The sequence below is a fragment of the Malaya genurostris genome, chromosome 2, assembly GCF_030247185.1.
Source record: "Malaya genurostris strain Urasoe2022 chromosome 2, Malgen_1.1, whole genome shotgun sequence".
NCBI classification, from domain to species: Eukaryota; Metazoa; Arthropoda; class Insecta; order Diptera; family Culicidae; genus Malaya; species Malaya genurostris.
Window position 1 is genome coordinate 334,691,681 of NC_080571.1, and position 122,042 is coordinate 334,813,722.

The 122,042-nt window shown below is 36.2% G+C and overlaps 2 protein-coding genes across 2 annotated transcripts; one reads left to right on the forward strand and one right to left on the reverse strand.

Moving 5' to 3' along the window:
* The first annotated feature begins 552 nt into the window (after window positions 1–552).
* LOC131431663 (uncharacterized) lies at window positions 553–1,313 on the forward strand. Its single transcript, XM_058597509.1, has one exon. It carries the CDS (start codon window positions 623–625, stop codon window positions 1,289–1,291), a length of 669 nt encoding a protein of 222 aa, XP_058453492.1. The 5' UTR covers window positions 553–622; the 3' UTR covers window positions 1,292–1,313.
* A 22-nt stretch (window positions 1,314–1,335) lies between these two features.
* Window positions 1,336–61,207, reverse strand: LOC131431662 (guanine nucleotide-binding protein subunit alpha homolog). Its single transcript, XM_058597508.1, has 6 exons — window positions 60,415–61,207; window positions 33,039–33,177; window positions 32,775–32,983; window positions 14,439–14,570; window positions 14,242–14,381; window positions 1,336–4,005 (listed from the first exon to the last, which is right to left on the reverse strand). Exons 1-6 carry the CDS (start codon window positions 60,613–60,615, stop codon window positions 3,648–3,650), a joined length of 1,179 nt encoding a protein of 392 aa, XP_058453491.1. The 5' UTR covers window positions 60,616–61,207; the 3' UTR covers window positions 1,336–3,647.
* Between the last annotated feature and the right edge of the window lie 60,835 nt (window positions 61,208–122,042).

The window sequence follows — 122,042 nt, forward strand, 5'->3', positions numbered from 1 at the left end:
GGCCTTCACAGCTTGGTTTGCATTTTGAGTTATATTTGTCAAGCGTGCAAGCGCGTTCAGTGTCAGAGATGCCATCTATACAGATTTTCACATGCGCATACAGATTGAATATTGAGTACAGAATTTATACAGATTTCCTAAACCTAATACAAATTTTGGCAAATTTCACACAAAGTATCAGAGAAAAAAAACTTTTTCGTCTGAACTATTTATGAGTATTTGATAGCAGTAACGAGATAAAAGTTTATTAATCGATTGGAAATATTTTCCGAAAATATTTGATGATCAACCAAGTGGTGAACATTGAAAAACATTTGTATTATAATGAAGCTTTATTGTCAGACTGAGAGTTGTATGAGAGATTCGTCATCATTTTATAGTAGAAATTTCATTTGATTAGGGAATACAGATAAATACAGATTTTTTATACAAAGCAATATAGATTGTCTATAAAAATATATGGCATCTCTGTTCAGTGTACCAATATATTCTATGTTATTTTAAAAGCGCTGCTTTACGTTGCGATGTTTTGTGTGAATTGTCAAAATATGCTCAATATTTGTAAACACGATTTTAGGTTTCCGTAAAAAATTGTTTAATTCTGTTTCTCCCATACTGGGAAATGGAAACACCGCTTTATCGTTTCAATTCGACCGACCGGGATCAAGTCTACGAACCAGCAGAAGATAGTTTTTTGCTGCTAGATGCACTGGAGGACGAACTGGAATCTATTAAACGGTTACGTCCGCTGCTCTCGCTGGAAGTTGGTTCTGGTAGTGGAATCATCATAACTGCGTTGGCAAACGCATTAGGGAATGAATGCGGGTGCTTCCTTGGGGTAGACATTAATCCACATGCTTGCCGAATGACTAGTAAAACCGCTGAAATGAATGAATGTTGTTTAAGCGTAATAAACATGAACCTACTAAGCGGATTCAAATCCGGACTGATCGATTTACTAATTTTCAATCCGCCGTATGTTCCTACTTGTGGACAGTCCGACGGACGATTGGAAGAACAGCTTGACCAGTTTGATGAAAAACGGTATGATCTAGTGCGATCTTGGGCAGGAGGTTTCGACGGAATGATGATAACTAGCAGGATTCTGGAAGATTTGGATCGATTACTGTCGCCTGTGGGAGTTTTCTACTTGCTGTTGTTGAAAGAGAACAAACCAGCTGAGGTTTTAGTTAGGATGGAGAGTAGAAATTTTAAAGGAAGTATTGTTAAAGAAAGGAAAATTAGGGGAGAACATTTGTTTGTAGTCAAGATATCCAGAAATACAAGATAATTATTTTTGTAGTATTTATTGTTCAGATTGTAATATGTTCATTACTTTAGCCATGTTTTTTTTTTATATTTGATTGATGTATATACACTTAATATAGATATAAACCATTAACATATGACAAAATGTTCCTTCGTTCGCTTCAGTGTAATTTTACGTACTATTTTGTTAGATTTCTTACTGTTACCCTTTGTATTCGATTTTTTTTACATTTTAGAACAGTATATCTTTGTTACCTTTGAATGTACACAAACCTTTTCGTATCCACAAATATACAAATAAAGTTTTGAAATATAACATTGAACAACAACTTATAAAACGTATAAATATGTAGATGTACACCACTGTTAAAAAAAAAACTAAATGAAATCATCGTCTCGTTTCGTCTGTTAAAAATCAGGGGATTTTATGCAGAAGCATTTTTTTTCTTCAGCTAGCCAAATTGGCTCCTTAGAAACGATGTGTATGTTTTTAGTTTGTCTTTTTGAACATATAGAAACCCATGGCACGCTTAGATTTTCTTTCTTTCGTTAGCTGTGAAAGCCACGTGGTCGAGATTGAGGGTAACTGCGCTATTGCGAACTATAATCAATAGTTAATTGTGACGATTCGTGTGTGTGTGTTTACTTACCGGAAAGGCTATGCGTTTATCGCAACGTTTTTTTTGGTCTGAGCTTCTGTCTACTGCGGCACAACATCGATTTACAAATAGCTACTACCGAAAATTTGAAACAAGTCCTCTATTCTTAGCAGTTGTAAATGTTTAGCAAAAACTTCCTATTAACTACAGATTGCCGTTTTTTTTCCTTCGGACAATCGTTAAAAATATCATTCCAAATGGTCGATTTAGCTACAGAGTTCGGTAAAATCAAGTCTTATTCGGTCAAATCGCGTTCGTGTGCTAGTTTCTAAGGATCGTACATATTATAATCCTAGTTGTTTAAAACGGATTTTCCAAAAAACAATGTTTTAAAAGGCACGAAATTAGCCTTTGATCGAATTCGAGTATTGTTCTATAATTAGCGCGGTAAATTTTGCTTTTCTACGAGGGACAGTTGCGCATTCGCAAATCCGATACAAGCAGAACATTTAGTGGTTATTTTAGTCTAACTATAACATTGATTGATTTGATTTGATGCGACTGACTGCGATAGTAAACAGGGTGATGGGTGGACAGGAATGATAGTGAGTATACTGTTGTTTCTTGTTTCACCTGTTATCCCGACGGCGATTGGCCGAACGTGGACAGAGAAGGTGATTGTAGTAAATGCTTGGACTATTATTTTTTTTACCACGGAAAAGATTGCTCATTATTAATGAAGCTTAGCCTATCAATTGTGCGTTTAATTAATATTTACATTCGTAATGGTTTTAACTAAAAGTTTCTAACTTTCTACAGTGTCGCTGGACTTGATTTATACTCAAAGTATTCACGCTGTTGCTCACATTAATCTATGTGTACTGTATAAACTGCACTTTAAATCAATAATTCTTTGTTCGTATAACTGTCTAATAATCATTAACATTATTTTTGGTTTGATTAAATTGAGAACGATGTCCTTTCTTGTTTGCGCTATTGTTCATCAATCAAAAGTTGAGGTTCGGATTAGATCTCAGAGGAAAGTGTTTATTTTTTGCTAGAGAAGGGTGTTGCCATCCGTAAGAGCAGTGATACACATTTGATACCGTCAACTAAATTCTAATACTAAAAAGTTCAATTTGGTGACCAGTTTCAAATGTATAGATCGTTTGACAGATGGTTCACCCCGAAGCAAAATCGCGAAGAGTTATTCAATGAGAGACAAATATTATATAGCTTTAAAATATGGCAGTTTTCGTTGAAAGAGATTCTTCGAAGTACAACAAAACAGGTTGGTTGGTATTGAGCAAAAGATGCCCAACTTTTCAACTTGAAGAAAATCTCCGATTGTGATGGCTTCGTTCTGTCTGTTAGGCTCTTTTTCAAAAGCAACCCTGTATATTTTTTTCTGTTTCAATGTTTTATGTTTTATTGGATTACTTTTCTATCTTCTGGAACAAGATACAATAGAACTATCGAAAAACAAACTTAGAGTTTCTACAATGTTGCAATGAATGTCGCAAATCATAAATATCTCTTCGTAGCAAGGGATAAGTGGAAATCTGTTGTCGATAGAAAATAAATAATAGCATGCTATCCAACGTATTTCATCTAACAAAACGTAACTAAATTGGATCGTTTTAGTATGTCCTCTCTCTTTCTCTCTTTCTGTTTTACGATACTCAATAATTAACAAAGAACTGAAGACTGGATAGGCGGACAATTCGGGCTTTCCGGAACAACTACAAAATCTAATAATAATCGTGTGAGGCTTTTTTTTTACTGCAGCATCAGTGCCGCCAAATTCCGCTGCAGGATCGTATCCTTGACGGAACTGAACACGACCTGAATGTTCTGGGTGTCCACCGCGTTGGTGAAGTGATGATAGATCGGTGTTTTGGTGTTCTTCCGCACGTTCATGAACATCTGCAAAATGAAGTTCTGCACGTCCAGGATCGAGTGCGGGTTGCCGGTGAACTGCGGATAGTACCAGCGGATGTCGGTGTTGGGATTTTTTACCTTCTCCTTCAGCAGGTCGGTCTTGTTCAGGAACAGAATGATCGAGATGCCCTGGAACGTGGTGTTATTTACAATCGTGTCGAAGATGTTCCGTGATTCCTCTAGGCGGTTGGTTTTCCTGGAAATAGACAATCGGAGATAATTGGGACACGTCTTGACAGTGATTTAAATAATATAAAAATGATTTTCCCTAAGATTAGCTGTATTGAATGTCATAATCTATAGAAATATCGACTATTTAACGCAGTGGTTCCCTAATTTATTATACCCAACTGTAACACCAACTTTCAAATGCTAATAATAAACTGCAAAGCCATTTTCCACACATTCATAACAAGCTAAGTGCTACTCAGCAAGTGCGTGAAACTTAACAAATTAAGGAAGCCAAGTAAGTGAGTATGGCGGGCGGGGCAAAGTTCCCAGTTCAGAAATGATGTTTTTGACCGTTTTCGCTGTGTGTACGGAGACGTTCGCGTGCGTGCTGCAAAACGATTTTCTTGTGTCTTGTGGGGCATTTTGATCATTTTTCGGGCAATGCTTGATTTGATCCCACCTAATGCACAGCATCGTTTATTGTCGTGTATACAACTTACTTGACTATGGGGAGCGTTTTGAAAATTTACCCTCTTAGAAACTGATAAGTTTTTGATCGTGAATATCTCATGTTGTATCTAACGTATCAACACAGTTTTTGCTATATGTTATCGGGCATATAATCATTAAATCATAATAACATTTTCAGTTGTATGACATCTCAAATAATTCAAAATTAAATTTTTCTGAAATGTTTGTTATCAACGAATTTCAAAGAGGAAAACTCATGACGAGTATTTTGAAAGCTCACTGATATCAGACCCTGTCAGCTTGAAGCGATCTCAATCTTCAGTTCACCAACGCCATCGCACGGCATCACATTCAACATATCATGTCAATTGTATGAGTGCGCAGTGCTGCTGTTTTGGCGCGCACGAATTTGACATTTCTCTCCCCTACTTCTATGTACGAGATTCGATACGGACTCGCCTGAGGGCACCATGCACGCAAAAAAGGATGTTGCCAATGATTTGTTCGGGAAATGTGAGAGCTGGATATCTTGTTAATATGATGTCTTTGCTGATATTTAGAAGGATTTATATAATCTAACTATCAATTTTTCATCTTTTTATATTCTCGTAAAAACACGCCGATGATAGTTGTGAGGGATTTCAATGTAAATACCTCAATACAAGATAATATTAAAATCATTGAATTCATGAGTAAGTATATGAAGGTGGAAATGAAATCTGCTCCTTTACAAGCTTAATCAGTGGTTCCCAAAGTGGTCCCTACAGCCCACTGGTGGGCTCTAGTTCATTTTTATTGGGTAGTAAACTCAAAATTGACAACAGGTGGGCAATGAGTCGCAAATAGTGGGTTTTGCAATTAAAAAAAATCTTTCTGAGATAGCCCCTGAGTAAATGTGGAAAACTTTTCAATATATCATTGCGAAATACAATCCAGGTCCATGTTCAAAATCCAGGGCACGGAAATTCATGAACTCCTGTCAGGAGTTCAAGTCTAGAACCAAGTTACAAAATTCAGACCCAGAATTCAGATCCCGATTTCCGCTCAGGAATCCAGGTCCATGTTCTGAAACTAGGACCAGAATTTAGTTGAAGAGTCAAGGTTCAAGATCTAGTTTCAGGTTTCAAAACCCTGTTAGAAGTTCCGGTCCTGAACCCAAATCAGGGATCAGGATTCTGGCCCAGAACCAAAGTCCAAGTCCAGGTTGAGAATTATTTTCAGAATCCAGGTTCAGGTAAAACCTCTATCCAGAATCTGGGTCCAAGTTCAGAATTCATATCCATAGGTCAAGGGTAGAGACCCAGCATCTCAAGGTCATAGGTAAAGTTACTTCAGTCATGTCCAGGTTCTGAATCCAAGCAGAGAATACTAGTTCAGAGTACAGGTACAGAACTCAGATCCAGAATTAAAGTCCTTAAGGAGTGTATCGAAAATAAGCTATCCACAAATTTTTCTATCAAATTATGCAAAAAAAACAATATTTTATTCAAACTAAAGATTGATACTTTACTGTACGAGGTTGAACTCGAGCATAATGAAAACCGGATGAAATTTAAGTTATTCCTTCACGAATTTTTGAACTGGCGACGAGCAGCCATGGACCGAGTTATGTGGAGACGTATGCTTGATACAGCAAAGGACACCCCAGGCCTATAGCCCCAGGTAAGGTAAGTAAGATCGATAGATTTCTGCATCTATAGTTCCGGTAGTGTAAAAAATGATTGACTTCAAACCACAGGAACATATTGCTTGCCATACCAGTACCTTTCGACCGAATTTCTCTACTTGAATCGACCTGTCCGCATCGCTCACATCCTCCCCAACGACGACAGTAAAGTATTGTGAAACTGGAGCGGTTTTTGAGTCCTCCTTCACATAAGTCTCATTGTCCATCAAAACGAATGCATCCGGACATTGCAAAAGACGCGAATACAATTTCCGGGCCCTTCTTGCTGCTCGCTTCTTCTCTTCTACACTTTGTTTCGTGATTTTCTGCTTCTTGTAGGTCTTCAGGTGATTTCGCCTCTTGATACGCTGGGTCATTCCGACACTCGTCCCTGCTTTTTTGGCCAAATCACGTGTTGACATTGATTTGTTCTTCATGATTAGAGATGCCACTTTCTGGACCAGTTTCGGGTTGGAAGAACCGCGTTTTCTCCTATCATCGATGACAATCTTCAACTGCTCATTCGCTTGAAGAATGTTCGTCGACGACAATATCAACGTTCTCGTGATCCTGCTATGAAAAATATAGTTAAGGATTTACAAAAAGAAATTAAACATAGATTTACTCTTTTGCGAAATGAAAATTTCGCTAAAGAAGTTGAACAAATTAAACCATATTCTAAACCTTTCTGGAAACTTTCTAAGGTTCTTAAAAAACCTCAGAAACCAATTCCTGCTCTCAAGGAAGGAAATCAAATACTTCTTACAAATGGCGAAAAAGCTCAAAAACTTGCTCAGCAGTTCGAGAGTGTCCACAATTTTAATTTCAACGTTGTGAGTCCTATTGAAAATGAAGTGTCTCACTGAAATATGATCATATTTCAACTCAAGTGTTATTACAAGATGATATTATTGAGACCAATTTTGATGAAATTAAATCAATTATTAGGAAACTCAAAAACATGAAGGCTCCTGGTAATTATGGAATTTTTAATATTCTTATTAAAAATCTTCCCGATGTTGCCTTGAGACTCTTGGTTAAGATTTTTAACAAGTGTTTTTCTTTAGCTCAACCTCAAACCTGATAAAAACCCAGCAGAAACATCAAGTTATCGACCAATTAGCTTACTTTCTTCTATCAGTAAACTTTTTGAAAAAATTATCTTGTTGAGAATGATGTCTCATATAAATGAGAATTCAATTTTTTTACCAGAGCACTTTGGATTTCGTCATGAACATTCAACTACTCATCAACTTGTCAGAGTAACGAACATGATAAAAGCAAATAAATCTTCTGGGTTATCCACTGGAGTTGCTCTTCTAGACATAGAAAAAGCATTCGACAGTGTTTGGAACAAAGCTTTAATAGCAAAAATATTCTGATTTCCAGTTTCCTATTTATTTGATCAAAATGATTCAAAATTATTTAACTGATCGTACTCTTCAAGTTAGCTATCAGAATTGTAAATCTGAATTGCTACCCGTACGAGCCGGTGTTCCGCAGGGTTCGAGTGTAGCTCCAATCTTGTATAATATTTTCACTTCTTATCTTCCAAATCTACCCCCGGTTGTCAGAAATCGCTATTCTGTGACGACACAAGTCTGTTAGCCACAGGTAGAAATCTAAGAGTGATCTGCAGTCGCCTACAAAGAAGTTTAAATATTTTCAGCGATTATCTGTCAAAATGGAAAATTAAACCAAATGCAGCAAAAACGCAATTAATTATCTTTCCTCATAAGCCATGAGCTTCTTTTCTTATACCAAACAATAATCACATTCTCAAATTGAATGGCTTGGAATTGACATGGTCTGATCAATGAAAATACTTAGGTTTAACGTATGAAAAAAAACTCACTTTCAAGGATCACATTGAAGGAATCCAGGCAAAGTGTAATACATATATTAAATGTTTATATACTCTTATAAACAGAAATTCTAAGCTCTGTCTAAAAAACAAGTTGTTAATTTATAAACAAATTTTGAGACCAGCCATGCTTTATGCAGTACCAATTTGGTCAAGTTGTTGTTCCACCAGGAAGAAAACGCTTCAAAGGATTCAGAATAAAATTCTGAAAATGATTGTGAAGCGTCCTCCCTGGTTTAGTACAAATGAGTTACACAGACTCACAAATGTAGAATCATTAGATGTAATGTCACATAATATTATAAGCAAATTCCGACAAAAATCGATGCAATCTTCAATTGAATCGATTCGCTCTCTATATTAGTTAGTAAGTTAGTATATAAGTTCCTTTTCCCCATTACACAATACAAGTAGGTTTAGAATTTTCCCTACACAAAAATCTCAGAATTGCGGAAGCAAATAATGTCCTCATGGTAATAACCAAATCATGTATTCAATAGGGCTGAAAAGTCACCACTTGTGGCTGAACACTCAATTTAAATCTTAATAATTTAATTTTAACTCATATTCCAATAAATAGTTATTTAAAAAAAATAAATAAATAAAAAAAAAAGAACCGCGTTTTCTGCCTCTTCCTGGTAGCTCATCCAAAGAATAGTGTTCCCCAAACTTATTAATAAAGGTTTTAACACCGGCATGATGAATTCCAAACTACTTCGCCAATTTTCGCATAGTAATATTCTTCTCACTTAGTCATGTGTCCAGAACCTTAATTGTCACTTCCTTTTCTATACGTGACATTTTGAAAACGCAGAATTTCAACCGCACAAATAAGTAAACAAACGAAAGCTGACAGCCAAACGCATAGCTGTGCTGTGATCTGAGCATGAAAAACCATCACAAAGTAGTTCGAAAATTGTTCAATACTGTTGTTATAGCGACGCGAAAACTCGAAGCGAATGCTCCTAATTTTATCTTACTCTAGAAGTCAATCTATCAAACAGGAACAACAGATCTCACTCTAACTAATGGTTTTTGTATATGAGATGACTAATGGAGGTGAGATAAATGAGGGTACCGTTACCCTACTTTTATCTCTACTATTGGTTGATCGTTAGTCCTGAGCTGAATCGGTGGCCTTTATTACCGTTCTTGCATGCACTTCCTCTTACATTTCCCTCACACATCAACTCACCCATTAGACATCCGTACAAAATAAACTGGATGAACATCGTTTGACAGCTATTAGTTGGTTTGCTCACATGTTCAGTCTATATTATTTTATTCTATTTCACAATATTACATCTCATTCCACTATATTATATGGTACATAAACCACCAATAAACGTCAAACATGAACTTGATTTACCGTTCATCTGCAGCCATCGTGTGAAACCCAATTGGGATATGTTCATTCCAGTAAATTTCCACTTCACACTGGTAATAAGAGCCAGGAGTATGAAAATGAAACAAAAACCAAAGCTCAGTTAAGCGCTACCGACCTCTCCAACCCCGGATGTTGGAGCGTAATGCAATCAACATCTTATTCAAGTCGATCCATATCTTATTCATTTAATTCAATAACGAAGCAAAAAACTTTAACACATATATTTATCAAATTTTAACTCAAGTTGATTGTATCTGATGATGTTTGCAATACCGTCAAGCCCACCAACCACGGGAGGGAGAATTAAAGTCCTTAATCATGTTACAAAATTTGGAAAAAAAAGAAAAGTCCAGAGTTCTGTTCCTGAATTCAGGTTCAGGCTCAGAATCCAAAATGAGGTTTACGATTCCGATGCATGTCAAATTATCAGAGTAGAAAATCTCATTTAGAATCCTGAATATAGGTCCATAGTTCTGCTCCAGATTTAGACTTAAAATCTACGTCAGAAGTTCAAGTCAAGAAACTAGGTTCTGGTCTAGAATCCGAATCCATGCTCACAATCCAAGTGCAGATTTCTGCTACATGTTTAGGATTCTTCTATCATAATTCATAAGATCCAGAAAACTTGTCAAGCCATGGGGTTCAGAAACCTGGTGTAGGTTTAGAATATCTGTCAATAAGTCAGGTTCAAGTTTAGAATTGAGGAATCCTAGAGAACTCAGGTCCAGAATTCAGTCACAGTTCAAGAGCAAAATACTGGTCAAGAATCCAGGAACAAAACTCACGTCCACAGTCTAGGTTCAAAGTTTAGTTTCAGAAACTCTGTCAAAAGTGCAGAAAACCGAATGCTGGTTCAGAATCCAAGTCCAAGCCTGTGTTTCGAATTCAGGTTCAGGTTCAGAATCTAGGTTAAGGTCTCTGTCAGGAGCTTAGGTTCACAATCTCGGTCCAGGTCTAGAATCCAGATTAATGTTTCGAATCCAAGTACTGAATTCCGCTTCAAGTTCATCCATATCCAGATAAATCCGAATCTCAGTTCAGAATCCAGGTTCAGATTCAGCAGTCTGATCCAGAAACCTTGTTCGATAACCAGATCCAATGTTCGGGACCAGAATACAGATCTAGATATCGCTTAGTTATTATTGAGTGGGAGTGAGAGAATATCTTTATCCCCACAACTTAATTTTTGTCTGTCTTTCTGAAATATCAAAAGTGCAATCGGCGATTTTGACAATGAGTGAAATTATTCATCAAAGAAGTTCTATTAAATTTTGTCTGTGGAATCAAATTTCTGGTGCCGAAACGCTCAGAATGTTGCAAAAGGCTTTCGGTGATAATTGTATGTCGCGAAGAAGTGTTTTTGATTGGTACAAGCTGTTTAAAGAGGGTCGAGAACGACGACGACCCACATGTGAAGCTATATGTGAAAAGAAGCCGAAATAATGGGTCGACAACTCTTGGTTCTTGCACCACGATAATGCACCGTCGCAAACTGCATCGATTGATTTTTCGGAAAAAAATTCAACCAATATCGTTCCGCAACCACTGTTTTCACCAGATTTAGCTCCGTGTGACTTCTGACTATTCAGCAAACTCGAACGACCACTTCAGTTGACCGTTTTGAGTCAACTGAAGACATCAAACGTAAATCGCTACGCACATTGAAGTCTATTCCGGAAATTGACATTAACATCTGTTTCGAGAATTGAAAAAAAAACGTTTCCACAAGTGTATTGGGGCTGGTGGGGGTGAGGGTTGATTGTTTTAAGAAACACGAAATTGCTTCGTAAGAATAATTGAAGAGTATTGAAATTAATAACAGTCTTACTATTTTTTACCCACAGTATTAGAAGCGACAATTTTGCTTATTAACGCATCCATTTAACGTGAAATGTGCCCTTTTAGCTGAAAACTATTTCCGTCGATGTATGGACTGAATTTACTCGATTTTTCATACTTTAACGGGATTCCCACAATAATCATCCATACAATCCCTATCATTATAATCATAGCGCTCACTGGTGACGCTGATAATGATACCAGCAAAGAAATTCAGAGGGGTGTTTGGGCAGGAACGCACGATTCTTTTGGAATCAGTAAAAACCTTCGGTCGGATAAAATGCGCCACCGCACGAAGTTAGCCATCAACAAAACGCTCATAAGACCGGTGTTCTCAATAGGGACAGCCCGTTTGGCATAACGCATCCGCAGAAATCATCTCTATCTAGTTGCGGACGTTTGCTCGAACCACCCAAAGCTAGGGGCTAGTCTTAGTTAGGTCCGAACGAGCGGTATAGAAGCGCATTAGACCTTTCAAAATTTGAAATTTCAAAAAAATTGCGATATTTTATTTTAGTTGGTAGAGTCGCCATAACTGAGTTCAGTTTTTGCAATGACAGAGTGGAAACATATATTGGAGAAGCCAAATGAATGAGAAACTAACACAAAAGATGAGTTTCTTTGGAAAAAAATTACAATCTTTGGAAAAAAATTAGTTTCTTTCTTTGGAAAAAAATTACAATCAGAGACAGGATTCGAACCTGCGTTCTTGTGTAAACCGTGCAAACGCGTTACAATTTCCGCCAGCCTGCTGTGGTCGTTGCAAAAACTAAAAAAAAATTGTATTAGACAACGTGTTGATCTGTTATACGAAACGATCATCGCAGTAGCAAAAATTTGTAAGTTTTATGCCAAATTACCATTATGCCAAATGGCTTTATGCCAAACGAAAACGAACGTTCAGACGGTGCACAGTGGGGGAAAACGATTAACAAACGCGAGATTACTCAATAATTTCACAAAAACCTAAGCAAATATTTTCAAAGTTGGTAGTTCTTATGCAAAAATTACCGTAGAATCGATTCGTAATAGACGATCCGCAAAATTCACTATCATGCCCGTTTTGCTCCAATTTCTCTTTTGTTTTGACTTTACTTCGAAGACTAACTATGAAACTATATGAAAAAATTAATTCGACTAATCGGAAGCTACTCCTGACATGTTCATAAGTTCGATAAATGGATTGTTTTTAATAAAAATGACCGCAAACAACTGTATTCTGTTGTACCCCAAATCATCTTCTTCTATGAATTTACAGAAAAAAGGTTCTACTGATTGGTGTTTGGACCAAACAAGGCAGTTCTATATTTCGCATATAACCTCAAAAAATAGTAAACAGATAGTTTCCATGATTGCATGCTTCGTGTTACATCGTTTTACCCCAATTTTCCCTCAAATATAATTTTATGGTGAATTCAGATTTACAATCCCGAGGCAGATCCAATATGACCCTTCAATATTGGTCCAAATTACATAAAAACTTCAGTGATCCAAATACACATAATGGGAATGACAGTACTAGCCCGTTTATCTCGCTTTACCTCAAGTTTTACTTGTGTTACCCTCTTTCCTAATAACTAATGAAAATAAGAACCATAGCTACCATATTTCTGCTGCCGATCAAAAAGACATCTTAGTCACATTCGAACCATTTTCCAAACGTGGAGCGAAATCTTAAGACTCAGTTAAAGGATAAATTGGGGTAAAACAGTATAACATGATTCGTGCGTCTATCGAATCTATTTGTAATCTTATTTTTAGGCCTTCCTTCGTAATTTTAATTGATTCTCATAAACCGCAATCAGCCTGCTTTCGGTATGCGAACGAAAGTTTAACCAGAAATACGACTTTTGATATAAATTGGGGTAAAACGGGTTGAACAGGCTAGTACTGTCATTCCCATTGTGTTTGATTGGATCACAAATGTTTTGTAAGTAATATGAACCAATATTGATAGATCGTATTGGATCTGCTTTCGGATTGTTGATTTTTTTGTGTCGATTATAGAGGTTTTAACGTTAAGGTCAAACCCTATACTTTCTGACCCTATGTGCGGGGGGTTGGGAATCGAACCCAGGCATCGACTCACCCATCACGCTATACCCGTCGCTCATGGATTGTAGATCTTATATCAACTGGATATTATAAGTAGAAAAGAAATGGGGTAAAACGGTACGAATTTGCTGTTAGATTTGTTAGACTTTTTTACATCAGAAACACTCTATTCGCTGTTCTGCAAGTACTTCGGTTTTATGTTATATAATTAAGCATGTATACGATACAGTATAAAAAGGGAACTTGGGGTAAAATGAACATGATAGCGTTTCGTGCGGTCCTTCTGAATACGTGGAATCGATTTAACTGACCATTTTACACCGAAAAAATGCTTTGTAGTCAGCTGTATCATGTCTCTAAAAAAATCGTTTTTTGTACATTTTTCCCTACTGTGCAGTGTATGAACCACGAATTGCAACAGCTCCTGGGAGAGCCATCTATAGTACGAACAAAAAAAACTGGACGACTGCGATGGGCTGAGCATGTCATCAGGAAAACGGTTCTTGATTCTAATCCGGAAGGCACAAGAAAAAAAGTAGCACAGCGAGGAAGGGGATTCGCAAAATATTCGGGTCTTGAGTGGCTAACGAAAAGCGACCATGGATCGAGCTACCTGGAGACGTTTGCAAAGATACAGCAAAGAACACAAGGACTAAGCTGATAGGTAAGGTGAGGTATCATTACAATTGTCTTTCATAATTTTGTTTATGGCAGCAGCTTTTATAAATATAAAATGACCACGAGTTCTTAGAAACTACTCTTCTAGTAGCGTTTCATTTTTGCGTTCGAAACGAAATGAGAATATCATGGAACAATAATCTACATGTTTTTTCCTCAGAAACATCAATTAGAAAACCCGTAATTAGAGGAACATTGTCACCACTCAACGATGGCCATTCTTATCAAAACCGGAAACAATAGATCTCCCAAATTTGACACGTGTAGTGCTAAAGAAAATGTTGGGAACCTAAACACCTACCTGTCCTCCGCGAGAACCTGATCGAATTCGCATGTCGACACCAGAAACAGTATCGAAGTCACCGAACAGTCAAAGCATTTGGTCCATTTCTGCCGCTGCGTCCGCTGGCCGCCAACATCGACGAACACGAATGGAATGGTCTGCAATGGATTGTATATTGTATCGGAACGATTTCAGCCGTATTCAATTATTATTACCTGTATTCTAATTGTAAATTCATACACCCCCTTGGTTGCTTTGCGACATCGCAGTATATCGGTACGTGTGGGAACGTAGTCGAACCTTGATATCCGGTCTATTTCTTCTAAGAAGTATTTCACTGAATCACTCTGCAAATAAATTTAAAGAAAAAAATGACATTTTAATGGTGTAATTGACGACTGAAAAGACTTATGAACAGAGAAATAAATCAGATCTACGCTCGATGGCGCCTTGAAACTAATCGAATGAACACGATGTTGAGCATTTCCGCGGATCAGCTGTAAACCGCAACTCCGCTCACAAGTCACCGCTGTTTGTTCAATTAGAATCGTTGGATGCACGTTCTTCTGACAGGCGTTTGAAACTCTTATTCTAGACGGTGGAAGAAAAAAATATGCAATGAACGGAGTGTATCACAAACCAAAGCACAGTTTTAGAATTGGATCTAGAAAAAACGTTTCCAGCATGCAACAAACATCATTACCAGTAGATCTCATAGAGGAATATCATTTTTCATGTGTCCATCTGTCAACGGCATTACTTCATTAAATCGATGCTTTTTTTTCTATTGAGTTTTGAAAATTTTGAGTCGAATAAATGTAATTTGCAGGAAGTGGTGGTTTGTGTTATTATAAGAAGAAAAGGGCAATTTGGGACTATCATTTGAATCTTATGGGATAAAACATAAGGAGTGTATCGAAAAGTAGTTAGCAACATTGATTATTGAATAAAAAAGCGAAAAAAAAACATATTTTGACATCAGTTTTCGATATATTGTAGAAAAATTATATTTTTATGCATTTCACTGATTATATGGAAAAAAATCCTAGTTTCTGTGAAACGCTCGCACTTTGGACTTGACATTCTTCATTAAATTCTGCACAGTTACTTTTGTGACTTTTCTGGTGGCAGCTTTTTTTTAACTCTTGCATGTTTTGGGACACTGTACTTATTTTTTAACAATTACTGTAGAACGGAGTTGGCGTAGTGGGCTGAAGCCAAATCCTGCCAGAAGAGCGGAGGAGCCTTATAATTTCTGTACAGTGGCAGCATTCTCTTCTTCAAATATTCTTCGTCGTACACCTTGGCGTTAATTGTGTCCTTCGTGAAGAAAATCGACGACCGCAAACCACAGGTACAAATTGCTTACCAGACCAACACCTTCTGCCCAAACTTTTCCATCGCCACCGTGATGTCAGCGTCGTCCAGGTCCTGGTACACCGATTTCGTATAATATTGCGGTCCGGGCAGCGCTTGAGAGTCTTTCTTGGCGTAGGTTTCGTCGTCGATCAGGATGCATCCGTCTTTATTCTGTAGAATCCGGTTACATAGTTTTCGTGCTCTTGTTTTGGCCTGAACTTGCTGTACCAGGGACTTTTTCGGCACCTTCTGTTTCTTGTACGTTTCCTGGGAGTTCCGAACTTTGATTCGTTGGATCATCCCGATGCTGGTGTTGAACTGCTTGGCCAAATCCCGCGTCGACGCCGATGGGTTTTTCCTGATGTACTCAACCACTTTTAAGTCCCGGTCGGGCTGGCTGGGACTCGTTTTCCTACCGGATCGGGGCCAATCCTTCATGGAAAGGGTCTTACCGAACTTCTCGATAATATTTTTGACACTGATGTGGTGCACTTTCACCCGTTTTGCAATTCCGTTGTACGTGACACCACTTTCTGAGCACCAAGTGTGCAGAATTTTCTTTCGCGTTTCCGGATCAATTCGACTCATCATTGAAACGATAACCCGTACCGAAACCAATCGATTGCGCAGCTGTTATTGACATGTAAACAAACATGTCACCGCAAAACACGCTGCAAAAAATTAAGCCATTTCAGAGTAATAACTGTTTGAATGTTGCTAACTACTTATCGATATACTCCTTATGTTCGATCCTAGTGGCGTCTCGTGGCAAATTTCCGGGTTGTGCACTACTTATGTGGAATGATATCAGAGGTAAGTGAAAACTAAAGATTGACGTATTCGCTTGTGATATTGCAATAAAATTAAATAACGACATACTTTTGGATGGGATTTTTTCGTTAAACTTATTTCGTATTTTACTAGGAACTACAACGATCACTTTTGTTGATTGAATTCAAAGAAGGCTTTTTGGTCGTTTGTTTTTGAATTATATCATATTTTTCTCACGTTAACGGCCAACGTCTCGAAGGTTTATTCCTTCATCTTCAGGGCAAAACGACTACCTACTTAAAGAAAAATATTTGTAGTCGTTTTACCCTGAAGATGAAGGAATAAACCTTCGAGACGTTGGCCCTTAACGTGAAATCAATATATTAAAAGCAATAAATGACAAAAAAGCCATCTTTTAATTCAATCCTATTTCGTATCATAGTTACGATAGAAGAATTTGGTGCTGAGCACGTCGAGCTACTCTGTCAATAATTTCATCAATAAAATCGCTTCGACGTTGCAACTGAGATAGCAATTTGTTTTCATCTGCCATAAGCATAAACCACTGAAGGCTCTCCTGAAGGTGTACAAACAAGTTCTCACGGAGCCGAATGTGACAGAGCGAACAATATCGGAGCTGAGCTGAGTAATTCCCTCTCTTCTTGAATCTGTGCAGTAACTCATGGGCACGGAAAAGACACTAAATACTATACAAGTAAATACTCGTAATTTCGTTTCACAAGACAAAGCGCTCGAATTCAGAGCTCCACGTATTGGCTACGGCAATGCGATATAAAAAAATCGTTTCGCAGTCATTGACTAACAAGTGCAATCAGCTTAAGGAAAATTTTTGCAATTGGGCAGTGGCCTAAAAGGATTCATTAGTCGAAGGAAATAAATAGGGAATCTAAAAACTAATTGAATGCGGATTTTGGTTGCAGTTAATTCCTTCAATTTTACCGGTTGTGCAGTCCTTGAAGTTTACATGAGGACGATATATCACACAGTCACATATGGCTTGCCAAATCAAATATTTCTTCGGGAATTTGGATATCTTTGTTATCTGGAAATTCTAGGTAATGGTATTCCTGAGCATTACGATATAAAAATGCAAACCCGGAAGCTGATTAGAATTTTTGAGCATGAATGTTTCGTCGTCCGTTAAGGCACAAGAAAATTTTTGCAAAAAGTTTCCACTTCGTACATCTTCAGTCCTTGATTCTGCTTCACTTTTGGTACGTGTGATTTTTACTTCCCAACTTACTGAGTCACATTTTGTAATATTTGGATTTTCTCAATAAAGGCTCTATCATCTTCTTGTCCATTAGTCGGAACCATACTTTTCGATTTATTTTACTTCTGACCTTCCGATTCACAGTCAAGTGCTGGTTAAATGATTTGCCAACACAAAACACGATACTTTGCGGTAGTTTAGGTTTCTTGGTCAGATCGCGTACCGGTAAATTCGTAGGATTTCATTTAACTGAATGTAAAAATGTTGTACCACGATGTAAATTGAAGAGTTTAATATAATTAATATATAATACGAAATAAAACCGAGAGAAGAAATATGACAGAAGCGACTGCACAGAAGGAATTTGAACCGAATGACGCTAAAACTAACATGCAGCTTGCATCTCATGCTCCGCTTATGGTGGGATCATAAATCAGTCCTATAACAGACAGTTCGGCTGAAAAGTTCGTATCGTTTAATAGAAACACACATTTTTTTGCCAAAATTCGTTTTTATTATTCAACATAATTGCCATCAGAGGCGATACAGCGATTATAGCGATCTTCCAACTTTTCGATACCATTTTTGTAGTACGATTTGTCCTTTGCCTCAAAATAGGCCTCAGTTTCAGCGATTACCTCTTCATTACTTCTAAATTTTTTACCAGCGAGCATTCTCTTGAGGTCTGAGAACAGGAAAAAGTCACTGGGGGCCAAATATGGAGAATACGGTGGATGAGGGAGCAATTCGAAGCCCAATTCGTTCAATTTCAGCATGGTTTTCATCGACTTGTGACACGGTGCATTGTCTCGATGAAACAAAACATTTTTCTTCTTCAAATGAGGCCTTTTTTTTAAATTTAGTCCTTCAAACGCTCTAATAACGCTATGTAATAGTCACGTTGATGGTTTTTCCCTTTTCAAGGTAGTCGATGAAAATAATACCATGCGAATCCCAAAATACAGACGCCATAACCTTACCGGCCGATTGTTGAGTCTTTCCACGCTTTGGGTTCGGTTCATCGCGTGCAGTCCACTCAGCTGAATGTCGATTGGACTCCGGAGTGAAATGATGGAGCCATGTTTCGTCCATTGTTATATATCGACGAAAAAATCGGTTTTATGTCGATATAACAGCTCCAAACACTGCTCAGAATCATCAATTCGTTGTTGTTTTTGATCGATTGTGAGCTCACGCGGCACCCATTTTGCACAAAACTTTCTCATATCCAAATATTCGTGAATAATATGTCCAACACGTTCCTTTGATATCTTTAGGGTGTCAGCTATCTCGATCAACTTCACTTTACGGTCATTGAAAATCATTTTGTGGATTTTTTTCATGTTTTCATCGATAACAGCCTCTTTTGGACGTCCACTGCGTTCATCGTCTTCGGTGCTCATATGACCAGTACGAAATTTTGCAAACCACTTACGAATTGTTGCTTCGCCCGGTACAGAGTCTGGATAACACTCATCAAGTCATTTTTTGGTATCGGCGGCACTTTTTTTCATAAAAAAGTAGTGTTTCATCAACACACGAAATTCCTTTTTTCCATTTTTTTCACAGTAACAAAAGTAGCTTCACTCAAAATGCAATATCTCACAAACTAATAATCAGACAGCTGTCAAATTTATACAATTTAATTCTAGTGGCGCCCTCTCATAGAAACGATACGAACTTTTCAGCCGATCTGTTACTTCAATCTGCTCTTCTGTGGACAAACTATTGAAGGGTCATTGAATCGAACTCACCTAAGTCGTTTGAAGCGTGTATTGGATAAAAACGGCGAGAATAAGACCAAGCGCGAGTTCGTAATTTTTCATCACGACAATGATCGGCCATACGTTTCCACACAATTCGGATGCAAAAAATATATGTACCTGGTACCTCTAGATATCTCTTGTTCGGATCGGTGATTTTATCGGAAAACGATTTACTTCAATTTACGGAATCAAAAATTAGATCCATTCCTTCTCAGGCTAGAAAACTGGAATCTTACTTTTCAATACACTGAAGTCTTGTTACGCGGGGGATACGTACCGCGTGATTTCGGAAATCCGCTCAAAAACCGCGTAACTTCAGAAATCCGCGAAAAAAACATGAAACATCGAGATCTGGTGTTATCTCGACAAAAATTTGTTAGAAAGAAATATCGACGTAGGGATTCTAAGAGTTCCGAAATCAAAATTTGTTTTGACGCCAAATGTCTTATATTTTTTTGAAAAATATGTCAGTGTTCAGAGTGTCAGAGAGTTTGCTTTGGGATAGCAACAGATCTCGACGCTTCGTTCATTTCGAAGACAAGATAAGAAAACCCCATAGCTTTGAAAATTCGCATAAAAAAGGCGTTACTTCGGTAAAATTTGCGTAAAAAATGTGTAACATCGGAATTCCGCCAAAAAGCCGCGTGAAAACTCAAAACAGTTTACAAACTGTTCCACCGTATTGATTTGCAGATTCTCAAGATATACAAACTTGTATTTTTTTAATTCAACTGTAACCTTTGATTTATTATGGATTAATATGGCAACCGTTTCCATTCCTATCTCTTTCGGTTGATCTCCGCTAACGTAATAAAAGTGTACTTTCCTAATACATACTGCATGGCACCGGTAGAAACTGCCAGCCAGTCGGCGCGCACACCACCGAGCTCCAGGCAAACATCCAATTTAGTGTTTCCCACGCTTGAGCCACTAAATCCCACCATCGATCGATAGAATTAAATAGCACACTTTTCATCGGTACTTATTAGTTCAACCATATTGCACTCTCAGGTGGGCTTACCGAGATAAATACGCTCCTAGGCAGGCATGGCAATCATGCAAGAGCCGGTTTCTGCAATCTGCATCGCGCGTGGGAGATCGACTGTAGGAAAAGCGATTGCAACAAAACGCGCTCGATGTCGGCTCGATACCATGGCGAAAAGGTGACATGAATATAACAGATTATAATAACCTGCTTGCTGCCGTTCGACCGTTTAGCGATTAGAGGGAATGAATGCGTGTGTGTGACGACGGTTGCTTCGAAGTGCACACGGGTTCTTACCCACTTACCACCTGTTAAAGGTGAAAAAAAATCATTCAAATGTATATTCTATTTGTTAAACATATTTGGCTCATTCTAGAATTTCCAAATTTATGGATGAGTTACCATACTATCACAAACTTTGATTACCCGATCACAGTAAACCCTCCATTTGAGCTTAAGTTTGTTCGTAGTAGTTACATATAGCGTTTGCAAGTAGTTACATATAGCTAGAGTTTGACGCCGGCTAATGGAATTTCAGTGATGAGTGCATATAAGAACTAGTATCTCCGAAACTAGAACTCCGGCTTCGGTTGAAAATTATCAACTTTTAGTGAACGATGTTGCATCTAACTGGTAAACTTATTTTGGCTTGACGATTATCATTTAAAATCTATGCGCACACAAATTCACACCAATTGCCTTACCTAACGAACAGAATGATCTTCACAAATGAGTTAGGTATCTCGCTTTCACATGACCCATTCATCCTCAAAAGCTGTGTATCAGGGATGGAAATAAGCAAATTTTCGTTGATATAATGGTAGAAGTGACGTAAAAGTCAAAACTGATTACCGCTCATTTTTCCCGGATATGGATTATCCGTTCGCCGGTCGCATCGAAATTCCATACTTCGTAATGGAGTAATATCATCAATAAAAACAGCTAATAATTTTAACTAACATGCTGCAATGAATAATGATAAGAATAAGGTGTCCAATCACAAAGCGTGATATGCAGCTGATTCATATTACTCTATTTAGCTTGAATATCATATACAGAAGTAACAGTAGTAAAGTAAAGAAGTAAAATCACTACTGATTTTGTATGACGGAAAGTATAGTATTAATTTTGATCGATGTGATTCAAAGAGATCACTGATCAACTGATCACCAAAAATGAGATCAGTAGAGATCTTTATTGTGAAAGATCGCAAACGATCATCTTCGCTAGTGATTACGTTTTGATGATTTGTTGATATTGATTTTTCGAGCTCTGATTCAATAGTATATAAGAAAATACAACTGTGTAATACAACAATGTAGGATTTAATATTCTTATAAAATTGTATAAATGTTCTATTGTGATCGGGGACTTAAGGTGAAATGTAGCGTCATAAAATGCGCGCAAAATTTTATCCGCTTCAGTTGAACGAACCGTCGCACAAAGCATACCAAGAAAAACGGACACATATAAACAAGAACTTTTTTCAATGATTGAGCGCAGTGGGCTTCCCGAGTAGAGTGGAGATTAAAAAGAAAACTCAATTTGATGTTGTGCTGTTCGTATATATCGATTACTTAATTTGCTATCGTTTTGGTCGTTTTAACGGTTAAAAGATCAAAATTGAAAGCAAAAAAAATGCTGTGTGACATCAAACTGGAAACTAGTTTTGCTCTCAGTGAAAGCACATTGAAAACTTAATATGATGTGGATTTTCTCGAAATGACACGTCACGAGCATAATCTAAAAATAGAACAGCTAAAAAAGGTCCGGGATAGTATACATTTAGGCGATATTACTCGCAAGCAAGAAAAAAGATTGTATGCAATCTCCATATTAGTCGCAAGCAATAAAAAAAAATTTATGCAATCTCCCTCTACCGCCGCGGAGAGAATCCGGTTTCGAACTTAGGTGTTTTGGAATGTGAACTTTTGGCGATTGCTATGGACTGTAAGCGCTAGCTGTCAGGAGATGGAAAATGTTCGATTATATGACAAGCAGTGTTGTTTCACAAAGTTGTATGTAGGTAGTTTCTGTCAGTGCACACTCGTTGCGTCGCTTCCATCCCGCATCCACCGTGAATAGCAGTGAGGCTATTTGAGCACAGTATAAAAATGTTCTCTTTGTCCTTCTCATATCCAAAGCTGTAGCATTCAAACATTATAACATCAAATTGAGTTATCTACTTGATCGCATATAACTCGCACATGTAATATATTTTCAAATACGAATTTAAAGGCTCTGAAGACCGAACCTTTTTTTTTTTTTTTTTAAATAACTATTTATTGGAATATGAGTTAAAATTAAATTATTAAGATTTAAATTGGGTGTTCAGCCACAAGTGGTGACTTATCAGCCCTGTTATATATATATGATTTGGTTATTACCATGAAGACATCATTTGCTTCCGCAATTCTGAGATTTTTGTGTAGGGAAAATTCTAAACCTACTTGTATTGTGTAATGGGGAAAAGGAACTTATATACTAACTTACTAACTAATACAGAGAGCGAATCGATTCAATTGAAGATTGCATCGATTTTTGTCGGAATTTGCTTATAATATTATGTGACATTACATCTAATGGTTCTATATTTGTGAGTCTGTGTAACTCACTAAACCAGGGAGGACTAAATCAGGGACTAAACCAGGGAGGACGCTTCAGAATCATTTTCAGAATTTTATTCTGAATCCTTTGAAGCGTTTTCTTCCTGGTGGAACAACAGCTTGACCAAATTGGTACCGCATAAAGCATGGCTGGTCTGAAAATTTGTTTATAAATTAACAATTTGTTTTTTAGACAGAGCTTAGAATTTCTGTTTATAAGAGGATATAAACATTTAATATATTTATTACACTTTGCCTGGATTCCTGAAGACCGAACCTATTACAGTGAAGTCTTCTACAACACAGGGAACGTGAATTAGGAATCCAGCAATAAGGTATCCCAGATCATTTGTTTTTTCGACTAATTGGGACAATGATCGATTATCTCGCTTCTGACCACAGATAGAACCGGAATCTCTTCAGTTCTTGTGTAGACTTATAATTTACGATTATTTGATGCAGAATTAGTCCTGTGACTCAAAATTATAAAGATTTAGTTAGACGGTTTCTTTAGAAAAGTGTATTAAAGTTTCAAGATCTTTTAGATGATTGATAAAACACTTCTCATAATATCTAGCGTTAGTAAGTAAAGGGTGATTTTTTAAGAGCTTGAGAACTTTTTTAAACAATAAAACGCATAAAATTTGCAAAATCTCATCGGTTCTTTATTTTAAACGTTAGATTGGTACATGACATTTACTTTTTGAAGATAATTTCATTTAAATGTTGACCGCGGCTGCGTCTTAGGTGGTCCATTCGGAAAATCCGCTTTTTTATCGACAAATTTTGTTCAGCGATGAGGCTCATTTCTGGTTGAATGGCTACGTAAATAAGCAAAATTGCCGCATTTGGAGTGAAGAGCAACCAGAAGCCGTTCAAGAACTGCCCATGCATCCCGAAAAATGCACTGTTTGGTGTGGTTTGTACGCTGGTGGAATCATTGGACCGTATTTTTTCAAAGATGCTGTTGGACGCAACGTTACAGTGAATGGCGATCGCTATCGTTCGATGCTAACAAACTTTTTGTTGCCAAAAATGGAAGAACTGAACTTGGTTGACATGTGGTTTCAACAAGATGGCGCTACATGCCACACAGCTCGCGATTCTATGGCCATTTTGAGGGAAAACTTCGGAGAACAATTCATCTCAAGAAATGGACCGGTAAGTTGGCCACCAAGATCATGCGATTTGACGCCTTTAGACTATTTTTTGTGGGGCTACGTCAAGTCTAAAGTCTACAGAAATAAGCCAGTAACTATTCCAGCTTTGGAAGACAACATTTCCGAAGAAATTCGGGCTATTCCGGCCGAAATGCTCGAAAAAGTTGCCCAAAATTGGACTTTCCGAATGGACCACCTAAGACGCAGCCGCGGTCAACATTTAAATGAAATTATCTTCAAAAAGTAAATGTCATGTACCAATCTAACGTTTAAAATAAAGAACCGATGAGATTTTGCAAATTTTATGCGTTTTATTGTTTAAAAAAGTTCTCAAGCTCTTAAAAAATCACCCTTTATATGAAGTTCTAAACATTTATAACTAGGAGTGAGAATTGTTTTGAAGAGTGTCTTCTACACAGTTTGTGGACTACTTAGGAATATACAAATTAAACATATATTTTCTTGGTGGCTCCTCTAAGCCACTAAAGTATTATTAAGAATTAGCTCTAGGTTCTGAAATCTGAGACATTCAATAATCGATGTTCGAACTTCGTAAACAATGAATTTTTCCATACTGTTGGATATAAAGTTATGGACATTTTCAGAACGGGTTTGGCGAGTAGATTATTTTCGCCAGGTCCCCGATATCTGGATGCACTGAAAATAATGGTCTAAGAACTTTGGAATGAACTTCGCAACGTCGTATGATTACAAATATCGAAACATGTTTTTAAAACTGAACGCAAAAATTGTTACAGAATCGGATACTTAACGTATCTAGAAGGAAATAGATGACGTCAAATATATTTCTCATATCAGATTCAGAAATAAGCTACTTCTACGGCAGACGATCAATGAGATGGGAATGCCAAAGCCACTATTCAGATTGACCTGCTTCAGACAAACCTGGTACCGATGATCGCCAATTTATCTGATGCCTCCCAGACATGTGGTTTGAAACCAATATTCTCGTGGTTAAAAAGAAAGAGCATTATTTGTGTAAAAGTTGAAAAAATGTTGAAAAAAATCGTTTGTTCGCGGTTATGGTTGCGATCAACTGCAGGATCTCGGCAGGATGTCAAAGCATTTTTGTAAAAGACAACAAAGGATTGAAGGAATAATTCTTCCATTGAAACTTAACTTTGTATTTGTGTGCTGCCATTTGAAATTTGCTCAATTTCAATGGATTCACTAAGTTGTTGATATTTTTATTTTCATTTTTTGAGTTTCACAAAACTTTTGCCTTTAAACAGCAAAATGATAACACAATGTGATATTAATTGAAAATTTGATGAGTCGATATCATATTAGGATTTTAATCTGATGTTGCTATCATAATCAAATATCAATTTGTTCTAATTTTGACTTTACTCGGGTTACCTCTCGTTATATTGGCTTGTAAAAAAGACTGGAGGTAATGAATAATAAGAAGCCAGTTGTCAGGTCTTGTCTTAGGTTTCTGCTACTGCGAGTTTGTGCAACCGGTATGATGAAATATTCACATACACAGCCGAAGAAATTTCAAACCAAGCCAAAGAGTCGACAGTTAATTCGTAGTTTATTATTATTCAATCGATTTTGAAAGCAAAATCAAGCGTTGATTCATTGTATTCATAATAATTGAAAAACCAATGAATTCCAATAAGTTTTCCATGCTGACTGGCTCGAAACTGACCCTCAATGTTTATCACTTTGTTTGTATATCAGGTTAATGAACGATAATACTTGGCTTGTATTCATTTCATTCAGTAGCTTGTCAATGTTGAAGTTTTAGTTTTGCTATAAAATTTGCTACAATCTAAAATAATACCTGTTGAACGATATTACACAGCCAAGCTTTATTGCTCCAGCAACATCAATGCATTGAACTCAGCAGAATTGGACATTATTAGCATTATAAATGACAGTTACTTAGAAAATAAACAATTTCTTACAATACCCATTTTATTGTATTCAACTCGTTTTTATTTCAACACAAAACCCAATGCTGCATAAATTCGCGTCATAATTTTATATGTAATTTTTGCTCACGATATAATGCAACCGTGCCCACCGTGCATTTCTCACACCACCTCAATACGAAACAGCAGCGCGCAAGCAATAAAAAAATGCGGAAAAGTTTATGTAAACTTTTTCAAATTTCGCTTATTTTAGCTAAAATTTTATAATTTTGATTTGCATTTTCAGATTCTTTGTGAAATTCTGCTACAAACACTACTTTTCAGTTCTAAAATCATCCCCGTGGAACGGAACAGTAACCGTTTATACATTTCAAATACCAATTACGGTTCGGCAAAGCAAAATTTCAAAATTCTAAGAATACTTAGTTATGTTAAATTTGATTTCGGAAACTTAAGTGTTTTTGGTTTTTCGAAAATCGGTCTAGGCGATTTTCGCATTCCGCTACATTTCACCTTAGAGACTGTCCCAGAAAGTATGGACGCACTTTGATTTCGCTGTAAATAATTTACAAGTGTCAGATATTCAAATTTTATTCGATATAATGATAATATTGGACTACAACAACAGAATATTATTCTCAACATTTGCTACTTAGCCATTGTAGACTAGCTGGCGCACCTTCTTGCGAAAGTTCCTCATTAAATTCCGTACAGACTTCTTGACGACAAGTCACTTTTTGACACTTTTTTCCAATCTTGTTCGAACTGTTGAATGGTTTCGGTTGCCGAGACAAGTTTCCTAAGATGTGCCTTCGTTAATGCTCAAAATTCCTCAATTGGTCGAAGTTGTGGGCAATTTGGTGGATTCAAGGCTTTTTGGGACGAAAGTGACATTTTTGGTAGTATACCATTCTACCGTTGATTTCGAGTAGTGACAAGAAGCAAGATCTAGCCAGAAGACAACAGGATCCTTGTGGCTTCGAATCATGGGTAGAAGTCGTTTTTGTATACATTCCTTGATGTATATTCATTCATGTTCATGTTCATTGAAGCAGTGGTGATGAAGGGTTTCGAAATGTTACCGCAGCTACAAATTGCTTGCCAGACCATAGCTTTCTTACCAAATTTTTCGACTTCAATCGATGTCTCGGACTGGTTTAACAGTTGCCCCTCTCGCACCGTATAATATTATGGTCCCGGCAAGGATTTGTAATCGAGTTTCACGTAGGTTTCGTCGTCCATGATTATGCAGTTCAAATTTCCAGCAAGAATCGTATTGTACAGGTTTCGAACCCTCGGCCAGATTGATGCTTCTTGTTTCGGACTACGTTTTGGTTGTTTCTGCTTCTTATAGGTTCGAAGATTCAAACGTGCTTGAGCACGAAGAATATTTGACTTTGAAGTGCCCACTTTTTTGGCCACATCCCGAACTGAAACCTCCTTCTATTGCTCGAACACCTTCAGTACACGTTTATCCAACTGAGGGTTAGCAGGACCTTTTTTCGACCCCTTTTCGGTTTATCCTCAAAGGTGTTATCCTTACCGAACTTCCTGATTGCATTTCGCGCGGCATTTTCACTTACTCCTTTCATTTTTGCTAATTTTCTCAGTGACAGTCCGCGTTCTGTGCACCATTTGTACACAGTTTTTCGACGTTGTTCTGCTGAAAGTCCACGCATTTCGAAACAAACTAATGAAAAACGAATAAATAGCTGCACAAGTGGTTAGAGAAGAGTGTAAACAACAGGACGCAGCCATAAAAATTGACAGATTCTGAACCATTGCGAAATGGCAGCGGTTTTTGGTTGCGTCCATACTTTCTGGGACAGTCTTTATACGGATAGAAAATTGAAGTTAGATTCCGCACGGTAATAGCTATCCAACAAGACATAGATTGTTAAAATCCGTCCATTTTCAACGGAGATATCGACATTTTTAGGTAAGTGACTTTTCCCCCTATTCCAACAGTAAGTTTTGAGCATTGTATGACAAAGTAATGCTTGAGAGCAACGTGAAACACGATTTTTTATACTGTTACATACAATTGTTTCTAAGTACCAAAAAGACTGTGTACAGTATCTTTTTTCATGACTTTTTGCCTCGGACCGATTTTAGCATGGTTCATTTTTGGCAACATAATCGTTAGAATATAACATGTAAACCACATGATGGCAGCATTTTCAAGTTGAAAGTAATTCCATAATTATGTTCATTTAAACTACCTAATTTCACCTAATTTTCTCAAAGATGGTTGAACCGTTTTCTACAAACTCAGATTCGTATGAAAAATCGAATACTCATAAACAAGGTTCCTGAATTACGTTTGGATCCGACTTCTGATTGCGGAACCACAGGATGATATGTGAAACGAAATTAAAATAATGCAACTCATTTTTCTCGTAGATGGCTAAATCGATCTAAGATTCAAATTAAAAGTCTTAAGATTTTATAAAACATTTTGCTTTTCAGTCAGATCCAACTTCCGGTTTCGGGGATACAAGTTGATTAGTATAAAAATGTCTATTTCACATAAATTAATCAGGTTTATCGGGTTTGCAGATTTGGATAGTCGATAACCAATAAAACTTATTTCAGTTCTAGTGGTATTCAGTTTTCGATTTGGAAGGTATTCAAAACTTTAATTCGCGCTACGATTTATCAAAGGTGTCTACACTGAATTTTAAACATTTTGAAACGAATGTGAACTAGACAGCTCCTGAGGTCGATTTAACTGACTTCGGCTACACCGATTTTCGAATTCCGGTTCCAGTATCGAATTGGCCAAATCGAACTTCAAAAACAAAAACTCAAATTAAAGAATTTATGGTCCCATACAAAATTATTTAATTTTATCCAATTCTGACTTCCGATTCTGGAATTACAGGGTGATGAGTTTTTTTTTAAATTCAAACCGATATAGAAGATCACCATCCCAAAAAAGCTTCAAAGTTGGACTCAAAACTATTGCAATTCATTCGTCATATTAATTTATGGCTATACGAATTCTTTTAGGTTATGCTGGTTCTAAAGTGGAACTTACTTCGACATCTCATGGAATGTTCAATCGATTGTCACACGTTTAAATTCAAATTCGATCCGATTTACAGTTTCGACATTACACGGTAATGTCGAAATGACTGAAATATCAAACTGCGTCTTAAAACGACAGTCATTAAAATAATGTCATGGGAACTACCACACCGAAGAATATTCATGCAAAAAACACATGCGGATTGTTGAAAAAGGTATCATTTCACTGCTAGGTGGATTAAGCACGTTTTTATGTCATATTTTCGATTAGTTTTTGTTCCAGTGTAAGATGTGTATGCTCTGAGTGTCCAATCGATTTTCTACAACTGTTTTCTTGAACAACATTTGTGTAAAAACAACGGTTGACGAATTAAAATTTGGCTGAGAAGGCCCGGACTTAACACATAGATGGCGCTAGTTTTATTGCAGTCACCTTTTCACAGTTAACACTAACCTTTAAGAAACACTTAAGTTTACGTTTCGTCTTAGATTCATTAATGCGTAGCAGTTTATGTTGAACTGCTACCTCCGACCTGACGGTTCAACATAAACCGCTAAGCAGACGTAATGTTAATGCTATTTGCAAACTGACGTCTCGGACGACGCCGTGATAGCCGTACAGATTGTGGTAAGTTTGAGGGGTAAAAGGTTTTTACCCCCTAATTTATGCTAGGCGCACATAACCATTTTTACTTAAGTAGCAGCTTAAGGAGGTAGCAGTTCAACATAAACTACTACGCACTGATGGGTCTAAGACGAAACGCAAACTTAAGTAAAAAAACATGGATTCTTCACTTAGCTCCGGAATCAAAACGATCGTCATCTGAGTGGACAGCAACTGGTGAACCTCGTCCAAAGCGCCTGAAAGCACAACAATCAGCTGGAAAAGGTTTGGTCCAGGCTATGAGAAAGGAAATACCATTAACAGTGAATTTTATATAACGTTGTTGGAACGTTTGAAGGCTGAAATTTCAAAGAAACGACTGCATATGGCAAGGAAAAATATTTTGTTTTATAAAGTCAGCGCATCGTGCCACAACTCAATCAAAACAATGGCAAAACTACATGAATTGAACTTTTAATTGTTCCCTCATCCACCGTATTCGCCAGATTTGGTTCCCAGCGACTACTTGAAAGAAATTTCGCACGAATGAAAGGATTATCGCGGAACTGAGGCCTATTTCGAGGCAGAAGATAAATCGTTCTACAAAAATGGTATTGAAATGTTGAAGTGGCGCTGGAATGCTTGCGTTGCTCTTGATGTAGATTATGTTGATGAGTAAAGTTAATGTTGAACAAAAAAATCGTGCTTTCTTTGTTAGGTCCGGAACTGTTTAGCCTATGTGTAAGAACAATTAGTAGAAAGAGTGCATGCCAAAATGCAATCTCTTTTATTAAAAATCAGTCTTCAGTCCAAGGTGCTCGGTCTCTCTATCCGCTCGAAGTGAATAATTTGCCATACTAGAGACGAGTACAAAGTTCATCTCATCTTATTAGATCTAATGATAAAGTTGATATACGAAACAAGAAAATACTAGCTCGACTATTTATTGTTAATATAAGTAGAAGCAATCAACGTTGCATTCTTCTGTAATTCAACCGGCTGCATGTATCGACACGGAACGACTGAAATTAGCTCTGTGCCTAATTCGTATTACTGTTTTTGAATTAGTTGATTTTAACAACAAAATTTCCAAAATAATTATGAAATAAGTTAAAATTGAGAATTTACTTTGCTGGAAAAAAACTCTTATTTTTAGATAATGTGTTTAGTTGGCGAATATTCTGGACAAAAACCAGCAATATTTCAATCCAACACGGAATTCTCATTGACAACTAATTTGTTATTAAAATCAGAAAATTTGTTTCTATTTATCTATCACCATCATTACTGAAGGACAGCACAAAGAACACAAAATGAAATTGGTTTAATTAACAAGTTTATTAGCCAAAAACCCATGAGAAGTGTCAAAGCAAAACAATTCATTAAAAGCTAAAAAGGACAGTCTTGTTGAAACTGCTTGCAAATTGTTATGATGTTTTTCGCATGTGTTACGATATATAAATATATATAAATTTCTGATTCGATTTGTAAAAATGACGTAAACTCTTAGTGGAAAGTGTATTTATTCAGAATTTGTGCGCAATTGAAGCGATTGTGCGTAATATTGTTTTAACGCGGAACAGTGGAGTGAGTTTCGAATGTTGCACTCTAATTGTATATGTCAAATGATGTTTTTTGTATCTTCCAACCTTCTGGGCTACGCCGTCCTGTGTACTACTTGTATTCGGTTTTTGTTTTCCGAGTGCTCAAAGTTGTCAGTGAGAGAGTCGATTTCGCGAAGTCGAATGAAGAAAACAGCGATTTAGAAGAAAAATTTTCAAAAAGAAGTTTATGTTTCGCTTATGTCTTTTTCTCCAATACAACATCGTATTTATACCTGTTAATACAGAAAAGACTGCGGTGACTGAAATTTTTTTTCGGTAGTGGTGTGCCATCTAGTGGCTAGTAGTCATTACGGTGTTAACGTTTTTTCGGTGACAGTGCGCCACATAGCTGCAAATTGCAGAAGCCAATTCAACAATTTATGTTGGTTGAAAACAACGTTTTATTTCTCCAATTCAACTAAAAAACTAGTTCAATGGAAATGAAGTGTGCCTTAGCTAAGCAATGACAGCACGTTGAATTGGTGAATTCAACTAAAAAATAGCCATTTCAAATTAAATTATCAAAAGTAAGATTTTTTTAGTTGTCTCAAAAAAAAAACTAACTAAAACCAGAAAATCAACTATTTTTTTCGCCATAATGCTGATTTCGGTCTTTCCGTGGATAGATGTTTTTAACGGCACAACAAACTCTACAAACTGACGGCGAACAATCCATCCGGTCTGGTCCGAGTATCAATATTTGCTGTTTGTTTGGTTAGCCGGGTCGATGTTATTGAAAGGAAAACAATAAGCTGCCGCAGCCGCCATCCTTCCGAATGTGGTGCGAACCGAACCGGTGTACGTGGGAATTGTCTGGGAGCTGATCGGTTTTTATGGGTCAAGGGTGCTTGGGAAAACCTTAACCCGACATGATCCGGTACATGTGTTGGCAAACATGATAAATCTGTAAATCAAGGACATGTTGAATCGATTTCCGATCGACACTACGACTCTATTAACCGAAACCATGTGGATTCTTCGGTGCACAACCGGGAAATGCGTTTCGCTTCGGAATGGATGTAATTAATGTCTTGTTTACTTTGCGCCGGGAACGGAGTTCGCCCCCCTCGTGCGGGTCACAGTCACAGAACCGACGAAATAAATGCTGATCCAAATCCAACTACAGTCATATTTTCCACAAGTTATACGGTGAGGTACGGCGTTTAATAGCTACTATTAGCTCGCTGCGTCGCAGTCATCAGCGCACAGTTGGATGCTGTCAGCAAACCCTGATTTCCTGCTGAAACCCGATTCCTGCGCTCGTTTCGCGTGAAAGCGGTGCGCTGTTGCTCTGTTTTAGAATTTTAAATTTGAATCACTTCAAAGCAATTAGTTGGTTGATTATTGTTATTTACAAGCGGTTGAATTAAATTGATGCCCCGGCTTAGACTTAGATAGATTTGTGTTGTTGCCTTTCGAAGCCAAACTGGTATCATATTTATTGGATTTTATGTATAAACCATTGATTGGCAGAGTACCAATGCGGAAAACACGGCGAATGAATGTGAGGAGCTCGAATGAATGTACTTACAATTTGAAACTCCCTCCGCCGATCGTACGCCTGCTGTATCGCACCGTCCTGCCACAGCCTTCGGATAACCGGAACGTACTGATGGAACTGCTCAACGCCCAGTGACGAATCACTGCGGAATAGGATCGCCTGGTTCGCATCCAGCTGAGACGTCGGATCTTCCCACGGTATATCTAGCTTATCCCTAGCGTCGCATAGCACTTGCATGCCTGAAAGATTGATGGAATCATTTTACAGCGCAAATCAAATCCGTAGCAAGCTTACCTTTGACTAAATTTTGGTAGATCACATGTTGATACTCCCGAATTAGTTCGGGCTCGAAGTTGATTCCGTGGATTATCCGCATCTGCTTGAGAAAGGTGGACTTCCCGGACTCGCCTGCACCTAGCAGCAGCAGTTTGACCTGCCGAATGATAGAATAAACAAGATGTGATGAACGTTACTTGTATACATCCTTTTCGGTGTTATTTTTTTGTCGCCGCCGCTGCGCTGTTATTGTTTTTCTAGGGGTTATTGTTTCAGTCGGGATTGTAAAATTCAGCGAAAAAAGAAAGATTGTTTGTGGCTCTCTTCGGCCGGTTCCCCTAACAACTTTTCTCGAAAAGAAAAACAACAGAGAAAAATATACGGCACATAAGGGGAAAGTACATATCATCACACCAGGCGAACAAGGCAGGAACTACGTAAAACAGAGTCATAAAATCTCAACTTAATGGTTTTACTACCGGTAATCCAGCCGCCGGCAGTCCGGGTACGGAAGACAACCGACCGGAGCGCATACAAGAAAAAGAGTTACATCATATCTGCTTTCCCTGTCGGTGTGGGTCAGTGCCGGGAAGGAAGAAGCAAGATGTGGGTTCCCGAAACTTGTCGGTAAATCTGTTCTGGTCGATTGGAGAGTGTCATGCAGGTTTATTACACTTGCCGTATCTCGTTTCTTTTTTCGCACGTAAACTTTCCGTTTACCGAACTCTTTCAGTTTTATTCAGTCACCCACCGGCATAATCTCAGATAACAGAAGGTTGCACATTAGACTAAGCCGTAAAATCTGACACCTATTGACTGGATTTTTGGGATTCTTCATGCTTGGGAAATATTTTAAACATTTACTGTACTGTAATATATATGATCTGCATCTGAAGCAGTTACAATGTCTTGTTTATTTAATTTTGATTATTTCTAAATGCTTTGAGATGCATTGCAGTTTTGGCTAACCGGTATATTGAAACTCCAACAAAAACGGCAACATTAAAGAGAACTTGGATTGTAAATTCTGTATTTGAAACGTCAGGACGCTGAACAGAGTACATGCTACCCTTTTTAGTGCTACTGAAGCGAACTCTATGCGATTGATCCAATTGCTGGTATGAAATCTTCCTTCTAAATATTATTACAAAAAAATGAAGCATTTTAGCATTTTGAACTCTTTCATCAACGAAACCACCATCTGAAACCAATATAAAATAAAGTATGCCTACTTTTGGGCAACGAGCCGCATGGTAGGGCAAAGAAGCGACGATCAAATGGAAAAACACCACGACGATGTTTCCAACAACAGCACTGACACCAAACCAATGGATGAGGGCGTGAACAGTGAACCATTGCACAGTGGGGAAAAAACGATCAAAAACGCGACTTTGCTCGATAATTTTATAAAAACATAAGAAAATATTTTCAAAATTCGTATTTCTTATGCAAATTTTTCTGTAGAATCGATTTATGATAGTTAGAAGATTCGCAAAATTCACTGTCATGCCCGTTTTGCTCCAATTCCTCTTTCTTCTGACTTAACTTTGAAAACTAACTGTGAAACTCAGGAAAAAATTCAATTCAACCAATCGGAAGGTATTCCTGACATGCTCATAAGTTCGATAAATGGATTGTTTTTAATAAGATTGACCGCAAACAACTGTATTCCAAGTCATTTTCTTCCATGAATTTACAGAACAAAAAATGTTCTACTGATCGGTGTTTGGACCAATTTTAGTTAAACAAGACAGTTCTATGTTTCGCATATAACCTCAAATAATAATTTACAGATAGTGTTCATGATCGCATGCTTCGTGCTACATCGTTTTACCCCGATTTTCCCACAAATATAATTTTATGTTGAATTCAGATTCACAATCCCGAAGTAGATTCAATATTGGTTCATATTACGTGCAAAACATCTGTGATCTAATTAAACACAATGGGAATGACAGTACTAGCCTGTGTAACCCGTTTTACCCCAATTCAATACATAGGTCGTATTTTTGGTTAAACTTTCTTTGACATGCCGAAAGCAGGCTGATTGCGGTTGATGAAAATCGATTGATATTACAAAGAAAGATTTGAAAATAGAATGACCTTGAGAAGATGATGGAGACCTACATCGGACTGAAAGCTGAAGCTAGGCGTATCGGACTGGTCATAAATGCGTCGAAAACAAAATACATGAGAGGAAGAGGCTCCAGAGAAGAAACACTACGCCTCCCACCACGAATATTGATAGACGGTGACGATATCGAGGTGGTTGACGAGTTCGTGTATTTGGGCTCACTGGTGACAGCCGATAATGACACCAGCAGAGAAATTCATAGACGTATTTTGGCAGGGAATCGTGCGTACTTTTGACTCAGAAAAACCCTTCGATCGAGAAAAGTACGTCACCGCACGAAATTGACCATCTACAAAACGCTAATTAGACCGGTTGTTCTCTATGGCCACGAGACCTGGACTATGTTGGCAGAGGACCAACGCGCCCTCAGTGTTTTCGAAAGAAAGGTACTGAGGACCATCTATGGCGGAGTGCAGATGGAAGACGGAACGTAGAGACGGCGTATGAATCACGAATTGCAACAGCTGCTAGGAGAACCACCCATCGTAAGGACAGCTAAAATCGGACGTCTACGATGGGCTGGGCATGTCATAACAATATCGGACGACAGCCCAGTGAAAATGGTTCAAGTGGAGGGTGATCTCAGAAGCATTCGTGCCTTGAGTGGCTGGCGACGAGCAGCCATGGACCGAGTTATGTGGAGACGCATTCTTGATACAGCAAAGGACACCCCAGGCCTATAGCTGTTAGGTAAGGTAAGTGTATCATGCCTCCAAAAAAATCGTCGCGTTTTTGGTCCATTTTTCCCCACTGTGCATTGCCTCACTTAAATTTACTGGATTACAGTGAGTGTGTCTTATTAAACATGTTCATTTGGTCACGTAAACTCACACAAATGAGCTGTAATAAGATTTTCATTAAAAGAAAAAAATATTTATTTAAAGGCTGACTAAAAGTTAATTGGTAAACATAAAGCCTGTTTTAATCCACCTAGTGGTGTAATGATGCCTTTCTCATATCTCCCATATTCTCATATATAAGTGTGTGGTATTCTTCAAAATAATTTTATTTGATTCTTGAAAAACAAATCGTCCATAAACTAGTGTAACCCACAGAGTGGAACAGTACTCAGGTCGGTTCGGCCATCTCCGAGGAAACGAAAAGAGGTACTTCCGAACCCGAAATCCGAAAGAACAAGGAAATCCAAATTAATGTTTGGCCGTCTACTGACAATGACTACCGATTGGAATAGTTTTGAGGCAAGTTAAGAAATTTTTTTACTGTTTATTATTTCATTTTGTTTCCGGAATCAGAAAACGAGAACCAGCATAGGCGGAATCGAGTTGTTTAGTTGTCTATTGACAATGGCTACCGATTGGAGTAGTTTCAAGGCAAGTTAAGAAATTTTTTACGTGTTTTGTTTCGCCGCTTCAAGTGATGGTATCCAATATTTAACACACTCCACCATATAAATCCGGAACCGGAAGTCGGAGCCTGATGAAATTTGGATGTTTTGTATGAGACCATGACACCTTTCATTTGAATCTAAGTTTGTTGAAATCGGTCACGCCATCTCCTAGAAAAGTGAGGAAGTAATTGGAAATAAGATTTTTTTCACTTTTCACTTTTTCACTTCACCCTGTAACTCCGGAACCGGAAGTTGGATCATAATAAAATTAAGGAACTTTGTATTGGGCAATTGTACCTTTCATTCGAATCTAAGTTTGTGAGAATCGGTTAAGCAGTTTCTGAGAAAAGTATTACCTTTATTTTCATTTTTTCACATATCACCTTTAACTCCGGAACCGGAAGTCGGATTCGAATAAAATTCAGGAACTTTGTGTGGTGTTATAAGACCTTTCAGTTAATGAAAATCGGTTCAGCCATCTCCGAGAAAAGTGAGTGCAAAAAAAAATGTTACATACACACATTTAAAAAAATATATATTGCACTTTTAAAAAAATATGCATATAAAATATTTTAATTCACCTAAAGACGTGAAAAAGCTTTTCTATTGCCATTCAAACAAAATCGCTTAAACTTTTTTTTCATAGTATGTTTATTTATCAGGTGTACAACTTTGGTTTCGCCGTTTTTTTCCAAATTTTAAAATTTTATTGCGAAAAAAGTGCTTACAGATGTATTATTCAAAGTATTGTCCGTCGCTAGCGACAACTTTCTCCCATCTTTCCGGAAATTTTCGGATCCCGGCTCGAAAAAAGGAGTCCTTTTTTGACGCTATCCATGAAGCAATCCATTTTTCCAACTCTTCGAAGGATTGAAAATGTTGATCTGCCAGGCCGTGTGCCATCGAACGGAATAGGTGGAAGTCAGAAGGAGCGACATCTGGAGTATACGCCGGGTGGGACAAGACTTCCCATTTAAGCGTTTCCAGGTACTTTTTGACCACTTTTGCGACGTGAGGCCGAGCATTGTCGTGTTGGAGGATGACTTTGCCATGTCGCTCTTGATACTGTGGCCGCTTTTCTTTTAGCGCGCGACTAAGGCGCATCAGTTGCGTTCGGTAGCGATCTCCGGTGATGGTTTCACCTGGTTTTAAGAGCTCGTAGTAAATTGTTATTCATCTTTGAAGGTTTTTTCTCTTCCACCATCATGTTTGTCTTCGACATCGAAATCACCATTTTTGAAACGTTGAAACCACTCCCGACACGTTCTTTTACTCAGAGCAGCATCACCGTAAGTTTCTGAAAGCATTCGATGCGCTTCAGTTGCATTTTTTTCGAATTGTAACAGAAAAGTAAAACTCCCCGCAAATGACGAGAATGGGGCACATAAACAGACATTCTCGAGCGTGAATAATACGAAAACAAGAACAACTGTCACTGAAACGACGATGACAATTCGTTAGGCACTGTACACACTCACTTTAAAGGCATTATCATCTATGTATTTTAACCAGCCTCAGCCGGTACAGCCACCTATCGGAAAACGGCGGAAGCAAAGTTGTACACCTGATAGATTGATTCGTTTAGTTCACAAAAGCGTGCTTCAGTGCTCACGTCACACATGTGGCAACATTCCAGAGACCGAATGTATGAGCAATAATACATTTAAAAGTGACCATAGATGAATTAAAAAAAAAATAAATAAAAAAATAAATAAAAAACGCTATTTGTTGGTAACGTCATTTATACGATTATATATCCAGAACCGGAGGTGTTAGACATGTAATCTTCGAACTTGATCAATTATATAACGGTAGCTTTCGTATGGGCCTAAGAATGCTAACGTTGAATCTTCCTTCTCCGAGAAAATTGAGCGGATAGAAAAAGTGCGGTTTGTCGGTTACATAACTTCTTCTGTCATATCTTTGGAACTGGATGTGTAAGCCATTTGATTTTCGAACTCGTTCCACGTCCAATAATATCTTTAAAACGAGAAGAAGTTTGTTGAAATCGGGTCAGCCATCTCGGAGAAAATTAAGCGGATAAATGAAACACACGCACTGCCATTTTTCGGTTTCGTCGAATTGAGTAGAATGGTATACAACACTAAGGGGTCTAAGGAGCTCCGGTCAAAAGTAGATTTCTCCAGCAAAAACTTTACAACTACTTTGGAGAGTGATCAAGCCATTAAAGGATCGTTTTATTGAACCCAACTAATTTGTTCGAAACGAGTATTTTTCATCATGACAACGCTCGGCCCCCTATTGCAACTCCAATAAAAAATTGTCAATAGTAGATGGAATATTCGATGCACCTTGACATGACACCAATCGATTATCACTCGTTAGAAACGACGCAGAGCGCTTTTAGCGTAAAACTCATCAATTCAGGTGAAGCGAGGCAGTGCGCTGGATTTTTTTTTATTATGCGCTGGATTTTTTTTATTATTCGCCTAAAAAATGGAACAAAATGATACCTTTTGTGGAACAACATTTCGATTCTAACGTGAAATTTTGGAAAAATATAACATCTTTTAAAACGATTTACGAAAGCTTAATTTAAGAACGTAACTTTTCTGAAAGTTTACTTGATTCTAAATGCTGCCAAAATCATTTCTTTGCTAAGTATAATACTACAAACGAGAGCATTCTGAAGCGAAAACTTGTAAAGAAGATAAAAATGATGGTTAGATACAGTCACATATTTGAGCTTTTTCTTAAACCTACACACTATAAAAAATTATGCTAATTTGCGTCTCGTTATATACACATGAAAGGGTCGTTTCAATTTACTAAAATTCAAATTAAAAAAAAAACCTATCCCTCAATCACCTAATGGTGTAATAATTCACAAGTTTTAGATATTCAAATTTTATGCGATATACTGATAATATTAGACTACAACAACAGAATATCATTCTCAACATTTGCTACTTAGCCATTGTAGACTAGCTGGCGCACCTTCTTGCGAACGTTCCTCATTAAATTCCGTACATACTTCTTGGCGACAAGTTTTGACATTTTTTTCTAATCTTTTTCGAACTGTTGAATGGTTTCGGCTGCCGAGGCTTGTTTCCTAAGATGTGCAAGGATTTGTAATCGAGTTTCACGTAGGTGTCGTCGTCCATGAGTGCAAATTTCCAGCAAGAATCGTACTGTACAGCTTTCGAACCCTTGGCCTGATCGATGCTTCTTGTTTCGGACTACGTTTTGGTTGTTTCTGCTTCTTATAGGTTCGAAGATTCAAACGTTCTTTAGCACGAAGAACATTTGACTTCGAAGTGCCCACTTTTTTGACCACATCCCGAACTGACACCTCCTTCTTTTGCTCGAACGCCTTCAGTATACGTTTATCCACCTGAGGGTTAGCAGGACCTTTTTTTCGACCCGTTTTCGGTTTTATCCTCAAAGGTGTTATCCTCACCGAACTTCCTGATTGCATTTCGCACGGCTTTTTCACTTACTCCTTTCATTTTTGCTATCTTTCTCAGTGACAGTCCGCGTTCTGTGCACCATTTGTACACAATTTTTCGACGTTGTTCTGCTGAAATTCCACGCATTTCGAAACAAACTAATGAAAACGAATAAACAACTGCACAATTGGTTAGAGAAAAGTGTAAACAACAGGATGCAGCCATAAAAATGGACAGATTCTGAACCATTGCGAAATGGCAGCGGTTTTTGGTTGCGTCCATACTTTCTGGGACAGTATTTACTACAGATTCGACCACCAATAGGTAAAAATCAGTGTGAATCGTTTCCTGCCATTATCGATTCTTTACAGAATAGCTCAATTACAATTTGAACTAAACGTCCCACCAGCGTAAACCTGTATATGTGTGTCAGTATATTTTGGATAGAAACATAGAGTAACGCGCGTTTTCAAGAATTCAGAAAAATGATGGAAACGCCCTCCGGTCAACGGTCAAACCATATATCGATCTAGTGCGAAGTGAAAGGACCTCCTGTAGTCAGTGCGAATGGGCGCTCAAATCAAGCTTCACGGTTCACACTTCAAATACCATACAGACTAGTGACCGACTTTCGTTTCCGTGCAATTGGTTCATTAGCGAGCAAATAGCCCCTACATTTATCATATCTCTTACTGCTCTCACTAACAGCTGTTTGTGATGACGACGATGTGTGTTTGTTCAATACAGATTCCTTGGTATAATTTGTTTCCTCAGAGAGTACGAAAAAAGGGCGATAATCAGGAAGTTTATTATCAACGTGCTTAGAAAAAGCTGGCGCACACAAGTCCAGGTTTCCATGCCACCACGATTTAACAGTCGAATGGCGACAAATCGAACAATATGCAAAAATGCTGTATTTATAAATGATTAATGATGGTCAAAGTAGGCCAAAGTAAAAAAAAACTAGCTTGCGTTTGCATATTTCCTATAAATCTCATGAGAATAACAAAATAAGATTGGTTGAATCCGATTAAGATCCGGAATGCGCAGCACCATTCCCGTCTAAATAATTGAGGAATCGGTGGCATATTGACTGACATTGACCCACCGATTTATTTAGTGGTTCAGTTATCTTTTGAACAGATTCGTCTGAATCTCGCTACCTACCATCAATGAATCTGCCAAATATGCGGTGAAAACGAGAAAAAAAACAGTAGTCTTGCAGTTCACAGATTCAAACCCCGCTCGTCGTCTCGTTCATCTCGCGGCCACCACGAGATCACCACTCTTTGTTGGAGATAAACCACATGTAAACAATGTTAATTACAGCAAAATGGGAAATCCAGACTCTCGGACAAGGTGAAGAAAGCTTATTGAAAGTTGGTTGACTCGCATCGAGCGTTGTTGAAAGGAGTAAGTGCCGCTGGCTGGTAATTTGTGATCGTTTGTGTGCTAGAATTTGTTCGTACATCGCGGATGGAATGTTTCTTGCAGCTCGTTACCAGGGTTGCCATTATGCCGGATGTATGAAAGGAACGGCCGCATAGTTTTCTGAAGCTTTCAAATGGAAAGAGAAAGCTCTTTTTTAGGCAAATCTTTCATGAACAGACATGAAATCTTTAAAGTTTCCAAGTTATTCAGAATTTTGTGAGGCAAGATATGGCCAGAAGACAACATGGTCCTTGTGGCTTCGAATCGTGGGTAGAAGTCGTTTTTGTAAACATTCCATGATGTATATTTCGCTGTTCATTGAAGCAGTGGTGATGAAGGGTTTCGAAATCTTACCGCAGCTACAAATTGCTTGCCAGACCATAGCTTTCTTACCAAATGTTTCGACTTGAATCGATGTCTCGGACTGGTATAACACTTGCCCTTCTCGTACCATATAAAATTGTGGCTCCGGCAAGGATTTGTAATCGAATCACGGCAAAATTTGAACACCTCTAAATATTAAATACATATATCTCTAGAAATACTTCATCAATACGGGAAATATTTTGCAGACTGATACGGAAGTATGTCTGTTCATTGCGTAAAATCGATTTTTGGTGATACTACAAGCTTTCAGATCGAAGATGGCGTCAAAAGAAGAGCAAATGCGAAAAGCAATTGTGTGCGGTCGCTTTGAAAATCCGGATTTGTCAGTAAGAAAACTTGCAAAAAAGTTTGGCTGGTAGTATTTCAAAAACGGGTCTCAGAAATCACCAGAAGGAAGCGAAGATGAGTAAATATCAGATCTTTCGGTACGAACTATGACTAGAAGTCGTTCAAGGTAAAAACTGTACCAAACCGTAATGATAAACAGAATGTGAATGTGCAAGGTGTACCGCGAATATTTAACGAGGTTTTCCTGCATGATAATGGACGATGAAACTTATGTGTTGGAAGACTTTAAGAAGCATCCCGGAATGGTTCTAAATACTGCCATGCAACAGAACGGCGTAGAGCAGCATTTCAGGACGAAGAAAAAGGTCGTTTCCTAAAAATTATTTGGTTCGGCAGGCAATATGCAGCTGTGGGCGAGCAAGTCAAATCGCCATAACTACAGGAATGGCAAACAAGAGAATATACCGCGAAGAATGCCTGAATAAGCGATTATTATCATTCCTATGCAGCCATGACGCTCCCTGGCTATTGTGGACAGATTTGGTATCTTGTCACTACGTCAAAGATGTTTTGGAATATGAATATGAAGTCCATTAGGCAACTATAATTAGTTTTAAGATGACTAATAATGCACAATTAAATGCATAAAAAATGCGTCTTGTATAGAGTTAACAGCAAATTTGTTTTATTCCAAATTTAGTCTGTTCAGATTTTATCGTGATCTATGGCTTGATCCTGGCCAGTAACCAAATAGCAATCGAGTGGTCGATTAAGCTATACGAAAGAAGTTTGTTACAATCCGTTCCACAAGAAAAACCGCGTGAGTATTTCGGAAGTAATGAACATATTTATCTGAAGGACACAATTTCTGTTATCAGCTCAAAATGTAATCTCGGTCGACTCACATGGCTTGGCTTGTAGATTTCGAGCACTTTCACTTCAATAAAGTACTGTATGGGAAGCTTCAAGCAACAAAATTCCCGCTCGGAGGTAATGTTTCTCAACCAGACACGCTTCACTCTAACCCACCCTCCACAAAGTGGCTTCATCCGAGAAAATCATTCGACCCATTACGATGCTTATTCATTAAATAGTAAGGTTATTCCTAAATATTCACTCTATTTTTTGGCAGCATTTTCTGGACGTCGCTTCAATTTTCTCACGTTCAGGAAGGTTATAAAGGTAATTTAAAGGGGAAACTTGTTTCGCCTGAGACGTGAGTTTAGACATTACTCAAGTAATTTTGTAAGTAGCATCTTGAACATAAACTGCTACGCACTGATAAGTCGAAGACGAAAAGTAAAATCAAAGTCAGGTTTTTAGGATTTTTTCTCTTTTTATATTTTCACTAATTCTCAATGAAGAGTTTCGTCTTTGTAACAGTTTTAGTATTCACAAAATACGTAACGTGTGTTTGCCATTCTCTTACTCGGACGATGGTTTGAATATTTCTTCTTGTGAGTTGTACGGAACTCGCCGAAAATCGCAATCCACAAGTAGGTGAGACCAGCATTATTCAATTCATGCTTTAGATCAACAGTTTTAAACATCGAAGGAATTCAAGTGTTCGACCGTTTAGAAGCCATTAAATCGTTTTCGAATTCTCTTTCTTTCAAACTGACAAATTACTTATTATTTATATCCTTTATTTATACCTGAAAAATCGGCACCAAATAATCAATGTTGTTCACGAGTAAATTATTTTTCGATTTGCTTTGTTTGCCGTTCGCCCCACTCGAGAGGTAATTGTTTTCATTAATATTCAACTGATTCTTCATATTCGGTGAAAATGTTCGTCTGTGTGTGTACATTTTGTCATTGACTCGCCGGTGCAGACCAGTTCAAATTACCATCTTAACAGTTCATATTGTGCCGCTAAGAATATGTAAAGTTAACACTATTTGCGAAACAATGCCGCAATGTCTTCGAATCGGATCGAATTGAATTGTTATTTTAAGCTTTGCAGTTCAGTTTTACTCTGACTAGTCGAACTGTGCTCTTAGTGCAAAAATGGTTTTATTCCAAACCTCTAAATAATCCGTTTTTCACAATATTTGGATAAGCAGGGTTAATATTATTCCAAGAAATACTTGGTGTAGCAGCCCTACATAATGGCCGATCGACCAAATATATACAGAAAAATGTCGCCCGGAGTGCCGGTTGTCTTTCTTTTGGTTCTACGAAGGTGATAATCTATTTTGGTAGGATTTGGTATCGAGCCATTGTGCGAAACCGGCCATGAAATGGCACAGAGCCAACGATGTTGTTTTTGTACCAAATAAGACAAATCCACTAAACTCTGTAGAACTCCAAAGCAAAGCCTTGTTATTACATTCCTTTTGTGGAACTCGACCTTCTGTTTAAATAGACTTCTTAACCGATTCATAGCGTACATAACTATTGCATGGATGGTGCTACGATCCTACAAACACTTAGAATTCCTTAGAATTTCTGGTTCATAAGTGCCCTATTCATTGAACCGTCTACTCAGGAAAGAACTCCGCCAACATCAAACTCTATAGGCGATGATGAAGGGAAAGCTACGGAAAACAGGGAAGATCTTCAAAAACGACAAAAACACCTAACATGATAGTAGGTGAAATCTTCGCTTTTCACACAGCCTTGGCTAAAACAGATGGTTTGAAACTCAATCGTTCAAGCCACTTTGATAAACTGGTTGCACTGCATGTATAAATACATAAATCTATGACATACGTGCAAATAAAATGTACGTAATACATAAATTACCAACACAAGTAAAATTGGTTAACATTTGATCCTTAAGTTCGATTCTCGTTCCCGAATATCGGGTTAGAAAGTTTTGATGGCCTAGGCGGCGAATGACCACAGAGTTCAAAGCTATATAATTTAAATAAAGAAAATGTAACTTGTTTACTTGAATACGAATTGCTTTACCACGGGGCGATTAGTTTTCTATCGCAAATATTTCGAGTAACATGAAATATATTAACATCACTTTTACTCCATACCATCGGAAATATGATCAGCAATATATGATAAAATTTCTTGCAGTGGAAGATAACTAGAAATAGAAATAGTTTTGGAATCAAAGAGGCAAACTCATCATGCTTGCTTGCCTTTCTCGCACTTGGGCGATGGTTTTGATGTAGTCAGATACCAGTCAGTCCCGTTGTTCAACTGGATGAGTATAAAAAATCATGCTTGAAATTTACTCATTTCTTTTTGAGTTTGTTGGTAAAGAATCAACGAGTTTACACATTCTGTCACTGGCATTGTTATTTGTTTAGGATAGTCGTACTGGAGGTAAAATTATTTCTAAATCTAAAAATCGAGCATCGAGAACTTTTTGTTGTTATCTTTCATTGAAAAGCTAGTATCAGTATTATTATAATTTTATCTTTCCATAAGATCCGCCTTATCGACTGTTAACGTGTGTTGACGAAGTATTTAAAGAGAGTCTTTTCCTTCAGTGAATGCTAGTATTGATTTAACTGGCCCCGTGCGCAGCTCTGCGGCCGGACATATCATTGAGCCATATATGTTTGACGTGAATATCGGAACGTGCATCGGAACAATTATAGAAGCAAAGATGTGAAAGCTTACATGATTCACACGACGAATTTCCCGTCAAATCGTATTCGCAGTTGGCAACACTCTCTCAGATTTAAATGAATTTATCTGGACATATAGACTTCGTCACAAAGGCCACTTTGCATAACTTGTTTTTCCAAAATTTATTTAGACTGTATTTTGAAAAGGGCCAAACTTTCAAAACTTTTTTTTTCAAATAGTTCTAGTGGAAGAACGACATATGCTACAATGCAGTACTAGTGATTTCCACAAAATCACTCAAATTTACGAGTAAAACTACTGAAGAAAATTGTTATCGACTAAAAAAAATTTAAAATTGATTTACCTAAAAACCATAGTTTTGATGTTGATAGAGTTAATAACGAAAGAGAAAGTAAAAAAAGAAACTCTCATTGGTTTATGTAACCTTATGAAATGTTCACGTCGTATTTAAAACAAAGCTTGCTATTATATTCCGTTTGTGATACGGAGGTGATAATCTGTGTTGGTCGGATCTGGCATCGTGCCATTGCGCGAAACCGACAATGAAATGGTACGAAGCCAACGATGTTGTTTTTGTACCGAATAAGGCAAATCCGCCAAACACTGTAGAACACCAAAGCAAAGCCTTGGTATTACATTCCTTTTATGGAATTTGACCTTCTGTTTCAATAGATTTCTCAACCGATTTATAGCGTGCAGAATCATTACATGGCTGATGCTACGATCCTACTGACACTTGTAACATTAGCACCCTATACATTGAACCGCAAACGTTCAATCGCATTCATGCCATTCAGGTATGTCACTGGTATCAGCCGCCCATCTTTTATTTTTTCAAACAATTGCACTTTATTAGTTATCGTTGAGTTCATGGTTTCATGCTTGTTGGTGAGCAGATTCGACAAAAACTAGCTCCAGTGGGCTCTCCCATTGTCCTAAATAAACAAAGGAACGTTATAATAATACCGTTTATTATAACAAAAAATCGTTATTCGTTGGCAGTTGTGGTTTTCCTTCAACCATTTAAACGGTGTGATTGAGGTCTTTATCTAGTTGAAATATCAGTCGGTGTTGAACAGTCGTTCGCACCGCACGCGTATAGTTCTTGGTTCCTGGAAATTTTTTCTGGCTACCTAGAGTTTCATTTATTCAAGGCTTCAGTCTTTTTCAAGGCTACCTGAATCACTAACAGTCTTTTGAAAGACTAACAAGTAGTCAGCCTTTCTCAAGGCTATACAAAGGGTGATATTCTAATATAATCAGTCTTTTTCAAGACTACGAAATTAATCAGTCTTTTTTAAGGCTAGCTATTCAATGAACTATTCTTCGAACTAATCAGTCTTTATTAAGACTTTTATAAACTAGGAGTCTAATTGAAGACTAATTTAGCCTAGTTAATTTAATTTCAAATTTCATTCATTTCAAAAATGCCTGCGTCTAACCGGAAAGGCAACAAGCCTAAGGCTAAAAATAATTCAATACGAAATAGATCACAATCCGTTATTGAACATTTTTCAAATAACTTCCGTTGATTCTATGCCATCTAACAATATTTACGAGATTCTTCCTGAATCCGATCGTAGCGACATAGAAGAAAATTCTTCAAAAATTCCCAAAATGGACGCCACCAGTGACGGTGATGATTTCCGACTTCAAAGCATTCCGGATTGAGCTTTCTACTTTTCTCCCGGAAGTAAAAGTCTCATTTCAAATCGGACGAAGAGGAGAATGTCGAGTCTTGGTTGATGGATTGGAAGATTATGAACGTCTTATTCGATATTTGTCCGAGAAACTTCATAAATTTTATTCATATGATAAAAAATCAGACAGACCCTTCAAGGCTGTCTTGAAAGGCTTATCAAATGATCAAAGTACTGATGAAATTGAAAAAGGAACTAAAAGAATTGCTTGGTTTTGCCCCCTCCCAAGTAATACTTATGAAAAAAAGAGCGAATTGTACTTCTAAACCACGCTCTGAAATTTCCCATGAACTTTACCTAATACAATTCAATTGAAGTGATGTAAACGATTTGAAAACTTTAGAAAAGGTACGTTTCATTTCCCACATTAAAATTCATTGGGAACATTATAAACGGCATAATGGTATTGCAAACTTAACACAAGGCTTCGGCCATAGAACCAAAAACTGTCATATCGATATACGGTGTTTGAATTGTGGTAAATCGCATTCGAAAGACGTTTGTCCAATGAATGAAACCACTGATAAATTTCCATGTTCGAATTGCGATGGAAATCATAAATCTAATTATTTGAAATGTCCTGTCAGGGAAAAAAAAATTAAACGCTCGTTCGCTTAGACAACAAATCAAATCAACGACCTCAAATTTACAGAACATACCTGAAAATCAAAAAACCATTACAAATGCTACGCCTAATTCTTCTAAGGCACTTATTTCTTCGAGTTTAAAACAAAAAACAGGTACGTCTTCCAATTCGTCTTCTAATGAAAACAATTTATTGACAGGTAGATCGACCTCGTCATCATCTTCTTCTAATGACAGATATGCTTTGGTAACAAGTAGAAAACTTAATTCTTCTAATGTAAATAATCAAAACACAGGAACGCCTTGCAGTTAATCTTCTAAAGAAAACAATTTATTAGTAGGTAGATCGGCCAAATCATCTTCTTCTAATGGCAGTCTACCTACAAGATCAACTTTTTCAAATGATCATCCGAATGAATTCGACTTCATCACTTTTTGCAGCATTTCAAATCGGATAGCAATTTGCAAATAATATTATAATGAATTTAAAATTTAACAGTGATGTTGAATAATTATTTGAATATTTTAAATTGGAATGCTCGATCTTTAAAATCGAGTGAAGATGAATTTTATAATTTTCTCAAAGTTCACAAAATTCATATTGCCATTTTGACAGAAACTTTTCTTAAACCAAATATCAAATTGAAAAGTAATCCACATTATGTGGTTAATCGAATTGACAGGTTTACTGGAATGGGTGGTGGAGTTGCCATTTTGGCCATTCCAATGCACCGGGGAACAATTAAAGTTCTTTAAAGGCGATTTGCTAAAACTCACAAGATATCGACTGAAATTTTTCGTAATAGGGGACAGCAATGGTAAAATACTTCATAATCAATTCTCAGCTGGTTACTTCACAGTTCTTCATCCCAGTAATCCGACTTGTTCCTCTTCCGTGAAAAACCCGTCTACAATCGATCTGGTTCTAACAGATCAAAGTCACATTTGTAGTGAACCGATTACACATACTGACTTTGACTCAGATGATCTTCCTGTAAAATTCAAACTTTCCAACGGAGCTATAATTAATCCAATTAGTTCTATTTTCAACTATCATAGAGCTAATTGGTTCGATTACAGATCTCACATTGAAAATCATGTGGATCATGAAACTATTTTAGAAAATTCTGCGGACATCGACACTGCAATTGATAATTTGAATCATTACATTATCGAAGCTAGAAATCTTTAAGTTCCCAAAGTTCAAACTAAATTAAATTCTTCTATCATCGATGACAATCTTCAACTGCTCATTCGGTTGAAGAATGTTCGTCGACGACAATATCAACGTTCTCGTGATCCTGCTATGAAAAACATAGTTAAGGATTTACAAAAAGAAATTAAACATAGAATTACTCTTTTGCGAAATGAAAATTTCGCTAAAGAAGTTGAACAAACTAAACCATATTCTAAACCTTTCTGGAAACTTTCTAAGGTTCTTAAGAAACCTCAGAAACCAATTCCTGCTTACAAATGGCGAAAAAGCTCAAAAACTTGCTCAGCAGTTGGAGAGTGTACACCATTTTAATCTGAACGTTGTGAGTCCTATTGAAAATGAAGTCTCAGTGAAATATGATCATATTTCAACTCAAGTGTTATTACAAGATGACATTATTGAGACGAATTTTGATGAAATCAATTATTAGGAAACATAAAAACATAATGGCTCCTGGTAATGATGGAATTTTTAATATTCTTATTAAAAATCTTTCCGATGTTGCCTTGAGACTCTTGGTTAAAATTTTCAACAAGTGTTTTTCATTATCTTACTTCCGAAAAAGATGGAAAAACGTTAAAGTAATTCCTATCCTGAAACCTGATAAAAATCCAGCAGAAACATCAAGTTATCGCCCAATTAGCTTACTTTCTTCTATCAGTAAACTTTTTGAAAAAAATTATCTTGTTGAGAATGATGTCTCATATAAATGAGAATTTATACCAGAACAGTTTGGATTTCGTTATGAACATTCAACTACTCATCAACTTGTCAGAGTAACGAACATGATAAAATCAAATAAATCTTCTGGGTTATCCACTGGAGTTGCTCTTCTAGACAAAGAAAAAGCATTCCACAGTGTTTGGCACAAAGGTTTAACAGCAAAAATTTCAAGTTTCCTATTTATTTGATCAAAATGATTCAAAATTATTTAACTGATCGTACTCTTCAGCTTAGCTATCAGAATTGTAAATCTGAATTGCTACCCGTACGAGCCGGTGTTCCGCAGGGTTCGAGCGTAGCTCCAATCTAGTATAATATTTTCACTTCTGATCTTCCAAATCTACCCGTTGGTTGTCAGAAATTGCTATTCTGTGACGACACAAGTTTGTTAGCCACAGGTAGAAATCTAAGAGTGATCTGCAGTCGCCTACAAAGAAGCTTAAATATTTTCAGAGATTATCTGTCAAAATAGAAAATTAACTCAAATGCAGCAAAAACGCAAATAATTATCTTTACTCATAATCCAAAAGCTACTTTTCTTAAACCAAACAATAATCACATTATCAAATTGAATGGCTTGGAATTGACATGGTCTGATCAAGCCAAATATTTAGGTTTAACGTATGACAAAAAACTCACTTTCAAGGATCACATTGAAGGAATCCAGGCAAAGTGTAATAAATATATTAAATGTTTATATCCTCTTATAAACAGAAATTCTAAGCTCTGTCTAAAAAACAAATTGTTAATTTATAAACAAATTTTCAGACCAGCCATGCTTTATGCAGTTCCAATTTGGTCAAGTTGTTGTTCCATCAGGAAGAAAACGCTTCAAAGGATTCAGAATAAAATTTTGAAAATGATTTTGGAGTGTTTTCCCTGGTTTAGTACAAATGAGTTACATAGACTCACAAATATAGAACCATTAGATGTAATGTCACATAATATTATAAGCAAATTCCGACAAAAATCGATGCAATCTTCAATTGAATCGATTCGCTCTCTATATTAGTTAGTAAGTTAGTATATAAGTTCCTTTTCCCCATTACACAATACAAGTAGGTTTAGAATTTGCCCTACACAAAAATCTCAGAATTGCGGAAGCAAATAATGTCCTCATGGTAATAACCAAATCATATATATAATAGGGCTGAAAAGTCACCACTTGTGGCTGAACACCCAATTTAAATCTTAATAATTTAATTTTAACTCATATTTCAATAAATAGTTATTAAAAAAATCTAGTTGAAATATCTATTCAGTATAGCATCTTCCAGGATGTTATTGTACACGGAACGGTAATTTCGTCCTATTAATTAGATAAGTTGCCTCTACGATGCTTCATGGTATTTTAACAGTAAGAATAAAAAGATTTGTTTTTTTATATTCTTCAAGATCTTATGAAAAGTGCATAGAACTGAGGCTTTTAATCACTCAATGACGATGTTCTCCAAGTTAATATGAAATTTGAATCGCTAATCTTCGTTATACTTTAATTCTATCAAACTGCTTCCCCATTAAACAAATCCCGTTTAATATTCTCTCATTTTCTTCAGACCTGTTGAGAGCCAGAGTATTTGAATTCTATTCTGAGCAGTTCATCCTAACATAATATGATAATTCAGCTTATAAATATATGTAAAGCGGGACACGATTTTCATAATGCTGTTGCTTTGATCTCATCATGAAATAATACTATGCCAGCCTGATTTAAACTAGTAAATTATTGGTGTGTGAAATAAACGAAGTGAAAGCAAAAAATACTGATTGTCATCCTAATCCTGTTACCAGAGGTTTTAAATTTTGCATTTCGTTCCCATAAAAAATGTAATTTTGCGTTTTAGGATGTTACGAAAATTACAGAACGGATTATCACAACTTATTGTGGTTCAATGACAGCGGATTTTCAATCATTATCCGATCCCAAAAAATGTTCACTGCGTGACACCTACGACTCACCTCAGGATAATTTTACACAACATTATTTTTACGACCGTGCTGAAACCACACGATTGACAGCATCAGTATGCATTCCACGTTTTCACCAAGCATCGCCAAATAACTGCCCTGCCGTGTGAAATGCACAGACAGCATGTCGTACTTGTCTTGGTTCGTCTTTTTTTTCTCGCAAATTCTCCGTTTTATTGACTCTGGCACGCACAAAAGACCTAATTCAAAACGCAATGACCGTACATTTCGCAAAGGGGCGACCTTTAAAGTAGAAGTTTTATTGCCTGCATCCGGGCTAAATACATCCGGAAACATGAAACTGGCTGAGCTAAAGCGCAATTTCTGCTTTCGCAGTCGTCGTCGTCGTCGTCTTCGTCGTAGTCGTTTTCTTCAGCGTTGCGAAAATATCTTTGCAAACGATTCCTTTCACCACAAAGGGCGAAGAGATAAATTTCCCTTTGACTGTATTTCTTCCACGGCTCGTCGAATGCAACCGGTGCAGTTATGCCCTCATTCATACCGCACCCGGTTCACCAGCACCCGTTGGTGGGCATCACCGGAATCGTGCCCCGAGACTTCTCGAAAGATTAAACCGTGACAAGTTCATCTGAACTTGAATCCGAAGAAATAAAAAAAAATACTAAAAATCTACGCGTAAGCAGAAAGCAAAACAAACCTGAATGCAACGACGGCAAAAAAAAACAACAAACGCATTGCATTCGCAGGGCCCGGCCATGCGAGGATCGTTCGGTTTTCATCTTTTCGGCAGACAGCAGCAGACCCGAAGGGACAGATGGGTCGAACCCAGACACGTCTCATAAGTGTAAGCGGTATCGTAAATCGGATCCGGCCAAACAACGACGTCATCAATGGAAGGCGAAACATCGAAGTCGTCGGTCGCCGCCGTCGCCAACGATGGATTCATTGTGGATAACCGATTGTTGCGATATCACCGCCGGATACCGGATGTAGTAGTCCAAACGAAGCGAATAAAGAAGTCGGGCGAATTTGTTTTTTTCGGTCTTTTTCTTTTGCTTCTGGTGGTTAGTGATTTTATAGGTTCTTTTCGGGGAGTCAGTGGTTCGATTTTTATGTTTCTATTCGTCGAACTTCCGAACCGGAAAACAATTCAAAACAAACGAGGTTGGTGATTTTTTAAACATTTTATTATCTGAACTTTCTTTGTTACAGAGTCGGAGGAAAGAAGTTATCGCCGGTTACCGGCATCGGATGTAAATATGATGATGGGTTCGTATTAATTAGTATTAATTTGAAAACTATTCAATATTTTACTGTCTTCCCTGGTTTCTAGGTTTGGCGGCATAGCAATTATCGAATATGATCTGTTGTTGTTAGAACTTAATATATTACTTAATATATTACTACATGGAATGGCCCAATACAAAATTTCATGACAATCTATCCACTAGTGTTTGAATAACAGCTGATCGTGTCAGACGAGTTCTAGTTTTTATCAAGCTATGGACAAAGTCTAGTTTCGTGTCCTGTCAAAACAGCAACGGTGAAATTGAATGGTATGGATTGGTCCTCCATTCCCCGTATTCTCTAGACCTGCCCCTCAGCGACTATTATATTTTTTTTTGTAAATAGTCACAGTGGCAGCAGTCCCTTGCTTCGGTTCTACACTGGACCCTTAATAAGATTTGCTTCTATGAGCTTCTATTTTAAATCAACACACAGACGTTCCTAGACTATAATGCCCCCTTGGTCACTGTTTTTTTTGTGCTGATTCAAATAGATTCTATAAAATTGTCTTTATAATGTGTGGTAGTGTTTTATAGTTTAGTTATTGTTTTTGTAATGACAATGGTCGTAGATCTGGTTTTGTGATAATGTAAATTGTGGTATGTGGTTCTTGTAATGATCTGTATGGAATGTAGTGGTAATAATTGTAATAGCAATGTAATAATGGTAATAGTAAGAACAATAATAATAATATTTTAAATGGGTTTACCTGTTGGGTACTTGATCCATTTGTGGCCAAAAAAGTGGGCACTTCGAAGTCAGATGTTCTTCGTGCTAAAGAACGCTAAAGATCCTGTTGTCTTCTGGCCAGATCTTGCTTCTTGCCACTACTCGAAATCAACGGTAGAATGGTCTACTACCAAAAATGTCACTTTCGTCCCAAAAGACATGAATCCACCAAATTGCCCACAACTTCGACCAATTGAGGAATTTCGGGCATTAACGAAGGCACATCTTAGGAATCATGTCTCGGCAGCCGAAACCATTCGACGGTTCGAAAAAGATTGGAAAAAAAGTGTCAAAACTTGTCGCCAAGAAGTCTTTACGGAATTTAATGATGAACGTTCGCAAGAAGGTGCGCCAGCTAGTCTACAATGGCTAAGTAGCAAATGTTGAGAATAATATTCTGTTGTGTGTTTTTTGTTCTGTTTCTGTTTCTGATAATATTAGACTACAAATATTATCAGTATATCGAATTAAATTTGAATATCTAACACTTGTGAATTATTTACAGCGAAATCAAAGTGCGTCCATACTTTCTGGGACAGTCTTTATGCATCTACATATGGACGAAAACATTCTCACACACATCCATACATAACATGTACTCCACAAGCAAACATCGTAACCATGTTATTTTAGCGATTACTCGACTTTCAATTAATGCATTGTGATCAAATCGAATACAATATCTTTGCTTCGGATTTGTGAAGCACTACCACAGAAAAAGCAGTTCGAAAATTGTTCAATACTGTTGTTATAGCGACACGAAAATTTGAATGCTCCTAATTTCATCTTACTTTTGGAGTCAATCTATCGATCAGAGACAACAGATCTCACTCTAACTAATGGTTTTCTCATATACGAAAACCATTAGTGACTAATGGAGCTGAAATAAACGAGGGTACCGTTACCCTACTTTTTTCTCTACTATTGGTCAATCGTTAGTCCTGAGCTGAAACGGTGGCCTTTATTACCATTCTTGCATACACTTCCTCTTACACTTCACTCACAGATCATCTCACCCATCAGGTCTCCCATGAAAACGACACAACATCACAAAATGAACTGAATGAACATCGTTTGACAGCTATCAGTGGTTTGCTCATTTGTTCAGTCTGTATTATTTTATTCTATTCTACAACATTCTATTTCACAGTATTCCATGGTACACAAACCACCAATAAACGTCAAAGATGGACTGCATTTACCATTCATTTGTTGTCATCGTGGAAAACCCAATTGGGATACGTTCCCTCCATTTCATTTCCACTTCATACTGGTAATAAGGGCCGGTAGTATGAAAATGAAACATAAAACAGAACTCAGTTAAGCCCTACCAGCCTCTCCAAACCCCGGATGTTTGGAGCGCAATGCAATCAATATCTTATTCAAGACGTTCCGTATTTCATTCATTAAATTCAATAATTAAGCTAAAGCTGTAACATATATCTTATTAAATTCTAACTGTAATTGATTGTATTTGATGATGTTTGCAATACCGTCAAGCCCACCAACCACGGGAAGGCCAGACCTGCCCCTCAGCGACTATTCTCTATTTCCAAACCTGAAAAGGGCTTTTCCAGGGAAAGAAATTTTCGTCGAATGCTGAGGTCATTGCAGAAACGGAAGTCTATTTTGAAGGATTTGACAAATCTTTTTTTTCCATAGGGCATCAAAATGTTGGAGGACCAATAGGTGGTTCACAACGAAAGACCAAACAAATCGTTCTGTCATTTGAAATACTCTGGATAGGATGAAACACACATCCGATTGCAACCGGATTGAGCAGAACTCCGTGCATGTTTAAATTTTGTACGGTTCGTGTGGGTCCAATTCCCAGTCGCGCTCCTTTGATCTGATTTCGTAAATAAGCATTAACCAAGTCAAATCGAATCTCCAATCTAATTTTTGGCCAATGTTAAACGAAGCCAGCACTAGTTTTTCCTGAATAAATTTCGCGAGCTCAAAGTGCTGTCGAAAAGGTTTGTTGAAAAGTGGTAGAAAATTATCAAAGGGACAAAACTTACTATAAAAAGAATTCATGCCAGGCAACGTTTACAAGAGGCTAAGCTGCAATATCACTTTACAAGCTCGAAACTCCTGCTTAGTGCAATCCATATGGAAAAATATCGATGCTAAGCGAAGTATAAGAACCGCGTGTTTGATTAATTCCCTTCTGAAAAAACGTTCTAACAATTAAACTATCCTGTGTGTGAAAAACACTAAGAAACAGCCTAATTGAACGGAATAACCGAACATGTTCAGCCGTGCTCGGACGCCACGCAATGCAATTATAGTCATATCTCTATGGCAAAGGAAGAAAGAAAGCAAAACAATAAACTAGAAAACAAATTGTTTTAAAGAAAATAGAAAGGTGCGTTATTAATTATTACACGATGATTTAATTTTTAGTTATGAAGAGCAAGAAAGACATACAACTGTTCGAACGTTCAATTTCAATAATGAGATAGTATAAAATTATTGTAAGCGACAAGTGTACGATTAAACCGAACCAATCATCATACCATACAAGATTATCATGCAAACAAATTACCAGGTGTGCTTTTTTCAAAGAAAATCACGGCAACTTTTTAACTAAAAAGCCACATTTACAAAACAAAATACTATTTATATTATTTAATAGGAATCAAAGTGCAACTGATACCCATCGATTGCTCCTGGAAGCATATGAGACGCAAAATGTAGATGAAACTATCATTTTGAGCTGTTCAAACGATATTGAAGTTGTGATTTTAACGTTGATTACAATGAGTGCTCTGGGCAATCGAAATATTCTTGAGCTTGAGCGACCACCCCTGGTTGCTACTCCGTTACTGATCGGGATTAGCTGAAATTGTACAGGAAGTTTCTAGATGATCCGACCTGGGACTGGTAAATCATCCTTCAAAGTACATCTTCTGGTAATCCCAGAATTCATTGATAAGTACCGACGCCGGCCAGGCCCGAACGTAGATCGTCTAAGGAATGGGAAGGGATGTTAGTCCAACACTTGTTGTTACTAGAGGCCAACTGCGCACTCCACAAGTGTCATGGGAGAAGAATATTTGTTAGTAAAAATTTCAGTATTGGTAAAGTAAAAAGGTAAGGTAAAGTAAAAAAACTACCCTATGTTTGCCTTTTTCTTATAGAAAGGTTATGCAAATACTTGAAAACCCGACTAGTGAAAATTGGCCCGGAGAGCCAAGTGTCATATACCATTCCACACAGTTCATCGAGCTGAGCAATGTCTGTGTGTGTGTGTGTGTGTGTGTGTGTGTGTGTGTGTGTGTGTGTGTGTGTATGTGTGTCAAATAATCTCACTAGGTTTTCTCGGAGATGGCTAAACCGATTTTGACAAACTTAGATTCAAATGAGAGGTCTCATAGTCCCATACGGAATTCCTGAATTTCAACTGGATCGGACTTCCGGTTCCGGAGTTATAGAGTAAAGTGTGTTACATATTGTACACCGTCACTTAAACGCAAAAAAAAATTCTAAACTGGTCTCAAAACTACACAAATCGATAGTCATTATCAGTAGGCAACTGAACAAACCGATTCCGGCTATCCTGGTTCCCGGTATCCGGTTCCGGAAGTACCGGAAATAGAGGTCATATATACCAAAATGGATCTCACTCACTTTTCTCAGCGATGGTTTGACCGATTTCCATAAACTTAGATTTAAATGAAAGGTCTTCCGGACCCATATGGAATTCCTGAATTTTATAAGGATCCGACGTCCGGTTCCGGAGTTATAGGGTAAAATGTGTTCAATATTGTACACCGTCACTTAAGCCGGCGGAATAAAAACCGTAAAAAAAATTCTAAACTGGACCCATAACCGTTATTCTCAATCTTAGGGTCAATTTAAAGGTCTTATGGTTCTACCAAAAATTACTGCATATTTTCGAAAGCAACAAACATTTAAATCGTAATTTAGAGTGCGTACTAGTAGAGTTTGTATGTCATGCTAGTTGGTGGCCGTACGAACCGACTTTGATTATACCGGTTCTCGGGTTCTGATGCCGGAAGTGCATATAATAGTGAACCCACTTCGTTTTCTTAAGGATGACCTACGCAATCAAAGCACTGTTTTATTCTGTATGTTATGCACAAACAATCTCTTGGTTTCTTTCAAAAATCGAAGAGAAAAATTTTGAATAGAATACCACAAAATTATATACATGAGAAAGGCATCATTACACCACTAGGTGGATTAAAACAGGTTTTATAAATGAAATTACGTGATACAAAATAAACGAGTGAATGACATTTAGACAAAATAGTTGATTCATTGCATTGAAATATTCTAAACAGTTGTTATAAAATCATTTTAAATCACCAAATAAAGGTCAACAGATTTCACGCGCGTCTTGATTCTGTATTATTTCCGCTTTATTATTTATTAAAATTATTAATTGGTTATATTGGTTAATCTGGGCAGCCGGCTACCGAGAAAAATATTGATTTATTGTTTGAAATATTAATATCAAGTATGGAAGAAGAAAACATTCTAAATAAAACTTTTCTCTGAAGCTAGACGGAAATTGATAGGTTGAATGAAGAGATAGTGCAGTAAAATAGAGTAATCAGAAGTGAAACATTGAAAATATCTGATAACTGAAAGGAAAAAGAAACTCCTGCAATTGTTGCCTTTTACGACATGGAAGCAGGAACCCAGTGGATCTATCCTTGGTTCGTTTTTTTTTCGCCGGATTCCACACGGCATCTAGGCTGGTACTGTCCGGAGAGAGCTAATAGGTACTATCAATCTCCTAGTGGACCCCAGCCCCTTCTCTGGGAAATCGAAATATTCTAAGAACTAAAAATTGAAAACTTTGCTACAATTTTATTTGACAATACCAAAAAATAACATTTTCATTATAAAATCAATCTCAGAAGCAGTTTTCAATTAAATTGATACATTTTTCTGGGTCGTAGGAATATGATTATTAGTTTTTTTTATAACGACCTTGAATGAAGTAATTATGACTTACAAGACCGGTTCATTATTTTTGAAAACATAATTCCGAAAATTCGGCTTTAAAATAGCACGTTCAATTTTTGAGTGAAATCATCTTGATTTGCATTTTGATGAAGCACAAGTTAAAACTTTTGATTAGTTACTCTACTTGACTGAATTGACGTCAGCTGGTGTTAACGGAATTAACCTCTCATTCACAGACGCATCCAGACGTAAACAGTTTTCGGTACAACAGTTGATATACATGACGAACGAACGTGACGAAATTGATAACACTCATATCAAATGTCATCGCTGCTGGGACTCGAGAGACGACGAATAATGTGAGTAGGCAGTCAAACAACTTGTAGAACGCTAAACAACAGGTTGGATTGACCTCACCCTTCAGACAAACAATCTTCTTCTATGTATTCGCTAAAATGAGTGAGTTGAAAATAAACAAATTTAGTTTTTCAATTGGTCTGAGTAGATGGTCGAGTAGATATACGCGAGTTTTGTGAAACTGTTTCCAACTTGTTGAATCATGATATTTCACCAAATGTATTAATCCGGCTGCCGTCCCAAGCCGATGCTGACTGCCCGTGACTAATCCCGAAAACGGAACCGAAACAAAGGCCATTGACATCGTAACAGTAGTTTTCTCACAAAGTATCGTTCGTATCACGTAAAACGGGAAAATCCGAATTGACCCACCAACAGATCTACCCAACCATTGTGACCCAGTAAACTTGTTTACATCACACCGCTTAGTTCCTGTTCGATCTTGCATCATACGCGATCCGCAGTACAGCACGGCCGCGATCGTTCGCGACAGCATGATAATAACAAAGACGGAGCTACCAATCTCCATGTGTGTTTGCCCACGTATGTAAGTAGACGACTGACAGAGAGAAAACGTCATTCGAGCGTATGCTTTAATTAGTCTGTCAGCCTAATAATGATCGGCCGCTCCGTGGGCAGCATAGGGCAAAAAAATAGAGTTATTCAACCCCATAATAAAGGAAAGTTTCCAACAACCTCCCTAAGGCTGTATTAAAGCACCATCAGGACAAGCACAAGTTGACTACTTTGGTAGCAGAGGCAAGTGGAGCCTGCCATATCTAAATGGCAATTAGAGACTATTATAAACATGTTCGGAACAATTTCGCACATTGCGAGAGCGCAGCCGGGTATGCGATGCGATGCGATGGGCGGTGAAAGATTGGGTTCGCTTTCGATATTTCGCGCACATAACAAACATTCATCGCAAAAGCCCGACAGCAACGTCAAAATATGTTTGGATGATGTTCAGCATGTCTCATTCATTACCCTACACCGTACACAGATGGGCCAATTCGAACAGAAGAGAAAGAGAACCGACCAACCGAATGAACAAGCTGTGATGGTGTTGGTGGAGTACGAAACATCGAGCAGCAGTGTTGCGAATTCCAATCTGAGTTTCATTCAAATGTTGAAAAAACATATTTTTCTTTTCTGCTGATCTACATTTTAAACATGCAGATGACACATTTGTTTTTATTTATGATAATCTAGTTTGAAATCCATACCAATCTAGTATTTGGAACATTATGAATATTAATTCTTTAACTTCAGTCAATATCAATATCTGGGTGCACAGACACCCAATTCAAAATACGTCAAAAACAACAGTGCGATTTGGACCAGCGCTTCCCCGCCCATTTCTCATTTTCGTACCTGTCTTCTGAAGGCATGCTTGTCCTTCTCCAGAAATTTGTCGATCTCCTGGGACTTATATCGCTGTTCGAGTTCCTCCGGGCTTACCCGTAATCGCAGTAGATATCCGAACAAATCCCCACAGCAGGACCGAGTACAGGACAGCTTTGATGAGCCGCCTTCGCCGCCACCTCCGCGCCTACGGTTATTTGCTGTAGCCATTTTTAAATCGCATCACATATCAACATCAGACTAGCACCATCACTCTACGCACACAATTTTGCCTTTCCGTGCAATTCACTGCTCACGTTTACGTGAGATCGATCTTCTTCTCATACGCTGAAACACGATCCGCTGTTCGCAGCCAAAACAAACATTCGAGTAGTCACACCTCGAAAAGAATTCCGCTTTCTTCCTTCACTACACTGGCATTCGAGCTCTTTCGCCGCGATCTCTATTGAGCAATGCAATCAAAAACTTTTCCCCTGTGCATTTGGATTTGTGTATAACTTCATTCCATCCGATTATACAGACACACATACACTCACATAGAATAAACACCCGTCGAAGTGAATCGAGAAACGTCACTCTCGCGAAAGGAAACCCGTCCCCGAAAAAAGAACCACAAAGATAATTCGAATCGCGTAATTTCGGCAAGAAAACTTTACAAATCGAACGAATTCCACTCAAATCGAATGGAAATCATATTGAACTATGCTTTCCGAACACTTTGACCAACGATTTCGACCGAAAACACGCCAATTTTTGCAAAATTTCTTACGAGCCAACCGATATCAACACCGACCGAGCAGAGCTCTTTCACGTATACTAACTGCTGAGAGAGCAAGTGCTTCTCGAGCTGTTTCGGAAACGCAATGTGTAAAATTCGAGCAGGCTTTATCATACGTGTGATGAACTCGGTTTGCAAGTGGTCACAGAGCGAGAGAGAGAAGGTAGAGCTCACTCATTCACTGGCAGGACTGGCACAACTCGACTCACCGCTTGACAGCAGGAGATGGAATCTATTTGAACGGAACGAGATACAGGAGATGCTTGATAATTTGAACACATTTTTAAGGGGCACTTTTGACAAATCATTTATTATTTTCTTAATATTTCTATATAGTAAAACATTTCAAGAATTTTCTGTGAAATTTCCAAGCCTATTGGAACTAAACTCTGGAAATTATGGACCTTTATCTATGGCTATCTCATTCTACGAAGAAGCAAGAGCTCGGCGTACAGGCCCAAGATTTCTGCTTCGATTGACTGACTTGACTTCAAAACTTGAAAAAACATTCTTGAAATGTTTCATTATAATAAATTATAAAAGAAGAAATATGTTTTTTTGAAAATGTTAAACCGACGACACGACCAGGCACTCCGAAGATAAATCTGCACTAAAATTGTCTGTTAACGATTTACCGCCAGTTACGACAAATATAGTAACCCCTTGATAATGATAAAAATAATCTTCTCAAGCAACACTGTTTAAGGTACTATGAACTTTTGTTACCAAGGATCCCAAAATAAATAAACAAACAATTTAAAGGAAGAGGTATTTTCAGAGAGCTATAAAAGATTTTGGGTTCGATTAAAGCTGGATATAATCTAAAATATGTCTGTAAATTTAAATTTCGAGTGTGGACTCTAATGATCGGAAAAATGTTATATTATGTGCCGTTAAAAACGATTTCTTCGTTGTGTCGGACGGGAATGCAGGCATTTTTGATTTCGAAGAAATCAAAATATTTATTAAAAGTATGTTTATAACGTCTGGATGGTATATTGAATTTTGAATGCGTCTGAATTATGTTGGACAAATAGGAAATTTTATGTCAGATGGATTGAGATTCAGCGAAACGATTTCGTTCAAAGCTCAAAGTATTCAAGCAAAACAAAATTCCATCGTAACTTTAACCAACATTTAATTGGATATTCCATTACACTCAATACTTTGGTTTCATAAGAATTCTCTACCGTTGATGTAGATTCCACTTTTTGTCTCAGCTCAGCTTTCTTTCATTTCGCGCAATTGAATAGCGTCAATATAACCTATAAAGTGTTTAACATTTTGTTAAATTTTTCATATCATTATTTTTACTTTGTAACTAACCTGATTCACTTCAGATTCTGTTTTAGCAAAAGCGGCTCGTTGACAAACTCTATTAATGGTTTGGGAATGTTCAGAGTGAGTGGCCGCTACCGTTTTCCATATAAATCGACTAAGATAAGCGCCCGCATTGTGTCAGTAGTACCAATTCTCTTTGAATTATAATCCCGCTAAATCTGGATTGATGGAAATTGGGCTAAGAAAAAGCTTAGAATAATTCACTGATTTGCCCCTACCATACAACTACAAAAATTGTTTTGTGTCTCAAACTCATTTTCATTGCACGATTTTCTCCGAAACTTCGTTTTTGGATCCCAATTCAGGCAAAATGAGCAGGGTCCGCAATGTTGTGTATCTTTAAAAAATAAAAACAAAGTGATAAAATACGCGACTGGTCTATCGATTCGGAGTTGGTTTTGTTTATCTTCATGAACATGGCTTTGAAAAACAGTATCCAAGGTTTCTGATATTCGAAATCAATAATTTATCTAATCGAGTTGCCAGTTCTAACAAATTTTCAAGCAATTTCGTTTAGACGTTACGAGTTACTGAGGGGTAGTCAGATTTGCGATACAGTTTTGATAGACGAGTGTCAGGTCGTGTCGTCGGTTAAACCCTACGGGCTCCCTGGAGTAATTAATTGTTTCCATTGATCTCATAGACAAAACACTTTAAATGCGTTTTTCTCGAAAGCAGGTTTTGAAAGTCCGTATCCATCGTCATTCAAAAACTACTGCACCAATTTTTTTCAATTTTTGCGCACACATTCTACATAGAAAAAACCAGATCCCAGTTTTCCTTTTAGTTGTTTGTTACTTTGGGGAGGTTTAACAGCTACAAAATGGCGAATTTTTGCGTGAAAAATAGTAGCTTTCACTTTGAACAACCACCAAAAACAAAAAATGTTTAAAAAAGAATCAAATTGAAACGTTGAGGTCTAAAAAACTTCTTATCTTCATTTGTTCTGTTAATAACTCCTTACTTTTCAAGATATGTATTGAACATTTATATATTAACGCAGCCATAGTCGAAAGAAAGTGTAACCAAAGAGAATCTGGCAATTGTTTTGCATTTAGGCTCTTTTGAAATGTTTACGTCGAGTTCTTTAAAAATACTTGTGATTAGCTTTTCCTTTGAAGCAGGTATATTTCGATTGCACGGCTTCAGTACTTCTTCAGGCGAAGAAAAACAATATTGATCCAATCGACACGAATCTTTTATTGTTTTGCATGTTTAAAAGTGCATGAGCCTCTAAATGTATAAACAATTTTTGCGGTCAAAATATTAAATTTTTATAGATTTTGAAGTGCACACACTTGAGCCGTGTCTCCTGATCAATTTCATATTTAATACCTCGCTTCGAACGCGAAGACGGCCATCTTTAGAAGAAATTTAATATGTCTGTCATATTGTTCTTTCTATTAATTTTTTTCTAATTATAAATCTCACATATACAATCATTTCAAACCGAATTTTCTTGTTATATTTTGTTACAAATTTCCAAAATATTATAATGTATTTTTCTATATTTTTCACGGTTCAGAAAATTGTTGATACGGAAAAACTAACAGAACAAATTTATATGAGCAATGAGTGTTGTTTGCCTCTAATTAGAACAAACTTTGACTCAATTGTTGAAATTGTAAGCCAATGAGTGCTGTTTGCCTCTAATTAGAACAAACTTTGACTCAATTGTTGAAATTGTAAGCAATCGATTTTATAAATTGCGCTGTGAGTAATCCATTTTAAATGTGAGCAATCCATTTTTTAATTTGCGCGAAGGGTGCAAAGATACACATGCTAGGCTATATTTTATATTTGCAAAAAGTGGTATTACTTCCACAATTTTAGTCCGATTTCAATAAATGTTACATCAATTCGTTTATAAATAAATGAACTCTTTGAATATTACAAAATTAGAAAAATATTTGGTTGAACTTTGCAGACAACAATGGTTAAGGGTAAAAAATGAGGAGAAATAGCACCTGTTCCAGTTGTCCCGGGTTGGTGGTTCAATGCATAGGACGCTGGTCTTACAAGCCAGTTGTCGTATGTTCGAGCCCCGACCTGGAAGGATTCTTAGTGTCAGTAGGATCCATAGTACTAGCCATGCAATGATTTTGTACACTAAGAATCGGCTGCGAAGTCTGTTGAAACAGAAAGGCCAAATTCCACAAAAGGAATGTAATGCCAGGACTTTGCTTCGCTTTCCAATTTTATTCAATGAAAACTCATATCTAAATAGTTCAAAAAATAGATTTACTTACAACATTCCGAAGATATTATCCCTCTCAGAAACAGCATTTGATTTTCAAAATCGTTAAAATATCATTGATGCGTGAAATCTGACAAACTTGTTTGTTTAAGAGGCTGTCCATAAAAGACGTCATGCCGCAAGGGGGAGGGAAGTGTTTCATAAAACGTGACCTTTCGTGACAGGGGGAAGGGGGGGACGTTTTTGGAATGTGACGTCCAATATTTTCAATGAGCGCATTTTTGAAATACATAATTATATTACTGCTTTGCCCCATTTCCTGAAAAAATCTCCACAATAAACATTTACATTCTATAGGGAAATGTGTATTTGTTGATGTAAAAGCTTCTTCTTGTAAATTCGGAAATGAATGATGCAGGAAATCATTTCTGTTGTGATCAGCAAAAGTGCACGGAGCAACGAGTAAATTAGTGAAATTAATAACTTTGCCTAATATGAGTAAAAAAGAAAAAGATACCTTCAACGGTTTAACTTAAGTTATGCACTGTCAATTTTTTCAGTAATTTGATTTTCTAGCATTGATAATAGTATATCATAAGAATTTCTCTTACCTGATTCTGATCCAGTTTATTCCAGATGATTTAAATGTTTCATCAATCCCAACCAAATTCTTTTGTTAATTTATATAATTGATATTATCAAAATAATTCCGATGATTTTGTAGTTTTAGGGTTATTCTTTAATCTAAAGACAGCATGTAATAAATCGATTTTTCCCTCATATTTGTATGGTTTGTCATACATATTGAGAATGTATTGAGATGAATTTAATTTATTTTGAATTCGTGACATGTGACATAGGGGGGAAGGGGGGTCTTTGCTTCTGTGACAATTTGTGACAAAGGGGGTATGGGGAGTCAAAAATCGTCAAAAAAGTTGTGATATTTAAGTTTACAGAAAATTAAAAAATTCACCCCCATTTTTTAACGTGTTTGTACCGGAGTGAAGGAGTGCTCTAAATACGTATTTTTCCTAACATATTTTCGAATACAAATGCAAAGCATTTGCCGCTTTCGATCGATGAAACAATTCGAAAATGCATTTCTAAGAATATGCTATACTGAGATGAATCTGACATGTAATTTTTATTATAAAAAATATCATTTCTGTTGCTGTTTGATGCAAATGAACACTGCTCGAACGTGAGCCCGAGTAAACTGTGGCGTGAATGAAATGAATTTTCTCTGTGCCGATTCTCTGCTCTCTTTCTCTCTCACCCACACCGCTCACTATCTCTCCCACGTCGTTCTAATCTATGCTCGCGATCCTCCCCGCCCAACCAAATATGATTCCAGCAATTATGCTGCCGGGCGTTTGTGTGGGTATTGCTGTGCAAAAAAAAAATTGCATTTCATGTTGTTTGGTTATTCTTCTTTCACCGAAATGTGGTGGCATAGAGCGCGCAGCTGCTGCCAAACAGGAACTCTGTATCACATCTCGATCCTCTTTGCGTGATCTATTCCAAGTTTCCACCAGTAGGATCAAGGTTGTTTATGCAGTTTTATGAGCAAAAAGGGGAAAAACTGCACAAACGTTCATCAACTGCCCACCGAAGGATGAGTGTAAGCGCCTTTATGTTTTTATGATTGTGTTTCTTTTATTGCTCTCGACATTCCGGGGAATATCGAGAAACGGCCCGAAGAGACATACATAAGCAGAGATAGAGAAAGCGGTTTAAGAGTTTTTTTTCCCTTTGAGGATGGTTTGTTGGTTGTCGCTAAGTGCGGATGAGATATGGATTGCAGTTTAGGTTTTTTTTGTTGTTGAGTTCGTTTTAAACAGTACTCTTACTCTTTTTTTTACAACGATTAGAAAATAACGGCTTTCGTTGTTGGGGATGCGTAGGTGAGTCAGGTAAAACGTGTTGAGCTGCTATTAAGAATTTTTTTTCTAATGCCCCTGCAGGATGCCGCTTGGCTCGGGAGATACAAAAGTGAAACATTTTGAATGAATTTTAAATCCTTTCTTTGGGATTTCTTTGCAAATCGAGATTTTTTTGTTTTAGAACTGAAGGTCATTTGCAAAAAAAAACACACACACACACCCATGATTCTGAGACGTTTGAATGATGACACAAGAAATGGTCTTTAACTAAGGAAAAATATCGTCTGTACATTAATTGAGCAGTAAGCAGCTTATCCATCATAAACATTCCCTTCATTCGTTTGATCCACCGTCAGACAAATATGGACAAAATTGACATTGATAACTATGCCGTAACCACGAGTATGACGAATGGCACACAACTGTACGGAGGGAGGCTGAACGAATGTCAAACTCCGATGAGGATGTGCTATCACGACGGAGATGAAGAATAAGTGGGCAAAAGTCCATTAGATACGGTTTGTTTACAGTTCGTTTTAATTCAGATAGATTTTACCTTGTGATGATGGCATTGGCAGCGTTGGGCCGCACCAATAAATTGCCTCAATAGAGCAAATATCCGGCTGAAAGGTCTAATCAAACTTATCATCGTAAATGAACGAAATTAGTGATGAATGAGAATAGAGCTTGATATAAGTGAGCGAACAACATACACAAAGAGATCCTGTGTTAAGCTGTCCATGAAATATAAGCATTTTGGTTCGAAAAAAAAATCATCGTTCAATCTGTGCCATATTTGCTATATTGTATCTTACGAATGAATAACTGAAAATTCGAATCCTAGGCTCAAAACCAGCGCTTTCTTTTTCAAACCATTACCATTATATCCAAATCCCATGTGATCGGTGTTTCTCTTACTATGTATATCTGTCTCCATGCAGCGTCCATTACCTTGAAGTTGTACCACAGCTCACACTTAGGTGCATATTATGCAACGCAAACCGACATTCCACAGCGTCGCCAATTCCGCTCTGCAAATGCGCTATGAAACTCGACATCGACTGACTGGCACTGGTGTGCTAAATTCAATAGCATGTTGTAGTATCCAAGCGTAAGTCAATCAAACGTGATCCGCATAGGATTAGGATCCGGCGGGGGGTGGTATCAGATTTGGTAGAAGGGAAATATTGGTCCGGAAAATGTTCGCGAACTTGTTTGCGAACTGAAAAGAATTTAACTCTGGAGTCTGTCAAGTGAAGGAGAGTAATTGAGCTACTATATGATTTCGTCCAATCGATTTGGTTGACGTAAATGATTCAAATAAGCGCATTTATTTATTGTTATGAACACTGAAAAGCTGTTCATATTATTTTTCTAAATATTCATTAAGTGTTTATTTGTGATAGTGTAAATAAGTTACAACATTTTTCATTTTTTTCGTTTACCTAGAAGAGTAAGAAATAAGAGAGTGAGTATGGAAAAAATAATAAATATGATAATATAATAATAATATGAGAAATTGTTCTTCAAAATACTTTCAACTGGTTCTTGAATAAAAACAACGAAAAAATTTAAGGGTTGTATGTTAAGCTATGACAAATGGATGACACGATGCGGACTTTCAATATTCTAAATTGATCATTCAATATAGGCACAATTTCATATAGAATTTCGAATATTATATTATCTGTCCTTTTGTAGTGAATCCAAGCATTTTCTTGGTCATGCAAAAATCTTTTTTACCTCCTCTGATTGCAACTCTTGGGTAAAATGATTTTTACTTGTCAAGCGCTATCTGGCTTCCCCTTACTCAAAAGAATCTCTTGTAAGATATGTTGTGTTATCGTAATATCAATAGATATCCATGATTGCCATTGATTAGTCGTTATTATTAGTTGGTATCAGGTGTACAACTTTGCTTCCGCCATTTTCCGATAGGTGGCTGTACCGGCTGAGGCTGGTCAAAATACATAGGTGATGATGCCTTTTAAGTGAGTGTGTACAGTGCCTAACGAATTGTCATCGCCGTTTCAGTGACAGTTGTTCTTGTTTTCTTATTATTCACGCTCGAAAATGTCTGTTTATGTGCCCAATTTTCGCCATTAGCGGGAAGTTTTACTTTTCTGTTACAATTCGAAAAAAAAAATGCAGCTAAAGCGCATCGAATGCTTTCAGAAACTGTGATGCTGCTCTGAGTAAAAGAACGTGTCGGAAGTGGTTTCAACGTTTTAAAAATGGTTTCGATGTCGAAGACAAACATGATGGTGGAAGAGAGAAAACAATTTACTACGAGCTCTTAAAACCGGGTGAAAACATCACAGGAGATTGCTACCGAACGCAACTGATGCGCCTTAGTTGCGCGCTAAAAGAAAAGCGGCCACAGTATCAAGAGCGACATGACAAAGTCATCCTCCAACACGACAACGCTCGGCCTCACGTCGCAAAAGTGTTCAAAAAGTACCTGGAAACGCTGAAATGGGAAGTCTTGTCCCACCCGCCGTATACCCCAGATGTCGCCTCTTCTGACTTCCACCTATTCTGTTCGATGGCACACAACATTTTCAATTTTTCGAAGAGTTGGAAAATGGATTGCTTCATGGATAGAGTCAAAAGAGGACTCCTTTTTTCGAACCGGGATCCGAAAATTGCCGGAAAGATGTGAGAAAGTTGTCGCTAGCGACGGACATTACTTTGAATAATACATCTGTAAGCACTTTTTCGCAATAAAGCTTTAAAAAAAACTATACCGGCTGAGGCTGGTTAAAATACATAGATGATAATGCCTTTAAAGTGAGTATCAGTGAAAGTTGTTCTTGTTTTCGTATTATTCACGCTCGAAAATGTCTGTTTATGTGCCCAATTCTCGCCATTTGCGGGAAGTTTTACTTTTCTGTTACAATTCGAAAAAAAAAATGCAACTGAAACGCATCGAATGCTTTCAGAAACCTATGGTGATGCTGATGGTGGAAGAGAAAAAACCTTTAAAGATGAATAACAATTTACTACGAGCTCTTAAAACCGGGTGAAACCATCACAGGAGATCGCTACCGAACGCAACTGATGCGCCTTAGTCGTGCGCTAAAATAAAAGCGGCCACAGTATCAAGAGCGACTTGGCAAAGTCATCCTTCAACACGACAATGCTCGGCCTCACGTCGCAAAAGTGGTCAAAAAGTACCTGGAAACGCTGAAATGGGAAGTCTTGTCCCACCCGTCGAATACCCCAGATGTCGCCCCTTCTGACTTCCACCTATTCCGTTTGATGGCACACAACATTGGATTGCTTCATGGATAGCGTCAAAAGAGGACTCCTTTTTTCGAGCCGGGATCCGAAAATTTCCGGAAAGATGGGAGAAAGTTGTCGCTAACGACGGACAATACTGTGAATAATATATCTGTAAGCATTTTTTCGCAATAAAGCTTTAAATTTTGAAAAAAAAAACAGCGGAAGCAAAGTTGTACACCTAATATATAACACTACCCAAGTAACAATTTATGTTATGCTAGCTTATTTGTGACAAGTTTGCAACCAGAAGTTTGAGTTATTGTTACTAACATCTAACCACTTGCGTGGCTCAAAAAGCGCAGTTTCTACTAGTTTCTATGTCGGTTAAAAATAAGTTGTCGTTACGTTGTAATGCCATATTGAAATAACTTATTTTCCATAACTTGAAAATAACTTATTTTCAAGTAAACTAGTTGAAACTTTGTTGCCATCGACATTATAAACATTGAATGAATCCATAATGTTTTTCTATCAACAATAAAAAGACAGTATAGTATTTGAAATTACAAATTTGATACAAGGTACAAATTTCACAACGATTTTAAAACTATCGTGCGGAATTAAATTTAAATTACCTGTTTTTTTATGCGCCTTCAATCGAAATCTGTTTATGAAGATATGAACAATAAACAACGAAAAAACCTTATGTTCAGAATGCTAAAAATTAATCCAACTAGAGTGATATCTCATTATTTTGAATTCATATATCATAATAATTGTAATATCACAATTGATGTTTAATCCTTATATTCGAGTTTATAATAGTACATCGAACAAAAAGAACTATTCTGCCTCTCATTATTTTCGTCAAAAAGTAGTTTTAAAAAAAGTAATATCCTGGTTTTATTTATGTTCTATACACTTCTTGCGACTCCATAGTGTGATCGCCATATTCAGGCCAACCTAAAAGTTTTTTAGGTTGCATTTCCGTTATCATTACGTTGAGAAAACCTACCGATAGCCATCTGAATCAATGCAGAAATTGTAATGTTATATCTAAGTTATTGCTAAACCAATTCACCGTAACGATTTACATATACGCTTACGTATTTATAATAGCTTCGCAACCTTTTTTCAACTAGTAGTTAAAATCATAGCTGTGAATAAAGATATGTTAGAATCAAGTAACGATAACTTACAAATGATAGCTAGTTCAATGTTTATGTTATAAAGAAACACTGCCGTCACCTTGTTTTAACCAGCATAACATAACATGAAACATACTTGGGCTAAGTGGTATCAGAACTAGTTACGGGTTGCTAAAATTGGAGTCAAATAAACTTATTTTTAACTAGTAGCTAGAAGCATAGTTGTTATTAAAGATATGTTACAGTCGGTGTTGAACAGTCGTTCGCACCGCACGCGTATAGCTCTTGGCTCCTGGAATTTTTTTCTGGCTACCTAGAGTTTCATTGATTCAAGGCTTCAGTCTTTTTCAAGGCTACCTGAATCACTAACTAAGTGACTAAGTGATACAAAGAGTGATATTAGAGTGACTAAGAAATTAATCAGCCTTTTTTAAGGCTAGCTAGGAGTCTAATCGAAGACTAATTTAGCCTAGTTAATTTAATTTAAAATTTCATTAATTTCAAAAATGCCTGCGTCCAACCGGAAAGGCAACAAGCCTAAGGCTAAAAATAATTCAATACGGAATAAATCACAATCCGTTATTCAACATTTTTCTAATAACATTCACGATCTTATAGAATCTGAATGTAAAAATAAAAGACAACGGACGGATTTCCCTTCCGCTGATCCTATGCCGTCTTACAATATTTACGAGATTCTTCCTGAATCCGATTGTAGCGACATAGAAGAAAATTCTTCAAAAATTCCCAAAATGGACGCTTGTCGTTCTGGGAAGAAACATCAATCTATGCCACCAGTGACGGTGATGATTTCCGACTTCAAAGCATTCCGTACTGAGCTTTCTACTTTTCTCCCGGAAGTAAAAGTCTCATTTCAAATCGGACGAAGAGGAGAATGTCGAGTCTTGGTGGATGGATTGGAAGATTACGAACGTCTTATTCGATATTTGTCCGAAAAACTTCATAAATTTTATTCATATGATATAAAATCAGACAGACCCTTCAAGGCTGTCTTGAAAGGATTATCAAATGATCAAAGTATTGATGAAATTAAAAATGAACTAAAAGAATTGCTTGGTTTTGCCCCTTCCCAAATAATACTTATGAAAAAAAGAGCGAATGGTACTTCTAAACCACGCTCTGGAATTTCCCATGAACTTTACCTAATACACTTCAATCGAAGTGATGTAAACAATTTGAAAACTTTAGAAAAAGTACGTTTCATTTCCCACATTAAAATTCATTGGGAACATTATAAACGGCATAATCGTATTGCTAACTTAACGCAATGTCGTCGTTGCCAAGGCTTCGGTCATGGAACCAAAAATTGTCATATGGATATACGGTGTTTGAATTGTGGTAAATCGCATTCGAAAGACGTTTGTCCAATGAATGAAACCACTGATAAATTTTCATGTTCAAATTGCAATGGAAATCATAAATCCAATTATTTGAAATGTCCTGTCAGGGAAAAAATTTTAAACGCTCGTTCGCTTAGACAACAAGACAAATCAACGACCTTAAATTTACAGAATATACCTGAAAATTCTTCTAAGGCACCTGCCAATTCGTCTTCTAACGAAAACAATTTATTGACAGGTAGATCGACCTCGTCATCATCTTCTTCTAATGTCAGTTATGCTGGTATATTAGGTAGAAATCTATCTCCTATTTCTTCTAATGTAAATAATCAAAACACAGGACCGCCTTGCAGTTCTTCTTCTAACGAAAACAATTTATTAATAGGTAGACCGGCCAAATCATCTTCTTCTAATGGCAGTCTACCTACAAATATTCCTTCAATGCCATTCGCTTCTTTAAATGAAGTCGATTTGGGCGATATAACTGAAAATAAAATGATCTACCTACAAGATAAATTTTTTCAAATGATCATCCAAATGAATTCGACTTCATCACTTTTTGAAGCATTTCAAATCGGATGGAAATTTGCAAATAATATTATAATGAATTTAAAATTTAACAGTGATGTTAAATAATTATTTGAATATTTTAAATTGGAATGCTCGATCTTTGAAATCGAGTGAAGATGAATTTTATAATTTTCTCAAAGTTCACAAAATTCATATTGCCATTGTGACAGAAACTTTTCTTAAACCAAATGTAAAATTGAAAAGTAATCCACATTATGTGGTTCATCGATTTGACAGGTTTACTGGAATTGGTGGTGGAGTTGCCATTTTTGTCCAACGGCAAATTAAACATCGAATTTTACCTTCTTTCAATACTAAAGTTATTGAAAGCTTGGGAATCGAAGTTGAAACCATTCATGGAATTTATTTCATCGCTGGAGCATATTTGCCATTCCAATGCACCGGCGAACAATTAAATTTCTTTAAAGGCGATTTGCAAAAACTTACAAGATATCGATCGAAATTTTTCGTAATAGGGGACTTAAATGCTAAGCATGTCCAGTGGAATTGTAGGCAAAATAACAGTAATGGTAAAATACTTCATAATCAACTCTCAGCTGGTTACTTTACAGTTCTTCATCCCAGTAATCCTACTTGTTTCTCTTCCGTGAAAAACCCGTCTACAATTGATCTGGTTCTAACAGATCAAAGTCACATTTGTAGTGAACCGATTACTCATGCTGATTTTGACTCAGATCATCTTCCTGTAACATTCAGACTTTCCAACGAAGCTATAATTAATCCAATTAGTTCTATTTTCAACTATCATAGAGCTAATTGGTTGGATTACAGATCTCACATTGAAAATCATGTGGATCATGAAACTATTTTAGAAAATTCTGCGGACATCGACACAGCAATTGATAATTTGAATCATTATATTATCGAAGCTAGAAATCTTTCAGTTCCCAAAGCTCAAACTAAATTAAATTCTCCTATCATCGATGACAATCTTCAACTGCTCATTCGGTTGAAGAATGTTCGTCGACGACAATATCAACGTTCTCGTGATCCTGCTATGAAAAACATAGTTAAGGATTTACAAAAAGAAATTAAACATAGATTTACTCTTTTGCGAAATGAAAATTTCGCTAAAGAAGTTGAACAAATTAAACCATATTCTAAACCTTTCTGGAAACTTTCTAAGGTTCTTAAGAAACCTCAGAAACCAATTCCTGCTCTCAAGGAAGGAAATCAAATACTTCTTACAAATGGTGAAAAAGCTCAAAAGCTAGCTCAGCAGTTCGAGAGTGTCCACAATTTTAATTTAAACGTTGTGAGTCCTATTGAAAATGAAGTCTCACTGAAGTATGATCATATTTCAACCCAAGTGTTATCACACGATGACATTTTTGAGACGAATTTTGATGAAATTAAATCAATTATTAGGAAACTCAAAAACATGAAGGCTCCTGGTAATGATGGAATTTTTATTATTCTTATTAAAAATCTTCCCGATGTTGCCTTGAGACTCCTGGTTAAAATTTTCAACAAGTGTTTTTCATTAGCTTACTTCCCAAAAAGATGGAAAAACGCTAAAGTAATTCCTATCCTAAAACCTGATAAAAACCCAGCAGAAACATCAAGTTATCGCCCAATTAGCTTACTTTCTTCTATCAGTAAACTTTTTGAAAAAATTATCTTGTTAAGAATGATGACTCATATAAATGAGAATTCAATTTTTTTACCAGAGCAGTTTGGATTTCGTCATGAACATTCAACTACTCATCAACTTGTCAGAGTAACGAACATGATAAAATCAAATAAATCTTCTGGGTTATCCACTGGAGTTGCTCTTCTAGACATAGAAAAAGCATTCGACAGTGTTTGGCACAAAGGTTTAATAGCAAAAATGTCTGATTTCCAGTTTCCTATTTATTTGATCAAAATGATTCAAAATTATTTAACTGATCGTACTCTTCAGGTTAGCTATCAGAATTGTAAATCTGAATTGCTACCCGTACGAGCCGGTGTTCCGCAGGGTTCGAGTGTAGCTCCAATCTTGTATAATATTTTCACTTCTGATCTTCCAAATCTACCCGTTGGTTGTCAGAAATCGCTATTCTGTGACGACACAAGTCTGTTAGCCACAGGTAGAAATCTAAGAGTGATCTGCAGTCGCCTACAAAGAAGTTTAAATATTTTCAGTGATTATCTGTCAAAATGGAAAATTAAACCAAATGCAGCAAAAACGCTATTAATTATCTTTCCTCACAAGCCAAGAGCTTCTTTTCTAAAACCAAACAATAATCACATTCTCAAATTGAATGGCTTGGAATTGACATGGTCTGATCAAGCTAAATACTTAGGTTTAACGTATGACAAAAAACTTACTTACAAGGATCACATTGAAGGAATCCAGGCAAAGTGTAATAAATATATTAAATGTTTATATCCTCTTATAAACAGAAATTCTAAGCTCTGTCTAAAAAACAAATTGTTAATTTATAAACAAATTTTCAGACCAGCCATGCTTTATGCGGTACCAATTTGGTCAAGCTGTTGTTCCACCAGGAAGAAAACGCTTCAAAGGATTCAGAATAAAATTCTGAAAATGATTGTGAAGCGTCCTCCCTGGTTTAGTACAAATGAGTTACACAGACTCACAAATATAGAACCATTAGATGTAATGTCACATAATATTATAAGCAAATTCCGACAAAAATCGATGCAATCTTCAATTGAATCGATTCGCTCTCTGTATTAGTTAGTAAGTTAGTATATAAGTTCCTTTTCCCCATTACACAATACAAGTAGGTTTAGAATTTTCCCTACACAAAAATCTCAGAATTGCGGAAGCAAATGATGTCTTCATGGTAATAACCAAATCATATATATAATAGGGCTGAAAAGTCACCACTTGTGGCTGAACACCCAATTTAAATCTTAATAATTTAATTTTAACTCATATTCCAATAAATAGTTATTTAAAAAAAAAAAAAAAAAAAAAAAAAAAAAAAAAAGATATGTTTGGATTAAGGAACGATAGCTTATAATTTATTATTAACTCAATATGACAAAAAGATGTGGTGATTTGAAACCTAAATCACTATTTCGTAACTAGTTATGTTATGAATAAACATTGCTGTCACCTTGTTTCAACCAGTATGATATAAAAAACATATTCGTGCTCTTGTTGCAACATAGTTTGGATCAGAACTAGTTGCGAATTGCTACTTGGGTAGGGGTCTGCGGAGCTTTCTCATGTATTCTATATCATTTCTATAGAGAAAGGCAATACCTTCAGATTGATCATGATCATGAAATCGATCATGATTTCAAGCAATCTTAAAAAAATGAAAGTTACACATGACGTGATGATACGATATCACCGACTAACAAATAACATGAAAAACATAAATGTCAAATTCAGTTGAATTAGTTTTGAAACAATCGCTCGTAAATACATTTTTATAGTTTGAAGGGCCCATAGTCTAATTCCAGATAGCTCATTGTAAACCCAAACATTTGTTGATCTATTAGTTGAAGGATTTCTTCAAATCTCGGTTAATTTTTCAAAAGGGCGTATAAGCAAGTGACAGTTTCTCTTTGTTTACTTTCTCTTCTATCAATTACCAAGCGGTTTCCACGTTTATCACTCAACTGTTTGCATGAAATGATACCCGAAACTTTCGATTTTCAAACAGAATAGTGATATCAAAGAAAATCTTTTTAATCACATCACAATAATCGAAAGAGAGAGTGATTAAAGAGAAACTGTCACTTGCTTATAAGCCCTAATGAAAAATCAACCGAGAAATGTCAAATTGAAACACAGTGTAACTGATTGATGATAGATCAATATTTAAAATGTTTGATATTATTGTTCTGGTAGTGGGAGATACCCAACTGACCCGTTGAGCACGTCAAAACATTCTTATTCAGAGTGTTTTCCATGCATTCACATACCGGTAGCATTCACGGTTGTGTTGTTCATGCATCAAACAAAAGTTACTTACCACGTTTGTAAACGAAAAAGAAAGCGATTTACGCAAACAGGAAACGCATTGACGTCAATGAAATGTATCCGACTAGGTGTGAACTCAAATGGGCTAAATGACGTTGAATGATAATTATGCAATCGCGTGTGTGTCATTGAATTTAAAATGTGAGTAGACAAACTGGAATTGAAATTCAAATGGAAAAAAAACATGAACTGTTAACAGTTTAAGAAACCTCAATCTGACAAAAAATACTGTTGACAACAATTATAAAGTGCTTTGATTGGATTCCATTCATCCGTCACGAACAAAAATATCACCGAATCAGCAAAATTTATAACTGTATAACGGGAAAATATGTTTAATTAGCTGTAATTGTAATTGCTGTGCAATGTTCCTCCGTCACTTGATAAATAATTGCAATTGAATCAAGCGGAAAAGCGCAAGGATGAAGCCGAACCGATGTTATACAACAGAATCTCGCTCGATGGAAAGCTCTTCCACCCTTTCTCGTGTTTCTTTTCCAGTGGAACCGTTCAGGCGAGAAAATCACCTTCCAATACTGTTTATAGTGGAAATATACCGAACAAGTTGGTGCGCTAGGATCCTGTCGACGACAGGCAGAGACCCATCGAGAAGGAGCCGGAAGGAGAAAATTAAGTGGGAAATAAATTTTCGACTCTGTTTCCTGTTTCGACAATCTTTCCCTCTCAACCCCCCCCCCCCCTCCCCCCCTCCCCAGCCGTAGCACATCAACCATTCGATTCCGGTACTACGTTCCACTTCTCAATTTAGGAAACCTTCGGCGGTGTATTTTTCCTGGCCGTACTGGAATTGGTTTCTCTTCCTTCATTTTCCACTATTTTCCAATTAATTTCAAGATGCCTCTCAACTGTTCGTCACTTCAGTGAAATCATTCATTATTCCTCGCATCCTGGTGAAGGGAGCGAAAACTGGTTGCTTTGGAAAGGAACCTCCTGGCCATCGGTGGCATTGCAAGAAACACGACGTCACTTGAAAAGTTTCCAATGGGCTACGAGAAGAAGACAAACCGAACCGAACGAATTTAAGATAAAGCTTTGAAACTATCGACCAAGGATGGAGCTGGATTTGGGAAAGTATTGCTAATTGTTTGGATACAGTTGCTTGTAACATTGGAAGTTTAATTGGTTTTTGCGTTGTTCATGTCGTTCTTCGGTGTTTGGTGCACGAATTGGGTTGAACCATTTTACAACTTGACTTATATTAATTTACTTTTTAAAGTTGTATTGAAACAACAGTGATTTATTATAGAGCGACTGGTTGATATGATGGTTAAGTTTTTAATGGAAATGTTGTTCAAACAAACGGGTGCAAGGATACTTGAAGGTTACCGTTGCTGTCTAGAACAGAACGGAATCCGATTACATCTGAGCTTAATTAAATTGGAATAAATTAGGAATTGATTGCTCTATCGAGTGAGAGGAAATTGTTAGGTTATGTTTGATGATTTCGATGGCTAAATTACATCATATCAATTACCCGTTATCATTGATTAGTAATCGTCTCCTATGGGTCGTTAATCATGGCATTTGGTTTCGGTCTTCTGACTGTTTCTCGAGAGCAGATTTTTTTTTGAAACTGAAGATATACCTACTCTCTACTCATTTTGATGAGATACTATCAGGTTTGACAAAACTTACACAACTCTGTTGAACAACACCGAATAAGATAATCAATGAATAATCTACTTCAATAGTTAACTTCTACTTCAATAATTAACTGAATATAAGTGAACCAACGATTCCAGTGAAGCTAGTTGGAGGTAGTAATAATTTATCCTTACACATTCTACATTAAAAAAAAACAATTGTTTCGGTTTAGTAAGACGTCTGTCGGTTCGTTACTTTTGAGCAATATCATCGCTACCTGACCTAACTAAAAATCCAAAAAATGATTGATTTCAGTTGAAAGCATGAACTAATTTCGGTGATTAAAGACTGTCCCAGAAAGTATGGACGCACTTTGATTTTGCTGCAAATAATTCACAAGTGTTAGATATTCAAATTTTTTTCGATATACTGATAATACTAGACTACAACAACAGAATTTTATTCTCAACATTTGCTACTTAGCCATTGTAGACTAGCTGGCGCACCTTCGTGCGAACGATTCTCATTAAATTCCGTACAGACTTCTTGGCGACAAGTTTTGACGCTTTTTTACAATCTTTTTCGAACTGTTGAATGGTTTCGGCTGCCGAGACATGTTTCCTAAGATATGCCTTCGTTAATAGCCAAAATTCCTCAATTGGTTGAAGTTGTGGGCAATTTGGTAGATTCATGTCTTTTGGGACGAAAGTGACACTTTTGGGAGTATACCATTCTACCATTGATTTCGAGTAGTGGCATGAAGCAAGATCTGTCCAGAAAACAACAGGATCCTTGTGGCTTCGAATCATGGGTAGAAGTCGTTTTTGTAAACATTCCTTGATGAATATTTCGCTGTTCATTGAAGCAGTCGTGATGAAGGGTTTCGAAATCTTCCCGCAGCTAAAAATTGCTAGCTTAGGAAAGTTTGCCCAGATTCTGTTCCTACGCAGAGCATTATACGGGAATCTCCTCCAAATAATGGTTTTATTAATAACCCATTTTCAATGATGGAATTTTCTATAGCACTCTTGTCTTGTAACAATAACGCTCCAGGGTTGGACATAATTAAATTCAACTTGGTGAAGAATCTGCCCAACCTCGCAAAAAGACGTTTGTTGGAATTGTTCAACAAGTTTCTTGAGCAAAATATTGTTCCACCTGACTGGAGACAAGTGAAAGTTATCGCAATTCAAAAACCGGGGAAACCAGCTTCCAATCACAACTCATATAGGCCCATTGCGATGTTGTCCTGCATCAGAAAATTGTTCGAAAAAATTATTCTACGACGTCTCGACACTTGGGTCGAGACGAACGGTTTGTTGTCAGATACTCAGTTTGGCTTCCGTAGAAATAAAGGGACGAATGATTGCCTTGCATTACTTTCGTCTGACATCCAAATTGCCTTCGCTCAAAAGCAACAAATGGCATCTGTATTTTTAGACATTAAAGGAGCATTTGATTCAGTTTCCATTGATGTTCTTTCAGACAAGCTCCACCAACATGGACTTCCAGCGGTTATAAATAATTATTTGCACAACCTTTTGTCAGAGAAGTGCATGTATTTTTCACATGGCGATTTGGCAACATTCAGAATTAGCTACATGGGTCTCCCGCAAGGCTCATGCCTCAGTCCGCTCCTCTATAATTTTTACGTGAATGACATTGACAGCTGTCTAGTAACCCCATGTACACTAAGGCAATTGGCAGATGATGGCGTGGTTTCAGTTACTGGGCCAAAAGCTATTGATCTGCATAAACCATTGCAAGATACCTTAGATAACTTGTCCGTTTGGGCTGTTCATCTTGGTATCGAATTCTCTGCGGAGAAAACAGAGTTAGTCGTCTTTTCAAGAAAGCATGATCCCGCGCAGCTTCAGCTCCATATGATGGGAAGAATGATCCAACAGGTTTTAACTTTTAAATACCTCGGGGTGTGGTTCGATTCCAAATGCACGTGGGGAGGACACATTAGGTTTCTGATAACAAAATGCCAACAAAGAGTAAATTTTCTTCGAACAATAACAGGATCTTGGTGGGGTGCTCATCCGGAAGATCTAATAAAATTGTATCAGACAACGATACTTTCAGTGATGGAATATGGATGCGTTTGCTTTCGTTCCGCTGCAAACTCTCATATTATCAAACTGGAGCGAATTCAGTATCGTTGTTTGCGAATTGCTTTAGGGTGCATGCATTCGACACATACAATGAGTCTTGAAGTTCTGGCGGGAGTTCTTCCATTAAAAGATCGATTTTGGGAGCTTTCATCACGCCTGCTAATAAGATGTGAGGTGCTGAATCCCATGGTAATTAATAATTTCGAACGACTAGTCGAGCTTCGATCTCAAACAAAATTCATGACAGTATATTTTAACCATATGTCACAGGAAATCAACCCTTCAAGATATATTCCTATCCGTGTCAGCCTCCTAAATGTCCCTGACTCAACTTTATTATTCGATACATCCATGCAGCGCGAAGTGCGTGGAATCCCGGATCATCTACGCTCGACGGAAATCCCAAAAATATTTTCAAGTAAGTTCAGGCATATTGACTCTGAGAAAATGTTTTACACGGACGGATCGCGAATTGAAGAAGCGACAGGGTTTGGTATGTTCAACAATAATGTTTCGGCCTCATTTAGGCTTCAAGAACCTGCATCTGTTTATATAGCAGAGCTAGCAGCAGTTCATTATAGTTTGAGTGTAATCGTCACATTAATTCCAAACCATTATTTCCTCTTCACAGATAGTCTGAGTGCAATTGAAGCCATTCGCTCAAACATGACTGGCAAGACTGAACCGTTTTTCCTGGGCAAAATAAAACAGTGCCTGAACGACATATTGAACAATAATTATCTAATCACTATAGTCTGGGTCCCGGCTCATTGCTCCATTCCTGGCAATGAAAGAGCCGATATTTTAGCCAAACGTGGTGCTATTGAGGGTGAAATTTATGAGAGACCAATTGCTTTCAACGAATTCTATAGCTCGTCTCGCCAAAGAACACTTGCCAGCTGGCAAGCTTCTTGGGATAAAGATGATCTGGGTCGGTGGATGCACTCAATTATTTCGAAAATATCGACAAAGGCATGGTTCAGGGGACTGGATGTGAGTAGAGATTTCATTCGTGTGATGTCTAGACTCATGTCCAATCACTACACGTTAGATGCACATCTCCTTCGAATTGGGCTCTCCGAGACTAATCATTGTGCTTGTGGCGAAGGTTATCGAGATATTGATCATGTCGTTTGGACATGCGTGGAGTATCGTGATGTCAGATCTCAACTAATAAATTCTTTGCGTACCCAAGGTAGACTATCCAATATCCCAGTTCGAGACATTCTTGCTTGTCGTGACCTTTCATACATGAAACTTATTTATCATTTCATAAAGAAAACTGGAGTTTCAATTTAATAAAGGCCCCTTTCAAGACTTAGTTCTGATCCCAGCTGCGTCCATGAGTTCAACCAATAGCTAAATTAGAATAAAAATTATGTAATGATACAAACAAACTCGAAACAGTTTATGAAATTATGACCAAAATGTCTGAAAATAACAGCTTATTTTATAATTTATAGAAGTTAATCGTTTGGTTCAAATAATATTTCCGAGTAGATTTCATAATTAATGACGAGTTACCTAAGATGATATTTAAGTAATAAGAGAATATGTTTTAATAAATGCAAAACGTTGTGACTATGTTAGAATTAAATTAGGATAAGAATATTATGTAAAAGTGATGCTACGGCGAAGAAAAACTTATGTAAACTGCCTTAAGAAATAAACGTATTTATGGAAAAAAAAAATTGCTAGCCAGACCATAGCTTTCTTACCAAATTTTTCGACTTCAATCGATGTCTCGGACTGGTTTAACACTTGCTCTTCTCGCACCGTGTAATATTGTGGTACCGGCAAGGATTTGTCATCGAATTTCACGTAGGTTTCGTCGTCCATGATTATGCAATTCAAATTTCCATCAAGAATCATATTGTACAGCTTTCGAACCCTCGGTCTGATCGATGCTTCTTGTTTCGGACAACGTTTTGGTTGTTTCTGCTTCTTATAGGTTCGAAGATTCAAACGTTCTTTAGCACGAAGAACATTAGACTTCGAAGTGCTCACTTTTTTGACGACATCCCGAACTGAAACCTCCTTCTTTTGCTCGAACGCCTTCAGTATACGTTTATCCAACTGAGGGTTAGCAGGACCTTTTTTTCGACCCGGTTTATCCTCAAAGGTGTTATCCGCACCGAACTTCCTGATTGCATTTCGCACGGTTTTTTCACTTAATCCTTCCATTTTTGCTATCTTTCTCAGTGACAGTCCACGTTCTGTGCACCATTTGTACACAATTTTTCGACGTTGTTCTGCTGAAAGTCCACGAATTTCGAAACAAACTAATGAAAACGAATAAACAACTGCACAAGTGGTTAGAGAAGAGTGTAAACAACAGGACGCAGCCATAAAAATTGACAGATTCTGAACCAATGGCAGCGGTTTTTGGTCGCGTCTATACTTTCTGGGACAGTCTTTAGCTTACATAGACCGGTTTATTTTTTCAAAGGAAAGGGAGGGGGCGTTTAGGATCTAACAATTTTTGCTATTTTTTGTAGAGCTATCGTTTAATATAAATATTATTCAAATGCTTTGCAGCATTCGAACAACATTTTGTAATATTTTTGTGTAAAAATATTGAGCAATTAGTCGGTGAAGAAGGTTTTTCAAGGACACGTTTTAGAAAACAATGATTAGCAATATTCACTGTATCTCAGCGAAGAATTATCAGAAGTCATAAAATCCAAGTAACTTTGTTATAGTGGATGTTTTTGTCCTAGACCCCTACGATTTTATTTGATCCTTTTTTAATTTTTTGGTGGTGTTTAAAGTCAAAACTGCGAATTTTAACGATTTCGCTACAAAATAGCTGTAAAATCTTACCAAAATGACGAATAATGAAAAAAAAACCCATCTTAATCCACCTAGTGGTGTGATAATGCCTTTCTCTTTCTTCAAAGCAGTCTCATGATATGATTTAGTTCATTTTATGAAATAATTTCTGACACTAATTTTGGCTCATTTTTGACACCAATTAATTCAGATTGATTCGAGTGGTTCACAAAAGCATGCTTCAGTGTTTATGTCACACAGTCAGCATCATTTTTCCAAACTAGTGCTTACATTTGCGTTGCCTATTTGTATGAGAAGAGTGATGCTAATCTAAAAAAAAACCCTTCTTAGTCCACTTAGTGGAATTTTCATATATCTTGAAAAATCACCATAGGCATGGAATTTCCGAAATCGAAAAAAAATTGTTGATGCCAAAAGGCTTAGAATTGCATGAAACGTCGAGATTTAGTGTCATCTCGAAAAAAATTTTCCAGTCCCAGAAAGTTGATTTTTTCAAAAAAAAAAAAATTTTTTTTTGATGACACTAAATCTCGACGTTTTGTGCAGTTTTGAGACTTCTGGCATCAAAAAAATTTTTTTAATTTTGGAAATTTCATGTACTCCCCCCTATGGTGCTTTTTCAAGATCGAAAACTTTCAAACCTCAACCGCCGGTCAGCACCCCTTACGCATGTCCGATTTAGCTCAAATTGTGCATGTCATTTTTTGAGGTGCTTAAACTTTTGAGCACTAGCGCTTTACGAAATTAGAGGTGATCCCAAAATATTGGCACCCTTATATATAAGAGCGGTAAAAATCAACGTATTTTGTCGGTTACGTCACTTATACAATCATATCTCCGGAACCAAAAGTCACAGCCATTTGATCTTTGAACTTGATCAATGGTCCGACAGTAGCTTTCAAACGAGCCCAAGTTTGTTAAAATCGGTTCAGCCATCTCTGAGAAAATTGAGCGCGTTCAAATATCTTCGAAAAGTGCATACACACACACATACATTTTCCTATCTCGTCGAACTGAGTCGAATGGTATATAACATTATGGGTCTCCGAGGCTCCGTTCGAAAGTGGATTTTCCAGCAATTCTAATACCGGATATTTTATGTATAGAATGTGTATGCAGAATTTGAAAATAATTGGTGAAGTAGTTTTTGAATGACGATGGACACGTACTTTTAAAACGTGCTTTCGAGAAAAACGCGTTTAAAGTTTATTGTCTCTAAAATCGAAGGAAACAATTTATTTTTATAGGATCCAACACTTTGGAAAAATATAATAAAGCATTTCAATACTATTTGGCCAAGTTTTTAAGTGAATCGAAGCAGAACTCCTGGGCCTGTGCACCGAGCTCATGCCTCTTCGTAGTAAAAGATAAGAAGAGATAATTTGATCTTGAAATGTTGTACTACAAGAAAATATAGAAAAAAAATGATTTTTCAAAAGTGTTAGACTCCCGCTTCCTAAACGAAAAAGGTAATTTGTACGCTGAAAAAAACATGAACCATATTGAAAGTATCCGCTAAGTCCCGCTAAGCTACTCCATAAGGTGAGTGGGATCTCAAGCATAGATAGTTGGGATTCGCTGTTTTTATTTCATTTTAATACGCCGAAAGAGATTGCCGCACCATATCAAATCCATAAATATATGTATGTTTCGCTTGCCGTTGTCGCCACATCGAATGGCGACTAGTCGCGGTTATTTGGAATCCTGGTGCGCCATGTGGTGAAGTGATCTTCACGTGGGAAATAAATTTTGCTTGTTGTGATCGGTTGATTTAGTTTGGATACATGATAAATCCAATTTTTCTGATGCTGTTTGATATATTGCGCGTTTGGTGTTCCGCGCCGGGGATCGATTAATGGAGACCTTTCGTTGTGGAATACAATAATTGCCGAGTTGAGGCACCACAGTTGGTCTCGCAGTAGGGCAGCTCAGTTTGCTTCTTAGAATTGCCCTGATTAGGTTGTTCATATCATAATGCTTGATATAAAAGAAATACCTTTTTCCTGTCGGCGCCTCTCTCAATTCATAGAAGCGTTATAATCTTGTGAAACAAGAAGTAGATAAAAATCCAAACGGAAGTATTAAACGATTAGAGTTAAAGTAGTAGTGAGAATTTAATATGGTGTTCAATCAGGATTTATATCATTAAGGGCTAAGGCGAGTGTGTTTTAGAGCGTTTTAGAGGATTATTTTCACGCTTCAAATTTGATTTTCTCAGAAACGGTGACGAATATCAAAAAACCCAACTGATAATCTGCACATTTGCACATTTGCGAGAGAGCCTGGAGAGAAATGTAATATGCACAGCGACAGCGCCGGTGAAACATGGTGGGTAATTTTTCGTACCGGGAGGAACGATATATTATTGAAATAATATTTATCCCTTAAAAGCGTAAGGTCGATTTTTTATAATGTTTTGTTCGACATAACTTTACGCGTAAATCGCGTAAATTAGAAGTTTGAAGCGTTTTCCGTACTTTGTTTTGAAACAAAATTGCGTATTTAAGGGCTAAACACGACATAAAACTATTGTGGGATTGTTCGAACTGTTGACGTAGAACTACCCAGCTAGTTTCAAAATCACTGCCAATATTTGTTTTGAATATTAAGGCAGTAGTCTTTTGAATTCCGCAAAAATTTATTTGTGTCTGCGAATTTTCGAAAATCATTCTTTGAGAATTTTCGATCAAAATGTGTCTGGCGAGAATCGAAAGGCGCACAAAACAAATCTACAAATAACCGCTGATATCTATAACACATTGTTCAAAACTGACTTCCGGGACTGAGCCAGAAATGATGTTTGTCATGTCAAACTAACCTCATTTTTCGAAAGTCCTTCAGATGACATATGTCAAATTTTCTCGTCAATCGTACCTACCGACATATAAGTGACGTTACATATTCATTTCTGAGAAAAATGGAAATAACGAATTCCGTGTGTTGGTAAAACATTGCTTTTTAAAAGGAGAAAACCGTGCCAGCCCAGAAATGGTTTGAGAAATGTTACCCGGATCCACTAAAAATAAAGATTTGTGGTATTCTGATTTGGAACATGGCGAAATAAAACATTCATCTGGAGAAAAATAAGAAAGTTTTGAAAATCGTCATAAATGAACGCAAAATCAAAGTTTGTGAGTTTAGATGATGCCTCGTTCGCTCACAATCGAATAAAAGCAACAACGCATCGGGGATCCAGAGAGCTGATCGGCACTGTTTAGTCGCAATAAAAAAGAATTTCGTGCGTTTGTATGAAACAGTGTACGAAACATGGATCCATCATTTTTCGGAGTCATATCAGCATTCAGACGGGGAAAGCCAACCGAGAATGTAACATGTAGCTGGAACAATCATGACGTCCGTTTTCAGATGCTCGAGGTATAATTAACATCGACTATCTGGAAAAGGAAAGCAACATCAAAAATGTTGAAGCCATGGGCAAATCATTCTATAAGTATGGTATCGAAAAGTACAAGAACGATTCAATTGCATTTTGCTCAAAAAATGATGTTTATCTGGACTTTTTGATCGATGCGTTAACAACCCTCTCTACGGCAGTATCGAACCGCACAGAGTGTAAGTCGATTCAATAACTATATTACTATTGTTTTTTGCTCGAAATTGCAGGGGCCCGGCCCACCGTAACCGTCCGACTTTGCCCGTTTGGACGATGGTTAGTCCTTCCAGCAACTGATGCAGTTCATGGTTCGCCTTCTCTACGTACCGTCTTTCATTTGCACTCCGCCGCTTATATTCGCGACAGTATATTAAACAAATATGTATGCACGGAACGCCCGAAATTAGCTCTGCGCCTAATTCGCATTTCTGTTTCTGGATTAGTTAATTTTAACAACAAAATTGACAAATCAACCAATAGATTAGTTGAAATTCAGAATTTATTTTGCTGAAAAAAATTTTGTTTTCAGTGAATCTGTTTAGTTGTCAAAGATCCTAGACACAAACCAGCACAATTTCAATTGAATACGAAATTCTCGTTGGTAACTAATTTTGTTGTTGAAATCAAAAAAATTTACGCTGTTTAATTGTCACCATCGCAGTTGAAAGACAGCACAAATAAAATAGAAATGGATTTGGTTTAATTAACAAGTTTATTAGCTAAAAACTCATAAGATGTGTTAAAGTAGAACCAATTAGAAAAAAACAACAACAGGATTGTTCTGTTGAAATTGCTCTGAAATTGTTTGGATATTTGTACATGTGCTATGGTATATACTTTATTGAATTTCTGAATGACCGGTATATAATGGTACGGTATGATATGGTCGTAAACTCCGTGAAAAACGTTTTTATGCAGAACTTGTGGACAATTGAAGAGATTGTGAACAATTTTTTTTACATTCTATGTATGAGTTTCGAATTCTGGTTACTAATGGTGTTCAAAGTTCCTAATGATCACTTGAAAAAAACTTTGTGAATACCAATCATCAATATTGCAGTTGGTCCTAATTTTTTGCCAAAGTTTACATCGGAAAAAAAGAAAATGTAAGTTCTCACCTGTTTCACAACATATTTGAATTATTATTGCCAATATTAACGCAAAAAACTATCATAGTTTTGGAACAAGAAAATAAAATTCATCGCATTACTCAAAATAATGAAATAAGCATTGCATAGTTTGTTTATATCAAAATTTGTCTTATCATTTTGTTGGTTTCAAATCAATAGCTATAGCTATTACTATCCATTCATCAAAACTATTAGTACCCTGAGCGCTGTCGAAATCAACAATGATCTATCTCAAAATGACTATTATTTATTTTAGATAAAGCAACTGTCTACTCAGGTACTAATGAACTCAATGCAATGCTTAAATAGAATGAAATGTTACAATTTTGTAGCGTTTTCACTGATTCAATTGCACTACCCTGGAGCAGTACTTGACTCTGATAAACGATTCCATTTCACAGCACTACACTGTTTTTTGTTTATTCCTATCATCAGTGGTATCGATGCAAGTGTAATACTTGTGTAGTGCACCTGAAAAAATCGAACGATCTTAGTGCAACACCAGTATAGTGCAATGTAAATTCGGAAACGTAATTTATTTTATATTATCGATTTCTTTGTTTCAGTTTGAAAACAGTTACTAACCTTTTTCAACCGGGATTTAAAATAGGTATAAAATAGCATTATCGACTTAAGTACATTTCGGTCCGTATCTGTAGCCTAGTGTATTTTTTATCGATTGTCGATAACCTTCACCAGGATTTGCCACCCAATGACTTCGGACATACTACTACTTTACAACTTTAGTTGTGTTCAGTGTTTTTCTCCTGCTACTGTTCTACAGACTAGATGTTGTATATTATTAGTCCTAATATTCCATGTTTCCATAGTAATCGATTCGGTAATTTGTATAGAATTCAATTTTTAATAGTAAACCGAATAATAAAATAAAAAAAACAATTTCTCTACCACGATGGAGAATGTACTATTGATCATACCAGAGATGCCAGGTAAAAATTTGGAATATCTTCAAGCAGGGTTTTGAAAAGTCTGCTAACTCGAAAAAAATATCTGCGGACTCAGGTTCTCTATAAAGAAAGAGAAACGAAATTGTTTAGTGCTCAAAAAAACTAGACCGCGACTATTTTAAAAGTCAGTCAATGTTGACTAATGTCTGCGAATATCATGATTTTCAAAAGTTTGCGACTAAAACATGTATGCAGCTTAATTTTAAAAACAAATAACTGCATAACTGGCATCTCTGCATAAAAGCCTTTTCAGAAGGGTTGCGAGCATCACCTTTATAATAAGTAAAAGAGTTCGAAATTATTGCTATATGGGCCGAAATAGTCAGCAGGGTTTTACTCAACATTTGAGTTTCAATTTGAGGTTGAATAATTGATTGAGGTTAGCTTTAATAGAACAAACTGAACTCCTGTACCGGTTTTGTCATTTGTCAACTCTTTTTCAAAGGAGGGCGAAACTTACATTGACAGCAAATGGAAAAATACCTCGTTTAATGTTTCGAATTTGGTTTCAATTTCTATTTAAAAACTATCGTATATTTTTAAATCAATTTTTGATGAGTCTATGAATAGTTGGTATATATTTAAAAGGTACGCAAGTTTTTCACATATCAACAAAATAAATCAACCTGAAAAAAACTTTCGCCCTTTTTTATTTGTTTTGGCTGGTTTTCGCATTTAAGACAAATCTATCTCCATCTACCCATAAATGAGATAAATCTCAATAGTTTACAAAGTTTCTAAATTTGTTCACATTTCTTTTATCCTGAGTTATCTCTGGAGTATGAAAAGTGCACAAACTAGGTAAATTATTGAGATAGTTTAACTAAGTCATTGGTTGATAGGTAGGTAGGTTGATCTGTTGTTTGTCAGTGAATTTAATTAAATTGTACCCAATTTTCTACTAATTTTCAAAGTAATGCAGAAGTACTTATTCTAAGGATCATCCAGTTTACCGTGTAGACCTATGCTAGAATAACCTTGGGAATAAAAAAATTTGCTTCATGGGTCTTGACGGAAGTTAGACGCAGAGATGCTAGTGCTACACGTCTGACAAGCAGAATTGCCATTTTAAAATCTGTGTTTCAATTTGAAATATCTGTGTACCATCTGAGTTGCATATTTTCGATAATAATCTGTGAAAAACATTTTGAAAATTTGCCATTTTTATGAAATATTCATAAAAATCTATAGAAATATGTGAATTTTGATAAAATTTGTGTTCTGTGACACAGAATCTATGGTTTTACAGAAAAATCTGAATATGGTAACTCTGCTGACAAGACTTGACAACTGGCTTCTTATTCTTCCTTCCGAATCATCTTCGCCCTGTGGAAGAAATATTAACTACTGCAGGTAGTCTTTGTCCTGTGGAAGAAATACTTTTGCAGGTTACGCGAGCAATAATGCCAAGTATAGAGAAAATCAGAAAACAATTTCAATAAAATGTATAATTTTAGCTCACAAATTAAAATTTTCAGAGAATGTTTTACTGTTTTCAACCTCATCTGTAGTAAATATATATAGTGGCATCACTGTGTAATTAAAATCAGCATAAAGTCATTTTTCTTTTAGTGAATCAAAGTAGCCAAACAACATTTAAACGTTAATAAGAATGAACAAAAATGCATTCTTAGAACATTTTTCACGTTTATTTCCAATTTAAATTTAATTAGTATTTATATCTTAGCATAAAGTTATTAAACATTGTGAATATGGCAACACTGTAGCCAATACGTAAACAGGTAGTTGGTATTTATTCCACATGGCGAAGATGAGGAGAAGGATGACTCGAAAGGAAGAATAAGAAGCCAGTTGTCAGGTTTTAGTTTTTAGTCAGCCTTTGGCCGTGAAAGTTTGTTCTTATCAACTATCTTTTCAGCGAAACGAAGTATGGATGTGCAAGATGGTGATGTACTTTATGAGGTGGAGGTTGGTGACGCACCGATGCAAGTCACGGTGGCAGATTTCCTAGATTTATTTAATTTGATGTTTTTGTTTGACACAATTGTCGAACAAGATCTGAACGATATCAAAACATTTGCTTCCTTGTTAGAGGAAGACATTAAGGAACTGACAAGAGAAAGAACACTGGGAGCACGAATAAAGCTCAGAAAGTGTGTTCAAAAGGTAAGATTAAAAAATATTTAAGTTTTATAAGCTTAGTGATTATATCACACGTTTATAAAACCCGCTACACTATCTCTATTTGCAGGTTAATGAGCATTTAATTGAATCTTCTGTTGTCCAACGCAAAGAACAGTACAGAAGTCCGAAAGTATGTTTGGAAAATGTTCTGATTCCGAATCCTGCAATATTGGTATAATTACATTTGAATGATGAATAAAAAAATTCGGATATTCCAATAATTATTGTACTTTAAGGAATTGAATCGTTTATTAGCAACTGTACACGGAAAGATGATTCTGCAATATTACCATGCTCACCAAAGCCTAGATAAACTTCACCGAACGAAACTAATCAAGATGATAGTGGAACATCTTGCTGGGCATATAGAGTTGAAAGCCCTGAAAGCTCAATGGAGTCGAATCATTCACGAAGAGGTTGTTCACAAATTTCCTTCAGAGCATAAGGTAAATAAAAAAATAAAATAAAATAATGTTTTGAAATAACGGAAAAATAATACTGTACTTCGAATCGAAATAAACTATCGATATAAGTATGAAATTCACTTTTGGTCTTGCAACAGTCCAGTCTAGAACTAACTTTATTCGGGGTATATTACAATGGTATGGGTATGAAAAAATTGCGCTCGGATAACGGTGTTTCTCCTCGATTGCGAAAATTTTTGATATTTTTTAAACAAAGGACATCGCAAAGGCTAGAGTATGTATGCGCACCTTATATTCAGGGTGCATTTGAACATATTGAATTATGAAGATTTCGCCTGTGGTGACGTAGGAACCTTTTATTTGTATGTATTTTTACAGCATCTGGAATACTATATGGCAAAAATACCATCAGTGAAATATAATCTACAAAAAAGATTCAAAACTGGCGAGCGTGGGATTTCTACTCTAAATCATCCATTAACAGAAGAGTATACTGGTATAAATTGATTAAGCATTTTAGAATATGTAATGATTACACTATCTGTTAAATTAGAAACGGAGCAAGAAGAGGCAAAAGAGTGGTTAAAATATGGCCGTTCCCCAACGGAAGAAATCGTCTCACGGTGGAAATTATGTTATTCGTTGCGTCGTCAGGAGTTTAAAACCTTGAGTGGAAAGGAAATCTCTCAGCTTTGGACTGAGCATATGTGGCCCATTTTACTACATCCGATTGCGTTGGATCTTGTAAGTATAACGAAGACAAACATCATTTTGCAACTCCATAGTGAAGTATGTGCGAGTATTCGAATAGAAAACAGTGAAGTCACCACTACCATTGAAAATGGCCTGGCACATTGGAGACATTTTTTCGACAAGGTTTTTAGTAAAGCTTGTTGAAAGAGAACATCTAATTTTCCAAAATTCCAAAGAACATTCGAAATTATACCTAGAAAAATCGTGTCAATTTACGTCTTTAGAAAACGACATATTTGAAAGTCAAAAAATGACTCATTTTTATATACGATCTAACGAACACATAATTTTAAATTCTGAAACATGTTAGGTTGCATGTTTACTGTGAAGGTTGGGTATGCTTGACACAAATTAAATTTTTTCTTCCAAATTCAATCATTTTACAGATCACTTTTTATGAATTGAGTCTTATGTCGTTTTGCGTCACTTGATCATCTGTAGAATTAGGATCGTATATTAAATATGCGTAATATACATTGTTTCTATTCTTACAGATGTCTTATGATTTCAATTTAGAATACAATACAGATACCGATATTTACAAGAAATGGCCAGTTTTAATTAATAAAGTTTGTGACTTCGCCAGAAAATCATTGAGAAATATGCGACATAAAAACATGCTCCAAGAATTTGAATCGCAAGGAAAAATAAATATGGTTACATTCACTCGTATACTATGTGGATTACTGCACCCAGGGCTAGTAAAAGCAAAATACAAACCCAGCTTTCATGATGTAGAGAGAGGGTTCGTTCAAGTGGTTCAGGTGAGTTATGAAAATTTTAAAAGTATTCAATAATATAGAATATTTATTTTGATACATTTTATTATATCATCTTATGTTGTATTATATTATATTATATTATATTATATTATATTATATTATATTATATTATATTATATTACATTATTTGGTATTATTTTATATATTTATTTAACTGTAACAGGTGGTGGCTGTACGTGCATACGCACATATTTAATATAATATTAGTATTAACAGAGTAATTCGATAATATCATATTGTTTCAGACACATAACGATATTGGATCGTCAATTCAAAGATATAAACATGAAATAGCACTGCACGGACTGCGAGTACAACCACATGTTATTGTTGTTGTTAACGAATTGAAAAACAGTTACTTTGCTTATTTTGAAGAAGATAATCTTCACAAGGCCAATTGTCTGTTAAGTGCGATAGATGCAGTTTTTAAAGGCTGCATGATATTCAACGCAGCATATCCCGCAGAGTCGAAATCTGTGTGGACATTCATACAACAATATTGCTATGGAATAAGAATCCCAAACGTTGACCACGATTACCAGTGTGTAAAAACTTTATTATCAGAAATTTAAACATTTATTTTTTTTGTTAACGTTTATTTTGTACTTAACACAAAAGTGTTATTTTGAAAATTTAACATTTCGAGATTCTGTATTGAAATGTTCGAATAGTTTTTATTTATTGTAAGAGTTTTACCTATCGAAAAAGATTTTTATAACAAAATGTTGGAAAATGAACAAATCAAAATATATACAAAAAATGGCATTGGCTCAGTGCGTTTATTTAAAAACTGTTTTTTGTTATTCGGAGATACATACTGAGAAATTTCGTTAACATTTTTTTAACTAAATTTGAATGAATTGCTTGTTCTAGTTGAATTTTAGATAGAATTAATCGAATTACTAAAAAATATAGTAAAGAAACGAATTATTAAACGAATTACTAAAAAATATAGTAAATAGTTGAATTTCGTTATAATCAGCTGTCAATATTAGTTCAAATATTATTCAGATATTCAGAATTTTTTTGGTTGAAATCAATAACGAGTTTAGTTACTTTCAACATTTTTAATTAGGTGTAATCACTAGAAATAATAACGAAATCAACTAATATTGTTGCTAAAATCACCTGTTATTATCAATTGAAATAAACAAAAATCTTATTGAATTTGAAAATACCTTCTGTTGAATTTAACAATTTAAATTGGTTGAAAATAACATTTTATTTTGCTAATTCAACTGAAAAATTAGTTGAATGATAATGCAGTGTGTCTTAGCTAAGAAATGACAGCACGTTTAATTGGCAAATTTAACTAAAAAAATAGCCATTACAACCAATAATTTAGCATTTTTAAGGGCATGAGAGTTAACAAATCCAAATTAGCAATATTAAGATTTTTTTAGTTGTCCTAAAAAATAACTAAATAAATTCAGTAAATCAACTAATTTTTTCGCAAAAATGCTGATTTCGGTCTTTGCGTGTGGATTTAATGGCAGAGTTCTTCTTGCCATCATAAGTTTAAGTAGAATAATGTCGAAAATGCCAATTGTACAACGATTGCAAGGCCAGAGGTCACATTTCACGTAATCGAACTTTTTTCTATAACATTCGTAACAAATGGATCATTTATTCATGAGTTTCCAAAACAGTAAAGAAAGGTTACCGAAGCCATCGAAAATTTGCCTTCCAGTCTCGAGCTCATCATAAATTTAGACCGACAAGAGCATATTTTATGTAAATTCCCATTCTCACGGTGGCAGTCACAGTGAGGTTGGAAGCTGACGGTTGCTCTCTAACTCAAAATTGCTTCCAAGCATGTGCAGACCCAAATATCCGGTCATCCGATTGAATGACAATTTTAAAAAAATAATAATTTCGATAGGTCAGGAAGAGATGATTTTATCATTTCTTCTTCGAGCATACCGAGCATGATTTCTGTATCTGATGCTTGTGTCTTCTGTTTACCCAACGGAAATCCTGAATTTTGCATAGCTATTCGAGCACAAAAGATAAACACTTTGTTGGAGTGGGCGTTCGATCGGTATTGAACCCATTTCCGTTGACTCCGCACGGTGCGCTTCATCGAATCAGTATTGGATAGTCGCATCCAGCAACTAACCTAGTTTATAGATGCTGAATGACTTTTTCCTTATCAGCACCGTCGATCGACTCGAATCGAGTGAAACGAAGGGAAAGGCGCACAGGTAGCAAACACAAAAAAACATAGATTTATGACATTTACCTTCAACGAGTGCCCTCGAAGTGCAGTAAAGCCCCTGGAGATTTATAAATCCATAGAAAGGCTAGGTGATATGAAGTCATTTTCATTACTTTATGGTAATATTTTACTGTTGATCTATTTTCTTTTTTACCATGAGAGTCTATCAAGAGAGAAAGGCCACAAAGATGCTGTTTTAGACAAACGTCAAACGAAAGTGGAAAGTGGGATAGGTAATTTAAATAGATTACTATTCTGTAAATTTCCAGGAGGACTCTTGATATTCGAGTAGTTTTAGGAAAATAGTAAAACTTTCCTGTTAAATCAGATGAAGATGTATCGTCTTGGCGAACCGATAAGCATAATGAACCGTGAATGGTTTCTTCGAAAGTAGCAATCAATGAACCTCATTTAAGAAAAAGAAGTTAGCAAATTGGCAAAGTAGGCATTGGCGTTTTTCTTCACTAGTCAACACAGGTAGAAGCGTAGCCGCAATCAAATCCGCTAAATAACTCCGAACGGGTCTATTCCGTCGTTAGGAAATAAACCTGAACATTGATTTCAAGGCCGTGATAGTTGTTTTTTGTTTGTTTGTTTGTTTTGGGTTTAGTTGTGTCGATGCCGTTAGCCGGTTCTTCGAAAGTAAAAGGATGAAAGAAAAAAGATTGCACACAAGTGATAACTGATGAGTGATGGATTCTGGATTTTGAATGAGTATTGTAATTGGCTTCTCTCAAAAAAATAGAGAAGATGTTTATTATTACTCGAATTAGTTATCGAATGTCATTATTTTGATGTTATCAAGTTGCAAGCTGATGCTTCCTAAATTATCCATTAATGTGCAATACCCAGGAAAAAATTTTACACTTTGCAGGTTACTTGTCAAATGACGGAAAGTTTAATTCATTATGACTTCACGTCGGATGTAGAGGAATTTGGCTGTAATTTGCACTCGGCTAGCGAATGCAACTGTTTAAATTTATATGTACCAATTATCTTGTCAAACAGATGAGGACTTCTGTAAGAGCTGGAATTTTTAATTATATTGAATTCAAAGCTATGCAATATTTAAAATCACAATTTGACATGTTTTGGCATGTAAATTTGCGTAAACGGTCACACTAGATTTTTAAGCTATGTAAATACGTCTAAAATAGTATTCAGCGCTACATAATAAAAAACCATAAATTTTGTCGGTATATTTGGTTTCTGATAGATAAATGTTGTTTTGTGGTGAATTACTCGTGTTTCAATATTTTCTGATTCGCCCTTTACAAAAGGTGCTACGATAAAAAATGCTTCAAACAAAAATGGGTGTAAATCAGACCACTTTAACACTTCAAAACAATCAAATCAAATTAGTTTTCAATATTCTTCAATTCATACAGAATAATGAAGAAATATTAAGTGAAGTATAATCTTACTCAATTTGAGTAACTTTTTCTAAGTGTGTAGGCATTTGAAATGAAGGGTGTGTAATCTTTTTGATGCACGATGAAAAAATGAGTAATTTTTGTCGGCCTCAGAAGACGTAAATTTACATGACTTCTCCGAATAATTGAATAATAACCTACACGCTTAGAAAAAATGCTTAACGTAAATTCAAGCATACCGTTATTTCTTCTTTGATGACACAATATTACATCTATTAACATGTCAAAACAAATTTTGCGTCTGTATCGATGTAAGCTCAAGCTAAATGAATTGTGAAGTTAATGGTATGACTTATCTTTACATGGTTTGAAATGTGAATGTAAGTGAATCGCGACGCTCCTTTTATGTGCATCTAGAAAGATGTAAAATTTTCTAAGTGTGTAGATAGTCGAATAAAATTCAATCGATTAGTTTGAAAAATAATACTCGATTATTGAAAATTTATGTCGGGTAATCGATTGATTAATCAAATGATCGACTATTTACTTAAATAATCGAGCAAACTTCAAGCGACTAGCTTGAAAAATTATTCTCGAGCCAGAAAAGTGGGCTGCGAGAAAGGCATCGACTTACCCATTACGCTATACCCGCCCCCATTCGATTATTGTATAATAAAGTAATTCGAAAAATCCAACATCCCTAATTACAATGGGTTTCATTAAAACAGTAAACGAACCTGTTTTTAAGATTTGTACCTTTCATTTGAATCCAAGTTTGTGAAAATCGATTCAGTCATCTATTATAAAACGAAATGAACTTCGTTTTAAAGATTTCAACCACTTATTCCAGGTACATCCGGAACCGGAAACTGAGCACCGGTATAATGAAACTAAGTTGATTCAATCATCAATTAAGGGGCGGGTAGGGTCTTATACTTTGGAAAAATCATTTTTTTCTATTTTCTGATAGTAAAATATTTCAAGAGTATTCTGTGAAATTTTGAAGCCTATCGGAACAAAACTCAGCAAGTTATGAGCCTTTATCTTTGTCGATCTCATACTACGAAGAAATAAGAGCTGCGTACACAGGCCCAAGATTTCTGCTTCGATTGACTTAAAAGCTTGACAAAACATTCTCGAAATGTTTCATTATAACAAAATACAAAAGAAAAAATATGGCTTTTTGAGAATGTTAGAGCCTACCTGCTCCCTTGAGTAATAAATTGTTGCCTACGATTTTATTGACAATAAACTTTAAACGCGTTTTTCTCAAAAACAAGTTCGCAAAAATGATGATTTTTCTCATCAATTAGACCTAACTCTTTCCGTAATTTGATTGTGGGTAACGTCTTGAGTAGAATTTTTTTAGTATCGAATTCAATTTGCTTCATTTTGAATACAATACATGATTCAAGTAGTTATTTTTGACGTGTAATCAAACAAATGGCGTTCACACACAACAAAAAATACACACTGCTTTGTGGGTAGCAAGCAGCCTTCAAGATAATATGCACCGCGTTCATCTTGTGTACAATTTTACGTGCGCAAGTTCATTTTGAACTTGTACACGGGCTCGTATCCAGGTTTGCTACAAACCTGAACATCGTGCACTAATCTAAAGCGTTCAACGATGAAAATTTGAATGAAAACTTGTTTTATCTTTTGATGATTGAAGTTTTAGATGCATATTGCTCTTCGCCTATGCTCATATTATATTTAATTTCGTTTTTTGAAAATTGTGTATCAACACAATAGTTCTTCCCACACATCAAGTGTCGGTTTCAAATTAGCACTGTTTCAAATCATCTAGAGATAGAACCACGTGTCCCGCTCTGCGTATTACATTTCTCTCCATGCTCTCTCGCGTATGTACAAAATGACTCTCGATATTTTCGGCTACAAGTTTGCATAAAATGTGGCGGCATCCAATAAAGCTACCGCTCGTTTGGCAACCTTGCTGAGCCGATTTTATTTCTCTCTCATGTTTCGTTACGTTACCAGGAAACTGGAGCAGAAAAAATGGTGCGTGCATAGAAATCGACTTAACTTCACAAAAATAACATTCATTTCATTTTAATCGCGACAACACGGCACTAATCGCATCTAAATTGAATTATCTAGACATTGTCAGGATTAATTTTTGATGCATACCTTTGAAGGCGAAATATTCAATGAACAAGTTGAAAGTTGCCGTTTTCAGCTATGCAATTCTTCCTTCAGAAAAAAAAGACTTTTCCGATCGCTAAAGTTAATGAATCATTCTGAAATTTTCACAGAATAATCTAAAGTAATTTTCTAAGAGATTATCAGTTGGGTTTTTTTTTATATTCGTCACCGTTTCTAAGAAAATCAGAATTGAAGCGTGAAAATAGTCCTCTAAAACACTCTGAAACACACTGGCCTCAGTCCCTAAGAGCCACGATGAAAATAACGTAAAAAATAATCTAAATTGGGCTTAAAAGTGTTCTAATTTGTAGATCATGTTAGTGGTTAACCAAACGAACCATCTTCAGCTATATCGGTAACCCAAATCTGGTTTCGAAAGTTCAGCAAATAGTGATAAAAATAAACTTTAAACCGGAATTTCGGAATTAACGTGATGATTAATGATGAAAGTTTCGAACAATTATGTGAATGAAAATAATCCTAATCAAAGAACTCTTTAAAAATTATTTTAATGTTTAGAACTTGTAAAATGTTGCCCGAAAAATTTTTTTTTTCCAAGAATCAAGAAAAGATATTTTAAAGAATCCCTCAGTAATATATGTTTTTCTTTTTTTTTTAAAGGTGAACTGCATTTACTACCACTGTATAATTGGAACTACCCACTAAAACACCTTGGATCTCCAACCCTACCTCCCAGGAACTACCGTTACTTCAGGGTGGAAGGCTATCGGTGCTCAAAGCACCCTTTCCTGGACATGGACGTCTGCGTCGTTCTCTCCTACTTTTGGGCCATTTATCACTCGATTTTGAGCCACTCGTTTCGCTACTGGGGATCGACCAGGAGGATGTCGAGGTCGGTCCGGCGATTCCGGTTGGAGCTTAACTTTCGGTTCGCTGGCGCCTCGACGATTCATACCGGACTAACGTCGTAATCTACTCATCTAATCCCCGTCGAAGGATCTAGACTACGCCGACGGAGAGCTCCCCGACGAAAGAGTTTCTTCCTACACCGAATCTCGTATTTTGCCACACGGGACACTCGAATGAGTGCCGAGGTCGATCCGGAGATTCCGGGCGGAGCATAGCTTCCGGTTCACTGGTGCCCCGACGACTCGACTTGGCTTCTACTCGGCTAGTCCCCGACGAAGAATCTACCCTACCCCGACGAAGAATTCCCCGACGATGGAAGTTCTCCCGTAACCGTCGCTTCCGATACCCGTGAACGGATCGATCGGCAGGATGCCTGGGTCGCTCCAATGATTCCGGTTGGAGGATGGATTCCGGTTCACTGGTGCCCTGACGATCCATACCGGAGCTACGTCACAATCTACTCGTGTAATCCCCGGCGAAGGATTTAGACTACACCGACGAAGAGTTCCCCGACAACGGAAAAAACTCCCGAATCGACGCTTGTTCGCTGATCCCTCTTTAGCGGCCGGCGGTCGCGGCTGTCTGTTGTTCTGCGCTCCAATTCCGCTGCAAGATGCCGGCGATCTGGGAGGTCGCGGTCGACACTGCGTTCCAGTTCTCCACGCTGTGGCACATCCACTGGACTAGGTTCTCTGGTGTAGTTTCTCTGTCACATACATCCAGTAGACCATTCCTTTGTGTCGCAAAGCGGGGACAGGCAAACAGGACGTGTTCTGACGTTTCAAGCTCATTTGAGCAGCCAGGGCAAGCAGGAGATGCCGCGTAACCGAGCCTATGGAGGTACCACCTAAAACAACCGTGACCTGTGAGGAACTGCGTCAGGCCAAAGTTTACTTCGCCGTGGGGTCTGTCGATCCATCCGGAGACTCTTGGAATGAGCCGATGTGTCCACGTGCCCTTGGTTGAGCTGTCCCATTTCCTTTGCACTCGCGTAGGGAGGCTGCGTTGGCAGCTCTACTGGCGTTTCTGTCCCTCCGCGTAACGTAAAACTCAGCAATATATGTGAGAATGTGAGAAAGGCATCATTACCGCTACGTTAATTAAAACAGGGTTTATTATATACACTGACGTTACTTCTTTGTGTTTCTAAAGGGTGATTTTTTTACTGGTATCTTTCTGAAAAACCTATTTTTGACAGATCACACTTGAATCGTGTATTGTGTTATTGTCAAACTTGTTCAGTTTGGTCTACAAATTAATCATAAATCGTCGTTTGGTCTATGATTTTATCATGAATGGGCGCTGGCGAAGTTGGAAGAAGATCTGCTTTTTTAATGAAAAAATGTGTTCAGCGACGAAACTGAGATGGGTTGAATGGACACGTCAACAAGCAAAACTGCCGTATCTGGAGTGAAGATCAGCTACCATTGCATAAAAAAGTCACTGTTTGGTGTGGATTATGGGCTTGTGGCATTATTCGTGAAATGTTGGAGTCTGCCAAAATTGGACCTGGAAATTTGTATGAAATCATCTTCAAACATTAAATTATATTGATCGTTCCAATAACGATGTTATCAATTTTCTCATTTTTTGTGTTTGTCACCCTTTAATTTCACTCAAATAATGTTCTGAAATTTTAGTTGAAATAGTTCTGCAAAGAGTGAGGCTTAAACCCTCTACTCAAATGTTCGCATCAAAAAGCACACTGAGGTTAAAATTTGATGTTTGTGCTCAGGTTTGCGCACGAATTTAAAACACGATCTTCAAACTTGTACATTGCGCTTGTGTACAAACTTGCATACGATTCAGCGTGTGCAAACTTAAACATGGAAGGCGGTATTTAAGTGAGTGCAAAAGCCTAGTAGCAACGCATCCAACGTTTTTAAATATTGTTCGATACACTTTTTTAGAAAATCCAACTTATTGTCGTGATACCTCTGTAAGGCCCCTCGATGGTTGATGCAGATTGAAAAATTTGTTTAAAATTTCATGATAGATAGATTACACTATAATACTCCAATAGAGCTTATGCTTATACATCCTCAAGCACATCGGTTTAACAGAGAAAACGAAAGTTTTGAGCCTTATACTGAAAATTTAGACTAATCTAAATTTGTACCTACATCCTGGGTTTCCTCCGTCGATCGTAATTCCAGCAAACATTTTCTGTTGGTTAGGTGGATTGCTCTCGAACTGCTCGATAAATTCATTTGTAACTATTCATCTTCGCATATCGCCGCTGGCATTCCGGAACGATTTGATTTCACTAATGTTTAGGTGGAAACAGTTTGCCGGCCATGTGCTCCACTGCTCCATCACCGGTTGGTTGTTTTTGTAGAGAACTCGAATCAAATGTTTTTATTAAAACAGTCCGTGTTTGGTACGGAGCAAGGCAGCACACGATTGACATTTTGCTAATTTTTACAACCCAAATCACGGAAAGGTGATCAGTGATCTTGTTGCGAAGTTTCCTGAGAACCGAGGAATTTAAATCTTTTTACCCACTATCACTCATTGGGAAATAAATCTTGAGTCAATGATTGATAGATTTCGGGAAAGTATGTTTTCAATTTTATTTCAGTGGGTTGATCGTTGCTTTAGTATTTACATTGAAAGAAAGTTTTTGTCTTTTGTATCTCTCACTTTCAGCATTATAACGAACGGCACGAGTCGGGGCATAAACGATGCATTCAAAACATCTAAATGGGTTTTGAAGTACGTTTGTACCGAGCCACTTATGCTAAGACCGAAACAAACAATGTTCGTTCGAGAACCATCATTCGATGCATCACCTGAAACCTGTGCACGTGTCAAATTTCCAATCCCATTTGATGTATTCTGAAATTGAAGGGGATTTCCATTCGATCATAAACGTGAGAAGCGACGAAGGTAAACACGACGTGAGTGGTATCGCAAAATGAGTTTCGCTTATGCCTAGGTGCGTTTTCACTCTCGTGGGAAGGAAACAAGTTTTCGTGTTCTTTCGTCTGAATGGATCTAGTATCGGTACTAAAATCAAATGGCTTGAATTTATAATACAGCGAGATTTGGATTGCAAACGAACTCCGGGAACGGCCGGACGGCGATACAAAACCGGATTGTTAATATTCTGTAGCACCAATAGTTCATTCCAACAATCGTGAGAAATGCGCATTTACAATCTGGTATTGTAAATTTTTTTTCGAATTATGCGCTTGATACTGTCGTTTCTCGCTTTTATACTGGCAATGATTAAGCAACAAAAATTATCGGTTAATAAAACTCTTTCGATCTTGACTGGGGAAAATGTGCTATTGATAACAAGGCAGTGATTCAATAAAACATCGTTTTCGTCTTAACTTCATTCACTTTTGTGACACGATTCAAGTTTCCAAAGGCTGTATAAAGTCGTTATACATTTCATGTACCTATACTGAACCAACACAATTATTTTTGTTTCTTTACTGGATCTCGTTGGTATCTCTAGAGGCATTCACATAACTATTCAGTGAGATAAGTAACAATACTAAAACTTCACAGGATTGATATTATCATTTTTTTTTTCATTTCACCTAGCGGTAACACTTTTCCTTGCCTGTAAATTTAAACTAGAAGGTTTTTTTTTAAATCAGCTTTTAGAAACTAAAAACGGAAACAGCTTTGAAGACAGTCTAGGAGTTCTTCTAAAGGTTTTTTGCACTGTCGCTTGGAATGAATATTTGAATTTTTTAACACTCAAATCAAAACAACGCAACGCAGAACTAGGATTCTACGTTCCGATGCGGAACTCGATCTGCTGCTCGAAGTGTCTTTGAAGACGATTTGTAAGCGTGCAGGATGACGGATGCGTGACAAATGCTGCGATTCTACGTATACTAAGGCCGTTGATTATAAACGGGTTGTGCAACACAGAAACGTGACTGAGAGTAAATATCTGAAATTAGCATTTGTTTAAAGTTTTTTTTCGGTGTTGAAAAAAAAAACTATCGATCTGTCAAAAATAACCATTCTTTTGAGCAGGGACAAACGGTAACGACAAAATAACTGCTTGATTGTCAAATTTTAACTATAAGTTAGAAAAAATTTGCGAGACGGTCCACAACCTAAGAATCATTTCAAGTTGAGACTCGAACTTACAACAACTGGCTTGCGAGACCTGCGTCTGAATTGCCGAGCCGGTATATTTAATACTTATCACCCTCTATTTCTAAAAGTCAGATGCGATGCCATTTGAATTAAAATTTTGGAAAATCGGTGCATATTTTTTAAATTTGTTTTTCAAGTAAGTAAAGTGAGATCCTTTTTGCAGTTTTTAATCACTATTTCCAATCCCTCCGAAACCGGATTCAGATGAAACATTTAAAATATTTTAAACAGTTTGGGACATTTGAATTAACATTTAATTTATTAAAGTTTATAGAAAAACCTGTTTCAATCCACCTAGTGGTGTAATGATACCTTTCTCATATTACTCATTACATCATAAATATAACCGTGAAATTCGCAAAAACAACTGTTTATTGAACCTTAGTACAAATGAGTTACACAGACTCACAAATATAGAACCATTAGATGTAATGTCACATAATATTATAAGCAAATTCCGACAAAAATCGATGCAATCTTCAATTGAATCGATTCGCTCTCTGTATTAGTTAGTAAGTTAGTATATAAGTTCCTTTTCCCCATTACACAATACAAGTAGGTTTAGAATTTTCCCTACACAAAAATCTCAGAATTGCGGAAGCAAATGATGTCTTCATGGTAATAACCAAATCATATATATATATAACAGGGCTGAAAAGTCACCACTTGTGGCTGAACACCCAATTTAAATCTTAATAATTTAATTTTAACTCATATTCCAATAAATTGTTATTAAAAAAAAAAAAAAAAAAAAAAAAACTGTTTATTGAATAGAAATAGGAAAGTTTGTTCGAACCTAATCTAACAAACTCTATAAAATCTGTTTACCCTGTAGTTCCGGAACCGAAAGTAGTATCCACAACAAATTAAGGAATTCTGTATGAAACTGTAAGACTTTTCTTTTGAACCTATAAGTTTGTGAAAATCGATTTGGCCATCTCCAAGAAAAGTAAGTGAAATCCTTTTTGCAGTTTTTGATCACTATTTCCAATTCTTCTGAGACCGGATTCAGATAAACGGAATAGCCGAAGTTGGTTCGTTTGCTACCAACAAATATGACCTACAAATTGGAACAGTTTTGAACGTAGTTAAACCTATACTTACTATTTCATGTAAATTTAAACTAGAAGGTTTTTTTTTTAAATCAGCTTTAAGAAACTAAAAACGGAAACAGCTTTGAAGCCAGTCTAGGAGTTTTTCTAAAGGTTTTTTGCACTGTCGCACAGTGGTTCGAATCAATAAAATCATGGACATAAATCAGTAGCTGCCAAATCGTTATTTAATGCATATAGTTGCTTTTAAGAAATTATTTACGAATATATACCGCGTATTTTGATTTATCCCTAATTGTTCATGGCCTACTTTGACAAAAAATATAACCATAACTTTTTTTCTGAAGAGATAGAAAAATTTTGCTTCCTCGAAGTTTTAGAACTATTGAAAATAATTTACTTTGTCGAATATACCAAAAGTGTAGGTCGTACCGTTTCGGATATAGAAAGCGTTTTTGTGGCAACCCCCTTAAAATCAGTTTTTTATTCCTAACTTGTTTCAAGTTATTTTTTTATGCATACTTTGTTTGGAATAATTGAAGAAAATAAAAAATGCCATATTTTTGTTGAAGGTAGTGCATAGGTTTGCTGTTTCCTGGCAAAGTTATACAAAATTTTACCTTTTTTGACCTATGATAAAACCTTACACCGAAGCGAAATATGCAACTTTATGCAGCTGATTTTTACAAGATTTATAGGAAAAAATTTGCCCAATACTATAAAAAAATCTAAGTGGAACTCGATGGAACTTTTTTTTAGGCCATTCCAAAGTTAGTTTTAGTTATTGAATTATGACAACCCCCTTAAAACTAGTTTTCTAATCATAACTTGTTTCAAGTTATTTTTTTTTTACATATTTTGTTTGGAATAATTGCAGAAAATATAAAATCCCATAGCTTTGTAGAAGGTAATGCATAGGTTTATTCTTTTCTGAAAAAGTTATACATCATTTTACCTAGGAAACCTTGCACCGAAGCGAAATATGCAACCTAATGCAGCAAACTTTTACAAGCCTTTAAGGAAATTATATTCCTAATCCAATTTATTTTATAACATGAATATCCTGAGTACTATTCGTGTGACTCATTTTCACTATGGCCGTGCTGAAACCATGAATGGTTATGAAACGGAGGGCGTGACGCGTCTGCTATTTCTGTAACTCACTTTTGCAGTGAGCGCATAGATGGGCAATTCGCTCCTGAGCTATTAAAGTGAATCGAATCTTAAAGTAAGCTGATAGTTCAGAGCTCTTTTTAAAAGAACTGCAGTTCACCAGTTCACCACACTGGTAAGCAGGGATGCCAGGTTCACAAATTATTCTGTGTATCACAGATTTTCAACCTTTTGCACGGATTTCAAAAATGGCACAGATTTTTACAGATTTCTGAAAATGGTCACAGATTTACATAGATTCTGAAATCGATCACAGATTTTTGAAATTGATCACAGTTTAGCACCAAAAATTACAGAGCGGTAGGAAATAGTGAGAAATGCACAGATTTTGCACAGACAGGTTTGATCACAGATTTTTTTTAAAAATGACCTGGTATCCCTGCTGGTAAGGTGAAAACAAGCTACGAGCTGAACGGATTTGCAGCTCTTGTAGAGCGAGTTATAAATGAGAAGAAATGTGTGCATGAGCTTTTGTTCGTTCTTCCTAATGTGTATTCATCTTTCTTTAAAAGATTGAATGATGCCACTGTCGATAAGAAATCTTACCTCTCACTCAGTAGGCTAAGGTACATTCAAGGATGCCACTTTTGCAGACATTCTCAAATATGTTAGTTCGCATAGCATTATTCTTTGTGCATCAATGATTTCGATCATGCATATGAAGGAAAAACGGAGTAAGAAAAACGGCGCTCAAAACAAACCTTTAGTTCAATCTAAATGAGTTGATGAGCTGATACATTCAATCGATTCCCTTTAGATCGGTTTGGAGCTGCTCACCGGCACGAGCTGCTTCGCACATCTCTAAGTGAGCGTCGCACGATCAATATATTATCCTTAAAAACGTGTTGCTTCGCGATAACTCAATTTATTTACTCGTTTAAAAATGAAATCTCTTCCTAAAGGTTTATACTATACTGCAATACTTTTTCATATTTTGCTGCATACTGCAATACTTTTTCATATTTTGATTGGAAAACATTTTTCCATTTTTTAATATGTGTTGAACTTTTGATAATTTTTCGGATTTTCAATATTTAAAACTCACTTTGAAAAGGCCTAAAAAAATTGCATCGAGTTCCACTTAGATTTTTTATAATATTTAATAACAATAATAATATTATGCGTGTTTACGCGCACTTTGTAGTAGATACATAGGTAATAAAGGTAGATTCTAGGTAGATAAATAAAAAAAACTGTTTTTAAAATAAAGTGAATATATCTCAAAAATATTTTTTTACATTATTTATATCTTCAGCAAAAATACTTCATATGTTTTTTAGTTTTAAAAATGAAAATAAAATTATTTTGATTCGAAATTGGTGCTACTCCCTTAACAAAAATTAAGATGTAACTTTCAAAAGAAGCGTAATATAATTTTGTAAAACTTCTTCGAAGACACGTTAGCTCCTAAAAATCAGTGAAAGTCAGTACAGACTTTTGACCGTCTTTTTCCAGTTTTGGACCAGTGTGTGTCGCTTGGAATGAATATTTGATTTTTTAAACACTCAAATCAAAACAACGCAACGCAGAACTAGGATTCTACGTTCCGATGCGGAACTCGATCTGCTACTCGAACTGTCTTTGAAGACGATTTGTAAGCGTGCAGGACGACGGATGCATGACAATTTCTGCGATTTTGCGTATACTAAGGCCGTGGGTTATAAACGGCTTGTGCAACACAGAAACGTGACTGAGAGTAACTATCTGAAATTAGCAGTTTTTTTCGGTGTTGGAAAAAAAAACTATCGATCAGTCAAAAATAACCATTCTTTCGAGCAGGGACAAACGGTAACGAAGATATCAGATCCTTCACGAAATTTCAGTAAGAGACAATAGCAATGACGTGCTCTTAAATGTATCAACGATCTTGGTAAAGTAATAGTGATTTTAATAATAAAAAAGATAATAATAACTATTATTATTATTAATAATATTGTTATTATTATTATTATTATTATTATTATTATTATTATTATTATTATTATTATTATTATTATTATTATTATTATTATTATTATTTATATTATTATTATTATTATTATTAAAAACAGGTAACAGAAAACTGGAAGAGTTAAGTGTTTTCTATGTTTGTTTTTATCTTGGATATGGGTAGTAACTGGAAAAGCCAAGAAGATCTATTCCCTTGGTCTCGGTTTAATAAAGAGATGCGGTTGTTTTTGAATATTTCTAAACTTTCTGCTGAATCTAATTTCCATGGATTGGAAATTTGTCTTAAGATTTTCATGTCATGAACTCACTACTAATGACATAAAAATCTTAAGACAAATTTCCAATCCAAATTTTTATTATTAAAATCACTATTACTGAAGAATACGTATCTGTATTATAACGTTTGATACACTTTCGGAAAAATAGTGACTGTGAAAATAGTGACTTTGTGAGAGTGTAATGACGTGATATAGTGGAATTCAACGGTACAATAACAGTACTATTAGTGAGGAATAATCAATAATTATATTGAAAAATAAATGCCAGACATGATAGTAAAATTTGGCATAAACATACCATGTCGGCTTCCAATCAAAACCGGATTTTCGATCTCGCTCACTCTAAACACTTTTTAAACTAATGTGAATTTTTAGCGGTGTTAAGAAATTCTAATTCAGGAGAAATAAAATGCAGATTAATCTGTATATGTGGTAACCCTGTTTCGCACGACATATTTTGAAACGACACCCATACTACACTCCAAAAAATTTGAATTTTACAGGTGACTTAATGCTTCATACGATGTAATTTATGAAGACCTAATTTGTCAAATGACGGAAAATCTCATTTGTAATGACTTAATGTTAGATGAGCTTGAATTTTACTGGTTTCGACTGTAACTTGCGTTCTGCTAGCAGGTGCGACTGTATGAATTTAAATGCACCTTTTATCAGCCAAGCAGATGCATGCTTCTGTGACTCAGTCGATTAACAGACGTACTTGCGATCCAATGATTCTTGGTTCAAGTCGCGGAGGTTGCTATCAGTATTCTTTTTTTTTATTGCAATGAATATCGTGTCATGGAGTTTTAGACACAATATTAAATGTTCTTCCACGTAAATTTGCGTGAGCTGCGACGCTCCATTTATGTGGATCTAATAAGATGTAAAATAACAGGATTTTTTTCAAGTGTGTAAAATAAAGATGTGTTCTACATCAATACTTTCGCTTTCGCATTGCGAGAGAACGTTACCGTTGTAATTGAATGTGTTAGTGACGGCGCAAACTTTTTCAACTTCCATTTTGATTCAATAGAGAAAATTTAACTATTTCCTAATGATGATCTGTCTTGAATTGTCACGAACAAACGGGATCTGCATTTTGAGCTGAGATGGTTCTTGGCGTGTACACTGATGAGTTTAGCTGGCAGGCTTCTGGTGTGATTTCGCTGTGTGCCCGGCCCGATGTTACTTCGACATCCGTTGCTCAGAAAATGATAGAAAAAGTGAAATCTGCATCATTTATACCGATGGAGCAGCAGATATTTTGTTCTTTTCTGCAGAACGCGTTCTGATTGGTTGGAGTTGAAAAATTTCTAATCTATTGGTAGTTAGATATAAATCCTTCCACAGATCACTGAGCTAAGAGCTTATTGATACTCGTTGATACCAAACATTTCAGAAAATGTTGAATTATTTAAGATTATGTCATAGAACTGAAAATTTTATCATAAAACAATGATCATATTTCCGATGGCATGTAGCAATAATTATGTTGATTCGTTAGATACAGCAAGAGATATTCACGATTGAAAACTTATCACTCTCTTAGAGGGTAAATTTTGAAAAGACGCCCCATAGTAAAGTGAGTTGTATTCACGATCGTCTTTGCATCCGTTCGTTCCTTCCATTAAATGTGATTATACAATTTATTTTTATTTTTCACGCACATATTACAAGCTCTATCGATATGAGATTATCAGCACTATTCATATAATATACGAATCATTCACTATTCTTTATCGAAGTGATAAAGAGTACGTGCTACGTGAATTAAAACCAAGCACAGCTAGGAGTTTAGATTAAATTCATCATATCATTTTAATCCTTGGCATATTTCAACAAACAACATTGAAACAAACAATTGTCGCATACGTTTTAGTGTACTTCCTGCTGACTCAAAATATACTTATCTAACGCATTCATGAGTCCATTGTAATTTTTAGGTGTGGGAGTGATTTTTATATTACGAATCCACCTCCATAATGGAAATGATAGATTTGATTTCTTCAGACATATGTTATCACTAGTTTCGTAGGTGCGGTTCTATAAGTTGATTAGAAAAAAGGTTTTAAAAGGCTACAGCTTGTGAACATTCTAGACAGTTCGAACCAAGTGATTTCAGAAGTTGAAAGCTTATCGAAAAATAAGTTGAAATATGAAAACTTTCATGATTTTAATCGGCTTGGTACTATTGGGAACCTGCACCATCGCAGGCCCAATCATTGTAGACAAAGATTGGGCACCGATAACGGATTTACCACCGGAGGTAGAGAATAATCCGAAAGCCGACATTAGCATCAACGCGGATAACATCGACACAATGTGGGTTATTGTAGCCGAAGTAGTTAATATCAATGGCGATGGGTCGATCGACGTGGAGAATCCCGTAACCACTGAGCCTCCGATAACTCCGTCTCCGACAGTCACAGTAACGGATGTGGTCACCACAACAACGGAAGGTCCCATCATAACACCGCCATCGATGAAACGTTAATCCGAGATAGGAGAAAGTGACTGCGTTTGCGTAGAGCTATTAGTAAGCTTAAAACTCTAATATTATGAAAGAAATTCAAATTATTAGAAAAGATATAATTTCATTGCAAGAACATAGTTATATTCCTTATTAAGTTCGTTTGTTTTTGTTATTCGATAGGAAATCGTTTTTCTGCAAAGCGAAAAATCACCGTACACTAAGGACCTGTATAATTTCCGAAAAATTGAGTTTCTCTACATTTAAAATATAATGTCATAAAGCAGTTTTCATGAAATCGATCGATGCACATTAAATGGAAATGAACAATAAGAAAGTTCTGTTGTGTATCCTAACTTTAAACCAAGACTTTTAGATTTTTGGGTCGGATTGATTAAAAAGCATGAAAATGATTGGTTTTTAGGAAACGTACTTCAATTTCTTCAGTTGCTAAAATTTTGTCAAAACCCTACATCAGTACTACTAATTACCTACTTTTTGAGTTTTCAATAACTGATTCAGGCAGAATTTTGCCCACAATTTCGGTATTCGGAAATCAAACAAATCTTGCAGTTTGAGTTGAATTTACCATGCTTTAAAATATTTCAAAATTTGATTGAAAGGTTAAGGCATATTTATCACTTTTTGATATTTTCTACATATTCAAATAAATTTGACTCATGACAACCTATCCAGTGCATATAATTCAGCGTTGAATTGTAACTTTTAGGTGTGTGTGACTGGTTTTTATATTACGAATCTACCCTCTATAATCGAAATGATTGATTTGTTCCCTTCAGATATATGTTATCATTAGTTCCATAGGTGCGATTCTATATGTTGATTAGAGACCGAGTTGGAAGGCTAAAGATTGGATACTTTTTCTACAGTTGGTTTCAAATTATATCATAGGCTGTATATCGAAAAACACGTTCAAATATGAAAAGTTTCTTAATGATCGAGTTGGTACTGTTAGGAGCCTGTACCACATCGAAGGTTCAACAGTGAACAGCCAAAAGTTGATTCCAGTAATAAAGTGAATAATCAGAAAGCCGACATTGATATTTACACGGAAAATTTCGACACAATGTGGGCTTTTGCTGCCGAAATATTTCTTATTCATGGTGAGAATCCCGTCTTTCGCCAACACCCAGGCCATCGATTGTAATAATACCGGCGACGAAGAAAAGTTAAGCCGATATAGAGAAAAGCAACATTGATTGCGAAGTTATACGAAAAAAATTGAACTTGTTAGCGAAGTGATATCGACGAAATTGCAATCCAGTGTGTTTTACACCACGGGCAAGAAATTTTACCGGGTGTCTTCCCGATCAACAAGGGATAACAAAAATGTATCTTTGGTTGTTTCGTTTTTTCTATCTGAATTAGTCTCAAGCTTGGCCTCGTTAATAGTTAAAATAACAAAAAATATAACTCAATTTAACCTAGGTGGTAACAAAATTGTTACAAACCTTGATATGTAAACATCAATATTATATCTAAATTTGTTACAAATTTAGTAGGACTTTTCAGCTGTTATTACCCATTTTTTGGGGGGAAAGGCTATATCGTGCAGATCTGAAAATAGATTTCGCGAAGTAAGATGAAATTGCATACCTTTAAGCGATTTGATTTGCGATAAAAAAAACATGAACAGTTAAGCGACTGGTTTCGAACCGGGAATTTTTGAATTGCCAACATACGCTACGATTGCATCGGGGCATGAGAATCAACTGAGGTTGGGAAGTTATATTGGCATCATATAATAACTAGTGTAAGTCCATATTGCTACCAAAATAATCTATAGCTCTCCACTTCTATCGTCGTTTCCTTCCAAACGGCATATGAATGACAAAGGGGCTATTTTAGAACTATGAGCAAGCTTTTTTTGGTACTGAAGAATAGTTGTAACTGAACGGAAATGACTAAATTCAGTGAAACAAAATACCTTATAGAATCTGAGGAAATTAACTAATGAATGATAGTTTTTCAGTTTTTTCTTCTTCGTACCAAGAGGGCCGACTTTCAATTCGAATCAGTTCGCTCGTTCAGTTGAAGTAGTGAATTGTCTGCACGGGTATGTGTGTCGATTGGCGGGTATATTTGATTAAAATGTGCACTTAATTTTCTCGGAGATGGCTGAATCGATTTTCGTAAATTTAGATTAGAACAAAAATTCGTTTGAAAGTCAGTGAAAAATCAGAAGTGTATATAACATCGATTCGAATAGCAAGTTTTTATGATTGATGATCAACCAATTGCCTATAAGTCACATTAGTTTGCGATATCCGCAGCCAGGAGCCCCGCAAGTATTGTTGAAAAACCATCATAATTGAACTTTCATTCCGGTTTGATTGTTTGATATCTACCCAGATTGACTCACAGAAAAATGATTCAAATGGAAAGTCCCATAAAACGGGTCGGTTGATTTAAACTCTGCATTGCAAATTTCAAATCCCAGCTGATGGTTCCGGATTGGAAGTAATCAAAATACTACGAAATGGACAAAATTCGATATCTGTAATTCGTAGATCTTATTAATTGATGATCTAACCAACTCATTTCGATTTTACTGATTTTTGATCCAAAAATTGTGAAAGTGATTCGATATTACATTAGTTTGCGTTAGGACATGAAGAAATCATCAGCGCCACAAGTGAACATTTTTCAATGTAATATTAACAAAGTTTTTTATTTAGAACTACGTAAAAAATCATCAGATCAACATAGTATAAAGTACAGCAAGGACTAAACATAAATCGGTACGAATTTTTTAAGATTTTTTTTCTCTATTTTCAGTACATCCGGGGTCCGCTCAACTAAAGTCGCTATTTTCAATCTGCAACTAAAAGACCTATAAATCGAGAAAGTATTGAGCTGAGTTTAGATTTTGTTTTTGAGCCCAGTTTAGATTTTGTTTTCCGTTTATTGCAGCGTCACTTTTGAAGACGTTTTGAAATTTTTAACACTTATCACTCTGTGTTTTCGGAAACAAAAATCGGCCACCGATAAAATTGAAGAATTTAAGCATTCATTTTACTCCAAGCTTGTGAAAATCATCTTTTAGGAAACATTGCGGATTCAATGAACTGAGTCGAATGCTATATCACTATTTCCAATATTTATAATTCGAGTTTTGAAGCTTTTGCCTTACCTTTCTTTGATCATAGGAGAAAAAGCGCAAAATAATCTTGAAAAATATTTATTTTCAATTTTAAATTGATATTTGAATAAAAACTTTACACAATTTAAGTAGGGATTACTTAGGAACGATTTCAAATTTTAAATTTGGGCTGTCATTTCAAAATCAAATATTAAAATTATTGTTTTCAAAATCATCTTCAGGTATGTGTAATTGGAAAAAAAAGTTTGTTACTGCTCTTTATTGAAGCATAGCATTTTTCGGGTTGAAAGTCAAAAACATGATCGACAAAAGTGTTTGAGCGTTTTTTTTTTCAATTCTCTAGTATAGTTTTACCTGAAATATAACGGCCCCTAATATAACTGGACTTGCTATAATCTTAATAAATTCTGAATGTTTGCTTCTGATTTGGAATCATATTTATAACATAATGAGATATAAATATTAAGATCACATATAATTTTGATAGACGGATGGATGAAACATCGAAATATGGTGACTTATTCCAGAACTTCGCATAAGAAAACAGCATTACTTTGAGAATTTATCGTAAGAACCGCATACAAAGAGACTTGAGCGTACAATCTATTTTTAGCTGATAGAATTTCCAATGATACATTGATAATAAAATAAGATTGTTGGATGATTGCTTTATAAATTTTCCTAAAGCTACACATAGGTTACAATACTGATTAGAAATGACATAGAAAAAAAAATTCCTGCTCAGTTTATGGTGGAAGATTCTTCGAGAAAAATGCTTTTTAATTTTCTTGAATCTTCGATGTATCTGTTACTTTCCGTTCAAAATTTTTTTTTGCTTGAGAAACAATGTTCGTTGATGTGAATCCTAGATTATTCCTGTACATTCAAACTTCAAATTATTGTACATTCAAACTGTTAATAGATAATGGAGCAATTCCAGGAATGAGTAGACGAAAAAGTGACAAAATCAGAATCGACCTTCTCCGATTTGGATGAAATTTTCCACACGGCTTCAGTATGGCAAACCATAAGATTTGAACCGATTGAGAGGTCAATCCGACTCACGACTGATTTTTAAAAAGGGCGTATGTATTTTTGCATTTAACAAAAATTGCCTTTTTCAAATCGTTGTAACTCGGAAACCGTTCATCGTACAAAAATGGCGTCCAGGAAGAAGCTGTAAGGAATCAATAGGGCACTTTAAAAACAATATACACTGAAAACGTATTGATTTTTTTCTCAATAAATTCAAAATAAACCAAAAAAATTAAATTAAAAAAAACAGGGTTTCGATTTATTTTGATAATTTTTATTTTAAAGCTCTTATTAAAACCTACAGAATGATGGCTATCCCATCCGTGCCCTTTGAAAAATGAAGAAGTTACAGCTAAAACAATTTAACGATATATTCGAAATTTCAAATTCTCGTTGAAAGATAATCATTTAAACAGTAGAATATTATTCTACAGGTGAAAGGCAATAAATTTGTTTAAGATATCCTTTCTTCTAAAAGTAGCTGTTCTTGAGATACTTGGATATTTAATTATAACACCACTTTTTATATTTCCATGAATTGTTTATTTGCTTGCTATATCTACAATTATTACATGTACATGAATAATTCTTAATTATTTTAAGAATAATATAATTAAGAATTAGTTAAATTAACCTAAGGAGGGGAATAGTTTACATTTGATTCAAACTGTTTGATAAACCTGATTAATTTATGTGAAATGGACATTTTTATACTAATCACCCTGTATCTACGAAACCGGAAGTTGGATCTGACTGAAAAGCAAGATGTTTTATAGGATTTTAAGACCTCTAATTTGAATCATAGATGATTCTTAGATTTCATTTGCATCCTAGATCGGTTCAGCAATCGACGAGCAAAATGAATTGCATTATTTTAATTTCGTTTCACATATCATCCTGTGGTTTCGCAATCAGAAGTCGGGTCGAAACGTCATTCAGACACCTTGTTTGGGAGTATACTACTTTTCATATGAATCTGAGTTTGTAGAAAACGGTTTAGCCATCTCCGAGAAAATCGAGTGAAATTATTTGTCACACACGCATTTGCTGATCTCGACGAACTGAGTCGTATGGTATATGGAAGTTATGTTCTTCCAGCATTTATTGCTGTAAGTAGTTTAAATCAATAAATTTATGGAATTACTTTCAACTCGAAAATGCTGATATCATCTGGTTTACATATGCCATATTTGAACGATTATGTTGCCAAAAACGAACCGTGCTAAATCGGTCCGAGGTAAATTGTCATGAAAAAGGATGCTGTACACAGTCTTTTTGGTACTTAGAAACAATTGTATGTAACAGTATAAAAAATCGTGTTTCACGTTGCTCCCAATCATTGCTTTGTCATACAGCGCTCAAAACTCCTACTGCTGGAATAGGAGGAAAAGTCGCTTATAAAAAAATGTCGATATCTCCGTTGAAAATGGACGGATTTTAACAATCTATGGCTTGTTGGATAGCTATTACCGTGTGGAATACTGTCAAAAGATACTTTCGAAAAAATTAAAAACTTTAACATAAAACTTCGTATAACTCAAAAAGTAAACATCCGATCTCAAAACCATTCAATAGAGTTCTGGGTGACGGGGAGACCTTTCATTTGCGACTAGTTTGATCAAAATCGGTCCAGCCATCTTTGAGATCTAGACCTCTTAGTTGACAACACACATACACACACAGATATTTGTTCAGTTAGTCGAGCTGAATCGATTGGTATATGACATTTGGCCCTCCGGGCCTCGGAAAATTTTTCTAAAGTTTGAGCGATAGAATTCTATTATATATATATATATATATATATATATATATATATATATATATATATATATATATATATATATATATATATATATATATATATATATATATATATATATATATATATATATATATATATATATATATATATATATATAAATAAATAAAAAAGGTAAAAATCTAAAGACTAACCCAGAAAGTATGGACGCAACCAAAAACCACTGCCATTTCGCAATGGTTCAGAATCTGTCAATTTTTATGACTGTGTCCTATTGTTTACACTCTTCTCTAACCACTTGTGCAGTTGTTTATTCGTTTTCATTAGTTTGTCTCGAAATGCGTGGACTTTCAGCAGAACAACGTCGAAAAATTGTGTTCAAATGGAGAAAAATGGAAGGAGTAAGTGAAAAAGCAGTGCGAAATGCAATCAGGAAGTTCGGCGAGGATAACACCTTTGAGGATAAACCGAAAACGGGTCGAAGAAAGGTAGGACTAACCCTCAGTTGGATAAACGTATACTGAAGGCGTTCGAGCAAAAGAAGGAGGTTTCAGATCGGGATGTGCCCAAAAAAGTTAGCACTTCGAAGTCAAATGTTCTTCGTGCTAAAGAACGTTTGAATCTTCGAACCTATAAGAAGCAGAAACAACCAAAACGCTCGTCCCAAAAGTCATGAATCCACCAAACTGCCCACAACTTTGACCAATTAAGGGAGGACGCTTAGAACAATGTGCCAATCACACATTAACACAATGCGTTGGTGCATCTATCAATATTGGCACTATCGTTTTCATACAGTTGCACAGTTACGGCACACAAAGGGCTCAGTTTTGACAAGTAGCTGTTTCATGGGGCACACCATGGCACACTTAAACTCACAGTATATCATGTGTTTTTTTAGAGGCACAATATAGTTTGTGTTAAGCGACTCTCCCCTTGGTTGTTGTAGTCTAATATTATCAGTATATCGAATAAAATTTGAATATCTAACACTTGTAAATTATTTACAGCGAAATCAAAGTGCGCCCATACTTTCTGGGACAGTCTTTAAACCTTCAGCTTTCATTGTAGTATTTACATAATGGAACCATCTAGATACTATAGCAGAATCCAATCAACATGTTTGGCGATGCTTCTGACATATCCCATATCACATCAATAATACTAAATGATCAAGTGAAAAATAAATATAAAATTTGAAATTTTTTGGAAAAGTACTTGAGTTTGAACGTTAGCTCATGGTCGAACCTTCAAAACTGAGTATAGAATGATTATTTGCATATTTTATTCATACTATACGTTTTTTTTTCATTCTAGTTTTACACTGGCACAGGAAAAGACCTTATCAAGTAGTGACGACTTAACTTCATATGTTGTGGTAAGTTTTTGAGCCTAATGCTTGGCTTAAACACGGCAGAGTTGATCAATTCGTGGCACATTGAAATAACCCAACTGGGAAGCTCTATCCCATGCGGCATATTCTTTTAATTACCGCATGTTTGCATCGATGAGTCATTAAGCATTTGTGTTCAGACGAAAACGAAAAGTAACTTTTTCCGAAAAGTGTGTAATGATTTTGTAATTTAAATAATTCGTTGAATGCAGTAGAAGTTCTGTGCGAATGTTACTACAACGTCGAATAATTTATACAACCCATTTATTTCTTACGTTACAAAAAAAACTACAGGTCTCCAGATTTCTCATCCTACACGAAAATAAAAAAAAGTTCTAATTTGAAACCACCCTTATATCTTTACTTGTAATATTTCTCCTCAAAATCTCATTCATCGCATTGGTTTCCCTAAACTAACCATACAATGAAGTTATAAGCGATATTTCTGGTTCATTTTTCACGCTTTGGTGCCGAACAAAATGTCATGCCACGAGTAATAAGGTTTCAGATGGCTTATCGGGTTCGAAAATTATTTATTTTAGAATCTTGTCTACTACTTTGTGGAAAGGGTCATATTTATTCGAATTAGATTACATAAATCAAACTAATTGAGTTTCTGAATAAGACAAATACGTTAGAATGTAGGTCACTTTCCAGTTAGAATAGAATACAATCGAACGAAGGCTTATTCTTAAAAGTGGAAGCTATCACGAGTAAGTGGAAAATCGACTGCCTTCCTGTTCTTTCGTGCCTTGTTCTATGAAGTCTAGTCTACCTTCAACGGTGCTCAATACAGAAACTGTGAAATAAAAAAACTTAGTCTTTCATCGAAGAACTTCAGGCAGGTTTATTCAAGTGCTGATTTCTTTTCTTCGCTTTTCGTAAAACGGTACCGGGAAATAGGTGTTCCACTTCCTTCCTCCTATTGGACGCGCGGCAGAACGTGACAACATATGAGTAAGTAGATATTTTAGAGTAACTGCTTCCATACTCGTCAGAATATCCATATTTTCAGTTCAGAAATAGTTTTTGCCCAAACCAATACCGAATACTACAAAGGCGCTGTATTCGAATAAAAAAAGTAATTCACAAGAAAGTATGCGTATCATGAATAAGGATGCAAATACCCTATGCATTTTCATTCTTCGCTTAGTACTGTTTTGTCATCCTGGCGGATGTTGTAGGTGGACAAAATATGCATGTAATGGGGTTGGTAGAGACTGAATTTGTGATTGGAATTTTCCACCAGCCTGCACGGGGTTCAAAATGAAGTTCTGTACTAGTCATGGTCGTTGGCTGGAGACGGAGGTAGCAGGAAAGTAAAATTTGTTAATTTGAAATTCTCATCGCTGATAAAATGTAAATATTAGCGATACGAGCTCTGGCGTGCGAACACCTCCCGAAAGGTGTTGGAACATGAGCCGTCGAAAGTGCTAGTCTAAAGGAGAGAGGGGACATTCTTTTTCAAATATTTGCATCTATGTGCAATATGAGAATGTAGCAATTTTTAATCGATACAACTGCAACTTGTTTGAAAAAATTGCGACATGATTTTTAATAACAGTTGAAATACGTATCTGTATTCTAACGATAGTTATACGCGGTGAAAATTTAGTAACGTGTTTTTCCCCAAGAGGGTTGGTTTCGTGATCAATTATTTTCTAATGTGTAGAAACCAGATAGTAATAAAAAACCTGTTTTAATCCACCTAGTAGTGTATTGATGGCTTTCTCGTATTACTCATATTCTCACATTCTTATATATGTGGTATTCTTCGAAATAATTTTTATGGTCGTCAAATGGTGAGATAACTAAGTCCTCACAAGTTCCTATCTCATGCCTCCCCGAGCGTCTATGATGACATTTGGTCAATAGAACGGCGTCGACTGGGTGCTATCGCCTTCTGCGTTAGTAGCAGAATGAGAGGGTGCGAAAAGGCTTATATTTTGAAGCACATCCTAAAGTGCAATATTTATCATAGTTTATTACAACACGTGGTTCTGTTGTTTGTTGCATTATTTGTTATATATTGAATTGAATTATATTACATTGTATTATATATTGTTGTTATTATTATTATAATCATTATTATTGTTATTATTATTATTATTAATATTGTTATTATTATTATTATTATTAATATTTAAAATGAAATATTATATTTTCTGCAGTACTACGACGAAAGAAGAGCATAACTTACACTGCAACATCAACTGTTATACAGTGTATCATAGCATATTATCTTATATTATATTATATTATATTATATTATATTATATTATATTATATTATATTATATTATATTATATTATATTATATTATATTATAATATATTATATTATATTATTTTATATTATATCATATTATGTTATAGTATATTGTTAGAATATATTGTGTAATGGTATATTATATTGTGCTATATTATATTATATTAAAGTGTGTTATATTATTTTATATTATGTTATATCACAGAGAAAAGATATCCAACAGACATTCATACGTGCAAAGTCGTGTGCAACGGTGATTTTTAACGGATTTTCACTTGTATGCTTTACACAGCTTTTTAAAGAAGTTTGTACTAGCTTGGATGTCTGTTCTCTGTAATTATATTATATTATTTTATTTTATATTATATTATATTATGTTATATTGTGTTGTATTATATTATATTTTTGTATATTAATATTTATTCTATTGTATTATATTGTATTATGCTCAAGTATATCGACAACGGGGAGGGACAGAGAGTGCATCAGGGTATCTTACAAGTGAATGACTGGATGATGGAGTGGATTGCCAACCTGAGTCACGCGGGGGAAGTTTTGTGTTTCTCCCTAAAGGTCTGAAATGATTAAGACGCACCCTTCTAACAAACAAACCATCAGGCGGGTTTAAGCTGGTACAGCGAAATTCTTCATTATATGGCCGGATGTTCTTGCTGGAAGGCCCCGGGTCCTCAAAACCCATTTTGGCCTTCTTAACAGCAATTATATGAAAGCTATCTGATAATCAAATTAGGATCTACTGTAAGTCTACCCGCATACACTGGTAATGCCTTGAGGTGATGGTGGCTTCACACATACATACATGCATGTTATTCGAAATAATTTTTATTGCTTCTTGAAAGAAAACAAAAAAAATCAATTAGCACAACCAACAACCAACAAAATGAAACAGTTTTGCTATTGCAGGTAGTTCTGCAACCGGTGTAAATGAAGTCGGTTCGTTTGACCATCTGTTAACATGACTTACAAACTGTATTGATTTGAGTCAATTCTATAAGATTTTATATGATTCGGCCATCGTACTTTGAACGACGGTTTAAATTTTAAATACTTATAATTTTAGAAATAGCAAAAAAAGTACTTAAAATCGATGAAATCGATTAACGAGTATTAGACCCACTTCTATCTCTCAACCACGTGTACTAACTTCTCACCGAACCGCGTTGTCAATGTCGTCATTTTCGGTCGAAATAATGAAGCTTAGCGCATATTTCGTAGAATTCTAAAAGAAATTACTACTGAATTTTCCGAATTTCCCTTCACGATTGAGTGCAATGGATCTCCAGAAGCATAGTACTGGAACGTTTTGCTTTGTACTTGGATGAAATAATTATGAAAAATTAAATAATGAAATAATGAAAAAAGTATTAACTGCTCCAAATTAAAAAATGCTGAACGGTAACAGAAAATGTACTTATTTGAATTTTTTTCTAGATTTTGTAAATATTTACCGAATTTCCAATAGCTTATCAACCCACTCGTTCATTAGTTCCATAATTGAATTGATTACAAAGCGTTTGGTAATAAAATTGTGGATCTGTCAAAATCTGAGCTCTGCCTCAAAACGAATTCATACCGTTATACCATATTTGAAGGGGTTTGGATTAGAGACTACCTTCCCAAAATTTCAACTCTTTATTTACGGAGGTAAGATGATTCTATGGATTTTCATTGCATTTGATTTTTGAATCCACCACTCCATTTACAATTTATTGAAAATGTATTTGTTTCGTGAAAAATACTTAACAATTGCGAAACATATTTCTTCACGCTTTCGATCT

Bases quoted from the DNA above. Each gene is read 5' to 3' on its own strand.
- LOC131431663 (XM_058597509.1), top strand. From the start codon at position 623: ATGGAAACACCGCTTTATCGTTTCAATTCGACCGACCGGGATCAAGTC.
- LOC131431662 (XM_058597508.1), bottom strand. From the start codon at position 60,615: ATGGCTACAGCAAATAACCGTAGGCGCGGAGGTGGCGGCGAAGGCGGC. The intron at 14,382-14,438 runs GTAATAATAATT...AATCCATTGCAG, and splicing joins AATTTACAATTAGAATACAG to ACCATTCCATTCGTGTTCGT. The intron at 4,006-14,241 runs GTAGGTGTTTAG...GTCTATTTCCAG, and splicing joins CAGGTTCTCGCGGAGGACAG to GAAAACCAACCGCCTAGAGG.